The sequence below is a fragment of the Mauremys reevesii genome, linkage group 12 (genome assembly GCF_016161935.1).
Source record: "Mauremys reevesii isolate NIE-2019 linkage group 12, ASM1616193v1, whole genome shotgun sequence".
NCBI lineage: Eukaryota > Metazoa > Chordata > Testudines > Geoemydidae > Mauremys > Mauremys reevesii.
This window is the reverse complement of record NC_052634.1, coordinates 25530083-25661740: the sequence shown is the minus strand read 5'-3', so window position 1 is coordinate 25661740 and position 131658 is coordinate 25530083. Positions and strand designations below refer to the sequence as shown.

The following is a 131658-nucleotide window of genomic DNA, read 5'->3' as shown; positions in this document are numbered from 1 at the left end:
AGGAGAGGAGGGGACAGAAGTGTGACAAACCTGCTGGGACTGCTTGTTTAACGGGGCCTAGATCCTCCAGAACAAAGAGAGGCTTGGGTGTTGGGAGAAAATTCCCTAATTTGTGAAACAGGAAACAGACAAAAAGCAACCCCTGGGTGGGGCTGGGAAAAACTGGCCAGACTTCAGAGTGCCTAACCTCAGCCTGCAGGCAGGGCTGGTGTGACATGGAAGGGGCTCCACACACTGCAGGAGGTGTAGGGAAGATGTCCTGGCCCCTCACCCTTCCAGCGCATCCTGGCAGTGGGAGGGTGTTGGGTTCCTGCCATGGGGCTGGATCAGCCTCTGGCTCGTAATACGTGTGATGGATCTGCTGGCAGAGACAGGGGGTCTCTTTGTTCTCTCACACCGTGGTGCCCCGGCTCCTCTCTCAACAGTGTGGGGATGAGACTGTGCTGACTGTCTCTGTCTCAGAGCTTCCATTTGATTGGTTCCTTTCTCCATGAATAGTGGGGCAGCAGGTGTTGGACTCTTGCTCTTTCAGGGCCGGTGACCTTCAAGGGAGGAGTGGCTGTGTATGCTCCACCAGGAAGAGTGGGCTCTGCTGGACCGCTCAGAGAGCCCCTCTACAGAGACGTCATGCAGGAGAACTCTGAGAATGTGACCTCGCTGGTAGATTCCCGTCCCCTCCCCCTTCTTAGAAGGGGAAATGAAGGATTAAGGTTCATAGCACTCCCACAATACCACCCTCTGCTCTGCCCTGTTTCAGCATCACCCCAACATGCAGAGGGTACACACTAGCCCTCTCCCCTCCCGGTTACAGGCGCTCTGGGAACAGAGCACAGTGCAGCAACAGAAAGTCTCCGCGACTTCTCATGCTAAGATAATGTCCGGGTTGGAAGTCTCCGTCATAGCAAATAGAAGCTTCATCACTGGCCTGTCTCGGTACTGAACCTCCTGCACACAGACCAGCTGGACTGTCAGTGTTACCCTCGCATATATTTCAGGTTTTCCTTTGAGTCATAGCTACTTCCCCTCATGAGCCCCACAGATCACTGGAACATCGCCCCCAGGGTGCTGACAACCCCATGAGCAAGAACACGCCCTTGGCCACCAGCACGCGGCAAGCCTGCAACCTCAGCACAAGAACTGAGGCAGAATTGGCCCCCAAGTTTCACATGCACCTCTGCATACTTTCAGGCACAGCTGCTGCAACCCACATCCCTCCGTCAGCCAGTCACAGCTCCAGCTGGCTTACGTGCACACAGCTGGAGGCATCTGCAGGATAGATGCTGGGATTCCCACCTGTAGACACAGCACAGACAGTGGCACGCATTTCTCTTAAATCTTTTCTCAGATCGATTATAGGTTCATGGCTTTGAAGGCCAGATGTGACTATTTAATAGAGTCATCTACTCTGACGTCCTTTATACCACAGACCGCCTTCAGAATTCATCCCGTTACTGCTCCATTGAGCTGTGACTTACCTGAGTCCCTGTGGCAGTTTGTTGTTAGCACCTTCTGCCTGGCCCACACAGGAGACCATCCTCAGTGGTTCTTGCCAGCTGCCAGGAGTTAACGGTTGAAGGGGCAAAGTTAAGGTTGCATTGGATTGGAGCGTTTATATTAACTATCTCCTTTCCTGGATTCGCAGAGAGGTTTAAGTTTAGTCACCATCTAACCACCAGAGGTGGGCAACAGTAATGCCCTCCCTGCACTCCCTTGTTTTCTGCTTTCCCTTGAGCTTGGGGGTTTCCAGTTTCCAAACCCTCTGTGATCTCCCAGCTGGAAGGAGGAAGGCAGTGGGTCCTGGATCTTCAGGGTTCAGGAGCGCGAGATCCTGAGAGGAAGTCCCTGGACAGGTGAGGAAAGGCATGGAAATCCAGCTTTCAAGGAAACTGTCAGTGCCTGAGAGAACCAGCTGGGATTCCCCACACAGACTCTGTGAGCTCAAGGACAGTCCCCAGCAGATCTCACTCCTGGCTTCCTACAGATGATGACTGGCAGCTTGGCTGGAGCTCCCTCCCTTCCCTACTGAGTGTTGAAGGATGGGATGTGGGCAGGAGCCCGGCCTTGCAGGGACATGGCACCTGGGCAAACTTGCATTTTGGTGCCCCTGGCTCCACCATGGGCATGGCACCCCAGCTTCCCTTTCTGTCCCCATGGGCTCCCCAGGCTCCTCCTCCCTCCCTCCCCCCCAGCCCCTGCACTGTGCCCCCTTCGCTCCAAATACCTGCTCCCCCTGCGCTCCTAACTTCCACTGCCCCTCAGCCCCTCCCAACCCCTGCCCCCTCCTGTACCCCTAAGCCCTGCACTGTGCCCTTTCACCCCAGCCTTCCCACCTTCCCCTCCCTCCTTGTGCCCCTAAGCCCAGGACTGTGCCCCTTCCTCATACCCCTGCACCTCCCTCCTGCACCCTGAACCCCTGCGTGGTGCATACACCCCTCACCCCAAACCCTGCCCCCTGCACCTCAACACCTGCCCCTTCCTGAGCCCCCCGCCCCTGCACTGTGCCCCATTTGCCCCAAATGCCTTCTCCCCCCTGCACCCCTAATCCCTACACCCCCTTCAATTCTAATGTCTGCCCCCGCACCCCAACCCTGCCCCCTCCTGAGCCCCAGCCCCTGCACTCTGCCCCATTTGCCCCTAACCCTGCATCCTCCTGCACCCAAGTGGGAACCTGACCTAGACTCACAAAGCAGCTGGCATTGCTGCTCGCCCCCCACTGGACTGCTGCTCCCCCGCCTGCAGCCCTGGGGGCTGGGAGAGGAGCAAGGGCGGCGTCAGGGCTTCCTGCACCAGGTCACTTTCCCTGCAGGCTGTGTAAGGGAGGCAGGAGAGCAGCTGCTCCTGATGTCTTAGCTCAGCCCAGGTGGGTGACCTGGATGCAGGAGCCCTGGTGTGTGTTGAGGGGAGGATATGAAGGAGTGTGTGTATGTTGAGGAGTGAGTGAAGGACTGTGGGATCCTCTCCTAACACTGTCCAACTCCCCTGTTGGCAGGATCCCTTTCTTCCCTCTGAGCAAAAGATGTGCACTTTTTCCTCACTGGAAATTGAACCCAGGCTGTTTGGGTGAAAACCAGGACTCATAACCACTAGACTATATGGAACTTGCATAATTAAGAACATATTTACACATTCACATTCATTAACATTTAAAAGTGGCCATTCAAAAAACTTCAAAAACAGACTTCAACGAGAAATTGCAGAGTTACAATTTATTTACAAACATAACACTATTAATTTGAGCTTGAATAGGGACTGGGAGTGACTTGCTCACTATAAAAGCAATTTTCCCTCTCTTGGTATTGACACCTCCCCATCAATTATTGGCAGTGAACCACATCCGCCCTGACTGAATTGGCCTTCAACACTGGTTCTCCCCTTGTAGGGTAACTTCCTTCATGTCATGTTCCAAAAATATTTATGCCTGTATTTGCAATTTTCACCCAAGGCATCTGAAGAAGTGGGCTTTTTACCCACGAACGCTTTTGCCCAAATAAATCCGTTAGTCCTTAAGGTGCCACCGGACTCCTCGCTGTTTTTGTGAAATAAAAGCAAAACGCATTCTAAGCTGATCTTAACCCTTTCAGTGCCCTTACAAACTTAGATGTTTCTCACCACAGGCTGCCTGGTTGCTTGTTTTACACTGACTTGTGAAATTGTCCAAAGTGCTTGGGAAAGCTGCTCAGATTTCAGCCGGGCTCTCCCCTTTGATCAGCGCGTCAGTTGCTTGGTGTGGTGATGTCTGTAGGTGGAGCTGGAGAGAGAGGAAAAGCCTGGTGAATGTCTCTCCTTTTATCATGTCCTTTCTTCCCTCTTGGCTTTGCCCCCCACCCCTTCAGAGTCAGGTGAGCATCACTGCGTCTCTCCAAGCAAGGCTGAGCAATTCCCCTCGTGTGGCCTCGTGCAGGTGAGTCATTGCGTTGTAGCTCCCTTGCTGGGCAATGGCTGTTGATGGGTTGTTTGACACCCTGTCCGGGCATTGGTTACTTTCCTTGCTGTTGCCACTGGGGAGCTAATATCTGGCTGATTCCCCCAACTTACAGCCTAGTGACAACCACACTACACAATTCTCATAATGTCATATGCATGAATGGTCTACATAGATGGGTAGAGAAATGACTTGCAGCAGATCATATCCTTTCCCCTGATAACTTACAAGTCATGCTTTATATGTAAGATCACGATTATATGAAAATGAGGAATATGTTGGTTACAGCCGCTCCCCCAAAGGTCTAGAATGTCACACTGAGATTCGATTTTCATTTCTTATGTAACCAACTTTGACCTCTCTGCCTAACACTTATAATCACTTACAATCTATATTTCTGTAGTTAATAAACTTATTTTAATGTTTTACACTGACTTGTGAAATTGTCCAAAGTGCTTGGGAAAGCTGCTCAGATTTAAAAGGCTGGTGCATGTTCACTTTCTTTTTGAGAAAGTGGCGAATTAATTAATGAGCTTGCACTTTTTAAGAGGTTTGAGCAGTGTAAGGCGGTACATTTCTGAGGTGCAAGGCTGAGGGCTGGGAGATATGCTGGTGTCTCTCTATGTATAATTGAGGAGTGGCTTATAGAGCATTCATTCTACTTAGTTGGGTGCATTGCTGCATGTTGTTGGCTGAGTGATCACAGCACATGGAGGGGTTTTGCTGCTTGTCACTAGTGCAGCATTGTAGATACAGCCCAGGCTGGAGAGATAAGAGGACAGAGCAGTCCTACTGTTTGGGTTTGTACCCCACAGATCCCACCACACAGAGACTCTCCTATGACCAGCCGTGGTAATATTGTGCTTAGTGCCTTGTAGCTCCAAGGCTGCAGATGCAAGATGAGTTACAGCGACCTTGATCTTGTTTCCATGTTTATCCGATGCCTCTTTTCTACACTTGTCAGCAAAAGACCCGTTTCTTTTGCAAGCATTTGCATGGCTAGCCAAGTCGGGCTTCTCCATTAACAAAAGATCGACCAAAGGTGACAAGAGGAGGCACGTTCAGCAAGACAGCACTGGATGCTGGATCTGCTTTATCCAGCAGGTCTCTTGGCAAGCTCTGAAATAACAGTAGCTCCAGGTCCCATCAGGGCTGCCCAGATGGTGGAGTGGGGCAATTTGCCCTGGTCCCCGCAGGGCCCCAACAAGTTTTTGGGGCTCTTGGGTGGGGTCCTTCACTAACTCCGGGAGCTCTGGAAAACTCTCGTGGGGTCCGGGCCTCGGAAATTCTTCCACTCTGGGTCTTGGCGGCAATTCGGCGGGGGTCCTTCATGAATGAAAAGTGACTTCATTGAAGTGTTGAAGGGCCTTAATGGAGAGAAAAGATTGGGTATGAAAGGGCTCTTGAATCTAGAGAAAGGCATAACAAGACCCAATGGCTGGGCGGTGAAAAGAGACAAATTCATATTACAACTAAGGCACAAATATTCAACAGCGAGGATGATTCACCACAGGAACAAGCTACCAAGGAAAGTGGTGGATTCTCCATCTCCTGATGTCATTCAATAAAGACTAGATGCCTTTCTGGAATGTGTTTGCTCAAAAGTATCTATTGTGTCATACAGGAGGCCTGTGATATGCAGGGGGTCAAATTAGCTGCTCTAATGGTCTCTTCTGACCATAAAGTCGACTAATTTCTGAAAAGCAGTGTAGCACTGGGAGCAGCGTCTGATATTTACCTCTCTAGCCGGCTTGCTTCCTAGAACGAGCGCTCCTTGAGTGGGGTGATCCACAGGAGTAGCTCAAACCTCCAAAGTGCCTGGCCAGGGCAGGACATTAGCACAGCAAGGGAGGGTGTGGCAGTGACATCACAAAGGCTTTTGCAGGACCTCAGACTATTGGTCAAAGGTGGTGGGAGGTGGTGACCTCACAGAGAGATGCTGACATCAGCCAGGCAGGACGGGGCGAGGGCCAGGGAAACCTCAGAGACCCCTGTGGCTTTGCTTCAGCAAGTCTCCTTCTCCAGGTCTCTCAGGACTGAGAGAGTGTTCAGGTTCACGTACGTGAGCTCCAGGAGGAACCTCTTTCGAGTTTTCTCCTCCCCTTTTCCTGATTTTACTAGAAAACAGCCATCCCTGTTTAGAAGGTAAGAGCCTCCTCGAGGTTTGAAACCTGTTCAGTCTGATCCATCTGGTGACAGTTGAATTCTAGGCATGGAAAACACGAGCTTAAGGAGGCAGAATTTTATTCCGCACCTGGGATTTTGTCTCTTAAAATCACTGGGGACATTAGGGTTTGTCATTTTTGTTTCACCTTTTCCTCCATCCATCCCTCCCTCCTTTCTCTTTGTCTCTTGCTTCTTTTGTCCTTTCACCTGTTCCCCTCCCAACACCAGGAGCTGTGTGTGTGTGTGTGTGTGTGTGTGTGTGTGTGTGTGTGTGTGTGTGTGTGTGTGTGTGTGTGTGTGTGTGTGTGTGTGTGTGTGTGTGTGTGTGTGTGTGTGTGTGTGTGTGTGTGTGTGTGTGTTGCGGGGGAGTGCTCTGCAGCTCCCACTGTGGGAGGTCCACCCAAAAATGTGGGGCTGAAATAGTGCTCGGGCAGTGATCCCCACCGGTAACCTGGGCCATCCTTTGGGCGAGAACCCTCAGCCTCCCGTCCTCAGTTTCTATCCTGATTGGCTGAGCAGGGGGTTGTTGACAGGGAGGAGACTCAGGTCCTTGTTGTTCTCTTTTAAGACCAAGTAAATAAGTCAGAACCACTTCTATGTTTGACAAATTTTGCTGCTTCTCTGCATTAATGGTCTCTGAGCAGTTCATGATTCTCTCTAACCTTGCAGTTATCCTCAAATACTTGCTGAATAATTCCTGTGCACTGTTGTTGGTCTGGAGCTCATGTGAGAGCACCTTATTCAGGTCATTCAATGTCTGAAATTCAAGATCCGATGGTTAGTTTCAAAATCAGGGCTCTTGGATCCTACTCCCAACTCTGCCACTGGCTGGCTGTGTGACCTAAGACAAGTCAATTCTCCTTTCTCAGCCTTAGCTTCTCCCTCTTTCAAGTAGGAATAATAATGATCCGCTCCTACCTACCTCACGGTGAGTGGAGGATGGGGATCCATTGGAGAGTGTCACTAGGAGTATCAGAGGGGCCATGTTAGTCTGGATCTGTAAAAGCAGCAAAGACTCCTGTGGCACCTTATAGACTAACAGACGTATTGGCGCATGAGCTACTGCACATGGCTAAGCAAAGAGAACGAACCCCCAAATCCCCCCCTGTGCTTTGGGAGCCAGGTTTGCGGTGGGAATTCTGTAGTTCAGATGACTTCAAGCCTGGCCATTGTGATTATTTACCAGTTTCTCTGGCATTGGGGCAATTTTATGTTCACAGTTGTGATGGCCGAGTGGTTAAGGCGTTGGAGTTGAAATCCAATAGGGTTCCCCAGCGCACATTTGAATCTCGCTCACAGCGAGGCCTGTGTTTTAGCCAGTCTCTCACCTGGGCAACACCTCTGTACAACCCCCTGAGACACTCTCAATTCTCTCCCCACCCCAAGGAAATCCTGTTCTGCTCCTTTCATAGAGATCCCTGGGACACCCCCTCACACTGTGTCCCTGAGGGGTCAGGCAAAACTCTCAGTGCCTGAAGCCTCTGCCACTCACCTCATAGATCAGCCATAGCCCTGGTTCTGCTCCTCTCTCTAGAGTGTGAAAGGAACCAAGTCAGCACAACCAACAGAGAAAAAATAGGTGCTCAGCGCCCACTGGCAGCCAGCTCCCCCCCCCCCCACTACAGGCCTTGCTGACAAGCTCCTCCTCTTCCCCTTCAGTGACTTCCACTTGCCAGTGATCAGCTGTTCAGTGGGGTGGAGGTGCTGGGTGGGGAGGGGGAGGAGAGACAGGAAGAGGTGGGGAGGGAGAGGAATGGGGCAGGAAGGTGCAGGGCGGGAAGAGATGGGACAGGGTGGGGGCTTGGGGAAGGGGTGGAGTGGGGCAGGGACACCTGGGGAGGAAAGGGGGATTTGTCCCAGACCCTCTAGGGCGGACCCTGAAGGGAAGCACCGACTATCACAATGACAATACAACTGACCAGCCTTGCGGGGGAGGCTGAGGGAGATCCGCACTCACCAGGTCTCTTCTCTCCCCCACGGTGAGCCAGACACTGCTCTCTCCTGGCTCTCACTCTAGCAGCTGGATGCCAAGGAGCCATTTCCCCACAGGAAGTGCATCGAGTGCCCCTGTGGTGCTGGGGGGCTGGCGCCGCTGCTGCCTGTGGGGCTGGCAGGGGGGCTGATGTCTGCACAGACTCTCAGCTGCCAGGCCGGAGGGGGCACTTGGGACCTTACCAGACTGGCTCAGTGAAGACGGGGTTGACAGAGCAATACAGACGCTCTCCAGAGCACGGAGCAGCAGCCGCCCATGCAGCCAGGCAATGAGCATTTCCCACAGCCTGGAGCCGAGGGGTAGGCGGCAGCTGCTGTTCCAGCTCCTCGGGGACAGGCCCTGTCAGCCAACAGCCACTTCTTACTCCCCACAGCTAAGGGTGTTGGGTTCCTCCGGTGGGGTGTGGAGCAACCGTTTGTTTTCCTGTCCTTTTTGTGTGCAACTGCTGACAAAAACATCCCGGACAGAGAAGCAACAGGCCAAAATACTTCAATGCAGCTGCCAAGTAGCTCAGTTGGGAGAGTGTTAGACTGAAGATCTAAAGGTCCTGGTTCAATCCCAGGCTTTGGCAGGCCTTGTCATCCCTCTTTGTGCAGGGGTGGCTTGTTTTCTGGGAGCACAGCAGTGCCTGCACCCAAGGTGAGTCTCTGAGTTTGGGCTCTGCAGTAGGAAAACATAGAATGGGCTGTTGGCCCACCTGACCTTTAACAAGGAGAGATGGGAGCTGTCTTTCCCAACACGGCAGGGAGAGAGTGAGGCAGGGTGACCCTCAGGAATGGTGCCAGAGGGCTGCTGGGCAGTGACAGGCAGGGATTGGGGATGGAAGCTCCTCTGCCCAGCTGAGCAAGGGCAGTAGCAGGGAAGGGCATCTGTAAAAGTGACCCAGCAACACCTCTCCTCCTCTGGGCACCTAGAGCAGAGGTGGCTGGTGCTGACAGCTCCAAGTGAAGGCTTAAAAGCCACAGAGCAACTGAGGGCAGGGCCAGAGGAGGGCAGGACCATGCCTATGCATGGCCACCAGACGGCCACAAAGACACCCAGCCAGCCTGCTCCCTGCCATGCCAACCACCCACTGAAGACATGCTTAATCCACTTGCTGATCAGGAGGAAAACCTGTCAAAATCTGTGTGCGAGGAGAACACACTTGGCTTGGAAGGAGCGAGGAAAAAGAGCGAGTGAAAAAAATAACCAGCGAGAGAGAGAGAGAGCGAAAAGAACGTGAAAGGCAGAGAAAGAAATAAAGGGAGAGAAAAAAAATTAGAAAAAGAAGGAAAGAAAGGAAGAGCATGAAAGGTAGAGGGGAAAAAAGAAAGCAAGAACATACAAGATAGAGAAGGAAAGGAATGAAAAAGAACGAATGAACCACAAGCGCTAGTTGAAGCTGGAATGGGAGAGTCAGAGAAAGGACAGACTGACCCGTTAAGTAAGGTTGCACCCGATTCTCCATGTTGGGGGCACAGTCCTCCCATTTCCATCCTGGCCTGCTTGGGTTGACCATCCATAGGTGTCTACTGGCACTTCCATGCTGCGAGGAGGACAAGCCCCCCATACCCTCCCTCTGGACACGGGCTCTCCCAATCATGACTCCCTTCCTGCACGCTCCTGGGAATGGGGAAGGTGGGAAGCCGTGTGCTGAGCAGCACCGTGGGTGTGTCTCTCTGGGGCGAAGGAAGAGGATATTTTTAGTACCAGAAGGAAAGAGCAGGGGCGGGGGCATTTGTGGAGCAGGGCGCACACCAGAGAGAGGAACTGAGCACAGCCAGGGACGCCCACACCTGGAGGACCATCTCCAGAACCTACCTTGATGGTGCCGTCCATCACCGCTCCCACATGGAGCTTCCCGCCTAGACCTGCCTGGACGAGATGAGGTGGTGCATTGGCAAAGGGGGCGGTTTGAGCAGGGGTCTGTGTGTGTGTGTGTGTGTGTGTGCGTGTATCTAATTTTGGGAAGTGAAGTCACAAACTGCTGGGGCTGGTTTCCTATTGGTGTGACCGATTTTTGCAAAGCTCCCCCCCCCCCACATCTTCTTTTGGCACTAGGGCTTTCTGCGCTGCCGTTGACAAGGCAGAATCAAGGCCCCCATTGGGCCAGGCGCTGCCCAGACACAGCGAGAGACAGGCCATGCCCCAGAGAGTTTACAGGCTCCATACCCAAAAAGTGGGAGGAGAAACAGACCCAGTGTCACACAGCAGCACTGAGCATCAACCCCAGGAGTCCTGGCGCCGCCGGCACCACCCACTAGACCCAACTCTGCTCCCAGACTGGGGGCCAGAACCCAGGAGTCCCGGCTCCCCAAAAGCGGGGGGAGTGGGGTCTAGTGGTTAGAGGAAAGGAAGATGGGTGTCAGGACTCCTAGGTTCCATTCCCAGCGCTGGGGTTAGAGTGGAGTCTCGTAGCTTAGCACAGGTGGGGCTGGGAGCCAGGACTCCTGGGTTCTTCCCATCCCCCCCCAACCAACTTGCACAGCAGGAGGGGGCTGGGCAGGAAGGGGTGATGAGGTGATAACTACCAAGAAATGCAAATCCTAAAGGAGACTGTGCCAGGAACCGAGTGGTGCACAAACCATGGCCTCATCTCCACCTCTAACCCCCCCACCCCTTGGCTGGCACGGGATTGTGCCCCTGTGCCCCCAATCCACCCCTGCGAGCCCTGGGGGCAGGGAATAACCATGGTGCTGGGCCCCCATCCAATTGAAGTATTCAGTGTCGCAGTGACCCAAGGTGTGTGCACAGAATGGGGATGGAGTGTGTGTGTGTGTGTGTGTGGATGGATTGATTGATTGATTGATTGATTGATTGATTTCTGCATGTATTTGTGTATGTGTGGTTTTCTGTAAGGGTTTTGTGTATGGGGGGGTGTTATTACAGCTGGGGGGGTTGTGTTTGTGGCTGTGCAAGTGTGTGTGTTCATGTGGCTGGATTTGTGCATGTGTTTGCATCTGTTAGCAGTTGTGTTGATGTTGGCTGGATTTGTGCGGGTGTTTGTGTATATTAGCAAGTGTGTGTGTGTGGCTGGATTCATGCATGTGTTTGTGCATGTTTGCAAGTGTGTGTGTGTGTGTGCGCGTGTGCTCTGCTGCCCTCTTTCTGCGCAACAACTGTTTCTCTATATGTCACAGCCCCCATACCATCGACCCGGTGGTGATTTCCCCATCTTACAAGGGCTGGCTGCCCTGACCCTTCTCCCCTCTGCGGAGTGTGGCGGGGGCTGCAGTTCACCCCCAGTGGGGCAGGAGTGCCAAGGTGCAGGCACTGGGCTCCGATGCACCTGGAGAGCAGCTCAGGTGAGGCAGGGCAGGGCGTGTGGTGTCCGTTCTGCGTTGCCTGGTGCTGGGCCATTGCACAATCCCCAGCCACACCGCACAGCGCCCGAGAGGGCAGGGGCCAAGCAGATGATCCAGCACGAGGGGAGAGGATGTGTGGTTGGGGAGGAAAAGCCTTGGGATGCACTGGGGGTGCAGAGCAGGTGACACCCCAGAAACCTGCAGCAAAGGGATGGACAGGTGGGGTGGGTGGATAGAAGAGGCAGCGGGACTAAAATCTAAAAGGGGAGTGTGGGGTCTAGTGGTCAGAACGGGGGAGGGGGGTTGGTGGTCAGAATTCCTGGGTTCTATCTCCAGCCCTGGGAGGGGAGTGGGGTCCAGTGGTTAGAGTGTGTGTCGGGGGGGAGCCAGGACTCCTGGGTTCTCTCCCTGGCTCTGACTCTCTCTTGTGCAATCCCTCGGCAGTTACCCAACTCGCCAGCGTGTGGGAGCGAGGGGCTGGGGCCGGGTTGTGACACAGCCCAGAGTCCCGTACTGCCCCTTTGTTACCCAACACGGGGCAGGGTGGGGGATGGCCTGGGAGACCCGCTAAGAAAGGCGCTTCTGGTGGGTTTGTGTGTGGGTCACGCTGCCCCCGGCTGGATAGACCCCCTCTAGGTCAGAACCAGTCTCAGCCCGGGTCAGACCCTGGCAGCCCAGCCCCCTCTGTCGCCACGGCCATGTCTATTGGTCTCCTGGAAAGGTCCATTCTCATGGGTAGCTGTCCAGTGGCAGTGAGTTCCACAGGCCTCGGCACATGCTGTGTGGGGCAGGAGGTCCTTGTGTTGGGAGCAGTGGGAGTGAACTGTGTGCGGTTGTGTCTCTGAGCACAATTGCGAATATTCTGGTGTGTGTGTGTGATTGTGAGTGTGGCTGGGGGTGTGATTGTTTCTCTCTTTGGGGGTTGGGATAGCATGCCCCTCTGGGTGTGTTGTGTGTGAGTGTTCTTGGGATGTGTGAGTGCCTTTGTGCATCAATATGTGTGTGTGTGTCACTTGTTGCAGGATACAAAAGCCTGCAAAGCCAACACACACACACTCACACAGAGCAGGGCTCAGCCCCACCAGCAGGGGGCAGCAGGGACACACACGTCTCTCCTGGGCCAGCTTGGACAATTTCCCATCACGACCCGGCACAGTGCTGGTGCCCGCACACGGGGGTGGGCAGTGACTGGGCAGAGTGGGGGGCAGATGTGCTGGATTCAGAAGGAAGCACTTTGGGAAAATCAGCCAAGGCCCTTAGCGGAGCTGGGACACTGACCCAGTGACCCCTGCACCACCCTGGGAGGGGAGTGGGGTCGAGTGGTCAGAGCAGGGATGGGGTTGGGCACCCGGACCCCTGGGTTCTATCCCTGGCTCTGGGAGTGGAGGGGGTCTAGAGCAGGGGGAGTGGGAGCCAGGACTCCTGGGTTCCATAGGGGAGACTTTTTCCTGGCCTTCCCTCCCTAGAGATCCCAGCCCAGCCCCGTAGTGGAGAGTGTGTGGGAGCGGGGGAAGTTGCTCTCCCACTTCAGAAACATGATTCAACCCCCGCCCCCATTGGCTGTGACATCATGGAACCTTCCCCTCCCCCCAGCAGAAAGTAGAAGCCCCGCCCCCCCAGAAAAGGGGGGGAGCCCTAATCGCACCCACATCACACCCACTCATAGTTGCAAAGAAACCTCACAGCCACCCTGCCCCCTGCTAGGACCGGATCTGCTGCTCCCACTGCTTTCCTTGTCACCAGGAGTTGCTCCCTGCCAAGCAGCACACCCCAGTCACACGCCTTTGGTCACTATGTAGCTCAGTAGCAATCACTGCCCCGAAGTGACTCCGGTGCAGGCACCCACAGCACGAACTCCCCACACCGGATTCTGTCCACACGCAGAGAATTCTCTCCGCCGGGCTCCTTCGGTTCCTCTCGCTGCTCTCCGTCCTGCCGCCAGACACTGCTCATCTGCATAACCCCGCCCACGGACACGTGACACCTTCTGTCGCTTTGGTCTCCAGTGAATGAGTTGCCTGCGGGAATGAGCACGTCACCGCACGTCACAGCCCCAGCGCACGTCACAGCCGCCGGGCGGGGATTGTCTGTGAGCCCCGCGCTGGGGCAGGGCTTCAGGAGAGACCCAGCCCCATAGACAGACTGGGGCAGGGAGATATTGGGGAGGGATGAGGATGGGGGGCGGGAAAGGGAGAGAGCCAGCCCCATAGACCTGTAGGGGCAGGGGATCTTGGAGTCAGGAGGGGAGAAGGGAGATTGGCAGAGACCCAGCCTGGGGTGGAGGGAGACATGTCGGGGGGTGTGTGTGTGTGAAATGTTGGTCCAGGGAAACTGAGTCACTCCCAGGACATGCTGTGCAGGGGGGAGCACAGGGGCAGGGAGAGAGCCCCAGCCCCACAGAGCCCCAGAGGGATATTGGGGGCAGGGGAGGGGATGGAGGGAGGAGAGACCCAGCCTCATACACCCCTAGAGGCAGCAGGATATGGGGGGGTAGCAGAGGGGATGGCAGAGGAGATACCCATCTCCATAGACCCCCAGAGGCAGGAAATGAGGGGAGAAGGGGGGAGGGAGGGATCCAGCCATATAGACCTGTAGGGGCAGGGAGATATTGGGGGCAGGAGAGGAGAAGGGGGGTTGGCAGAGACCCAGCCCGGGGTGCAGGGGAAATGGGGTGGTTTGGAGGGAACTGGGGAGGAGAAGAGACACAGGGCAGGACACATGTTGGGACAGGGAAACTGACTCACTCCGAATACCCGCGGCGCAGGGCCGGGCGGCGGCAGATCATGCTGGTCCCCGGGTACTGTCGGGGGGGGGCTCTGATTCCCCACTCAGCCGGGGGGCTCCCCGCTGGGCTGAGGAGCCCTGGGGGGGGCGGGGGCAGGGGCTGGGTGTGTGTGTCGGGCTGGGAGCTGCCTGGGCAGAGGGGGAACCAGGCGCGGCTGCGTTGGGGTGACAAGCTGCGGGGGGGGGGGGCTCTGCTGGTTGCAATGAGGGCAGCAGGCAACTCAACCCCTCCCCCACACTAGCCCCCTAGGCCCACTCCCCCGGAGTCCTGGCTCCCAGCCCTGCCCCTCCCCTGTATTTCCATATGGTTCCATCCAACAGCCCCCCCCGAGCGGGGAGAGACGAGGCCAAGGGAAGCAGGCGGGGGGTGGGCGCTGCCGGGGCGAGACCCCCGGACATGCGAGTTCGCGTCAGGAGCCGGAGGGGGGCGGGGCCGGGGCTCTCTGGGGGCGGGGATGAGGAGTTGCGTTGGGGGGGGAGGTGTCAGGTTGACCCAGGGACCCGCCCTCACCTGGGCTGGAGAGGACGGAGGCGCCCCGGGGCAGGCTGGGAGTTGTAGTTCCTGGCTCGTCCCAGAGCGGAAGTGACGCGCCGGTTGCTCAGACAACGCCCCCTCCCGGTGCACTCTGGGAAGCGTAGTTCTCTCTCTCTCTCTCTCTCTCTCTCTCACATGCGGCCTCTATTGGAGGAGGACGTAACTCGTCACTTTGCCGCGCCCTCCCGCTCCTGATTGGGGAGAGCGCGGGACAGAGACAGTGGGACCCGCCGGGCGCTGCTGGGGTCCCGGAGCGGGGGAGGGGGACGCGGCTCGGGGGCAGCCGGCGGGGGCGGGGCCGGGGCGCTGGGGCGGGGCGGCGAGTGGCGGCTCCGCACGGGGGGGCCGGGGGCTCAGACCCCCAGTTCCAGGCGCCATCAGCCCCACCCCCTCCTCTCCCTCTGTAGGGCCCCTTCAGGCCCCCCAGTGTCTCCCCATCTGTTGTGACCCTCTCGCCAGCCCCTCCCCCATCTGTGGGGATCCCTCAGCCCCCGGCGTCCCCTCCCCCATCCTGTCCGCTCTGCCCGGCCTTTCCCTTTGCCCCCCTCCTCCCCCAGCCCCTAACTCCCTCTAGCCCATTTCTCCATTGCTGGGCCCCACTTCCCCATCCCCCCACTGCCCCAGTCCATACCCACGATGTGAGGTTCCTCATCACCAATCTCTGCTGCCCCCCAACCTGCCGGGTTCCCCTTTTCAGCCACTGTGGGGTCCTCCAGCCCGCCCCCACCCATCCACTCTGGGCTCTCTAAATCCCAAATTCCCACAATGCACCTTGGTAACCCCACCCTCCTCTATCCCTAATCCCCCTAGTCCCTTCCCTGGGGTCCCCCTGGACACCCCAACCCACAGTCCGGCCCCCACATACACCCCAGTCACTCATCACACGCTGAGCTAGTCCTTCAGGGGCCCCCACAGCCCACCAAACTCCTCCATCCATGAGCCCCCTGGACCTGTGGCCGGGAAGTGAGGGAAGCTCCCACTTTGGCTGGGCTGGGTGTGGGTGTTAATCTTTTCCTGGCTTGTGTGTGCCGAGCTCACAAAGGGCTTTTGCTCCCTCGGGGTGGGAGGTGGTTTTGGCCGAAGGTGACGTGGTTTGGTAGCCCTGTGGATGCTGTGTGGTGTCTGGAATGGGGCGTGTGTGCTCCCATCATGCCCCTTCCCCTCTGCCTGCAGAGCTGAGCACAGACAGGCCTGAGGAGCAGAGCAGGAGCTCTGGGAAGGAGAAGAGCAATATGAAGATGGAGTCTAAGACGAGGCCACGTGACTTCTGTGGAGGAGACATGCTGGACAGCGCCAAGGATTGGGGAGACAACAAGGTGTGAGCCCAGGGCTCAGATTTCTAATTGTAGCTGTGATGGCAGAATGGGAGGAGGGCTGAAGCCGGAGCCCTGGGGTGCGGGAGTAGCGAGAAGAGGAGCCTCGCCACCATTGCTTTTTCTTTTCCTCTTGTGTTGTGTTTCATACCAAGGGAAAAGAAGTCGCGAGACGGAGTCCAGCTCTGAGTGAGATGGAAAGTGAGCAAGAGCAGTGACAGGGTGAATCCTGTTGATGCCAGGCAAGACCTGCCCAGCTGGGATGAGAGTAGCTGTCTCTGTCGGTGAGAGAAGTATCTGCTTTGGGGAGGGCTCTGGTCACAGCCCCCCTGGTTCCAGGCAGGGACGTCCTGTTACCTGGGTGTGGGTTTCCGGACTAGCTGTGGCTTCAAGGGAGATGATGTTGCCATTTGTGGGGGCTGATCATCTCTCTGGCCAGGAGTGGTGTGTGCTCCCTAGCAGAAAGTTGGATCCATGAGGGTGACTCCCTGTTCTGAGTTTCTTTCTTTCTCCAAGGTTTCTCTCTCTGTGTTGGCCAACTCACACTCAAACTCTCTCTCTCCTTTCATGGACACCTGTCATGTTCAGTTGCCTGCATCCTCTTCCTCTGCTCCTCCTCCCCCAGTCTCCTATGGGCTCAGCTGGGTCTATCTGCCCACGGGCAAGGTCTCTGCCATACTGGGAAGGATGTGTCCTGCCTGCCAGGATAAGGGGGTTGCTCCTCCCACCCCCTATCTTCGGGGAGACCTCATTGCTGTAACTGGGTCACAGCGTGAGTGGCCAGTCATGTCTTTGGGGCTGTGGGGTCTGAGACTGAGAGGGGTGGGCTCGCAGTCATGGCTTTGGGCACAGGATTAGAGATGCCCAGAACCCCCCTTATCACCCGCTAGCTCCATTACTGCATCACCCAAAAGCCTCGCTCAGGGTCCACTATGCCTCCTTGTGCTGGGCACTGCAGGGCCAATCAGAGGGACAGCAGGATGCATGAGGAAATAGATGGGTGTGTGAGGCAGATGGGTGAAGGGGGTGTGTGGCATACATTGGGGATGGATGGGAGGTTGAGAGTTGGACGGACAGCGGGACAGATGGAGAGCTGCAGGGACGGATGGTGACGTCACAGGCTGGACTTGTGATGGGTTCAGCTCATGGCCGCTGGCCCTGTCATCTCCTGCCCCCATCTGCCCGTCTGACTCTGCCCCTGTCTCTCGCAGGCAGCACTCAGCAGAGTCTGGCCCTGTCGTTACACTGGTGCCTACATGCAGTGCACACCTGTGTGTTATGTGCTCCTGGAGAGCTCAGGCGGGGACAAGCGTGCGGCTCACGGCTGCTGAACCAGCTACTCCAAAACTGCCACAGATCTCCCCCTCCTTGGGCAGCAAGACCCTGGCCGGGGGGTTCCCTGTCCTCCTCGCTGCCAAAGCAGCCTGCTCAGTACAGAGACCGAGGTCACCTGCCTCCGCCCAGCCTCTAGCTGGAGCTGCTCCAGCCCCGAATTGCTGGTATCCAGCCTGGCCGGAGTTGGTGCGATGTCCTAGCGGAGTCCATTCCTTCTCCCCGGTAGATGACGATTTTCCCCACTGCAGTTAGTTGCTCTTTCTCTGCTTCCCCATAGCCCCTCCCCAGTGATAGTGACCCCTGCTGGCCAGGCTCGGGAGTGTCCTGTAGGTGCCTTCTTGTAGGAGCAGTGACTCCTGGTGGGGAGGGGCAGCAATGCCTGGCATGTATCCCCCCTAGCATTGCTGCAGCGACCCCTGGTGGCCACTGAGGGCAGTTGCCTATGTGACCCCACCACTGCCATTGCGCCTGTGAGCGCTGGTGGGTAGGTGAGGCAGGGCCCTGTATGTATATCAGCCATTGGGGCAGTGCCCTCTGCGTATCCCACTCTCATCTCGGTGACTCGTGTTGCCCAGGTGGGGCAGTCCCCTGTGTGTATTTACTGCCCCCAACCCCTGCATTGGGCCAGTGAGCACTGGTAGCCAGAGGAGTCAGTGCCTGAGGTGTGTTCTTCACCTCCCCCAAGGTGGCAGGGTGCCTGGGTGGCCGTGTCAGGCAGTGCCCTGGGTATCTTCCAACCCCTTTGTGGCAGTGAGCCCTGCTCCTGGTGTGTGTCACTCCCCCACTAGGGATGTGCACTGGTGGCCAAGTAGGGCAGTGCCCTGTGTGTAGCCCCCTCCCGCCCCAGGGTGACCAGATAGAAAGTGTGAAGAATCGGGACGGGGTGGAGGGTAATAGGCACCTACATAAGAAAAAGCCCCGAATATCGGGACTGTTCCTATAAAATCGGGACATCTGGTCACCCTATCCCCTCAACCCCTGTGCCAGGTATGGCAGACACTGATCCCTGGCATCCCCATGGGGATATACCCCATGGGGTATATCCCCCAATTGGGGCAGTGACCCCTGCTGGTCAGGTGGGGCAGTGCCCTGTGTGTGTTTTCCCCCCCCTATTTAGGTAGTGACCCCTGGTGGCGAAGTGAGGCAGTGGCCTTTGATTTCCTCTTGTCTCCCCAGCCCCCTCTCTCTCTGGGGTAGGGCCCCCAGTTGGGGCACTACCCGATGTGTATCTCTGCTAATTGGAGCAGTGACCTCCCCGTGGTGCCCTGGTGTGGCAGTGCCCTATTGGTATCTCCCTCCCCCTCTCCCCCCACCATTGTGGTAGTGGCCAATTCAGGCAGTGGCCTGTTTATCATCCCCCCACACCACCACCATTGCAGCAGTGCCCCCTGGTGGCCATGTGTGGCAGTGCCCTGCATGTATCCCCCCCAACCATTGCTGCAGTGAGCCCAGGGGCCCAGTTTGAGTAGTAGCCTGTGTGTACCTCACCTCTTGGGGCAGTAACGTGTGGGACCAGCTAAGACAGTGCACAGTCTGTGACGTCTGGGGGCCACGTAGGGCAGTGGCCTGTATGTACCATCTCCTCTGGAGCAGTGACCACTGGTGTCTTGGTGCTAAGATGCAGCCACCTCTGGGGTACATGGTGGGGCTGTTTACAGGACAATGGGGACAGGCCCCCGCTTCCAGGAAGTAGGGGAATGTCTGGTGTTCGGGCAGAGTGTTCCACCTTCTATTGAACTGTGGTGCTCTGAGCACCTTTCCCCTGCATGAAGAAGACCCTGTGTGGCTCCAAAGCTGGTCCAGTAACAGGTATCACCTCACCTGCCTTGTTTCCCTGGTATTCTGGCAAGTGTCCAACTTCCCCTTCGCCGTTGGTCCTCAAACTTCTTCCAAGCAACCCCAGTCCCTTAAGATGCCAAACCTCCCCTGGAGCCCAACCCGGGAGCACCACCTGAAAACCCTACGGCACCATGGGAGTGGTAGTGTCCACTGCCTCCATCTCCCACCAGCCAGGACAGGCCCCACAGCTCCATGGGAGTGGTTGTGTCCACTGCCTCCATCTCCCACCAGCCAGGACAGGCCCCACAGCTCCATGGGAGTGGTTGTGTCCACTGCCTCCATCTCCCACCAGCCAGGACAGGCCCCACAGCTCCATGGGAGTGGTTGTGTCTCCTGCCTCCATTTCCTGACAGCCGCTGCCAGGCCCGGCCCAGACTTCCCATTTCTGGTGCGCGTCCGGAAGCAGATGCTGCCATGAGGCGGTGCTGGGAAGGGTGGTGCTGGTGTCAGGAGAAAGCAGGAGGAGTAGGTGGGGTCTGTGCTCCTGCGGGGAGGTGCTGCCCTTGCTGTGAAAAGGCCCGCCCTTAGGGAGATGTCATCTCCCTGCCCTGCCACGCTCTGCACCCGCCCCTGCTTGTCACGGGAGCAGGGCTGGCTCCAGGCACCAGGGTAGCAAGCAGGTGCTTGGAGCGGCTAATTCAAAGGGGCGGCCCGTCCGGTATCGGGGCAGCACGGCTGGGTCTTTGGTTTGGCGGCAGGTCCCTCATTCCCTGTCTTAGTCTTTGAGCTGCTGCCGAATTGCTGCCAAAGAGGAAGGGAGGGAGGACTTGCCGCCGAACTGCCACAGAAGCAGCAGTGTGGTTGAGCTGCCGCCGAAGAGCCACAGCTTGTCCTTTTTCCCCCTCCTGCTTGGGGTGGCAGAAAAGCTGGAGCTGGCCCTGGACAGGAGGAGCAGGCTCCAGTCTGCGGAGCTGCAGCAGGGAACCCCGCAGCCCAACACCTGTCAGGCACCCCCGTTCTCCATGCCCCTAATCCCTGCTGCCCCCCCACCCATCAGTTAGAGAACAGGAGGCAACTTAACTTCTGCTCACTGTTCCCGGTGGGGCTCTAACAGAGCGCAAACCGGAGCCACTTAACTTCCATTCGCTGTTCCCTTTATAGACGCACAGTCAGAGCTCTCACAGGCTGGGCAGCAAGGAGCTGATGCCATTTGTCTCACCCCAGTGGATATTGCAGCCCTTAGTATAGAGGTTTGTTCTTTAAACATGGGGTCAGTCTCCTGTGGGGTTGGGCCACAGGAGAGCCCCGTGCCCCTTCCTGTGCTTCTAACCCTGCACTGTTCACCCTGCGTCCCCCCCCATGCCCCTAACCCTGTGCCCCCTCTGGCACCCCTAACCCCTGCCTCCTCCGCACCCGTAATCCCGCACTGTGCCCCCTTTTCCCCTAACCCCTGCACCCCCTCCTGTGCCCACTTGGGGAAACTGACCTGGATGCACAGAGTAGCTGGCATTGCTGCTCGCTCCCCCCGCCGCCCCTGAACACTGCTCCTCCGCACATCGCTAGGGGGCTGTGAGAGGGGGAGCAAGGAGCGACCTCAGGGCTCCCTGCCTCCAGGTCACCTTCCCCACCTGGGCTGCTCCTCGGTCCTCCTTATGCAGCCCAGGTGGGAAGGTGACCTGGAGGCAGGGAGCCCTGATGTCGCTCCTTGCTGCCCTCTCACAGCCCCCTAGGGGGGCACGGAGGAAAATTGGGGGAGCAGTATCCGCTCATCACCGCCATCTCCCCCTTCTCTTCCCCTCCCTCCCCTCATGTTCCTATGCCGGGAGGGAGCAGGGAGAAATCTGGGCACCACCCCAAGCAGCACTCCCCTGCCAGCCGGGAGCAGTTTCTGACTTTACACCTGCAGCACACACCTCTCTGCCACCGTACAGCACCGCCCTTGACCACGGTGCCCCTGGGCAATTCCCTGGTGGCACCCACCTCGAAGGCTGGCCCTGGCTATGGGCTTCAGAGGGAGTGACCAGACCAGGCGGCCATGGAGAGCTCCAGCCCCTGTTCTCCCCTCCTATCAATCAGAGGCCAGGGACATGCTTCCATGCTGATGACAGGTACTGCTCAATAATGATCCAAAGTACAAGGGTGGCTCCAGACCCCAGCACGCCAAGCGCGTGCTTGGGGCGGCATGCCGCGGGCGCTCTGCTGGTCCCAGGAGGGCGGCAGGCGGCTCCGGTGGACCTCCCGCAGGCATGCCTGCAGAGGGTCTGCTGGTCCCATGGCTGGGGTGGAGCATCCGCAGGCACGTCTGTGGGAGGTCCACCAGAGCCGCGGGACAGGCGACCGGCAGAGCGCCCCCCGTGGCGTGCCACCGTGCTTGGGGTGGCGAAATGGCTAGAGCCGCCCCTGCCAAAGTACATTCATATTCCTCATCTGAGTCAGATGCCACCAACCGAAGATTGATTTTCCTGTCTAGTGGTTCAGGTTCTGTACTGTTCGCATCAGAGTGTTGCTCTTTGAGGACTTCTGACAACATGTTTCACACCTCGTCCCTCTTAGATTTTGGAAGGCTCTTCAGATTCTTAAACCTTGGCTCGAGCGCTGTAGCTATCTCTAGAAATCTCCCGTTGTACCTTCTTTGTGTTTTGTCAAATTTGCATTGAAAGTGTTCTTAAAGTGAACAACATGTGCTGGGGCATCACCCAAGACTGCCATAAAACGAAATATATGGCAGACTGTGGATAACACCATGGAGCAGGAGACATACAGTTCTTCATCAAGGTCTTCAGTCACAAATTAACGCATTATTTTTTAATGAGCGTTATCAGCATGGAAGCATGTCCTCTGGAATGGTGGTTGAAGTATGAAGGCATATGGATGTTAGCATATCTGGCATGTTAATACCTTGCAACGCTGGATACAAAAGTGCCATGAGCGAGCCTGTTCTCACTTTTAGGTGACGTATACAAGACACGGGCAGCATTATCTCCAGTAAATGTAAAGAAACTTGTTTGTCTCAGCAATTGGCTGAACAAGAAGTAGGACTGACTGGACTCTAAAGTTTTACATTGTTTTCTTTTTGAGTGCACTTATGCAACGACAACAAAAATCTACATATGCAAGTTGCACTTTAATGGTAAAGAGATTGCACTACAGTACTTTATATTTTACAGTGTAAATATTTGTAATAAAACTATATATAGTGAGCACTGTACACTTCGTATTCTGTGTTGTAATTGAAATCAATATATTTGAAAATGTAGAAAAACAAAAAAAATTAAATTGGTATTCTATTGTTTAACGGTGCAATTAAAACAGATTAATCATGATTTTTTTTAAAGTTAATTGTGTAAGTTAACTGCGATTAACTGACAGCCCTAGATTTGAATGTTTCTGTCCCATGCAGGATGAGCTGGAATATCCGTGTGCAGGGAAAGAACCTGGGGGGAATTGTGCTGGGAAATTATTTCCTGTTCTGACATGTCCCCAGTTGCCCTTTTTGCCCTAACAGGCTGCAGCGCAACATCCATGTTTTGCTCCAGCTCATTTGGTCCTCCCAGGGGCCGGGGAAGGGAAATGGCTGCAGTGGAGCCAGTTGAGGGAGGGATCATCAGGGAGTTACTGGCGGGTTCCCTTGGCGGGGAGAAAGGGCCGTAAATACATAGAGGGTGGGAACTTCCAGGAAGGTTGGTCTGGGTGGGAGAGGGCAGGAAATCCCCAGGGTGGGGGACAGGGAGTGACAAACCTGCTGGGATTTGTTTACTGTGAGGCTCCAGCATTTCTCAAATGTGGCCACCAGGGGCTTTTATTGTGGCCACAGCCTCCTGGGCTGTAATTGAGGGGGAATCGGGGGCAGCAAAGCAGCAGCTCTTCCCCCTGGGCTGCCTGCAGGGGCTGGTCCCTTCCCCCTTCCCGAGTCATAAACACTGCAGGAGCCGGCAACCAGCGGGAGTTCCCCTCCTCCCCACGTGCGGTGGGGCTCAGGCTTCTGCTCTGGGATGGTGGGCGACAGGCTCAGTCAAGATACATGGAACGTAGGCTGGGTGGGGAGAAGTCTGTGTAACTCATCCAGTTATTGATACACATGTGACCTCGAATATTACCAATCTGTGTGTCCCCCCCCCCCACAACCCCCCCCCCAACCAACCATCTCCCAAACAGACCCTCAGTCCGGAAAGCATTCATCCCTCATATTGTTAAAAAGATTCAAAGGAAACAGAAGAATCTCAGCTTTTAAAACAATCCTCTAGCAAGACAAAGAAACTCACATCTGTAGACTCAGAAAACAGTCCCAAGAAATTTTAACAATATGTTGTTATGAAGAAACCAAAGTGATAAAGAAACCTGATTTTTCAACTACTTTAAAAGAATCTTCTCAAATCAGCATCTTTAAAGTGAAACTTTTTCTGCTTTTTAACCAGACAATTCTCCCCAGGAGGAGAAGCACTGGTCCTGGAGACACTGCAATACCAGATCAATGCACGGGGTGGACAGAGCAAGCTCCTATTCCATCCCCTTGTTTCAAAAATCAATTTAATACACAGTCCTCAAATCAAGGACCTATCAGATATTAAACTGATAAGAACAGACACTACACTTTTGATCTGAGCTCCAAGGAGCAGAGAAGCGATGCTGAGAGTCTCGGATGCTAGGCAGCCGCTCTTCCCCCACTGCTTTCTACTTCAGCACGAGGAGCTCCCAGACACGCACCAAACACCATTCACGACACTTCATAACTAGGTAACTCGAAGTGATGATCACTTCCCCGAAATGACTCCACTGGAAGAATTCAAAGCAAGAGCCCTTAACACACAATTCTGTTCAAAGACAGAGAAGTCTTTCACTCTCCTTCCTCTTGCTGGTTTCCCTATATGCTCCTAATTTGAATAAACCCACCCACTGACCTGTGACTAACAATCTCTCACTGTTAACTCTTACAGCAAAACAGGCCACAGAAAGCCTATGCAAGCGCTATACCGCAGCCCCACTGCTCTTCTCTGCTCCTTCTCAAACGTACAGTCATCAGGCACACATAAGTGTTTTGCTCCATACCAGTCCAGTTCCTTGTCTAACCACTGCACACACATGGTATAACCCTACCCTGAGCTGATTCCCGACTTTTGCGCTCAATCCAGGAAAACGAGAATTGAGAGAGCAGCTGTGCAGGGAAGTCTTCCTCAACTTGCACTCCACTCCCCAAGGGCCTTTCGGGCTCTTCTGTGCACTTCAGGTTCCATTTGATTGCCAAGGTTTATGGTCTTATTAATTAGCCATCTCCTAATGCAAGGATGCTACATGTCAGACTAAAGATCGATTTTCCAAAAGAGCTGAGAAACAGAACTAAAGCTGAGCCTGAGGTGTTACATTTCCATGAACATCCAGAATCTGACTGTGCCCTGGCAAGTTCAATGCTTCCGAAAGAAATCAGAAAATAAGGAGCCCGTCAGGGCCCCCTGCTAGCACCCAGATCTAGTCAATCTGCTGGGAAATAAGGAAAAAGCGATGAATAAAGAAGTCAGCAAATAACAAGGAAATGAAGAGGTTTCTCTCCAATTTACCATCTTCTCAGCTACCAATCAAAGTTAAAGACCTAAAGTTGACCTATCGGCATAAGTACAGATGGTTGGATGGAAATTAAAAGGAGCTGCTGTGGCAAGTGTTAGGAGCCTGCAAGCAGCATGCAGATCGTTTAAAAACGCTGCAATTAGAGGCTGTGACAAAGTTCCTCCTCTACCTTGGTGGGTCCTGCTTATTGGCAGATTTGCTCACCTCAGTGATCTTCCCCTCTGGTGGAACCCACAGTCTGGGTCAACTCCTCCTGTGTCTGATCAGGAGTTGGGAGGTTTGGGGGGAACCCGGGCCTGCCCTCTACTCCGGGTTCCAGCCCAGGGCCCTGTGGATTGCAGCTGTCTATAGTGCCTCCTGTACCAGCTGCATGACAGCTACACCTCCCTGGGCTACTTCCCCATGGCCTCCTCCAAACACCTTCTTTATCCTCACCACAGGACCTTCCTCCTGGTGTCTGATAATACTTGTACTCCTCAGTCCTCCAGCAGCTACACCCTCTCCCTCTCCCTCTCCCTCTCCCTCTCCCTCTCCCTCTCCCTCTCCCTCTCCGCTCCTTGCACCGCTTGCTCCCAGCTCCTCACACTCACACCACAAACTGGAATGAGCTCCTTTTTATCCTGATTAGCTCTGCCTTGATTGGCTGCAGGTGTTGTAATCAGCCTGTCAGGGGTGCTGAAAGCCTGTGAACTGTACCCAGGTGTGTTCACAAGCAATGTGAAAACGTGCAATTCCCGCTCACACTGCACAGGGGCAGCACAGCTCTGGGGTTCTCTGGAATCGCACAATAATGCTGGCTTTGTTCCCAAAGCACCTGGAGCTTTTCACAGTGAGACATGGGGGTGCTGCAGCCCCCACCGCAGCCCTTGGTCCCGCACCTCGGCTTCTCTGCAGGGAACTTGTTATGCCACAAGGGGCTGCAGGGAGACTATGCAGGAGACCCAGGCCCACACCCCGAGCACTGCAGCTCCAGCGCTGTGTTCAGGATTCATTTCTGCTCTCTGATAAACTGCTCCAGGCTCCTCTGTCCAACTAATATTCGTCCAGGCTCCCCGGCGCTGTTAGTATCTGTCCAGAGCTCTCGCCAGCCCTGACCCAGGAGAGCTGGGCGCTCGCCCTGCTCTAGGAGAGCCAGGCAGACCCTGAGCGGGGCGGCAAAGGGCACTAGACGGTGACCCTAGGCCAGTGGTGCCAGAACAATCTGTATAGTGTGGGGGGGGGGGGCTGAGCCACCCAACCAACTGTAACCCCTGGGTGTGATGGAAACCACGTCAAGCCAGGGGCTGCTGCAGCCCCCCCAGTTCCAGCCCCTCTGCCCAGGCAGCTCCCCCAGCCTGACACACACACCCAGCCCCTGCACCCAGCCCACCCCAGGGCTCCTCAGCCCAGAGGGGAGCCCCCCCCCGGCTGAGTGGGGAATCAGAACCCCCCGAAATTACCCTGGGACCAGCATGATCTGCCTCCGCCCTGCCCTGCTCCGCATGTATTCGGAGTGAGTCAGTTTCCCTGTCCCAACATGTGTCCTGTCCTGTGTCTCTTCTCCTCCCCAGCTCCTTCCAAACCAGCCCATTTCCCTGCACCCTGGACTGGGTCTCTGCCAACCCCCCTTCTCCCCTCCTGCCCCCAATATCTCCCTGCCCCTACAGGTCTATAGGGCTGGATCCCTCCCTCCCCCCTTCTCCCCTCATTTCCTGCCTCTGGGGGGGTCTATGGAGATGGGCCTTTCCTCTGTCATCCCCTCTCCTACCCCCCCATATCCCGCTGCCTCTAGGGGTCTATGGGGCTGGGTCTCTCCTCCCTCCATCCCCTCCCCTGCCCCCAATACCCCTCTGGGGCTCTGTGGGGCTGGGGCTGGGGCTCTCTCCCTGCCTCTGTGCTCCCCCCTGCACACGATGTCCTGGGAATGACCCAGCTTCCCTGGACCCACATTTCCCACCCCCCTCCCCCACCCCACACGTCTCCCTCCACCCCACCCCATTTCTCCTGCACCCCAGGCTGGGTCTCTGCCAATCCCCCTTCTCCCCTCCTGCCCCCAATATCTCCCTGCCCGTATGGGTCTACGGGGGTGGGTCTCTCCCTCCCCCCTTCTCCCCCCATCCCCTCATCCCTTCCCCCAATAGCTCCCTGCCCCAGTCTGTCTACGGGGCTGGGTCTCTCCCTGAAGCCCCGCCCCCAGCGCGGGGCTCACAGACAGTCCCCGCCCGGCGGCTGTGACGTGCGCTGACGGGCTCACTCTCTGCAGGCGACTCATTCACTGGAAACCAAAACGACAGAAGGTGTCACGTGTCCATGGGCGGGGCTATGCAGATGAGCAGTGTCTGGCGGCAGGACGGAGAGCAGCGAGAGGAACCGAAGGAGCCCGGCGGAGAGAATTCTCTGCGTGTGGACAGAATCCGGTGTGGGGAGCTCGTGCTGTCAGTGCCTGCACCGGAGTCACTTCGGGGCAGTGATTGCTACTGAGCTGCATAGTGACCAAAGGCGTGTGAATGGGGTGTGATGCCTGGCGGGGAGCAGCTCATGGTGAAAAGAAAGCAGCAGATCCTGTCCTAGCAGGGGGATGTGGGGGTGTGGGGTTTTTTTGCAAGCATGAGTGGGATTGTTGTGGGTGCAACTAGACCCGCCCCCCCCTTCTCTGGTGGGGCGGGGCTTCTACTGTCTGCCTGGGGGAGGGGAGGTCAATGATGTCACAGCCCATGGTAGAGGGGAGGTTGAATCATGTTTCTGAAGTGGGAGAGCAAATCCCCCCGGCTCCCACTCACTCTCCACTAGGGGGCTGGGCTGGAATCTCTAGGGAGGGGAGCACAGGTAAAAACAGTCTCCCCTATGGAACCCAGAAGTCCTGGCTCCCAGTCCCCCTGCTCTAGACCCCCTCCACTCCCTGGGCCAGGGATAGAACCCAGGTGTCCTGGTGCCCAGCCCCCTCCTGTTCTGACCACTCGACCCCACTCCCCTTCCAAGGTGGTGCAGGGGTCACTGGGTCTGTGTCTCAGCTCTGCTAAGGGCCATGACTGATTTTCCCAAAGTGTTTCCTTCTGAATCCAGCACATCTGCCCCCCCCCGCCCGGTCGCTGCCCACCGCCGTGTGGGGGCACCAGCACTGTGTCAGGTCGTGATGGGAAATTGTCCAAGCTGGCCCAGGAGAGACGTGTGTGTCCCTGCTGCCTCCTGCTGGTGGGGCTGAGCCCCGCTCTGTGTGTGTGTGTGTGTGGTGGCTTTGCAGGATTTTGTATCCTGCAGCAAGTGACACACACACACATTGACGCACAAAGGGACTCACACAATCCCAAGAACACTCACACACAACACACCCAGAGGGGCATGCTGGCCCAACATGCAAAGAGAGAAACAATCACATCTCCAGCCATACTCACAATCACACAGACACACACACACCAGAATATTCACAATTGTGCTCAGAGACACAACCGCACACAGTTGACTCCCACTACTCCCAACACAAGGACCTCCTGCCCCCCACAGCGTGTGCCGAGGCCTGTGGAACTCACTGCCACTGGACAGCTACCAATGAGAATGGACCTTTCCAGGAGACCAATAGACATGGCCGTGGCGACAGAGGGCGCTGGGCTCCCAGGATCTGACCCAGGCTGAGACTGGTTCTGACCTAGAGGGGTCTATCCAGCAGGGGGCAGCGTGACCCACACACAGACTCACCAGAAGCGTCTTTCTTAGCGGGTCTCCCAGGCCATCCCCCACCCTGCCCCAGGGTTGGGTAACAAAGGGGCAGTACGGGACTCTGGGCTGTGTCACAACCCGGCCCCAGCCCCTCGCTCCCACACGCTGCTGAGTTGGGTAACTGCCGAGGGATTGCACAAGAGAGAGTCAGAGCCAGGGAGAGAACCCAGGAGTCCTGGCTCTCCCCCCGACACACACTCTAACCACTGGACCCCACTCCCCTCCCAGGGCTGGAGATAGAACCCAGGAATTCTGACCACCAAACCCACCCCACCCCGCTCTAACCACCAGACCCCACACGCCCCTTTTAGATTTTAGTCCCGCTGCCTTTTCTATCCACCCACCCCACCTGTCCATCCCTTTGCTGCAGGTTTCTGGGGTGTCACCCCTGCTCTGCACTCCCCCAGTGCAGCCCAAGGCTTTTCCTCCTCCCAACCACACATCCTCTCCCCCTCGTGCTGGATTGTCTGCTTGGCCCCCTGTCCCCTCTCGGGGTGCGCTGTGCAGCATGGCTGGGGATTGTGCAATGGCCCAGCACCAGGCAACACAGAATGGACACCACATGCCCTGCCCCACCTCATGTGAGCTGCTCTCCAGGTGCATCGGAGCCCAGCACCCCGCACCTGGGCCCTCCTGCCCCACAGGGGGTGAGCTGCAGCCCCACCACACTCCGCAGAGGGGAGAAGGGTCAGGCCAGCCAGCCCTTGTAACATGGGGAAATCACCATCAGGGTCGACGGTATGGGGGCTGTGACATACAGAGAAACAGTTGTTGCGCTGAAAGAGGGCAGCAGAGCATACACACACACACACACACACACACACACACACACACAGGATGCTCTGGGGCGGAAGGACCCCAGCCGCCGGCAAAGACCGGGAGCGGAAGAAGCTCCTGCGCCCGGCCCCGCAAGAGTTTTGCAGGCCCCCCAGAGCGAGTGAAGGACCCTGCTCCAGGGGCCCCGAAAAACTCTGGTGGGGGCCTCTGTGGGGCTCGGTGCCTGGGGCAAATTGCCCCTCTTGCCCCCCCTCTGGGCGGCCCTGCTTGCCAGTGCACTCAGCCTCACTTGGCAGGTAACAAAAGGGATCGAGTGGCCGTCCAGTTTCTGGAGAGTGGCTGACAACACCCGACCTTCTGCCCTGAGGAGAAGCTGAGGTGAGACAAGGCAGGGGAGGTCATTCTTGTATGGGACCAACTTCCAGTGGGGGGAGGGGGAGAGCGAGAGAGAGAAGCGACACGCAAGCTGCGCTCTTTCCCCAGCAGCAGGTGCGCCACGTGGTCTCTCTGCTGGCCTGGCTTCCCGGGACGGGACCCGGCTACCACTAGAGGGCAGGCAAGAGCGGCGGCCCGGGTGGGCAGGGGGCGGGGCCCGAGCGGAGGGGCGGAGCCGCGTGAGCGGGTATGCAGATCTGTGTGCGAGCAGAGCATTGTGGGAGCGGAAGCAGGCTGCCAGGCAGGGCCCGACTTTAGCACCGGGAGCTCGGCGTGGGGAAGGGACGGTCTCCGGGGGCTGCGTTGGGGCAGCTGTCGGCAGTGGGGGCCGGTGTGGGCAAGGCCGGCGGTCTGCCCCGTGTGTGATAGGTGCGGGGCGAGCGAGGGCAGGCGGAGGCCGGGCAGCAGGAGCTCATACTTACCTAGCAGGGGAGATACCATGATCATGAAGGTGGTTTTCCCAGGGTGAGGCTCATCCATTGCACTGCGGGTGTGCTGACCCCTGTGATTTCCCCAAATGTGGGAAACTCAACTGCATAATTTGTGGTAGTGGGGAACTGCGTTCGCGCTCTCCCCTGGTGATTGGTTGGAACAACAGACAACTAAAAGTGGGCTGCTTAGGCTTACTGCACTGCAAAGCAGATTCTCAGAAAAGCAGTTGTTATTCTGGGCCTTTGGGAGTGCTCTTTCTGCCGGTCCTGTACCTTTGGGCATCTTTGTCACATGTTCTTCCTTGTAAGCAAAGCTCAGCTCTGAAACTTTACTTGGGTCATATAAGGCTCTCTGTGTTCTTGGCTTTCCCTGGTCTTTTGCAGCTGATCTGCTCTCTAGTCTGCTTTTGGGGGGCTTGGACCGGTGCCTTCTTTGGCTCTAAGTGGAGCTGCCTGTCTGCTCTGCTTCTTTCCCTGCTTGTAGCTTCTTGCCCGGCCCTTCTTCTCGGGCTCTTCCTCCTTTGACGGGAGGACGGCCTGTCGAAAACGCCTGTCCCACCTGGTCTCCTCGTCCAACAGGCAGCCTCGCCCCCTGCCCTGGGGCCGCTTTGGCTTTCGCTGTCTGTTCCTGTTTCTTGGTGGCCACCCTGTCTGTGCTACGGAGACTAGGCTGTCACAACCCCATGCTGGAGGAGGGCTTTCCATCGCTTGAGGCCCACCCGCCGCCTCCCCGAATGCCCTTAGCTACGCTGCGGGTTAGGGCGGCGTGGCCGCGTCGCCCAGGAGCGGGTTTTCCCTTTTGCACACCTCTGACGGACGGAGCTGTTTTGACTTAACTGTTCAGCACGCACCTACCCTCGGGCCTGGTCTGCACGGGGAACGTAAATCGGCGCGGCTACATCAGTCCGCGCCTTGGTCGGAAGAATTCTTCCGTCGACCTAGCTCCCGCCTTTCGGGGAGGTGGATGGCCGGCACCAACGAGGAAAACCCTCTCCGGGACCCTTCTCCGGGAACAGGACCCTTCCGTTTGGGGAGATTATGCTGCTTTAAAAAAGAGAAATTGTTTAACTGCCTTTCTCTGAGGCAAGGTTGACTTTGTATTGCTTCCCTCGTGGCTCCTTATAGCAGTTGTGTTCTGAAATCTTTAGGGTTTGACTTCATTTATGATGAAATCTTGCTGTAACTTTATTCTAATTTTCAATGAGTAACTAGACCTGAGCTGTTTGGCGTGTTAGTGGAGGATTGTTTAAAAACCTGGGATTCCACTTTCGGCTGCCTTTCCATTCCATTTCCTCTGAAAGCCCACCGAAAGCCTCCACTTCCTACATAACTCTCTCAAACCTGCAGTCATCAGGCATACAGAAGATGCTTACAGTTTCACTCCATACGAGTCCAGTTCCTTGCTGTTTCCTGTCTAACCACTGCACACATATGGTATCCCCTCCCTACCCGGAGCTGCTTCCTGGCTTTTGCGCTCAGGACAGGAAAACGAGAATGGAGAGGTAAGCTGTGCAGGGAACTCTTCCTCAGCTCGCACTGCACCCCCCAAGGGCCTTTCGAGGTCTTCTACGGACTTCAGGTTTTATTTGATTTCCAAGGTTTATGGGCTCATTAATTAGCCATCTCTCCTAATGCAGGGATCCTACGGGTCAGACCAAAGATCGATGGCCCAAAAGAGCTAAGAAACAGAAATAAAGGTGAGCGCTAGGCGTTACATTCAGATGAGCATCCAGAATCTGACTGTGCTCTGGCAAGTTCAACACTGCCGAAAAGAAGGAGCTCGTCAGGTCCCTCTGCTAACACCCAAATCTGGTGGCTAGTCGGTCTGCTGGGAAATAAGGAAAAGGAAATGAATTAAAGGAGTCAGGCAATAACAAGGAAATGAAGAGGTTTGTCGAACGGGTTCTGTCTGATTTATCGTCTTCCCAGCTACCCATCCAAGTTAAAGCCCTAGCCCAGTATCCTGTCTGCTGACAGCGGCCAATGCCAGGTGCCCCAGAGGGAATGAACAGAACAGGGAATCATCAAGTGCTCCATCCCCTGTCGCCCATGCCCCGCTTCTGGCAGACAGGGATACCTAGCTAGGGATACCGCTGGCAAAGCGCCATAGATGGACCTATCCTCCATGAATTTATCTAGTGCTTTTTTGAACCCTGTTATAGTCTTGGCCTTCACGACATCCTCTGGCAAAGGGTTCCACAGGTTGACAGTGTGATGCGTGAAGAAAGACTTCCTTTTGTTTGTTTTAAAGCTGCTGCCTATTAATTTTATTTGGTGACCCGTAGTTCGTGTGTTATGAGAAGGAGTAAATAACTCTTCCTTATTTACTTGCTCCACGCAGTTCATAGTTTTATAGACCTCCCTCGTATCCCCCTTTAGTCGTCTCTTTTCCAAGATGAAAAGTCCCAATCTTATGAATCTCTTCTTAGATGAAAGCTGGTCCATAACCCCTCATCATCTTTGTTGTCCGTTTCTGAATCTTTCCCATTCCCATATATCTTTTTTGAGATTGGGGCGACCGCATCAGCACGCAGTATTCACGATGTGGGCGTACCATGGATTGATATTGAGGCGATATGATAGTTTCTGTCTTATTACCTGTCCCTTTCTTAATGATTCCCAATGCTCCGCGGCACATTGAGTGGATGTTTTCAGAGAACTATCCACAACGACTTCCAGATCTCTTTCTCGCGTGGTAACAGCTAATTTAGACCCCATCGTTTTATAGGGATAGTTGGGATTATGTTTGCCAATGTGCATTACTTTGCACTTATGAGCACCGACGTTCATCTGCCATTCGGTTGTCCCGTCACCCAGTTTTGTGAGATCTCTTTGTGGCTCTTGGCAGTCTGCCTGGGACTTAACTCTCTTGAGCAATTTTGTATCATCTGCAAATTTTGCCACCTCACTGTTTAGCCCTTTCCCCAGATCATTTATGAATAAGTTGAACAGTACTGCTCCCAGTACAGACACCTGGGGATAAGAGAGGGCAGATCCTCTTCTGACACTGGCAGACCAGGTGCCAGCTCATGCCAAGGCTCCTAGGCCTTACTGAAAAGTGACAAACGCATGGCTGGAAACTAGTCTTGCTCACCTGTTTGTTAGTGTTGTTAAAACAGGCATTAGCTTTATAAAAACGTGTTTAGAGTTTATGACAAGCTCGTGAGTTGCTGCATGCATTATTCTCACCTATAATAGCCGTAGCCCATGTTGTAAGGTGATATATAAGCATTGGCACTAAAGCTGTAAACCCCCTTGCCGCCGCCACGCCACCAGTCAGGAGAGAAGTATTACCAAGTGTGAAATGGTAGTTTACCAGAAGAGGCGTCATCTCCTTTCCAACAAGAGAAGGCCCTGACTGAGACATCAGACAAGCCACTATGGATCATCCGTGGACAAAAGACTTGGTTGATTGCTCCTCCTCACACACCTACGAGGAGGCAGAGCCCTGCACAAACACTTGCCCCCATCAGCTTGAGCTCTGGGGGAATGGAATAAAAATCCCTGTCAGGAAGAAACTGTTGTTCCCCCCTCCCCACGATGCTGCTTGGACTTCAGGGAGACGGCACACCTTCTAAGCAGCAACAAGGGATCCCGGCTATTTGGCTAGGGTTAGCCCTAAAGGACATACAGAGCTTGCGTGTTACAGCAGCTTCTACTACCCCTGGGTGGCAAGATAGAGTCAGGGTGCCCAAGGGGTCTGTCTGTGACTCCATGTTAAGGCTGTTCTAGTGCCTGAGGAGTTCACACTTGATACTTGGTGGGTGAAATCAAAGTGTGGAACACACAACCGTGAGGAGCCCCGCTGCCTGCCAGCCCCAGGCGCCGGGGGCTGCTGCTCTCTGGGGCTCTGGCCACACTAGAAAGGTAAGTTTCTAGCTTGCCTGGTTCAGAAAACCAGAAGGGAAAGAAAGAGAACCCACATTACATTTTTTTAAAAAAGAATCCTCCTGATTTGTAAGCCACTGTCATGATTTGGGGGATTTTCCAATAGCGAGGATGGCAACAATGAGAAGCTAAGGGTTATTATGTAGCATTTAGATTACAGTAGGCTTGGGGGGGGGAATCAGGATTGGGGCCCCTGTGTGCCGGGTGCAGCACGACACCTAGTGCCTTGTCTTGATCTTACGAACCAAGATACATAGAATGTAGGCTGGGTGGGGAGAAGTCTATGTAACTCATGCAGTTGTGGATATACACGTGACCTCAAATATTACCAACTGCCCCACCCCACCCCCCAAAAATACAAAAAAAAAAAAAACAAAAAATCCCATCTCCCCAACAGACCCAGAATCTGGAAAGCATTTGTCCCTCATACTGTTGAAAAGACTCACAGCAGAAAGAAGGAGTCCAGCTTCTTAAATAACTCTCTAGCAAGAAAAAGAAGAACCTCTCACATCTATAGACTCACAAAACACTTCCAAGAAACTGTAAAGAAAGAAAAACACCCTGATTTTTCTGCTACTTCAAAAAACATTTGCTTTAAAGAAAGTATCACACTTCAACTCTTTTCTGCTTTTCTAACCAGAAGGTTCTCCTCTAAAGGAGATACACCATTCCTGGAAGCACTGCAATACCAGGTCAATGCATAGGGCAGACAAAACAAGCTTCTGTTCTAACCCCCCCCCGCTTCAAAAATCAAGTTAATATACAGTCCTCACATCAAGGATGTATCAGAGATTAAACTGATAAGAACAGACACGACACTTTGATCTGAGCTCCAAGGAGCCGAGAAGCAATACTCACACTCTGCTACGCACGCACACCCCTGCGCCCACCCATTTCGACCTCACCAGGACGAGCTCCCAGAACCGCAACAAACACCACAACTCGGGAACTCTACCTGAGAATCACTTCCCCAAAATGACTCCAGTGGAAGACTTCAAAGCAAGAACCCTTAACACACAATTCTGTTCAAAGACAGACAAGTCTTGCAGATGCCTTCCTCTCCCTGGTTTCCCCTCTATACTCCTATTTCCATAAAGCCACCCACTGACCTGGACTACCAATCTCTCACGGTTAACTCTTACAGCAAAACAGGGCAAAGAAAGCCTATGCAAGCGCTATTCCGCAGCCCCGAGGCTCTTTTCTGCTCCTTCCCACAGAACTAGCTCAAACAGACAGTCAATTGCATCAAAGCAATTCCTCGCCATTTGGGGCATTGGTGCCCCTTAGTCGCTCTGAGGTGATCGGCTGGTTCCTTCTGGCCTGAAACGCCAGAAATCTGACTCAAAGGGCCACAACCTTCCTCTTCTTCTGCTCCTATGAACCAGCCCTCATCTGGGCAAAACGTTTACCGTTTCCTAAGTTAAAACACTGGTGTTTTCCCAACAGGAAAGGGATGGACAATTTCTCTTCTGTGGGAAGACGAGGGAAACCATGCAATCACCTTCTGGAAGGTATATTAAGGAGGGCGGCGGAAGAGCCCTCACGGACTAGACTAAGAAAGCAGCTCTTGAACTGACCTTCCAACAATGACAAACTAAAATCTGCAAGAGCAGCCTTTCAACTCAGGGGCCCAATAATAAGCTGTTACCAATAACTAACCGAAGAGTTACAAATGACTCCAAACCAGACACTTTTAGGACAAACCAAACGTTAACACAAACTACAACACATTTCTTTGCTGGTCTTCCACCATGATACTCTCCTCCACCGTTCCTCCCAAAAACATACAAAACCAAAGAGCCAGTAGAATGCACATCACAAAACAGTCCCCTGCTAGCTAGGAAACAATCTCACTAACATGAGAATCTTAAAGAAAAAAAACCATTTTCAGAGCTCTGAGCTTTTTTCATATACTACAGAAAAGCTTCAGCCAGTGACACCAATTCAGGTAGCCCCCTTCTGTTTTTCTCACAGCAGGCAACAGCCTTGCCAAAGCAAAGCCTTAAAAAATTGGGTACAAACTCATATACATTCCTCTCCACGGAAAAATGCAAAGGGAAATAGGCTGGCCAGGGGCATGAGGACAATGGCCCAGACAAACGGGGAGGGACTTGGTCCAGGGGTGGAGGAAGACAGAAAAAGGGACAGGCATGGGATTGGCTTCCTGTCTTTTTTCCTTTGCTCAGCATTTTACCTGTGACTGTAATGGGGAGACTTGAGAAATACCTGTGATGCTGGCGAGGTAGGTGGCTGCCCCGAGAGCACAGAGCTGAGCATTTTCCACTGGGTTGCTGTCTACACCCTCAGCGCCTGGCCATGATCGTATAGTGGTTAATACTCTGCGCTCTGGCTGCAGCATTCATCATTCATTCATTCATGCCCGTCACCCCAACCGGGTATGGGCCCAACAACAGATCTCCATAGTCTTCTATCCTGGGCCATTGGCTCTAGCTGGTTCCAGGTATAGCCCATTTTTTGCTATCAACCTGAAGGTCGCGTCGCCAGGTATTTCTTGGGCCTCTTTTCCGCTTGCCTTGGGGTTCCACTGCAGTGCCTGTCTGGTGATGTTGGTTGGCTGCTTGCGTAGTGTATGTCCTATCCAGCCCCACCTTCTCCTTCTAATTTCTTCCTCTGCTGGGAGTTGATGGGTCCTCTCCAAGAGGTGGATGTTACTGACGGTGTCTGGCCAGCGGATCTGGAGAATCCTTCTGAGGCTTAATCCTCTTCATTTTAGTTCTGAAGGATGCTGTGATGATCCTGGGACCATGTGCCTCCCAACCAATCAGTGCTCTCTGCGTCCATCTTGTCTCGCTAATGCCTAGTAGGGTCAGGTTGTTGCTCCTCATCTCTGCTGCAACCTGCGCCGTCTTTCCTGACTCGTACATGGTCCTCACGTTCCATGTGCCGATGGTAATCCTCCTGGCTGCAAGAAGGGTGATCGGCTTAGTGGCTTCCTCGCGGCTTTCACCACCCAGCGTCATGCATCTTCGAGTTGAAGACCCTTCTTTTTCCAGGCTAAAAGTCTCTGTTAACTCTATTGTTGGCGTTTCTGTAGCAAGCTGATTTTTACAGGGTGGAGTTGCTAGCCCCACGCCCAACCCTCCTCCTTTACCCTGACTTGGGACAGGCAGATGGCCCCAAAGGACCTCTCTGGTGGAGTTTGGCTGCAGCAGCCTCGGTTCAAATCTGGGTCATGGCATTGCTTTTTGGTGGGGAGGGGCTATCCTGCAGCACGCCTCGTGGCTCAGTCTGATGGCGTCCATTTGCAAAGAGAGCCATCAGCCGGTCCTTAGTTTCTGCTTGGTAAAGGCAAGTCAGTGGGGTCCATCGTTCAGAAAAAGAGTACCAGCACTTCTTGATGGGCGCAAGGGTCCAAAAGCAGCGCATTCCCTCTTGGAAAGGGCTGTGTTTCGAATGTCCGTCCAGTGCGCGTTGAAGGGAAGGATCTGTGTGCCTGGGAAGCTGCGTCCCTCCAGAGGCGCTTGAGAAGCCAAAGGGGCCATGGGTGAGTTTGTGATGAGGTGAGTGTGAAGTGTGGAAGGGGGAGGGTGGCAAGAGGAGGTTTTGAGAGGAAAAAAGGTGCTGCTGAGCTGGTAGGTGAGGGCAAGGTCCCAGGCTGGTGTTGTGTGAGGAGCTGTGTACGCCCGGAAAGGCGTCCTGCTGGGCAAGGGCAGGTGAGGAGGGCCAGGGCTTTTCCTAGGGCTGTTGCTGCAGCCAAAGCCTTTGGGAAGCAGAAGAGGGACATCTCACTTTCAACACCTACATCACATCTGGTTTTCAGACGCCATCACCCTCATCTAAAATTTCAGGTTTCCTACAACCCTGTGCCTTCTGAGGTGTTCTAATCTCCCCCCTCACTTATTAGATGGACACTAGGACAGAGGCAGAATAGAGACACTTAGCTTAATGAGAACCTCAAACTCCCGCACGGTGGGCCACAGAGTCAAGCAACCAGCACTCACAATCGGTACCGGCCTTGTTTGGGTTTTTTTCCCAAACTAGCTCAGCACTCAGGGTGTTGAGCCCTTCTGGAAATCTTGCAAAAGAGTTTGGAGCCTGAATGGGTGTTGAGTTCTTAAGAAAACCTTGTTTTTGTTTTGTTTGGTGAACCTGGATGTTTATTGCTGTTTTCGTTCAGCTCCACTAGGCTCTTTCGAAAGCTGGTCCGTTCCCCATTACAGAGGGTCCAAGCAGAGCGAGTGAAGGAACCCCTGTGCTCAGCATCACAACCTGAGCCCGAGGAAAAGCCCTGAAACACGCTCAAATGACGCTTTAGGTTCATCCATCAGAATAACAAGAGCAAGACAAAGACATCTCAAGAGGAAGAGTCCTCGGCTTTCATTTACCCCATCGCAACCCTCTTCACTTCTTCTTCTGCCTACCTAGAGGCTCGTCCAGGAAAATCACTCAACTGATTATAATTTGGGCAGAGAAACCCAGGGAGGGCTTGTGCTCCCCCTCCATGTGAGTGGATAGCACTCTGACTTCGTCTACGGGGTCTCTCAGCTTTGGCTTCCCCAGTTTGTCAACTCAGTGCAGGCAGGAAGCAGGCTCTCCTCGGCTTTGCAAGCCACTTTCTGTCCAAATTGGGAAACCGGTCCAGTCTCCATTCCCCTGTGAGAACAAGAGCAGAGAGTTCACCAGCTGAACCCAATCCGAGGCATTGAAAAAAATGGAATTATGCTTCCCATTCCTCCGTCAGGATCACCAGGGAAACACACCAAAATCCCAAGAGGAACAACTCGTCTCTGTTTTATTTACCCCCAACGCAATCCTCTCCGCTTCTTCTGCCTCCCTCGAGGCTCTTCCAGGGACAAAACTCATTGAGCTGATAGGATTTGGGGGATGGAAACGGAGAGAGGGGCTTTGACACCTCCTGAGAGGATGTGGACGCGATAGAACAGCTCTCTCGGTTTTAGAAGCCTCCTAGCCTGGCTCTTTTGTTGTCAATTCTGTGCCATCAGGAAGCAGCGAAAGCAGGGTAGGGAGGGCACCCGGTGACGTTGCACTCCATACGTTTTATGAAAAGATGCTTATAAGTGTGAGTATGATGTAAGTGGAATATGCTTGATGCAAAAGGTCTCTTGTAAGGTATCATAACAAAGGTTCTAACCTACTGAATATATGCCTCCTATTTGTATGCATGTCTCATTCTTGTCTCTGAAGCTGGAAATATGAAGTCTAACTCTGAGGTCCTATTGTAATTGTGCAAAGCGTGGGCCACTAATGGCGGTTTAAAACCTTGACGGCTCCCATTGACAATTGGTTGTAAATGGTTTATTGACCTGCAAACCTTCCTGTGTACGTGTGGGCCAACCCAGGAAGAATGGAAAGTAGGGGTCTTACAGAGACCACGATAGTGGAATCCATCTTAAATCTGGTATTTTTCCGTTTAGAAGGAAGGGTGAGGACCCGGAGAGACAAAAGATTCCTGCCTTATGCCAAAGCTATAAAAGGGGGTGAAGCAGGACAAAGGGGCTGCCAGTCATGAGAAAACCCCTGCCAGTCATGAGAAAACCTAAGATGTCTGCTGGAAGTAACAAAGACCGAAGCAGGGGAAAGGATTGGGCCCAGACTAGGCAGGAGTCTAGTCTGTGAAAGAAGCTGATTGGAACACCTCTGAGGGTGAGCTATTCCCTGGAATCAGTTTCTTAATGTATTAGGCTTAGGCTTGCGTGTTTTGTTTTAGTTTGCTTGGTGACTTCCTTTGTTCTGTCTGTTATTACTTGAAATCACTTAACTCCTACTTTTTAGCCTTAATAAAAATGACTTTTGTTTATTAATAAACCCAGAGGAAGTGATTAATCCCTGGGGGAGCAAACAGCTGTGCATCTCTCTCTATCAGTGATCTAGAGGGTGAAGAATTTAGGAATTTACCCTGTATCAGCTTTATAGAGAGTACAAGGGATTTATTTGGGGTTTTAGATCCCACTGGGAGCTGGGTGCTGGAGACAGGTGCTGAGCTGTTTTGAGTTAAAGTCTGCAGCTTTGGGGGTGTGGCCCAGAGCCTGGGTCTGTGTTGCAGCAGGCTAGGGTGTCTGGCTCAACAAGGCAGGGTTCTGGAGTCCCAAGCTGGCAGGGAAAACGGGCTCGGAAGTCATTTCAGTCCCAAGGGGATCTCTGTGACCGAACCCATCACAGTGGCGTAGTCGAGCAGGATATGTGCACAGATGATTGCTTTGAGACACTGGTAGTGATTTTTAAGCGTGTTGCCCGGAGGACAGACAAAGTGCTTATTCGTGAAAGGGAAGATGACAACTTTGGTTGCCAAATTGGCTGGGAAAGCTCTGGATATATTCAGTAAGATGCCTATTGCTGATGCTTCAAACTATGGTCTATTTAAGGAATTGGTTTTGAAACAGTTTCAGATTAGGCCCGAAACCTAGAGGGTTTAATTCACAACTCTTTCAACTCCCAGAGCCCTTCTACAGCACAGATGATTTGTATACACCTTCACCGTGAGCCAAATTGGCAGGTTTCCGGGAGCCCTGTGAGTCCGATGTTGTTTTAGTCTCCCTGCTGATTTATTAGGAGAATAAAAGATGGACACCAGAACTGAGGCAGACTACGGACACCGCATTCTGAGAAAACAATGGTGAACCTCCAACTCCACAAGTGTGGGCCACATAGACAAGTAACCAGCACCCACAATCTTTACAAGCTTTTTTCCAAAATAACTCATCTTTTGGAAAAATAGGTTGAGCCTTTTTGACAATCTGGCTAAAGATTTTAGTGCCTAACTGGGAGCCTAGTTCTTCTGCAAATCTGGCCCTAGCGGTGGGTGTGAGACCTTCTGAAAATTCTGGCCAATGTGTCTGGAAGCTCCAAGAAGCATCGCAAATTTGAGCATTTACTAGAACAGGATGAACAAAACCTTCCTTCCTTGGCCTACAATCACCTTGATTCCAGGTTGAGGTTTCAAGAGAATTGATTTGATTCTTAGATGCAATGCGAAACAAACACCCTCCTGTAGACATTGGAAGAGGGAGGCTGAAATGGATCTGCCACTAAACCACGTTGCCTTTCGTCAGTAGCCACCTGAGCAAGAGGGTAACCACTGGCCTAGAGGTGAAAGGCCCATAGCCCATGCTCAGAAGCTTTCAGAGGCTAGATCTTAGGAATGGAAAAGCTTAATGATCTTTCTCTGGGGTGTTACTTCCAAAGACTTGTATATAGTGCTGGGTGAAATGTTTTTGGATGAATATTATATTTAGTGAAATATTTTGGTGGACCCAAAATGATTGTTTGGTTTGGTTTGGTTTCACCAAGAAAAGTGAAAAGAAAAGAAAAAGATCTTGGGTCAAAGTGCAATGTTGTTCTAATTTAGGTTAGGCTCGGTAAGAAGGAAAAACTAAATTGTTTGCACAAGTAAGTGTATTTGTGTAAAAGGGTGCAGAGGCTGGGCCTTAAGGGGCAGATAGCCATATTGTAGTAGTTGGAAGCTTTGCTTTCCTCATGGCCTCCAAAGAGTTTCCAAGCATTCTGAAGGAGGCCAGGAAGTTGCATTCTTCTGGTGGTGGTGAAAGCGCCAAATCCTAACCACTAGACCACCAGGGAGATGACATGTGGGGGTTGGGCATAACTTTCTAGGCCTACTTTCTGTCCAACTGAGGCCATTCGTTCGTCTTCAAAGGAGGTTAACACAAGCTCTGAGCTTTTCGTTTCCTTATGGTTCCCTTCCTATTTTTAGCACTGATATGAAAAAGAAACAGAAAACATATTAAGACAATTTCCAATATTGTTATACATTGAGGCCATGTTTTTTTTTAAAAAAAAAACAGTTTTGTTGCTATCTTGTTTTACTCTCCATGGGCTTACAGAAATGTATGAGGGATGAATAAGATGTGGTGGAATCGTCAGCCTTAAGCAATCTCCATCCCAATGAAGAGGGCTGGTGGAGGATTTGAGAAAGAAGCAGTTATCTCAACTACTGAGCGCTGGCGAAGATATAGAAATAAGTAGAGAAGCTCTAGATGGCTGCTCAGGGGGAGGGGGGCAATCAGCTTCTGAAAGGTTATTTGTTCCCTCTCTTGCCTGGGCTAGAAGAGACTCAACTCTCTTAGGACCATGGAATTGTCAATGTGTCTTGTCTTCATGATGTACTAAAGGTCCGAGACCGCCTCAGCTGGTTGAGAGGACAAAGAGTGGATTCCCTTATGCTCTGAGACTCTAAGGGAGAGAGTGATGTCCCTTAGACAGAGTCTAAATTGGCAGGTTTCCGGGAGCCCTGTGAGTCCGATGTTGTTTTAGGGTACGTTTACACTTACCGGGACGGTCGACGCGGCGAGTTCGACTGCTCGGAGTTCGAACTATCGCGTCTGATCTAGACGCGATAGTTCGAACCCCGGAAGCGCTAGTTCGAACTCCGGTACTCCACCGCGGCAGGAGGAGTTGCCGGAGTCGACCTTGGAGCCGCGGAGTTCGCTTCCGGGGCGTCTGGATGGTAAGTAAGTCGAACTAGGGAAGTACGAATTCAGCTACGTTATTCACGTAGCTGAATTCGCGTACCCTAGTTCGACCCCCGAGCTTAGTGTAGACCAGGGCCTAGTCTCCCTGCTGATTTATTAGGAGAATAAAAGATGGACACCAGAACTGAGGCAGACTACGGACACCGCATTCTGAGAAAACAATGGTGAACCTCCAACTCCAGCAGTGTGGGCCACATAGACAAGTAACCAGCACCCACAATCTTTACAAGCTTTTTTCCAAAATAACTCATCTTTTGGAAAAATAGGTTGAGCCTTTTTGACAATCTGGCTAAAGATTTTAGTGCCTAACTGGGAGCCTAGTTCTTCTGCAAATCTGGCCCTAGCGGTGGGTGTGAGACCTTCTGAAAATTCTGGCCAATGTGTCTGGAAGCTCCAAGAAGCATCGCAACTTTGAGCATTTACTAGAACAGGATGAACAAAACCTTCCTTCCTTGACCTACAATCACCTTGATTCCAGGTTGAGGTTTCAAGAGAATTGATTTGATTCTTAGATGCAATGCGAAACAAACACCCTCCTGTAGACATTGGAAGGGGGAGGCTGAAATGGATCTGCCACTAAACCACGTTGCCTTTCATCAGTAGCCACCTGAGCAAGAGGGTAACCACTGGCCTAGAGGTGAAAGGCCCATAGCCCATGCTCAGAAGACTTCAGCGGCTAGATCTTAGGAATGGAAAAGCTTAATGATCTTTCTCCGGGGTGTTACTTCCAAAGACTTGTATATAGCGCTGGGTGAAAGGTTTTTGGATGAATATTATATTTAGTGAAATATTTTGGTGGACGCAAAATGATTGTTTGGTTTGGTTTGGTTTCACCAAGAAAAGTGAAAAGAAAAGAAAAAGATCTTGGGTCAAAGTGCAATGTTGTTCTAATTTAGGTTAGGCTCGGTAAGAAGGAAAAACTAAATTGTTTGCACAAGTAAGTGTATTTGTGTAAAAGGGTGCAGAGGCTGGGCTTTAAGGGGCAGATATCCATACTGTAGTAGTTGGAAGCTTTGCTTTCCCCATGGCCTCTAAAGAGTTTCCGAGCATTCTGAAGGAGGCCAGGAAGTTGCATTCTTCTGGTTGAACTCCAAGCGAGGAAGGCAAGGTAGACTTTTGTTGAAGAGGATAACTCCCTGACCGGGAATCGAACCCGGGCCGTGAAAGTGCCAAATCCTAACCACTAGACCACCAGGGAGCTGACAGTTGGGGGGGTTGGGCATAACTTTCTAGGCCTACTTTCTGTCCAACTGAGGCCATTAATTCGTCTTCAAAGGAGGTTAACACAAGCTCTGAGCTCTTCGTTTCCTTACGGTTCCCTTCCTATTTTTAGCACTGATATGAAAAAGAAACAGAAAACGTATTAAGAAAATTTCCAGTATTGTTATACATTGAGGCCATGTCTTTTTTTTAAAAAAAAAAACAGTTTTGTTGCTATCTTGTTTTACTCTCCATGGGCTTACAGAAATGTATGAGGGATGAATAAGATGTGGTGGAATCGTCAGCCTTAAGCAATCTCCATCCCAATGAAGAGGGCTGGTGGAGGATTTGAGAAAGAAGCAGTTATCTCAACTACTGAGCGCTGGCGAAGATATAGAAATAAGTAGAGAAGCTCTAGATGGCTGCTCAGGGGGAGGGGGGCAATCAGCTTCTGAAAGGTTATTTGTTCCCTCTCTTGCCTGGGCTAGAAGAGACTCAACTCTCTTAGGACCATGGAATTGTCAATGTGTCTTGTCTTCATGATGTACTAAAGGTCCGAGACCGCCTCAGCTGGTTGAGAGGACAAAGAGTGGATTCCGTTATGCTCTGAGACTCTAAGGGAGAGAGTGATGTCGAAGAGTGCAAGATGAAACGCCCAACGTGGGGCTTGAATCCACGACCCTGAGATTAAGAGTCTCATGCTTTACCGACTGAGCTAGTCGGGCTAGGCCTCAAGGGGTAGCAAAGGCACAGACAGTGCAAAAGAAGAGCGAAGGAAGTTTCTTTGCGTGCTGAGATTCGTTTCCTGACATTTGCCTTCTTTCCTGGTTCCTTCGCTCTCCAGCTAGCAAACAGGGCCCGTTCCAAGGCTAGTTAGATGCTGGTGTCTAGACCAGAGAAGTGGGAAAATCATCTAGCAGCTGCTCAGAGAAACCTGGGTGGGAGGGTGGAATTTAGGATTCTCCCACCAGGAGGAGGTGTTGTTTCTCAGAAAAAGCTTCTCAGCGCCCAAAGAGGGGGCAGAGAAGACAGTTCCCCGCCGGCCGCCAGACACATCTTTTCGCAGGGAATCAGAACCCCCTGGGGTAAAGCTCTTCCAAGGATGTGCGGCTCCAGGAATGTCAGAGAAGGGAAGGACTGTTTGCTTTAGGAGGTGGGTGCGGGAACCTGCAGGTCCTTAGGTCCCTCCAGCGTCCGATGAAAGCATTTGGGGGGAAGGGGCCGGGATAGACAAAGACAGGAAAGACGGGCTTGCGGCTCCTGTGCAAACACCATGTTGCCAGCGGTCCAAGAGAAGCGGGTGGGTGTTCGAGCATTTTGGCTGCTTCCTGAGGGCACGGAACTCACAACCTGGCAATGCTCAGAGCCCCGTTCCTCGGGAGTTTTCTTTGTGTTGGTCTTGTGATGCTGAGGGAGGAAGCTGAAGCATCATTTGAGTTTGTTTCAGTGCCTTCGGTTGGGCTAAGGTTGTGACCCTGAGCACAGGGGTTCCAGCTCTTAACCGCTGAGGGGAATGGACAATGGACCAACTTAATCTGTTGGACAGAAAGTAGCCAGAAAAAAATCTAATGATGCTTCCGGTTCCTCCGTCAGGATCACAAGAGAAACACAAAAAATCCCAAGAGGAACAATTCTTCTCTGCTTTTGTTACCTCCATCGCAACCCTCTCCACCTCTTCTTCTGCCTACCTAGCGGCTCTTTGATGGAGAAAGATCCTGGAGCGGATAGAATTTCTGAGATACAAACTGAGAGAGAGGCTTTGAGACCTCCTGATAGGATGTTGACACAATCTAACAGGGTTCTTGGTTGTAGCTGCCTCCTGTCTCTGCTCCCTATGTTGTCAATTCTGTGCCCTCATGAAGCAGCCAAACCAGAGTACGTAGAGCACCCAGTTTAGGGCTCAAGCCCAAACCCTGAGACTAAGAGTCTTACCTTCCCTTTATCAGTGTCTACTGTACTGCTCCCTTCTTCCTCCACCTGTATATGTTTGACATCCATACCTGCCCAAGATCAAGCAATGCCAACTTTCTGGTGGGGAATAAACTGGAATTTACCCAACTAGGTGCCTTGAGCGCATGGATTCCGAAGGTATTTACGATTCCCTCTAACTTCTCTTGCCGCTACTCTAAGAAAACTCCTAAACAAGGGCTCTTCCAATATGTTATAAGGGCAATTGAAACCAGGCCACCTCTTGAGGTGGAATCAAAAGGTTGTGTCAGGAGTGGGATTTGAACCCACGCCTCCTGCAGGAGACCAGAAGCCCCAGTTGTGGGAAAGACAGAGCCTTGAGTCTGGCGCCTTAGACCACTCGGCCATCCTGACGCTGGGACAAAAGCAGCTCTCTCAACCCTCCTTTTCTTCAATATTGTATGAGCCGCTCAAGGAGGCCAAGACAGCATCTCTCGTTCAACACCTACATCACATCTGGTTTTTAGACACCATCACCCTCATCTAAAGTTTCAGGTTTCCTACAACCCTGTGCCTTCTGAGGTGTTCTAATCTCCCCCCTCACTTATTAGATGGACACTAGGACAGAGGCAGAATAGAGACACTTAGCTTAATGAGAACCTCAAACTCCCGCACGGTGGGCCACAGAGTCAAGCAACCAGCACTCACAATCGGTACCGGCCTTGTTTGGGTTTTTTTCCCAAACTAGCTCAGCACTCAGGGTGTTGAGCCCTTCTGGAAATCTTGCAAAAGAGTTTGGAGCCTGAATGGGTGTTGAGTTCTTAAGAAAACCTTGTTTTTGTTTTGTTTCCCCAAGAAAATTGGGGACAAAAGATTAATCTAGGGTGAACCTGGATGTTTACTGCTGTTTTCGTTCAGCTCCACTAGGCTCTTTCGAAAGCTGGTCCGTTCCCCATTACAGAGGGTCCAAGCAGAGCGAGTGAAGGAACCCCTGTGCTCAGCATCACAACCTGAGCCCGAGGAAAAGCCCTGAAACACGCTCAAATGACGCTTTAGGTTCATCCATCAGAATCACAAGAGCAAGACAAAGACATCTCAAGAGGAAGAGTCCTCGGTTTTCATTTACCCCATCGCAACCCTCTTCACTTCTTCTTCTGCCTACCTAGAGGCTCGTCCAGGAAAATCACTCAACTGATTATAATTTGGGCAGAGAAACCCAGGCAGGGCTTGTGCTCCCCCTCCATGTGAGCGGATAGCACTCTGACTTCGTCTACGGGGTCTCTCAGCTTTGGCTTCCCCAGTTTGTCAACTCGGTGCAGGCAGGAAGCAGGCTCTCCTCGGCTTTGGCAAGCCACTTTCTGTCCAAATTGGGAAACCGGTCCAGTCTCCATTCCCCTGTGAGAACAAGAGCAGAGAGTTCACCAGCTGAACCCAATCCGAGGCATTGAAAAAAATGGAATTATGCTTCCCGTTCCTCCGTCAGGATCACCAGGGAAACACACCAAAATCCCAAGAGGAACAACTTGTCTCTGTTTTATTTACCCCCAACGCAATCCTCTCCGCTTCTTCTGCCTCCCTCGAGGCTCTTCCAGGGACAAAACTCATTGAGCTGATAGGATTTGGGGGATGGAAACGGAGAGAGGGGCTTTGACACCTCCTGAGAGGATGTGGACGCGATAGAACAGCTCTCTCGGTTTTAGAAGCCTCCTAGCCTGGCTCTTTTGTTGTCAATTCTGTGCCATCAGGAAGCAGCGAAAGCAGGGTAGGGAGGGCACCAGTGACGTTGCACTCCATACGTTTTATGAAAAGATGCTTATAAGTGTGAGTATGATGTAAGTGGAATATGCTTGATGCAAAAGGTCTCTTGTAAGGTATCATAACAAAGGTTCTAACCTACTGAATATATGCCTCCTATTTGTATGCATGTCTCATTCTTGTCTCTGAAGCTGGAAATATGAAGTCTAACTCTGAGGTCCTATTGTAATTGTGCAAAGCGTGGGCCACTAATGGCGGTTTAAAACCTTGTGGCTCCCATTGACAATTGGTTGTAAATGGTTTATTGACCTGCAAACCTTCCTGTGTACGTGTGGGCCAACCCAGGAAGAATGGAAACTAGGGGGTCTTACAGAGACCACGATAGTGGAATCCATCTTAAATCTGGTATTTTTCCGTTTAGAAGGAAGGGTGAGGACCCAGAGAGACAAAAGATTCCCGCCTGATGCCAAAGCTATAAAAGGGGTGAAGCAGGACAAAGGGGCTGCCAGTCATGAGAAAACCCCTGCCAGTCATGAGAAAACCTAAGATGTCTGCTGGAAGTAACAAAGACCGAAGCAGGGGAAAGGATTGGGCCCAGACTAGGCAGGAGTCTAGTCTGTGAAAGAAGCTGATTGGAACACCTCTGAGGGTGAGCTATTCCCTGGAATCAGTTTCTTAATGTATTAGGCTTAGGCTTGCGTGTTTTGTTTTAGTTTGCTTGGTGACTTCCTTTGTTCTGTCTGTTATTACTTGAAATCACTTCACTCCTACTTTTTAACCTTAATAAAAATGACTTTTGTTTATTAATAAACCCAGAGGAAGTGATTAATCCCTGGGGGAGCAAACAGCTGTGCATCTCTCTCTATCAGTGATCTAGAGGGTGAAGAATTTAGGAATTTACCCTGTATAAGCTTTATAGAGTACAAGGGATTTATTTGGGGTTTTGGATCCCACTGGGAGCTGGGTGCTGGAGACAGGTGCTGAGCTGTTTTGAGTTAAAGTCTGCAGCTTTGGGGGTGTGGCCCAGAGCCTGGGTCTGTGTTGCAGCAGGCTAGGGTGTCTGGCTCAACAAGGCAGGGTTCTGGAGTCCCAAGCTGGCAGGGAAAACGGGCTCGGAAGTAATTTCAGTCCCAAGGGGATCTCTGTGACCGAACCCATCACAGTGGCGTAGTCGAGCAGGATATGTGCACAGCTGATTGCTTTGAGACACTGGTAGTGATTTTTAAGCGTGTTGCCCGGAGGACAGACAAAGTGCTTATTCGTGAAAGGGAAGATGACAACTTTGGTTGCCAAATTGGCTGGGAAAGCTCTGGATATATTCAGTAAGATGCCTATTGCTGATGCTTCAAACTATGGTCTATTTAAGGAATTGGTTTTGAAACAGTTTCAGATTAGGCCCGAAACCTAGAGGGTTAAATTCACAACTCTTTCAACTCCCAGAGCCCTTCTACAGCACAGATGATTTGTATACACCTTCACCGTGAGCCAAATTGGCAGGTTTCCGGGAGCCCTGTGAGTCCGATGTTGTTTTAGTCTCCCTGCTGATTTATTAGGAGAATAAAAGATGGACACCAGAACTGAGGCAGACTACGGACACCGCATTCTGAGAAAACAATGGTGAACCTCCAACTCCACAAGTGTGGGCCACATAGACAAGTAACCAGTACCCACAATCTTTACAAGCTTTTTTCCAAAATAACTCATCTTTTGGAAAAATAGGTTGAGCCTTTTTGACAATCTGGCTAAAGATTTTAGTGCCTAACTGGGAGCCTAGTTCTTCTGCAAATCTGGCCCTAGCGGTGGGTGTGAGACCTTCTGAAAATTCTGGCCAATGTGTCTGGAAGCTCCAAGAAGCATCGCAACTTTGAGCATTTACTAGAACAGGATGAACAAAACCTTCCTTCCTTGACCTACAATCACCTTGATTCCAGGTTGAGGTTTCAAGAGAATTGATTTGATTCTTAGATGCAATGCGAAACAAACACCCTCCTGTAGACATTGGAAGGGGGAGGCTGAAATGGATCTGCCACTAAACCACGTTGCCTTTCATCAGTAGCCACCTGAGCAAGAGGGTAACCACTGGCCTAGAGGTGAAAGGCCCATAGCCCATGCTCAGAAGCCTTCAGCGGCTAGATCTTAGGAATGGAAAAGCTTAATGATCTTTCTCCGGGGTGTTACTTCCAAAGACTTGTATATAGCGCTGGGTGAAAGGTTTTTGGATGAATATTATATTTAGTGAAATATTTTGGTGGACCCAAAATGATTGTTTGGTTTGGTTTGGTTTCACCAAGAAAAGTGAAAAGAAAAGAAAAAGATCTTGGGTCAAAGTGCAATGTTGTTCTAATTTAGGTTAGGCGCGGTAAGAAGGAAAAACTAAATTGTTTGCACAAGTAAGTGTATTTGTGTAAAAGGGTGCAGAGGCTGGGCTTTAAATGGCAGATAGCCATATTGTAGTAGTTGGAAGCTTTGCTTTCCCCATGGCCTCTAAAGAGTTTCTGAGCATTCTGAAGGAGGCCAGGAAGTTGCATTCTTCTGGTTGAACTCCAACTCCCTGACCGGGAATCGAACCCGGGCCGTGGCGGTGAAAGCGCCAAATCCTAACCACTAGACCACCAGGGAGATGACAGTTGGGGGGGTTAGGCATAACTTTCTAGGCCTACTTTCTGTCCAACTGAGGCCATTCGTTCGTCTTCAAAGGAGGTTAACACAAGCTCTGAGCTCTTCGTTTCCTTACGGTTCCCTTCCTATTTTTAGCACTGATATGAAAAAGAAACAGAAAACATATTAAGACAATTTCCAGTATTGTTATACATTGAGGCCATGTCTTTTTTTTTAAAAAAAACAGTTTTGTTGCTATCTTGTTTTACTCTCCATGGGCTTACAGAAATGTATGAGGGATGAATAAGATGTGGTGGAATCGTCAGCCTTAAGCAATCTCCATCCCAATGAAGAGGGCTGGTGGAGGATTTGAGAAAGAAGCAGTTATCTCAACTACTGAGCGCTGGCGAAGATATAGAAATAAATAGAGAAGCTCTAGATGGCTGCTCAGGGGGAGGGGGGCAATCAGCTTCTGAAAGGTTATTTGTTCCCTCTCTTGCCTGGGCTAGAAGAGACTCAACTCTCTTAGGACCATGGAATTGTCAATGTGTCTTGTCTTCATGATGTACTAAAGGTCCGAGACCGCCTCAGCTGGTTGAGAGGACAAAGAGTGAATTCCGTTATGCTCTGAGACTCTAAGGGAGAGAGTGATGTCGAAGAGTGCAAGATGAAATGCCCAACGTGGGGCTTGAACCCACGACCCTGAGATTAAGAGTCTCATGCTCTACCAACTGAGCTAGTCGGGCTAGGCCTCAAGGGATAGCAAAGGCACAGACAGTGCAAAAGAAGAGCGAAGGAAGTTTCTTTGCGTGCTGAGATTCGTTTCCTGACATTTGCCTTCTTTCCTGGTTCCTTCGCTCTCCAGCTAGCAAACAGGGCCCGTTCCAAGGCTAGTTAGATGCTGGTGTCTAGACCAGAGAAGTGGGAAAATCATCTAGCAGCTGCTCAGAGAAACCTGGGTGGGAGGGTGGAATTTAGGATTCTCCCAGCAGGAAGAGGTGCTGTTGCTCAGAAAAAGCTTCTCAGCACCCAAAGAGGGGGCAGAGAAGACAGTTCCCCGCCTGCCACCAGACACATCTTTTCGCAGGGAATCAGAACCCCCTGGGGTAAAGCTCTTCCAAGGATGTGCGGCTCCAGGAATGTCAGAGAAGGGAAGGACTGTTTGCTTTAGGAGGTGGGTGCGGGAACCTGCAGGTCCTTAGGTCCCTCCAGCGTCCGATGAAAGCATTTGGGGGGAAGGGGCCGGGATAGACAAAGACAGGAAAGACGGGCTTGCGGCTCCTGTGCAAACACCATGTTGCCAGCGGTCCAAGAGAAGCGGGTGGGGGTTCGAGCATTTTGGCTGCTTCCTGAGGGCACGGAACTCACAACCTGGCAATGCTCAGAGCCCCGTTCCTCAGGAGTTTTCTTTGTGTTGGTCTTGTGATGCTGAGGGAGGAAGCTGAAGCATCATTTGAGTTTGTTTCAGTGCCTTCGGTTGGGCTAAGGTTGTGACCCATTCATATGTATAGTATGAACTATATACACTAACTATACTACAAACGAATAAAGTTAACTACAACTATATAAATCTGAACTATATATACAAGAATTAACGAGAGAAACTACGAGTAGCTAGTGAAGTGGAGGTCAGCTAAGCCGCACTCCACTGTTCCAACGACCGACACGGGCAGTAAGAAGGAACTGAGGGGCGCGTGGGTCAGCAGTGGTATATATCTGGCGCTATAGCGGCGCCACTCCAGGGGGCACCCATCTGACCCACCGAGTGTTGCTTGGGTAAAAATCTTCCGACGAACGTGCACACGGCGTGCGCACACCTAACTGGAATGCATATGAGCAATCACTCGAGAAGAACTCCTTCTTTCTTGTATATTGCAAAGAAACCTGGTGTTATTTTTCACCAAGGAAGCTGGTAGATGTTTGAACACAAAGTATTGCAGCTTGGGAACAATCCCCCAGAAATGGCATCTTCCCCCCCTCCACCCTGGAGCTTCCCTGCCTGAGCGGAAAGAGTGCGTGCGCGCGTCTCTCTCCCTTGCTGCTGCTGCTGCCGCCGCCTAAGGGCTACAGCATAAGAGCAGTGCTAGCTGCTGTAGCACCTCAGGAGGGAGGGGACCCTGCCGTTTTTGGCAGCCCTCCTCTCCCGCTACCTGGAGGAGACACGAAGGGGACTTCCGGCCAGGAGACGGACATCACTCACCTTAGCAGCTGCTGGGGCTTCTGTGAGTGTTTGACCCTATGATTCCGCCCCCGCCCCTGCCCCTGCCCCTGCCCCATGCTGGGGAAGGGGCAGCCCCATCCCCCATCCACAGTGAAGTTATGGTGAGGGGCAGCAACATGGAAGGCCACCTGTGATGGCAACCCCCCCCATCCAGTACCCATCATAGAGGAAGTGAGTGAGCTTTCTGGACCTGAGAGGGGCCGTACGAGCATGTGCAGTGACTGTGGTGCAGAGTGTGTGTGCTGTGGGGGCAGAGGGGTAGAGGAGGGGTCCCTCCCCTGGAGCTTGCTGCTGCCAGTGGTGGTGATGGGGAGTCCTCTCTGGCCTTAGCCCTGGGACAGCCTGTCTGCACCCCAAGTTCCTCATCCTCAGCCCTGCCCCACCCCAAAGCCTGCACTCCCAGCACCGAGCACGCTCCTGCACTGTGAACCCCTCATCCCCAGCCCCACCCCAGAACCCTCACCTGAGGGGAAAAACATGCAACTTAAATTTGGAGGTCAGTTTGGAGTATCATTTTGTTTAGCACGATACTTGACTATTTTACACCCCTTCAAAGTATGTAACTGGTCGTATACAGGTGTTACGAAGTGGGAATGTGCTTAATGTTTTCTCTGAATACTGTCTGTGTGCCTCAGTTTCCCCAATGCATTTCTTAAGGCTCTAGATGGTGGGATAAGGGGGTGTGATTGTTGTAAAGCCCTAGAGGGCCAGTGTGATGGTGTCTGCACAGAGAATGGCCGAAACCCTGTCTCCAGGCAACTGATGGCCTGAGCCCCTCCCCTGCAAAGGTGCCAGCTGAAGGTGTTGGAGACAAAGAGATCAGGTGAGCAGAGAGGAGTGGGGGCTGGAGGGGGTTTGGGAGTCTGGAGCTGGCTGGGGACCAGGCGTGAAGTGCAGACAAGGGGGGTCTGGCTCACTGCCCCCAGAATGGACCCAGCCTAGGGGTCCAGTTCACTGTACCTACAAGCTCTGTTTTACACCCTGTTCCTGTCATCGAATAAATCTCTGTGTTACTGGCTGGCTGAGAGTCACGTCTGACTGCAAAGTGGGGGGGCAGGACTCTCTGGCTTCCCCAGGACCCCACCTGGGCGGGCTCGCTGTGGGAAGCGCACAGAGGGGCAGAGGATGCTGAATGCTCCAAGGAGAGACCCAGGAAGGTGAAGCCGTGTGAGCTTCTTGCCCAGAAAAAGTCTGCTCCGAGGGAGAGGAGGCTCCCCAAAGTCCTGCCTGGCTTGGTGGGGAGCAGTTCCAGAGCATCGCCCAGGGACTCCGTGACACCCGGTACCCACCACAGGGAAGGCGAGTGGGCTTTCTGGACCTGAGAGAGTCCCTAGGAGCATGTGCAGTGACTGTGGCGCAGAGTGAGTGTGCTGCGGGAGGTGGGGACGATGGGTCCCTCCTCTGGAGCTTGCGGCTGCCGGTAACAGGGACGGGGGTCCTCTCTGGCCCTAGCCCTGGGGCAGCCTGTCTGCATCCCAAGTTCCTTATCCCCAGCCCTGCCCCACCCCAGTCCCTGCACCCCCAGCCCTGAGCACCCTCCTGCACTGTGAACCCCTCATCCCCAGCCCAACCCCAGAGCCCACACCTGAGGGGAAAAACATGCAACTTAAATTTGGTGGTCAGTTTGGAGTATCATTTTGTTTAGCACAATACTTGACTATTTTACACCCCTTTAAAGTGTATAACTAGTTGTATACAGGTGTTACAAAGTGGGGCTGTTCTTAATGTTTTCTCTGAATACAACAAAGAATCCTGTGGCACCTTATAGACTAACAGACGTTCTGCAGCATGAGCTTTCGTGGGTGAATACCCACTTCTTCAAGACTTGCATCTGAAGAAGTGGGTATTCACCCACGAAAGCTCATGCTGCAGAACGTCTGTTAGTCTATAAGGTGCCACAGGATTCTTTGTTGCTTTTACAGATCCAGACTAACACGGCTACCCCTCTGATATCTCTGAATACAGTGTGGGTGCCTCAGTTTCCCCTGTGCATTTCTCAAGGATCTAGATGGTGGGATAAGGGGGTGTGATTGTTGTAGAGCCCTAGAGTGCTAGTGTGATGCCGTCTGCCCAGAGAATGGCTGAAACCCTGTCTCCTGGATACTGATGGCCTGGGCCGCTCTCCTGCAAGGTGCCAACTGAAGGTGTTGGAGAACAGAGAGATTGGGTGGCCTCCTAATGCCTGGAAAAGAGAAAAAGGCCAGAGGAGGGAGTGTCAGTGTCTGTGCAGACTTCCGGGAAGCGCACGGTGTGGAAGGGGATGCTGGGATGCTTTGGAACAACTCCATACAAAGCCAGTCAGGACTCTGGGGGAGCTTTCTCTATCGGAGCAGACTGTCTCCAGTGCAGGAAGCTTACACCTTCCTGGGTCTGACCTCGAAGCATTCAGCCCTTCCACACTGTGCGCCTTACGCAGCGAGTCTGCCCAGGCAGGTCCTGGGGCAACCAGAGGTCCCTGCACCCCCAACTCCACAGTCAGACGTGACTCTCAGCCAGACAGTAAAACAGAAGGTTTATTAGATGACGGGAACACAGTTTAAACAGAGCTTGTTGGTACAGAAAACAGGACCCCTCAGTCAGGCCCATCTTGTGGGGTGGGGAGCCCAGAACCAAGTTCTGGGTCTCTCCCCATTTCCCCAACCAGCTCCAAACTGACACTCCCTCCTCTGGCCTCTGTGTCTCTTCTGGACAAGGAGGCCACCTGATCTCTTTGTCCCCAACACCTTCAGTTGGCATCTTGCAGGGGAAACTGAGGCACCCACACAGTATTCAGAGAAAACATTAAGAACATTCCCACTTTGTCACAACAGGTGCAACAAAATATAATACCGTATATTGAAGTAGGCAAGTGCCGCTTCTGACTTTCCACTTTTAATTGACCCTTGTAATCTTGTGGCACTGACGCGTTGTAGCTTCATTTTATATCGGCTTACAGGGCGGGAGCGGGGGGGGGCACCACCATTTTGGGCCCCACCAAAAATTATACAAACCTGTCGCCTATGGGCGGGCATGGGGGTTTCTGGCAGGCGAGGGAGAAGGTGAAAGGAGGCGAGTGGTGGGTGGGGACTGACTAGGAGGGACGCAGCAAGCCAGCGGGGGACTAGGGGGTGAAGAGGGGTGTGATGGTGGGGCCCAGCAGGGAGGGGGCAGGTCCTATTTTACTGCTGTGATCTGGTCACCCCATGTGCAGTTTCTTCCTGCCCCCGCCAAACCTTGTTTCGACGGGGCGGAGCTGGGGAAGGAGGGTTTGTTTCCACGGGGCCGGGCGGCGCTGGGGTGGGGAAGGAGGGGGCAATTTTATATTAATAAGGAAATAATTTATAAATTTTAATAAAATAAACATTAGTGAAGAAAATCAGTTGTACAACTATCAAAACAAATTATTTTCCTGATATGAAAGTGCAAATCAGCTAATTAATATATGATGCAATGTATGTAATAGATAATTTTGTTATTATTTATATAGTCATGGAAAGTAAATAATACATGGAAGAAATGAAAGGGGTTTTTTTTAAGTGTTTTTTTGTTTTAGTCATCCCTGCCGGGGCCCCATCGAAACTGTTCAAATTGGGCCCCGCACTTCCTGAAGCCGCCCTGGCAATGAGGCTAATCATCTAGTGGAACAAGCTCTGCAAGGGACGTGGTTAATTCCCCATCACTGCTCTGTGTAAATCAAGACCGCAGCTCTTGCTGCAAGACACCTGGTGTGTGGGTGTCCCTGTTCCCCCTTCAGAACCTCTGGTACATGGTGCTTCCCTCCTCCCAGTTCAAGATCCCCATCATGTGGGTGCTCCCATCCAGGATCTCTGGTGGGTGTCTCTGTCCCCCACCCCATGAACTAGCTCCAGTGTGTGGTTTCCCCTGCCTGCCCCCATCCGGGATCTGTGGGTGTCTCTGTTCCCCTTTTCAAGATCCGTGTTGCAGGGGGGCATCCCTCCCCCCAAGTCAGACTCCCCATCGTGTCGGTGCTCCCATCCCCCGTTCCAGGCTCTGCGGGGTGTGTGTGTGTGTGTGTGTGTGTCTAAAAAGAGACTGTGTCTCACTGTCTTGCCCAGGCTACACTGCAGGGGCTATTCACAGGTGTGATCCCACTACTGATCAGCACAGGAGATTTGACCTGCTCTGTTTCCAACCTGGGACGGTTCACCCCTCCTTAGGCAACCTGGAGACCCCAAAGTCCCCCGGGATCACCATATTGATGCTGAACTTAGTGCGGACACCTGATCGGCACAGCCCCCTGCAGCCCAGAACTCCTGAGCTCAAGCGATCCACTGGCCTCAGTCTCCCCAGGAGCTGAGATCACAGGTACCAGCCATGGAGCCTGGCTTGTTTCTCAGCCTGGCAGCTGGAGCTTTAAACTCTGCTTGTGAGCTCTGTGCCTTGGCCAGATGGGGACAGCCTGGAACTGGGAAATGCTTCTGCTCCCCCCGCCCCCGTCTCATGTCGAGCTGCAGGCGCCGCTGTCCTCCCAGGTAAGATCCCGGATGTTTCGGTGCCCCCTTTCCCCGCCCAGGTGTCCGGGTACCTCTCCCCCCCCATACAGAATCCTGGATGTGTGGGTGTCCGTCCCTCTGCAGAGGATCCCGGAGTGTGGATGCCCTTGTCCCCCCCCTACAACATCCTGGGTGTGTGGGTGCCACTCTCCCCCCCGTAGATCTCTGGTGGGTGGGTCCCCAGGGTGTGAGTGCTCCCATCCCCCGATACAGGCTGGGGGGGTTATAACTGGCTCTCTCTGTCCTGCCCAGGCGGTGCTACAGCAGCTGTTCACAGGGGCAGCAGCCCCACTGTCAACCTGCAGCTTTAACCTGCTCCAGGGGTGACCTGCTTCACCCTCCTGTGGGAGCCCGGGGACCCCGAACTTCCCAGAATCACCTGATTGATGCCGAGCTTAGCACAGACACCGGCTCAGCATGGCAGGGTGCTGCCCTGAGCCCTGACAATCAGCTTCCCTCCGCCTCCTGCTGCACAGCGAGGATCCCACGCGAGAGGCTTCGTGCCCAGTTCGTTCAGGAGCGTCCCAGGCTCCAGCTGTAAACTCTGCTGGTCAGTTCTGATCTTTGGCCACACGGGGGCGGCAGTAACAGTCCCATCTAAACGCTGTTTGCGTTCGGCCCTTCGGATCGCAGATTGTAACCCGCGGGCAGATCTCTGAGCGCAGCCAAATCCCTCCCCAAACTGAACATTGAAGCAGCAGCTCCCATTGGAAAGATCAGGATTTTTGCCTTTAAAAACAAGGGAAATATCTGCAGCGAGAAACTGAAGAAGCTCAATTGATTTCATTGACTCCATGAATGTTCCTCTGTGTCCCCCTAAGAGTCATGCCCCACATTTTGGGGACCACTGAACCCTACTCGCTAAGCAGGGGCTAGTGATGCCAAAGCCCAGGGAAAGGGAGAACAAGTGCGGGGCCCCCAGCACTGGAGCCATGTGAAGGGGCTGCAGGAGAGGAGCAATGGGTGGTGGCCCAGGGAATTAAGGGCAAAGGGGGCACAGGAGGGGGCAGGAGTTAGGGGTGAAGGAGGTGCAAGGGTTGGGAGTGCAGGAGCTAGCAGTAAAGGGGGAGTGGGGATCGTCCAGGGGCAATGGGGAAGTGCCAAAGTACAAGCTTTGCCCAGGGCACCATTTTCCCTAATGCTGGTCTGAGCAAACAATTGGAAATGACCCTTCAGTGAGACCAGAACCATAGTGTAGAAAAGCCCCTTTGTTAAGTGGTGGTGACTGAGGGCTTAGGGAGATGGGTTAGAAAACAACAGCCACTTGTCTGTGGAGATTTGATTCTTGCCTGCTAGGCCAGGCTGGGGTGTGGTGTCTCCATGGCTGTACTTCCAGTGTCTGATCTGCCACAGGGAGCCAAGTCTAGACATACTCAGAGGCTCTATGCCAGGGTTCCTCAAACTTCCTTTCACTACAACCCCTTTTTGCCAAAAAAACCCCAAAAAACTTACTACATGACCCTAGAAAGACGCACCAAGCCCCTCTACACTGAGCACAGGCAGAGGAGACAAAGCCTGAGCTCTGCCCCAGTTGGGGGAGGGCAAAACCAGAGCTTGAGGGATTCAGCACTGGGTGGTGGGGCTCAGACTTTTGGTTTCAGCCCCAGGCACCAACAAGTCTAATGCCAGCCCTGGCGACCCCATTAAAACAGGGTTATGACCCACTTTGGGGTCTTGCCCCACAGTTTTTGAGAACCACTGCTCTAGGCTGATGGGAGAGAGTTTTCCTGGGGGTGTAGTTAATCCACTTCCCAAGAGGTGGCAGCTATGTCAGTGGGAGAAGCTATATCGGTGGGTGTGCAAGCTGTGGTGTTTACCACATTTAAGAAGTTTAATCAAACCCCATTTTGAAAACCACCTGTGGTCTGGGAATGGCAAAGGAGCTCGATGAAGCAGGGTCTGTCCTTCAAAGTGCTGGACATCATGATTCCATACTCCTGTTGTCATTGGGGATATTGCTCAGTGTTAGAGTGCTTAACTGCAGTTCAAATAGTCCTCAGTTCAACCCCCCGTGTTGTCTTATAACCTTCTTTCTTTTTTTTTAAAAAGTTAAACATTTTCATTTCCATTCTCCATTCTGTTCAGGGGCTCCTCTATACAGGAGTGCTTGATAACAATGTAAACACTCAACATTTTGCTGTCCAAATGCACAAAAACCTAGCAAAGCTGTCCATCAGCTGAAATCAGATCCAATCGTCTAAGTGTCTAGTTTATGTTTTCATCAGTTAAACAAAGGTATCATACGAATGTACATTTGCAGATCCCTCTTCTCCGGGAGCTATGTTGTGCAGAAGAAGAAGAACCACATCCAGCTGCAGTTCAGGAGTCTGATGACCAAAGAGCCACAAAGTGTTCTCAGGGCTGGAGAAAAATGCCGTCTAGTGAGCTATTGAACGAGCTCAACCTGTTTAGCTTATCAAAAGAAGATTGAAAGGTGACTTCATTGAAGTGTTGAAGGGCCTTAATGGAGACAAAAGATTGGGTATTAAAGGGCTTTTTAATTGAGGAGAGAAAGGCATAACAAGAGCTTGTGGCTGGAAGGTGAAAAGAAACAAATTCATATTAGAAATAAGACACAAATATTCAACAGCAAGGATGATTCACCACAGGAACAAGCTACCAAGGAAAGTAGTGGATTCTCTATCTCCTGATGTCATTTAATGAAGACTAGATGCCTTTCTGGAATGTGTTTGTCCCAAAAGTAGCTCTGGTGTCATACAGGAGGCCTGTGATATGCAGGGGGTCAGATTAGATGCTCTAATGGTCTCTTCTGGCCATATAGTTGACTAATTTCTGAAAAACTGAGTGTAGCATTGGGAACTGTTTCCGATGTTTTCCTGTTTAGCCGGCTTGCTGCCTAGAACGAACGCTCCTTGAGTGGGGTGATCCACAGGGAGTAGCTCAAACCTCCAAAGTGCATGTGCAGGGGCAGGACATTGGCACAGCAAGGGAGGGGTGTGGCAGTGACATCACAAAGGCTTTTTGCAGGACCTCAGGCTATTGGTCAAAGGTGGTGGGGAGGTGGTGACCTCACAGAGAGATGCTGACATCAGCCAGGCAGGACAGGGGTGAGGGGCCAGGGAAACCTCAGAGACCCCTGTGGCTTTGCTTCAGCAAGTCTCCTTCTCCAGGTCTCTCTTTGAGGACTGAGAGAGTATTCGGGTTCACGGACGTGAGTGCCAGGAGGAAGCTTTTTCGAGTTTTCTCCTTCCCTTTTCCTGATTTTACTAGAAAACAGCCGTCCCTGTTTAGAAGGTTGAAGCCTCCTCGAGGTTTGAAACCTGTTCAGTCTGATCCATCTGGTGACAGTTGAATTCTAGGCATGGAAAACACGAGCTTAAGGAGGCAGAATTTTATTGTGCACCTGGGATTTTGTCCTTAGAATCACTGGGGACATTAGGCTTTGTCCTTTTGGTTTCACCTTTTCCTCCATCCATCCCTTCCTCCTTTCTCTTTGTCTCTTGCTTCTTTTGTCCTTTCTCCTGTTCCCCTCCCAACACCAGGAGCGGTGTGTGTGTGTGTTGCAGGGGAGTGCTCTGCAGCTCCCACTGTGGGAGGTCCACCCGAAAATGTGGGGCTGAAATAGTGCTCGGGCAGTGATCCCCACCGGTGACCTGGACCATCCTTTGGGCGAGAACCCTCAGCCTCCCGTCCTCAGTCTCTAACCTGATTGGCTGAGCAGGGGGTTATTGACAGGGAGGAGACTCAGGTCCTTGTTGTTCTCTTTTAAGCCCAAGGAAATAAGTCAGAACCAGTCATATGTTTGATGAATTTTGCTGCTCCTCTGCATTAATTGTCTCTGAGCAGTTCATGATTCTCTCTAACATTGCAGTTCTCCTCAAATACTTGCTGAATATTTATTGTGCACTGTTGTTGGTCTGGAGCTCATCTGAGAGCACTTTATTCAGGTCATTCAGTGTCTGAAATTCAAGATCCGATGGTTAGTTTGAAAATCAGGGCTCTTGGGTCCTATTCCCAACTCTGCCACTGACTGGCTGTGTGACCTAAGACAAGTCAATTCTCCTTTCTCAGCCTTAACTTCTTCCTCTTTCAAGTAGGGATAATAATGATCCTCTCCTACCTACCTCACGGTGGGTGGGGATCCATTGGAGAGTGTCACTAGGAGTAGTGCATAATATGCGGTGTCCTATCACGTTTACTCAGAGCAGATTATGACATAATAAAATAGCTGAAATAGTCTATTTGATTTGTATTTTTTTATTTTGAAATTGTTAAGAGCAGCAATTACTTAGCTCAGACTGAAGCATCTTATCTAATGTTTGAGATCTAAGTGTCTCCTCTTTGTGTGCGACGAGACAATTTAACACACTGTGACAAACAGGAGATGCTTTTGTTTTGCAACAAAATATTTTTGCAAAGAACTTTCATCTCACTTGTTTTGATTTCGAGAAACAAACTGGTTTAGTCTGAAGGGGATTTTCTGACAGAAATGGTTTCAATGAAATTTCCCCACCATCTCGATTCCTGGGCTCTATCCCTTTCTCTGGGTTTTATTTTTGTCCATTAGAACAGGAGTCAGGACTGTTGGCTTCTCTTTCTGGCTCTGTCACCACCTTGCTGTGTAGGCCCTTGGGAAGGTCACTTCCCTTCTTTGTACTTCAGGCTTCTCCCCATCTGTCCAATGAGAACAGGGACAGTTCTCGAACTCTGGGCAGTCATTTTCAGCCGGGCCCCGGCAGGGATAACTAAAAATTTATAAGACTTTCATTTCTTAGGAACCGGTTCCCTATAAAAAGTTCTGATTTAAGGGATGTGCCACAGTATGTATTTTTTGTACCAATAGCGTTACCATGTGTCTGTATTTTCCCAGGAGGAATTTTTAAATTTTTTAATTTTAAAAATTCCTCCCAGACAGTGATTTAAGAACCAAAAAGCCTGACATGTCCGGGAAAATACAGATGTATGTTAACCCTACCTAAAGTTCTTTTTTAAAAAGATGGGCCTGAACCAGAAATGAGCTCCATTTCACATGTGTGGGTCCCCGCCACTCCCTGGGGGTGTGCTAGGGTGACCAGATGTCACGATTTTATAGGGACAGTCCCAATTTTTGGGTCTTTTTCTTATATAGGATCCTAGTACCCCCCACCCCCAGCCCGATTTTTCACACTTGCTGTCTGGTCACCCTAGGGTGTGCACATGTGTGGGTCCCAGCTGCTCCCTGCCCCCCTCATTGAAGCAAGTGTGCAGGGTTACTGCCCTGGGAACTGCAGGCACCAGTGGACATGGGGCTGGCTGGAGGCAGGGCAGGGGCTGACTGGAGGTAGGGTCTGGCGGCAGGCAGGGCAAGGGGTGCGGGGCTGGCTGGAGACGGGGTGTGTGGGGCTGGCAGGCTTCAGGCAGGGCTGCAGGGGCGTGTGGCAGGGGTTGGCAGGGCTGGAGACAGAGGAGTGCGGGACTGGCTGGCTTCAGGCAGGGTGGTGCAGCAGGGGTTGGCTGGAGACAGGGCAGGGGGTGCGGGGCCGGTGGTGTAGGGCTGGTGCAGGCAGGGGGGTGTGGGGAGCTGGCTGGCTTCAGGCAGAGCCACAGGGGGCACGACAGGGGTTGGCTGGAGACAGGGCATGGGGTGCTGGGCTGGCTGCAGGGGGTGCGGGGCTGGTGCAGGCAGGGTGTGCAGCAGGGGCTGGCTGTGAGCAGGAGGTGCAGAGCTGGCTGGAGACAGGGGCTGGCTGCAGGCAGGGCAGGGGGTGTGGGGCTGGCTGGAGGCACGGGCTGGTGCAGGCAGGGCAGGGGGTGCGGGACTGGCTGGAGATGGGCTGACTGGGGACAGCGGGTGTGGGGCTGGGTGGTGAGGGGCTGGGTGTGGGCAGGGGTTGTGGGGCTGGATGGAGGCAGGGGCTGGTGCAGGCAGGGCAGGGTGTGTGGGGCTGGCTGGAGGCAGGGGCTGGTGCAGGCAGGGCAGGGTGTGTGGGGCTGGGTGCAGGCAGGGGCTGGTGCAGGCAGGGCAGGGGGTGTGGGGCTGGCTGGAGGCAGGGGCTGGAGGCAGGGCAGGGGGTGCAGGTACAGAGGGTACAGCCCACCCTGTACGGTAAGTTCCCCCTCCTCCCTCCATCAGCACCGGGGTAGCAGCAGCAGCCCGGGGCTTGGGGGCTATTTAAATGGCCTGGGGCTCCCCTGCTTCTACCGCCCCGGCCCTGTAAATAGCTGTGGGAGCCCTGGGGAAGCGGTGGGGCTCTGGGGGCTATTTAAAGGGCCGGGGCGGTAGAAGCAATGGGAACCCTGGACTTTTTAAATAGCCCCCAGCGCCCTGCAGCCCTACCCCAGCCCTATCCCAGCCCCTGCTGGGAGCCCCAGGCCCTTTAAATTGCCCCCTGAGGAAGCCGGGCCACCCTGGTACAGCGCACCAGCTCTTGCCAGTATGCAGTACCAGGGCTTGGGCACGGGGCCCTCTTAGGGGTGGGGCCCAATTCAGGGGAATCAGGAGAATTGGCCTAAAGCTGGCCCTGTGTGGGGGTGGGGTGGGGTGGGGCAGGACTTGGTCCCATTCTGGGCAACACCAAAAATTATCCAAACCTGCCGCCCCTGTCCAGCCCAACCTTCTGCTGATGCACCTCAGCCCACACCCCTGCAGGGTTTGAAGCTTCCATTGCTTAAACTCCAGGACACTGGGGAATTTCAGCTCCCCTTTCCCCAGAGGGAACCTTCACCCCACTCCCAGCCAAGTTCTTATCCATGGGATCACTGTAGGGGGGCTGGGTCCCACTGGGTCTTTTCTCTCTCTACGACAGGCCAGGGTGCAATAACTGGGGCATCTGAGCACCCAGGACCTTCTGTGGGGCTGCCATTCCCCTTCCCCTTCTGTGGTCTCATCAGTCATTGACTCCAGCCTTTTTTCTACCCATCGTCAGCACCATCCCAAGCAAGCTGCACTCACCTCAAAAAGACAGTGTCCCCTGGTGGGTGTAAATCACTGACCTCCCTCCTCTCTGAGCACTGACTGACCCTCTGTTTCCTGGCCTCTCAGTCTGTGCAGATGGGACCTTTCCCTACAGTGCTGGAGAACATAAGAACATAAGAACATAAGAAAGGCCGTACCGGGTCAGACCAAAGGTCCATCTAGCCCAGTATCTGTCTACCGACAGTGGCCAATGCCAGGTGCCCCTGAGGGAGTGAACCTAACAGGCAATGATCAAGTGATCTCTCTCCTGCCATCCATCTCCATCCTCTGACGAACAGAGGCTAGGGACACCATTCTTACCCATCCTGGCTAATAGCCATTTATGGACTTAGCCACCATGAATTTATCCAGTCCCCTTTTAAACATTGTTATAGTCCTAGCCTTCACAACCTCCTCAGGTAAGGAGTTCCACAAGTTGACTGTGCGCTGCGTGAAGAAGAACTTCCTTTTATTTGTTTTAAACCTGCTGCCTATTAATTTCATTTGGTGACCCCTAGTTCTTGTATTATGGGAATAAGTAAATAACTTTTCCTTATCCACTTTCTCCACATCACTCATGATTTTATATTCCTCTATCATGTCCCCCCTTAGTCTCCTCTTTTCCAAACTGAAGAGTCCTAGCCTCCTTAATCTTTCCTCATATGGGACCCTCTCTAAACCCCTAATCATTTTAGTTGCTCTTTTCTGAACCTTTTCTAGTGCTAGAATATCTTTTTTGAGGTGAGGAGACCACATCTGTACACAGTATTCGAGATGTGGGCGTACCATGGATTTATATAAGGGCAATAATATATTCTCAGTCTTATTCTCTATCCCCTTTTTAATTATTCCTAACATCCTGTTTGCTTTTTTGACCGCCTCTGCACACTGCGTGGACATCTTCAGAGAACTATCCACGATAACTCCAAGATCTTTTTCCTGACTCGTTGTAGCTAAATTAGCCCCCATCATGTTGTATGTATAGTTGGGGTTATTTTTTCCAATGTGCATTACTTTACATTTATCCACATTAAATTTCATTTGCCATTTTGTTGCCCAATCACTTAGTTTTGTGAGATCTTTTGAAGTTCTTCACAATCTGCTTTGGTCTTAACTATCTTGAGTAGTTTAGTGTCATCTGCAAACTTTGCCACCTCACTGTTTACCCCTTTCTCCAGATCATTTATGAATAAATTGAATAGGATTGGTCCTAGGACTGACCCTTGGGGAACACCACTAGTTACCCCCTCCATTCTGAGAATTTACCATTAATTCCTACCCTTTGTTCCCTGTCCTTTAACCAGTTCTCAATCCATGAAAGGACCTTCCTTTATCCCATGACAGCTTAATTTACGTAAGAGCCTTTGGTGAGGACCTTGTCAAAGGCTTTCTGAAATCTAAGTACACTATGTCTACTGGATCCCCTTGTCCACATGTTTGTTGACCTCTTCAAAGAACTCTAATAGATTAGTAAGACACGATTTCCCTTTACAGAAACCATGTTGACTATTGCTCAAGAGTTTATGTTTTTCTATGTGTCTGACAATTTTATTCTTTACTATTGTTTCAACTAATTTGCCCGGTACCGACGTTAGACTTACCGGTCTGTAATTGCCAGGATCACCCCTAGAGCCCTTTTTAAATATTGGCGTTACATTAGCTAACTTCCAGTCATTGGGTACCGAAGCCGATTTAAAGGACAGGTTACAAACCTTGGTTAATAGTTCCGCAACTTCACATTTGAGTTCTTTCAGAACTCTTGGGTGAATGCCATCTGGTCCTGGTGACTTGTTAATGTTGAGTTTATCAATTAATTCCAAAACCTCCTCTAGTAACACTTCAATCTGTGACAGTGGAGGATTCGCCCTTCTCATCTACCCTTGTCCCAAGCAGCACAGCGGATGGGAATCTTACATGTACTGAGGTGACTTAGGAGCAGAAACCGCCCCCAACCTTCCATGCAATTGGCACTTGCCCCTCACTGAGCAGGGTTGAAACTCCTGCAGGGAGACTGCTGGGCCACATCCCCTCTGGGCATGAGCAAAGCAGCAGGGTGAAAAAGGAACCTGGAGATTGAACCCAGGGCCTCATACATGCAAAGCATGTGCTCTACCACTGTCCTACATCCACAATTAGCCTTTGTTTGCTATGGGTTACACCAGGGGTAGGTAACCTATGGCACATGTGCCAAAGGTGGCACACAAGCTGATTTTCAGTGGTACTCACACTGCCCAGGTCCTGGCCACCAGTCTTGGGGGCTCTGCATTTTAATTTAATTTTAAATGAAGCTTCTTAAACATTTTAAAAAACCTTATTTACTTTACATACAACAATAGTTGGTTATATATTATAGACTTATAGAAAGAGACCTTCTAAAAACATTAAAATGTACCACTGGCATGCGGAACCTTGAATTAGAGTGAATAAATGAAGACTCGGCACAGCACTTCTGAAAGGTTGCTGACCCCTGGGTTACACTCAGAGCCCTCTTGTTTCCAGAGCATCCAGTGGCCTAAGAGCAGCCTGGGGGACACATTCCCTGCTCTGAGGGCCAAACCTGCGGTCCTTGAGGCTGCTGGTTCTTAGGGGTCACTTTGCAGCAGGGCCAGATTCGATGTGTGGGGCAGAGAGAGTGGGTGCCCTGAGCTCAGGGTGCAGAGATACACTCAGCCCTCTCCCCTGCATTGGGTGAGGGGTGCTACCACCCCCTGCTGGAAGGGAATGGGAGGGGAGGGGCGCTGTGAGTCGCTCAACACCTGACCCTGGTGGCAGCAGTGGTGTGGGGAGCTCCAGGTGTTTCTAGGATCTGCTATTGCCACCTGCCTGTGAAGTCCAGCTTTCCCCAGCACATTCACTGCGGTGCAATTGGGTCACTGTTTCCATGGCTGAACAGCAAAGAATCACTCCCAGTTTCCCTTCTATCGGCAGCAGGATTAGCCTGTGTTGGTGGTTAATGAGGTGGATCTAGTTGTAGATTGTTATTCATTCCCCACCTTGACAATTCACAGAGTCCCTTTCCCATGCAGATTCCCAGCACCTTGGTGATCCTGGTAGCAGGGGTTGGGTCCTGAGACTTTCAGGGTTCTTTCCCCCTCCACCTGGAGTGAACTTAGCTTTTCCCCATCCCAGACATTCCATGAAATAACAACAGGGGCATAACGAAAGAGGGGAGGGAACATCTCACGGCCAGGGCTGGATGTGCCCAGGGCCCCCTGCTTGTCCATTGTTTCCATGGAATTTGGCCCCCTACTTTACACAAGGGACAGAGAAAGATCTTGCTGTTCCTGTGTCTGTGCAAAGAAAATTGTGCTTCTGTATGAAAGAGAGGCGGGAAATGGCCCCGTGATGGGACAATATCCTCAGGATTAAGACCTAAGGGCTCAGGCTGAGAACTGATATAACTCCACTCATCTGGGATTTAACAAATTGTCTTTCATGGAGCAGGGCCAGTTCCAGTGTTTTTGCCACCCCAAGTGGGGGAAAAAAAAGCTGCAATCAATGGCAGCTCTACCTCTGCCGCTTTTGGCCACAAGTCCTTCCCTCTGAGAGGGACTAATTGCTGCTGAAGCCTCCCCTTTCCATTGACCGCCCCAGGGACCTGCTTTCTGCCCTGGTGCCAGCCCTGCCATGGAGACACCCCAAGCGAAAAAAAAAATAAAAAAGCTGCAATCAATGGCAGCTCTACCGCTGCCACTTTTGGTGGCAAGTCCTTCCCTCTGAGAGGGACTGAGAGGGCCGAATTGCCGCTGAAGCCTCCCCTTTCCATTGGCCACCCCAGGCACCTGCTTGCTGCGCTGCTGCCTGGAGCCAGCCCTGCCATGGAGACACTGGGAAGATGGGGGAATAAGGAAAATAACATGGATTTCTTTACATTGCAAGTGAAGAAAAAAAAAGCTCCGTGTAACAAGGCTCTGAGCTTTGCCATCTTGTGAGTTCTGAGCACTGAGCCCCCCGGACCCTTCTGCTGGGAGCATGGGGATTGCACAACAGCTGCAAGCCCTTTTCCCGTCTCCTTGCCTCCTCGGCTTCCCCAGACCTTCCCCACAAATGGTTCTATCAGGCGCTGGAGGGATCTAAGGACCTGCAGGTTTCCCGAATTCACCTCTCAAGGCAAACAGTGATTCCCTTCTCTGACACTCCTGGGCCTGGGCTTCTTTTGAGTTTTTCCCCAGGGGACCTGATTCCCTGTGAAAATGTGTGTGTGGCGTGTGGGGAACTCAGACTCAGACTCTCCCCCACTAGATGAGTCCAACAGCACCTCCCCTTGGTGGGAGAATCCTAAATTCCACCCTCCCACCCTGGTTACTCTGACCAGCTGATGGCGACAGCATGCTACATCAACCCCAGCTCTCTGGTCTAGAAAGCAGCATCTAACCAGCCTTGTGACAGCTCCGGTTTGCTCGCTGGAGACATAACAAACCAGGAAAAAATGCAAATGTCAGACAGGGAATCTCAGCTCACAAATAAACACCCTCAGGCTCCTTCTACACTGCGACTGGGCAGTTGACTGACTTTAAATCTAGCTAGCTCAGTTGGTAGAGCATGATGGTCTTTCAGGGTGTGAAAAACCCCAAAACCAGTATAATTAAGATGACCTAAGCCGTGGTTAGATAGTGCTAAATGAAAGGAAAGATTGGTCTGTCAATGTAGCTATTACAGGGATGGAAAACCCCTTCAGTCACTGTAGCAGCTGTCTACTCCATAGTGCTAGAGCAGTGTCACAGCAGCATTTTAAGTATAGCCAGCCTCATAGTGAGACCAGATCTGGCGCCAGTTTTGCTCTGTGGACACTCAGGCACTAGCAACATACTAATGCCTCCATAGTTGGCAGAATTCAGACCTGTGTGGGGAGACCCCAATGGATTTCTAGTCTATCACCTTAACCACTCAGCCACAAGTACTTAATGTACAGTTACTTCACTACACCATGATTCTGTTCTCACAGAATTGTCACTTCAAATTGCTCAGACCAGCTCCCCCAGCACACTCACGGCTGCATTAGTGTACGTGTGTCCATGGCTGAACAGCAAGAGTTCCTGCCCATTTCCCTTCCAGCTGGAGCAGGATGAGAGTGTGTTTGTGGTTAATGACATTGCTATAGGTTGTTGTTCATTCCCCACACTGACAATTCAGACAGTCCCTTTCCTATTCGAATCTCCACCATATCATTCCAACAGCCGGGGTCAGGATTTCTCTGGGCACTGAAATGTTTCAGGGGGTTGAACTCAGCCTTGCATTCCATCCCTGATGTTTCATGGACTAACAGCAGCAGCAGAAAGAGCTGAGCCAATATCTCACTGTCAGAGGTGAAGGTGGCCACGACCCCTCTGTCTGACCATCGCCATTGCAGGAGAGAAGGTTTCAATGGAATCGAATGCCCTGGCTCAGACAAGAGACAGAGGGAGGTTTTGCTGTTCATGGATCTGTGCAAAGGAAATTGTGTCTCTGTGTGAAATTGAGGAGGGAAATGAAATGTTCACATGGTGGCCCAATGCCCTAACAAATGTGGGTGAAGGAGTCAGGCTGGAAAATGATTTTACAGGAGTTCGTATCAATTTATTGCCCTGATTAAAATCTATGGCTAAAAGGCAGCCACTGTTGTTAGTACTTGAACCTGTGTAGGGACACCCCAGTGGGTATCAGGTCCATTGCCTTAACCAGGGATAGTCGATTATTTTATTAAGATCTAAATTTCTTGGTCAAGATATAGTCAATGTCTAGACAGCAGAGAAAATAATACACCAATGATAATAAGAAGAATTTAGAAATAATTTGCACTATGGGCATAACTATGATGATTGTCTCGTGTTTCACTCTTTATATCTGGCACGACTGCCTTTCCCTTTAGTTTTGTAGTTTACCAAGAATAAAACTAAACATCTCTTCAGATACCAGGGAGTGTTTGTGTTCATTCCAGTTAGCTACACAGGGGTTTGATGTAGCTGCTTTCAATCCTCTGGCTCTGCCCTGATAAGTAACATTTCAGGGTGTCACTGAACTGAAGGAGGGAGATCATTTTTTGACAGATGACACCGCCTCTTAAAGGTGTTTGTCTGGCTGGCAGCCCTGGTTCCCAGGTCTTTCCTGAGGGAAGAAAGTTTCTGTGCAAAATACTAAAACTTTTAACAGAGAGGAGGGAAAGGCCATGGCCACATGATGGGGCCAGTATGTACGACAACCTGGTTCTTTTATGTGGGATGACTCTGAACACTGACTGATCTCCACTCCCTTGGATTTGAAGAGATGTTTAGTTTTCATTTAGGAACCTATAAGGCTGAACCAATGTTACGGATGGTGACACTACGATTGAAGGGTTATTTAATGTTGTAGAAATTGTTAAAACACTGAGCTTAAACTGGAACTGCCTGTTATTAAAGGCTGGTTTCCCCATCTCAGTTCCATAAGCTCTGCTAGAAACACCCTGGGTTCTCTCCTGCCTCGGTGGGAACTGGAGGGAATCGTCCCCTGCTGCCCTTGGCTCCACGCTGGTTTTTCTGGGGAGGGGGCGTGGAATTGATTTGTTTGCTGTTGAGAAGGGAGCCAGGCCAGTTCTCAGGGAACGAGAACTCCCAGCATCTTCCCAGCCCAGCCCAGGCTGCTGCCCTGTCCCAGCCTCTGTTCCCCTGGGGCCCTGCGTGTTTGACTCTAGAGCAGGCCGGGAGCAGCAGCTGAGGCAGAGGACAGCCTGGGCCAGGCAGATAAGAAGGAGTTTAGCAAGCAAAAAAGGTAAAATGACAGTGGAGTATCACCTTGGACTCGACGGCATTTCTCCATTGGTCTGTCTGCTTTGGGGCAGGGACAATAACACGTCCTGCTGCTTTTGTTATTTCAAAGGGCGGTTTAGGATTTTCATTCTCACACACGGTGCACAAAGCAGGACTCAACCTTTGGCGTAAACTAAACAAGCTGCTCACAGATTCTGGCAGCCACAATGAGCATTTGGGTGACAGCTCAGACCTGCCCCTGTCCCAGAGGGAGGGTGTCATCTGTGTGGGGACTGGACCACTGACCTACCCGCTCCTAACTCCCAAACGTTCAGTAACTCTATAATCAGTGCCTGTGAGTGTTATTTAAACCATAAGGAAAACCACACTGGGCTAGACCAAAGGCTCATCTAGCTCTGAACCTTGTCTTCTGACAGTAGCCAATACCTGGTGCCCCAACAACCAGGCACCACTGGGAGTTGAACCCAGGATCTCCTGTTTACAAAACAGATGCTTTAGCCAGCTAAGCCATGGTGCCTGTGAGTGATTAAAACACAGTGTCTGCCCACACCTGACTCCCTGCCATTGCTACCAGGGCCTGAGAAGCTTTGCTTGTGTTTGGATTCTCCAAAGCAGAGGAGCAGGTGACATTTTCCTTGCAAGCTGTGTGTGAGTGAATCTTTGGCCATGTCTGCACTACAAAGTTGTTTCAGCAGAATTATATTGCTCAGGTGTGTGAAAAACACACAACGCTCTCTCGGTTGGTAGCTTCTGGCTGGTGCACACACTGCAATGCCACATCTGGCGACAAAACTGCCCTGTTTTGCTGACAAAATAAAATGACTTCGATGAGAGGGCTAGAGCTTTTTGCAGCAAACTTAAAGTAACAGAGTAGACTCTGCTGTTCATTATATCACCATAACTGGCCTTCCCCAGTATCCCACAATGCCCGCGGTGAACTCACCTGCCCTGCATTCCTGCTACAGAGCCATGGGCCCCTCCCCTTTCATCGCTCTGGGAAGTTCTGACAGCTGAGCCTGCTGCTCTGCTCTGGCAGCCAGGAGCAAATTACTGCCGTGGATGCTGCTCTCTCCCACACTGCGAACAGAGAGCAGGGTGGTGGGAACTTCCTTACAAAGCGGGGAGGGGGGACACCGCCATCTGAATGTGACACCCACATGACACTCCTTCCCTTGAGGAGGCTCTTACCTTCTAAAAGGGATGTCTGTTTTCTAGTAAAATCACTAAAAGGGGAGGAGAAAACTCAAAAGAGGTTCCTCCTGGAACTCATTTACGTGAACCCGAATACTCTCTCAGTACTCAAAGAGAGACCTGGAGAAGGAGACTTGCTGAAGCAAAGCCACAGGGTTCTCTGAGGTTTCCCTGGCCCCTCGCCCCTGTCCTGCCTGGCTGATGTCAGCATCTCTCTGTGAGGTCACCACCTCCCCACCAACTTTGACCAATAGTCTGAGGTCCTGCAAAAGGCCTTTGTGATGTCACTGCCACACCCCTCCCTTGCTGTGCTAATGTCCTGCCCCTGTCCAGGCACTTTGGAGGTTTGAGCTACTCCCTGTGGATCAGCCCACTCAAGGAGCGTTCATTCTAGGCAGCAAGCCGGCTAGACAGGAAAACATCAGATGCTGCTCCCAGTGCTACACTCAGTTTTTCAGAAATTAGTCAACTTTATGGCCAGAAGAGACCATTAGAGCATCTAATCTGACCCCCTGCATATCACAGGCCTCCTGTATGACACAATAGCTACTTTTGGGGCAAACACATTCCAGAAAGGCGTCTAGTCTTCATTAAATGATATCAAGAGATGGAGAATCCACCAATTTCCTTGGTGGCTCTTTGCTGCCCCAGCTCCAATTTCACAACATCTTTTTCAAATGAGGACACCAAAACTGGAGGCAGTATTCCAGTATCAGTCTCACTGATGCTGTGTCACCTCCTGTGATGTTATTGACATAATCTGTAACTGCATAGATCACCATTGGGACCACTGTTCTATATTTGCAGCCAATATGTTAGAAAGGTTGTCATGTAAGGGGTCTATGGAGAGGTTCTGATTGGCTGATTATAATGATGATATCTCTAGATGTGTATCATTTTTGTAGTTGACGTTATGAATATTGGCTCTATGCTGCCCATATTTCAAACTTGTGCTATGCTTCCAGGGAACTCCCCAGCCATACAAGTTGGTGTCAGTTCTGCCTAGCTTGCTTGATGGCCCATTAAGGACTATCAGCTATACAACCTGCCATTGAGAGAAGGCAGATACGCCTTGTGCCTCAGCAAGGTATGCAGGGACCTGCCTGTGGACAGAACTCTTAAGTTTTTCTATGCCACATGCTGCATAGAGTGTCCTTGAGACAAAGAAAGCAAAGACCACATGGCAAGAGACTATACAAGGCTGATGCTTCATCTCCATCTTGTCTTCAATCCTGCTTCATACCCCTGGAGGGACTTTGCTACAAACTGAAGCTCTAGACAAAGGACTGAATGACCCATCCCAGCTGTGGATGGACTCCAGAGACTTGATTTGAACCTGCAGTTTATTCCATCACTGCTACAAGCCTGAACCAAGAACTTTGCCATTACTGAATGTGAAGGGTTAAAATCCATGTGCATTTTGTATAACAACCTGGTCTATGGATTGTGCCAGCTCTTTTCCAGACCCAACGTCCAGAATATGGTCAAGGGACCAGAGGCCTAGCAAATCGTGATCAGCTAAGAGAAAGCTGGGGTAAACAGAAAGCCTTGCTTGCTAAGATAGGCCTGGTCAGCAAATTGCCAGGTATTGGAGCTAAGAACTAAAGAATTGTGTCTTGTTCAGAGCTACAGATTGAACAAAGAATCCCTGTTCCTATTGTGTTAGTCTCTTCTATAGGGAGACGTTCTTCCCACAGATCCAGCCTTGAGTTTATGAGAAGTTGGCACATGTCAGTATAAGATACGACATCCTTCCACCTCCCTTCCCAGGGACCATGTAGTAAGTTTTTTGGCAGAAGGGGGTTGTAGTGAAAGGAAGTTTGAGAAACTCTGGCATAGAGCATCTCCATTAATGAGCTGCAGTGACATAGACTCAATGTTTGAAATGTTGACATGTCCTTAGCCTCTGAATACGTCTAGACTTGGTGCACTGTGGGTGATAATAATAATAATTGGTGCACTGTGTCTGTGTGTGGTCTGACACTGAAAGTACAACCATGAAGATACCACACACCAGCCTTGCCTTGCTGGAAAGAATCAAGCCTCCACTGAAAGACACCCATGGTTTTCTAGCCCAGCTCCCTAAGCCCTCAGCCACAACCACTTAACACAGGGGCCTTTCTACACTCTGGTTCTGTTCTCACTGAAGGGTCATTTCCAATGGTTTGCTCAGACCAGCTTCCCCAGCACACTCACTGCTGTGCAGCTCTGTACGTGTGGCCATGGCTGAACAGCAAGAATTCCTGCCCATTTCCCTACTGGCTGGAGCATGGTTAGAGTGTGTTTGTGGTTAAAGATGTTGCTGTAGATTGTTCATTCCCTGCCTTGGCAAATCAGACAGTCCCTTTTCCCGTCATATCGCCAGCACCTCTGTGAGTCCAATAGCAGGGCAGGTTTTCTCTGGGCACTGAGATTTTTCAGGGAGTTGGTGGCTCCTTTCTTTCCTCACCCTGGAGTAAACTCAGCTTTTTATTCCATCCTTGATAACTCATGGAATAACAACAGCAGCATGAAGAGGAGAGGGAATATCTCACTGCCGGGGGTGGTGGGGGAAGGTGGACACGTCCCCTCTGTCTGACCATTGCCATTGCAGGAGAGAAGGTTTCAATGGAATCGAATGCCCTGGCTCAGACAAGAGACACAGGGAGGTTTTGCTGTTCTTGGATCTGTACAAAGGAAATTGTGTTTCTGTGTGAAAATGGGGAGGGAAATGAAACACCCACATGGTGGTGCCTAAGGCAGAAGGGTCCCCTAATGGATTAGAACAGGACACGTTCTCAAGCAGCATGTTTCTTACTTTGCCCATCTGTCAATTTTGATTATTATCAATGGAAATATTTTGCCATTGGGTTGTGTGTTTACACAGAAATTGACATTTACCAACAAACACATAATTCTTCCAGTCCTGCCGAGTCTGCCGGTGGTGAGTTTAGAGGGACACATTCCCTCTTCCCACTCCCCATGCCAGGCCTGGACTCTCCATGCTGCCCACTTCCCACACAGCCGGGATCCTTCCCTGATCTCCCCTCAGAGCTCTGCCCCCCACCCAGTGGCGTAGCCAGGTTTTCAGCATAGGGGGAGCAAAAAACATAAAAAAGGCGCCCCCCCCTTGGCTCCCCCTCTGGCCACGCCCCCTTGGCTCCCCCTCAGACCAGACCAGACCCTCCACCCGCTCACCTTCCCTCCTGCGCTGCCGCCTGTCCCCGGCTCCTGTCCCAGGGCTTGGGTGTGTTTGCACCGGCCGGCAGGCGCCGCTTCCACACCCGCCTGCTGTCCCGCGACTCCTCCAGCCGTGTGGTGGGCAGCGCCAGCTGGCAGGCGCGGCTTCCACACCAGCCTGCCGCTGCCGTCCTACGGCTCCTCTGGCCATGCAGCCGGCAGACGCCGCTTCTCTGCCTGCCAGCCTGATGGGAAGTGGCTGCTTCTGCTGAATCCCGCCAGCTATGCTACTGCCCCCACCCCCACTTCTGGGATCCCCTCTGAACACTGTCCAACTCCCCTGCTGGCAGGATCCCTTCCCATTCCTTTCATTTCCTCCCTCCCTTCTGAGCAAAAGCTCTGGACTGTTCCCACACTGGGAATTGAACCCAGGCCGCCTGGGTGAAAAAACAGGAATCCTGACCACTAGACCATATGTGACTTGCACAGGCACTAATGCATTTACACATTCACTAACCCATTCACATATTCACATTCAGGTTTCAGAGTAGCAGCCGTGTTAGTCTGTATCCGCAAAAAGAACAGGAGTACTTGTGGCACCTTAGAGACTAACACATTTATTTTAGCATGAGCTTTCATGAGCTGCAGCTCACGAAAGCTCATGCTAAAATAAATTTGTTAGTCTTTAAGGTGCCCCAAGTACTCCTGTTCTATATTCACATTCAGTAACATTTAAAAGTAGCCATTCAAAAAACTTCAAAAACAGACTTCAAAGCGAATCTGCAGAGTTACAATTTATTTGCAAACTTAACATCATTAATTTGAGCTTGAATAGGGACTGGGAGTGGCTGGCTCACTACAAAAGCAATTTTCCCTCTCTTGGTATTGACACCTCCCCATCAATTATTGGGAGTGAACCACATCCACCCTTACTGAATTGGCCTATAACACTGGTTCTCCCCTTGTAAGGTAACTCCCTTCATGTCATGTTCCAATATATATTTATGTCTGTATCTGCAATTTTCACCCCAAGCATCTGGGGAAGTGGGTTTTTGACCCACGAATGCTTATGCCCAAATAAATCTGTTAGTCCTTAAGGTGTCACCGGACTCCTCACTGTTTTCGTGAAATAAAAGCAAAACACATTCTAAGCTGATCTTAACCCTTTCAATGCCCTTACAAACTTAGATGCTTCTCACTACAGGCTGGCTGGTTGCTTTTCAGCCAGGCTCTCCCCTTTCATCAGCTCTTCAGTCACTTGGTGTGGTGATGGCTGTAGGTGGAAGAGAGAGATAAAGCATAGCGAATGTCTCTCCTTTTATCATGTCCTTTCTTCCCCATTGGCTTTGTGGCCCTCTTCAGAGTCAGGTGAGCATCACTGCATCTCTCCAAGCAAGGCTGAGCAATTCCCCGTGTGTGGCCTCATGCAGGTGATGGCTGATTCCCCCAACTTACAGCATAGTGACAACCACACTACACAATTCTCATAACTTCATATGCATGAATGGTATACATAGATCGGTAGAGAAATGACTTTCAGCAGATCATATCCTTTCCCCTGATATCTTACAAGTCATGCTCTATATGTAAGATCATGATTATATGAAAATGAGGAATATGGGGGTTACAGCCGCTCCCCCAAAGGTATAGAATGTCACACTGAGATTCTATTTTCATTTATAAAAGCAGCAAAGAATCCTGTGGCACCTTATAGACTAACAGACGTTTTGGAGCATGAGCTTTCGTGGGTGAATCCCCACTTCGTCGGATGCAAGACTTGCATCCGACGAAGTGGGCATTGTGATAGACCCAGGCCAGGTGGGTACAGCAGAATAGCAGAAGGCAGATATACTGGCCACTGGATTAACAGTTTTCTGTTCCCTGACTGACCAGAGCAGGGGCTGCACCAGGCTAATGAGAACACCTGACTCTAATTAAGCTGTAAAGAGTCAGGTGAGGCCATTCAGTTAATGTGACCACCTGACTCTAATTAAGGCCCTGCTGATACTATAAAAAGGGCTCACTCCAGTCAGGCAGGGAAGAGTCAGGGAGCCAGAGGAGAGGAAGTGCGGCTGAAGGGCTGGTTACTGAAGACACCCTCAAACCATCGTTAAAGGAGCCCTAAGGTAAGGGAGAAGCAGGAGATCTGTGGGGAAGTGGCCCAGGGAAATGCAGCAACTCTGGCAGTGAAAGGTTGGCTGCCAACAACTGCTACCATTAGGGTCCCTGGGCTAGAACCTGGAGTAGAGGGCGGGCCCGGGTTCCCCCCAACCCACCACTACAGGAACAGCTCCTGGAAGGGGAAGTCAGGTCCCTGTCAGGACAGGAGGCTGAACAGAGACTGTGGGAGTTCTCTCACCAACCTCATTGCAGCCTATGATGAACAGGGCTCAGTAGACTGTAACCCTGGCCCTAGAGAAAGAAGGGCTACGTGGAGGGTCACAGTGAGCCACTGAGGCAGCATAAACTGCCTAGAAGTGCAGGACCCACGGGAGCAAGGTCAGAGCTCTGCCACAGTATTCACCCATGAAAGCTCATGCTCCAAAACGTCTGTTAGTCTATAAGAAGCCACAGGACTCTTTGCTGCTTTTACAGATCCAGACTAACACGGCTCCCCTCTGATATTTTCATTTATGTAACCAACTTTGACCTCTCTGCCTAACACTTATAATCACTTACAATCTATCTTTCTGTAGTTAATAAACTTATTTTAATGTTTTATACTTACTTGTGAAATTGTCCAAAGTGCTTGGGAAAGCTGCTCAGATTAAAAAGGCTGGTGCATATTCACTTTATTTTTGAGGAAGTGGTGAATTAATTAATGAGCTTGCACTTTTCAAGAGGTTTTGAGCAGTGTAAGACGGTACATTTCTGAGGTGCAAGGCTGAGGGCTGGGGAGATATGTTGGTGTCTCTCTATGTATAATTGAGGAGTGATTTACAGAACTTTCATGCAACTTAGTTGGGTGCATTGCTGCATGTTGTTGGCTGAGTGATCACAGCACACGGAGGGGGTTTTGCTGCTTGTCACTAGTGCAGCATTGTAAGACACAGCCCAGACTGGAGAGAGAAGAGGACAGAGCAGTTCCACAGTTTGGGCTTGTACCCCACAGATCCCACCACACAGAGATCCTGCTGTGACCAGTTGTGGTAATACTGTGCTTAGTGCTCTGCTTTGTAGCTTCAACAACTGCACATGCAAGATGAGTTTCAGTGACCTTGACTTTGTTTCCATGTTTTGACAGTTGTCAGCAAAAAGACCCGTTTCTTTTGCAAGCATTTGTATGGCTAGCCAGAGTCGGGCTTCTCCGTTAACAAAAAAGATTGACCAAAAGGTGACAAGAGGAGGCACGTTCAGCAAGGCAGCACTGGATACTGGATCCTGAATCTGCTCTTTATCCAGCAGCTCTCTTGGCAAGCTCTGCCATGGTGCCATGCTCTGGGACTTCTCCCCTAACTGTTCCATTTTTCATCAACAATAACATGAAAGGTGAAAGGACAGTCATTCTCCATTTCCTGCAAGCCCTCCAGAGAACCCTCTAGAAGGGGCTCTGTGCACAGATATCCCCAGCGAATCGCATGGGTGCCCAACACAGCCTCTCCTGTCACAACATATTGCAGCCGGAGCAACCTCCTTGCCAATGCCAATAGCCTTTTGATCAACTCCAGACTGAGGATTTGATTCTCTCCAACGCTCCGCTGGAAAGAAGCCTTTTCCCTTCACAAGGAATTACTTGGATCGTCAAGGGAGGTCTCTTCTGTTTCCTAGAAGGACACAGGAAAATGTGAGCAGAGGAGACAACAGCTATAGAAGTTGGACCCAGGATCTCCTGTTTACTAGACAGGTGCTTTAGCCTACTAAGCCATGGTGCCTTCCCCAATAGGACATTTGCAACCACTACACTTGATGGTCCAAGAGCTCACCTTCAAATTCCAAAGTAAAAATGTGCCCCATTTCCCTCAAGACTTGCAGACCTTGAGCAGGCTGGCTCAATGCACAGAAAGCCACAGCTGAGCTGACAGAGGGCTTCTAACATGCGCTTCTCCCACAAGCTGCTGTGATCAGATACTGATTAGTGCTCTGTGTTCCACTCACAGCAACTTCAGCTCAACTCTGAGTCATGGTAACCTTTCCATCAGCTCCAGATTTACCACTTAACACTTTCTAAGACTTAGCTGCAAGGAAGGGTCTCTGTGTCTTGAACAAGCACTTACAAGGATTGTGCAGTGAGGTCTTTTCTTTTCATTAGAAGAAATAAAAGAAAGGAGCCTGACAGAAAAGCCAGGTTCAGCAAGGAAGAACTGTCAGGCCAAACCAGGATCTCCTGGTGAGTAGGAAGGCTCTTCAGCCAGCTCTGCCCAAAGATCACTATCTAGAGGCCACTTCCCACAGAGACTGATTATGGTTACAGACCCATCCTGAAATTGGAACAGGATATTTTAAAGCTTATTCTCACAGTAAAGCAACACAATTCAACCATGTCAGCACAGAGGAGAAAGCACTCCTTCATTTCACAGTTATTGCTACTGATCTCACTGACAAACTTCCTTTTCTCGGGGCTGCTCCCAGCACTTTAGGGAGTTTTTCCTCTTCTCCCTTCCAGCTGTGGTGACAGGACTGCAGCAGCTCCCCGGATGGCCGGCTTTGCTCTTTCACTTACAGCCTTCACTTCTTTGGCTGAAGCTGTGTTTGCCACCAGTTTAATCCATAGCTGAGACCTCAGGTACCAGCAGCTAGTTACAAAGGCTCAATTCCCATCACCATCAGTGGGAGGTTCTCCTGGGCTGCCAGGGCTGCAGGATTTGGCCCATGGACAGTCAAGTGGTTACAGCAGCTACATTCTTACGTGGTGAGTCCTGCAGCCTATTACCAAACTGCTCTGCCATAGTCTGCAGGGGGCCTGACTTTTTGAGAATCTGGCAGAAGAGAGACCCTGGAGTAGAGAAGGAAAATGTCCTCAGCAGTCACAGCTGGCAGGAACAGCAAAGACTGAGTATCAGACACACTTTTTCACCAGGACAATAAATGTTCACAACCCCCTGATATATTCTCATTTCACTCCCCCTCCCAAGGAAGCCCTATTCTGCTCTATTACACTCTCATGGGATGAGAGGGAAGGTCCTCTCATGGGTAAATAACTGGTTACAAGGTAGGAATAAATTGTGAGTTTTCAAAATGGAGAGAGGTCAATAGTGGTGCCCCCCAGGGCCTCTGGGATAAGAGCTATTCAACATATTCATAAATGATCTGGAAAAAGGGGTAAACAGTGAGGTGGCAAAATTTGCAGATGATCCAAAACCACTCAGGAAAGTTAAGTCCAAAGCAGCCTGCGAAGAGTTACAAAAAGAGCTCACAAAACTGGTGAAAGGGCAACAAAATGACAGATTTGTTGATAAATGCAAAGTGATGCACATTGGAAAACATAATCCCAACTATACATATAAAATGACAAGGCCAAAAATAGCTGTTGCCACTCAAGTGAGGGATTTTGGAGTCACTGCGGATAGTTCTCTGAAAACATCCACTCAGTGTGCAACGACGGGCAAAAAAGCAAAGAGAATCTTGGGAATCATTAAGAAAGGGATAGAGAATAAGACAGAAAATATCATATTGCTTATGGCCGACCACATGCATTGGCCTCCCCTCAGGCAGGGGACTTATAGGCCCTTCTGCCAGTTGGTGTTGGCAGCAGCAAGGGCTGGGTTCAATGTCTAGGGGAGGAGAGCAGCAGGGAGGGAGGAGGAGAGAGAGTCCCAAGAGCAGAGTGCAAACCAACCAGCTGAGGGACTCACAGGAGTCCTGAAATAACAGTAGATCCAGGTCCCATCAGGGCCGCCCAGATGGTGGAGTAAGTGGGGCAATTTGCCCTGGTCCCCGCAGGGGCCCCCACAAGAGTTTTTTGGGGCTCCTGGAGCTGGGTCCTTCACTAACTCCGGGAGCTCTGGAAAACTCTCGTGGGGTCCGGGCCTCTGGAGATTCTTCCACTCTGGGTCTTCGGCGGCAATTCGGCGGCGGGGGGTCCTTCATGAATGAAAAGTGACTTCATTGAAGTGTTGAAGGGCCTTAATGGAGAGAAAAGATTGAGTATGAAAGGGCTCTTTAATCTCGCAGAGAAAGGCATAACAAGACCCAATGGCTGGAAGGTGAAAAGAGACAAATTCATATTACAACTAAGGCACAAATATTCAACAGCGAGGATGATTCACCACAGGAACAAGCTACCAAGGAAAGTGGTGGATTCTCCATCTCTTGATGTCATTTAATGAAGACTAGCTGCCTTTCTGGAATGTGTTGCCCCCAAAAGTAGCTCTTATGTCATAAAGGAGGCCTGTGATATGCAGGGGATCAGATTAGATGCTCTAATGGTCTCTTCTGGCCATAAAGTCGACTAATTTCTGAAAAACTGAGTGTAGCATTGGGAGCAGCGTCTGATGTTTTCCTGTCTAGCCAGCTTGCTTCCGAGAACGAACGCTCCTTGAGTGGGGTGATCCAAGGGAGTAGCTCAAACCTCCAAAGTGCCTGGCCAGTGGCAGGACATTAGCACAGCAAGGGAGGGGTGTGGCAGTGACATCACAAAGGCTTTTGCAGGACCTCAGACTATTGGTCAAAGGTGGTGGGGAGGTGGTGACCTCACAGAGAGATGCTGACATCAGCCAGGCAGGACAGGGACGAGGGATCAGAGAAACCTCAGAGACCCCTGTGGCTTTGCTTCAGCAAGTCTCCTTCTCCAGGTCTCTCTTTGAGGACTGAGAGAGTATTCGGGTTCACGTACGTGAGCGCCAGGAGGAACCTCTTTCGACTTTTCTCCTTCCGTTTTCCTGATTTTACTAGAAAACAGCCGTCCCTGTTTAGAAGGTAAGAGCCTCCTCGAGGTTTGAAACCTGTTCAGTCTGATCCATCTGGTGACAGTTGAATTCTAGGCATGGAAAACACAAGCTTAGGGAGGCAGAATTTTATTCTGCACCTGGGATTTTGTCCCTTAGAATCAGTGGGTACATTAGGGTTTGTCCTTTTATTTCACCTTTTCCTGCATCCCTCCCCCCCTCCTTTCTCTTCGTCTCTTGCTTCTTTTGTCCTTTCTCCTGTTCCCCTCCCAACACCAGGAGGGGTGTGTGTGTGCGTGTGTGTGTGTGTTGTTTGGTGTGTGTGGAGTGGCAGCTCCCACTGTGGGAGGTCCACCCAAAAATGTGGGGCTGAAATAGTGCTCTGGCAGTGATCCCCACCGGTAACCTGGGCCATCCTTTGGGCTCTCTGGTGAGAACCCTCAGCCTCCCATCCTCAGTCTCTACCCTGATTGGCTGAGCAGGGGGTTATTGACAGGGGGAGACTCAGGTCCTTGTTGTTCTCTTTTAAGACCAAGGAAATAAGTCAGAACCAGTCATATGTTTGACAAATTTTGCTGCTTCGCTGTATTAATGGTCTCTGAGCAGTTCATGATTCTCTCTAACATTGCAGTTCTCCTAAAATACATGCTGAATAATTACTGGGCACTGTTGTTGGTCTGGAGCTCATCGGAGAGCACTTTACTCAAGTCATTCAATGTTTGAAATTCAAGATCTGATGGTTAGTTTGAAAATCAGGGCTCTTGGGTCCTATTTCCAACTCTGCCCCTGGCTGGCTGTGTGACCTAAGACAAGTCAATTCTCCTTTCTCAGCCTTAGCTTCTCCCTCTTTCAAGTAGGGATAATAATGATCTGCTCCCAGCTACCTCACGGTGGGTAGAGGATGAGGATCCATTGGAGAGTGTCAATAGGAGTAGTGCATAATATGAGATGTCCTATCACGTTTACTCAGAGCAGATTATGACATATTAGAATAGCTGGAATAGTCTATTTGATTTTTATTTTGAAATTGTTAAGAGCAGCAACTACTTAGCTCAGACTGAAGCATCTTATCTAATGTTTGTGGTCTAAGTGTCTCCTCTTTGTGTGTGACGAGACAATTTAACACACTGTGACAATCAGGAGATGCTTTTGTTTTGCAACAAAATATTTTTGCAAAGAACTTTCATCCCACTTGTTTTGATTTCGAGAAACAAACTGGTTTAGTCTGAAGGGGATTTTCTGACATTGAGCAGGCGCAGTGTGTCCCGTGACACCTGCCCACTATACAGCGGCCCCTGCGGAGGGCGCCCTTGCTGCAGCTGGTTCTGCTGGCGCCCTGTGGTTGCCCTCGTTTGTCCAGGAACAAGCCTCAGGTGAGCTGAGAAGAATCCTGTCCAACTGAGTCTGGCAGCCACCATCATGTAGCCAGAAGTCCCCACACCTGTTGGGGAAAAAAAACAGCCACCAGAAAGTGGTCCATTGTCTCACGCGGTGCCAGATCCTGACACAGCGCCCGTGGGCAACCTTTGCTCTGCACACGCCGGCTGGTTCCCATGGAAGATGTGTCTCTGCACGTCTTGGTACTTAAAAGGTACCTGTGCCACTGGCAGATACTTTAAGGCTCCCGGCAGTGAGTTCTGGGGACGGTTGCTCACTTTCAGTGAATGTAACTGTATGTGCAGCTCTGTGCAGTCACATTTGATAGAAGTTTGGTAATTAAATTATACAAGAGGGTCAGGTTCAGTGTCTACTACCACCACTATGTTTTGTCCCGAGAAACCTTTACAGCCATTCTGAGGGGAAATGGGCCCTTTGCCCACAGAAATGGTCTATAGGGGACGGCTCCAGGCAGCAGGCGGAGAGATGATCTCATCAAAATGATTTGACTCCTGGGTAATGTAATCAAAATCACTACAGGAATGACTGGAGTTTCTATTGGCACTTAACTTGCCTGCCCCTGGCTGGCTCTGGTTGTACAAGATGGACGTGCAGTCAGGGTTCAGTTGTGTAAAAAGGGATGTTAGGCAACAGAGAACTTTGTGTGTGATGATGTACGGTTTTAAGGACCTAAACTGACACTCATGGTTTGTAAAACTCTTGTTTTGTAGGTTTAAGATGAATTGGTTTGGTTCTGCTTTGTTGGGTTTTTTTATAATGCCACTGAAAATCCATTTGAATCATTCAAAGTGGCAAAACTGCCGGACACCTTTTGCCAGACACAGGTAACTAGTGTTGTTTGGGTTTGGGATTTAGCATTTAACCCTTAAGGTACCTCACTACTCTATAAAGTTCAAGACCAAAGTTATGGCTGTAGTAAGGGGCAGCCAGAACCAGAAGGATGGAGAAAGAAACATTGGTTGGACAGGCGGATGGATGGACAAACCGAATAATTAAGCCTCTGTTTAAAAAAAAAGGCTTAAAAACATTAAAAGGAAAAAAGGGGCAAAATGTTTCCCAGTTTACCAAAAAACCTCAGCCTAGCTCTGCCCTTGGGGGTGGGGGGTGACAATTGCGGGGTTTGCCTAGGGCACCAGGTGCTGCAGCTAGTCTAGGGCTGCCCCTGCCCAGAGGCCTTTATTCCTCCAGCCTGCGAGGAGAGAGAGGGTATCAGGAAGTTGCCCCTTCAAACCCACACACAGAACCCCTTCTTAGGAAAGGCAAAATCCTGAAGAGAAGAAGGACTCTGGAGACAGAGCTTTTTAAGACCTTGGGGAATAGTTGAGTGCCTGACCAGGGACTTGAACCCTGGACCCTCAGATTAAAAGTCTGATGCTCTGCCAACTGAGCTAGCCAGGCTCATGGAGAAAGTGAGCAAGTTCATGCAGAGGAGAAACTACGGAAGAAAAAGAGTAGGAAACAATGGAGGAAACCTGCTGGTCTCTCTCTCTCTCTCTCTCTCTCTCTCTTCCCAGCCCTGGCCCTGGCCTGCTCCTCCCGCCAGCGCCCTGAGGCATTTTGCCAGCACCATGCCCCAGTCAGCTCCACCCTCCCCAGACGCTGGAAGGCCCAGCTCAGAAACCTGGCTGCTCTTACAGCCACCTCTTCCGCCCTGACCAAGAGGGAGGGGGATTGAGTCTCCCTCCCTAAGGCCTGTGCCTCAGCAGTCCTGGGGAAAGACCAATGCCACCAAAGTGACTTTGGGCCAGTAGGTCAACCAAGAGGGCGGCCTCCTGTGACTGGCTGCAGCCCAGCTGCAGAACTCAGAGTAAACCCAGCTCCCATCCCTCCCTACAGGGCTCCAGGCAAGGCCAGCCTGCTGGATCCGGCGTCCCCTCTGGTGCGCAAGTCACAACAGCCAGCAGGCAAAAAACCAGCTCCCGAGTCATTTGAAAGAGAAAGACAAAGCCTTGAAACTCCACCTATGCTTAGGTATGAAGCCACAAGTCCCAGAGTCCCCCTGAGATCTGAGCTCAGCTCGCACTAGTCAGTGTTCTGACAGCTGAACTTTACGCCATGGGACCAGATGGTGTCACAGTCTCTAGACACCTGTGACCCTCAGCTGGCAGGTTTGCACTCTGCACTCACAGCTTCTCTGCAGCTCCTCCCGCTCTCTTCTCCCCTCGGCTTTCTCAGCACCTGGCCCCACAGTGCTCACTGCCAACCAGAGACTGTGCTTTCTGGGCCTGCTCCTGCAGATGTGGGCTTCTATCCTGCTTCCTAAGGACTCAGCAGGAGAAAGGGGCCTTTCTAGGAAATTGCTATGGCTTCTGGGAATCCATGTGTGGCTCTGGACTTGCCCAGGATGTGTTAGGTGACTGGCCTGCACAGCAGCTTAAAAGCCAGCTGCTAAAACTAGGGCTCAAACACTGGACCGCCCCCAGTTAAAAGCCTCATGTTCTTCCCACCAGCGGCTTCCTCTCGCAGGACTCTCTTTCCTCCTCCATCAACTAATAATCCTCATCTACCGTGTCCGTGGGGCCTGCCCTGAGTCCCCGCATCCCCCTACTTTATCTTTGTTCCCTGCAGGCTGCAAAAATGTCAGGGGAGGCCACCCCCTCCCTTCACTCGGTGCTCCCACTCATATCGGCCAGCTGGAGCCTCATATCCTGGAACTCGGGCAGCTGTCGCTTGATCCGGTCATACAGTCACACGCTGACTGGCTCCCCTGCCTGGATGCTCTTGTGGGAATCCCACAGGAGACGCTGCAGGACTTGGCACCATTGGTTTCTTTAATGTTGCAGTGTTTGCCTGACCGCCGGAACAAAGCCGCCAACTCCTCCCTCACCGACTCCCACCAATCCCCCTGGTTACCACAGAACCCTCTGATGCTTTCCCGTTCTGCCAACACCGCCAGGCTTCGCCCCCCTGCTCCTTTATCTTGCAAGCTCTGGATGTTCAGCTTCCAATATCCTCTGCTGTGGGTCAGGGAATTGCCCACACCGAGCACACGGTGAGAGCTGTATGATCTGAACAGTCCATTGGCTCCACCCTGCACTGGGCTGTCGACGTGCTCTCCTTCACGGAAATCCGGTCAATGCGACTCCTGGCCTGTCCCCGCAGAAAGGTGTATCCCCTCTGCGGCTGGTGTGAGCTCGGGTCAGAGGAATAGGAGGCCCCCGCCCGCCCTCCACTGGTACCATTAAGGAGAAACACGTCCTCTAAGCCGACCTCGCTACAGACCTGCGCCAGGTAGTGCTCATTGTAAAAACGTTTCCTCTCACGGTCAAGAAAACAGGACCTGTGGTTCTCAGGCCGGCTGAGACAATTAAAATCCACCTCAACACCAAACAGTCCAGAGGAAGGGAGCCAGTTCCTACCACAGATCTTTCCTTTCACACCTTAACATCAAGTGCATCCTCTTGGGCCTCTGAATCCCTGCCACATTCCACGTGCCAGATGCCCCTTCCCCAGTACTGTCGTCACTCAGCTTTGCAGAGGAGCTTTCCTCCCAAGTCCCTGCCCCCTCTGGCACCATCTCCGAGGGCCGCCCTGCCTCACTCTGTTCCCGCCATTTTGGGCTGACAAAGAAGTCATGTGGGAAAGACAGCTCCCATCCTTATAGGTCAGGTGGGCCAACTAGAGGAAGAAACAATATCAGGTATTTGCCTCAGGTCAAGGTGCTGTTGCTCTCCCTGGGAGCAAGCCACCCCTGCACAAAGAGGATGAAAGAACTTCAGTCTAACACTTTCCCAACTGAGCTACTTTGGCAGCTGTATAGCAGCATTTTGGCCTGTTGCTTCTCTGGCCGGGAGGTTTTTGCAGCAGTTGCACACAAAAAAGGACGTCATTGGGAGCGGCCCATGAAGACAAGACTCACTTTTGCCTGCCTTGCTCAGCTTGACTTGCTGCCTTACCCCGTTCCTGCCCTAGTACCCAGGTTGACCTGGTGGGGGAAGGGGACTGGGGGCCAGTGGTGCGGGGAGGAAGTTGAGCTGGACCCTGAGCTAGACTAGACCCTGGCGGTGAAAGTCTGGCCACCACTTGCCGCCCCACCCTGTTGTCCTGGCTTCCCCCACTGGGTGTCAGTTTGGGAGGGAAGTGGGGCTTCTGTTAGGTTGGTCATTTCTGTAAGGCGATTAAATGGGGTATTTGGCTTCTGAGTGAATGTGAGGAATGTGCAATTATGAGAGTGAATTTCCATCCCTCTTTCATGCACAGTTAAGAGCCCCAGTGGCCTAATGGATCAGGCATTGGCTTCCTAAGCCAAGGATTGTGGGTCCCAGTCCCATCTGGGTTGAAAAACTCCTTTCTTCTTGTATATTGCAAAGAAACCTTGGTCTTGTTGTCACCAAGGAAGTTGGGAGATGTTGGAACACAAAGTACTGAATCTTGGGAACAATCCCTCAGAAATGGCATCTTCCACTTGACAAATGCTTTCTAGACCCATCAGTAGCAAACACTTAATACTAGTGTTTGTCTGAGAATAGAGTGAAGGGAAGTGTTTACTCCGACACCTCAGTGTAAGAGCAAGGCTGTTCTGAAAGAGAACGGATCTGTCTGGAGGCAAAGCAGGCCTTGAGAATGAACAACGGTGTGAAAAGAGGTTCAAATGTGTGTTAGGTGTTAGGTTGGTCTGACAAATTTCAAGAAAATACCAATGATCGTAGACTGATGCAGACACTGGCAGTTTCTGATCTTTTACTGAGAGTTCATTGAGAAATATTTTCCTTAACTATGTTATGGAATATTGGGTGGGCTCTAAAGGCACCATTCTTCCTGCTTTCGCCCTTGGAGACAACACGGCTACACGCGCACCTTCCAGTAAACTGCTAGAGAAGACAACACAGACAGGGATGGCAGCAGGGCAGACTGGAGCTCTATGGAGACGGTGGGACCAGGACTCATCAGCGGGGAGGTGGCCACCCCAGCATGCACAAGGCTGAGCCAGTAAGTGTGGTGTGTGCTCCACGGTGCCCCTACTCCCTGCACATGGTGGTGGAGGGCAGTTACTGAGTTCGGTTGGTCTGGCAAATTTAGGGCTTGGCTACACTTGCAGAGGTAGAGCGCTGGGAGTGAAACCAGCCCTCGGAGACCGCAGCAGCGAAACCGCTGCCGTGTGTTTACTCTGACAGCTGCAAGTGCACTGGAGTGGCCACATTAGCAGCTCTGGCAATGCCACAGAGAGCAGTGCACTGTGGTAGCTATCCCAGTGTGCAAGTGGCTGCAACATGCTTTTCAAATGGGGGCGGGGGTGGAGTGTGACAGGGAGTGTGTTGTGTGTATGTGGGGGGAGTGATAGTGTGTTTGGGGGGCTGAGAGTGTGTCAGCATGCTGTCTTGTGTGTTTGGACAGCAGCAGACCCCCACCTCCCCTCATACACACTCACAACAGCAGCAGCATTCCACACTAATGGTTCTTTGTCCCGGAGCAGATAAGCAGCCGGCTGTCAGAAACGGAGCTTTGAAAGGGGATATCCGCATGCCTGCAGCCGATTTCAAAACAATGACCAGAGTGGGCACTTGACTTCAGAGGATTATGGGACAATTCCGGAAGCCAATCACAGTGCAGTGACGCCCGGGCATTTCAGCAGGGCTCAGCGAGCTTTATGCTTCTCATGGAGGTGGATTACCAGGAGCGCTCCAGCTGCAGAGCCCAGGCGCTCCATGTGCCTTGCGAGTGTGGACACCTCAGGAGTTAGGACCCCCGGAGCTGCTTTAATGCGCTTTAACTTGCAAGCCCTTAGAACAGGGACAGGCGCACACTTGGAAGAGGGAAACTGCTCCACACTCTAGCCCGGGCAGCCGCCCATTTTCTTTGGCAAGTCAGGAAGGGCAAAGGTGAGACTGGAAGCACCTGGGGCTCATGCCCCAGCCTTTGTGACGCCCAACCCCCAACTCCTTCCTGGGGCTCTAGCTGAAGCCAGAGCATTGGCCTGAGCCGCCAAGAAGCGGTTCCAGCCCTGAAGGGAGCAGGACGTTCAGCCCAAAGTGAGCACAACCATGAGGGGACTCAAATCCTGAATCATCCGATCCACAGGGAGATGCCTTATCCTTTAGGCCACATGATGAGGGGGTCTAAGCTCTTCTTTGGAAAAGGCAGACACTGTGTTTCTCAGGTCAGCTACTGAGGGGGGCGGAGACTCTCTGGGCACAAGAAGTCGAGTTCCCAGCGAGACGTGAGACTTAATTCTATGGAGCCAGGTGCAGGGTTTTGCCAGGGAGGCTCAGGCATGGGGGATTGGGGTGCAGCAGCCGGACCGGCTGTCTAGGTGTGGAGATTTAGTCGCACTGAGGGAGGAGGACAGGGGGAACCCTGCTGACAGGCAGTGGCTGTGCAGAACAAGAGGAGGGGTTGCTGGGAGGTTTTTTTGCCTGCTCGCTCTTGTGGTAAAAGGAGGAGACTCTGCCAGCGAGTCTGGTTAGCTCCGTTGGTTAAAGCATCAGGCTCTTAATCTGGGAGCCCAGGATTTGAGCTGCCCCTCTCTAAGCACTCAGCTTTTAAGTTGCCTTGTTTGCCAGGAGCCAAATGATTCCTGGTGGTATCACAGAGCCACACATGGATTCCCAGAAGCTGTAGCAATTTCCTGGGAACGCCCCTTTCTCCTGCTGAGTCCTTAGGAAGCAGGATAGAAGCTCACATCTGCAGGAGCGGGCCCAGAAAGCGCAGTCTCTGTTTGGCAGGAAGCGCTGTGGGGCCAGGTGCTGAGAAAGCCGAGGGGGGAAGAGAGCGGGAGCAGCTGCAGAGAAGCTGTGAATGCAGAGTGCAAACCTGCCAGCTGAGAGTCACAGGTGTCTAGAGACTGTGACACCATCTGGTCCCCTGGCATAAAGTTCAGCTGTCAGAACACTGACTAGTGCGAGCTGAGCTCAGATCTCAGGGGAACTCTGGGACCTGTTGCTTCATACCTAAGTTGGAGTCTCAAGGCTTTGTCTTGCTCTTTGAAATGACGCAGGAGCCAGTCTTTTGCCTGCTGGCTGTTGTGACGTGCGCACCAGAGGGGAGGCCGGATCCAGCAGGCTGGCCTTGCCTGGAGCCCTGTAGGGAGGGATGGGAGCTGGGTTTACTCTGAGTCCTGCAGCTGGGCTGCAGCCAGGCACAGGAGACAGCCCCCTTGGTTGACCTTTTTTATTTATTTATTACCTACTGGCCCAAAGTCATGTTGGCCATGTTGGTCTTTCCCCAGGAATGCTGAAGGGTGGGCCTTGGGGGGGGGGGGGTGTGTGCAACGTCACACCCTCTTCCTGAACTTACTGCCAGACGCTTGGACACTGTCCATGATGGAGGCGGGACGCCTAAAATCCCTGCTTGTCTCTGGTCACACCCCCTTTCAGTACCTTTAAACTGTATGATGTCCTACATGGGTGGTCTAGCAAGGTATGGGGTTCCTGGTCCCCGGCTGCCTGAAAACATGTTGGGGTGTAGTACTGCTAACAGAGTTCAGACAGCAATATCTGTTAATGTGTAGGTGTCTTGGCATTTAGCCACCAATGTGCCTCGGTTTTCTCTCCCACACAGCAGCGTAGGCCTGTTATGCTTTTGCTGCTGTGCCAAGCTTCCAGCCTGTTTACAGGTATGAGTTGAAAAGAAACAATGCCTGTGGGACTGTCTTGTCACCATCCTTAGCATGTACAAAAGTTTTTTTCCCCCTATAAATCAGGTATGTCCCACACCTTTAAAGGGTTTACCACTAGTATTAACTCCTTGGTCTTGATGACGTAGCAAAAGACCCCCAGATTAACAGCAAAGCTACGGCGGACAGGTTTTGTTCACACAATTTAGCTTGTTTAGTGTCTATTACATTTCCGAATTCCTTTGTGTACCCTCGTAAGTGCTCTGATGCAGATTGTTCTGCCTCTTTGGAGAAGGTTTTTAATTCAGGCATGTGTTTGAGGTGTTGGCAAGGAAGGGTGCATTGCAACCATGCCTGCCCTTGGCCCAAATCACACATTCCTTCAAAGCTTGTAATGCCTTTTCCCCTCACCCACGTATCTAACAAATCTCTCATTTCATTTACATAAGCCACATTACTGAATCCAGACCCCCTCTTAAGACTCCTGAATTTAATCCTGTAGGTTTCAGGTGTCATCTGAAAATGTTTTAAAACTAGTTCCTTACATTTACCATAGTTTGTAGCATCATCAATAGGCATTTCATTCAATATGTCCATAGCTCTTCCAGTCAATTTGGCTACCAATGTGACCATTTTTTGATCACCAGGGATTTCACAGCGGTGCAGAGTCTCTCAAAGGTGATGAAATATTCAGCAATATCACTGGATTCATCATACTGTGGACATAGTCACGCCCATTTGTGGATTTTTGGGGACGTGCAGCCAGCTGCTGGAGGGTTTTGTCTCTTCCACTTCATAACAGCCAGTTCATGCTTCTGGGCCTCAGTTTGGGCATCTATTTCTCTGTCTCTTAACTCCAGGGCTCTTTTGTGAGCAGCTCCCTCCCTGGCTGCCTCTGCTTCCATAGCCCTTCTGTGCACAGGTGCCTCTGCTTCTTTGAGCTTCCATTGAAACTCCCGGTCCTTTGCCTTCTCTTCTGCTCCCAGTCTGGCCCGCTCTAGTTAAGTAGCTACCTCACTGGTGGTCATTTTCCTGCTTTCTTGTGCTGAGACACCCCCTCTGCAGTTCACTGAAACTGGGATGCCCTCAGCTCAGGGGCTTCTTAGTTAACAGAGACTTTCCCAGCGCCCAGTATTCAGCCTTTCTGGGCAGCAACTTGCAACCTGTGCAGTTCTAGCTTCTTCTGCTCTTCACTCTTCATTAGTTTGCTTATTTTTCTTTCCCTATTTCCCTTACCCGAAAGAAGCAAACAGAAAATCATAAACCAGTAACCACTTTGTCTGTTCTCCAGCCACCACACCCAACTCACTACCAGTCTCTCAAAGCAATCAGCTGTGAGTCTGGAGGTCAGGACTGGGATAGCAAGGGCTGTGGGTCGGGGGGGGGGGTACCATCAGAGCTGGAGGGAGCCCAGGGGGCTGCGGGTCAGGAGTGAGGGGCACCAGTAGAGCTGGAGGGAGCCCAGGGGGCTGCGGGTTGGGAGTGAGGGGAACTGTCAGAGCTGGAGGGAGCCCAGGGGGCTGCAGGTCAGGAGTGAGGGGCACCAGCAGAGCTGTGAGTCTGGAGATCAGGACTGGGATAGCAGGGCTGCGGGTCGGGAGTGAGGGGCACCAGCAGAGCTGTGAGTCTGGAGGTTAGGGCTGGGATAGCAGGGGCTGCAGGTCGGGAGTGAGGTGCACTGGCAACGCAGTGACTGGGGAGCTCAGCGGGGATCCCAGGGGGCTGCGGTTCGGGAGTGAGGGGCAGCAGCCACGCAGTGACTGGGGAGCTCAGCAGGGAGCCCAGGGGGCTGCGGGTCAGGAGTGAGGAGCACCGGTAGAGCTGGGGGGAAACCAGGGGGCTGCAGGTTGGGAGTGAGGGGCACCAGCAGAGGTGTGAGTCTGGAGGTCAGGACTGGGATAGCAGGGGCTGCGGGTCAGGAGTGAGGGGCACCGTCAGAGCTGGAGGTAGCGCAGGGGGCTGCGGGTCGGGAGTGAGGGGCACCAGCAGAGCTGTGAGTCTGGAGGTCAGGACTGGGATAGCAGGGGCTGCGGGTCAGGAGTGAGGAGAACCGGCAGTGCAGTGACTGGGGAGCAAAGCAGGGAACCAAGGGGCTGCGGGTCGGGAGTGAGGGGCACTGCTATAGCTAGGGGGAACCCAGAGGGCTGCAGGTCAGGAGTGAGGGGCACCAGCAGAGCTGTGAGTCTGGAGGTCAGGGCTGGGATAGCGGGGGCTGCGGGTTGGGAGTGAGGAGCACCAGCCATGCAGTGACTGAGGAGCTCAGGAGGGAGCCCAGGGGGCTGCGGGTCGGGACTGAGGGGCACCGGTAGGGCTGGGAGTGAAAACCGTGCAGTTCAGAATGTGAATAGTGACCTCGTCTCCTTCCTGCACCTGCTCTACATTGCTCCACAGCAGCTTCTCCCCCTGCAGAGTCACCCCAGCACGGCAGTGCAGCCGCCCAGGGTTCAGCAGGGGCCCCTGGCAAGGACAGTGGGTGCAGCTAACAGCCCGGTGTGCCTGGCCGTGAGGCAGCTGTAAAAAAGCAACACCCCCCCAGAAGTACATAGACTGAATTCCCCAACTATAACATCATGACCCCCTGTAGAAAGCCACACGTGTCAGTTGTATTTTCACAGGGAGATGCAAAAATCAAGTGACACCAATTTTTAAGTTGAGTAAATAAAGTTGAGGAGATAGTTATTAACCTCACAAAAATATACTAAAGATCCCTCAACATAACACCTGAAGGTGAAATATGAACAGAGACAAACCTTGTCATCAAATATCAGAGGGGTAGCCGTGTTAGTCTGGATCTGTAAAAGCAGCAAAGAATCCTGTGGCACCTTATAGACTAACAGATGTTTTGCAGCATGAGCTTTCGTGGGTGAATAGTCTTGCATCCCATGAAGTGGGTATTCACCCACGAAAGCTCATGCTGCAAAATGTCTGTTAGTCTATAAGGTGCCACAGGATTCTTTGCTCCTTGTCAGCAAAGGCTCATTTCCCAAACGATCCTCAAAATGTTACTAATTCCCACCCCTCCTCCACAGGCGCTCTGTGCAGTGTAACTGTTCTGCAGGCAGCTTCCCATTCAATGCTGTTGGGGGACATTCCCAGGCCTGGAAATGTACCAACGACAGAATTTGAAGAGCAAACCTGGCTCCCCGCACCAGGCGGGATTTGAGTGTTTTGTCCCTGTCACTTAGTCTTTGTCAATAGTACAGACGCCAGGGGCAGGACTCCAGGCTCTGCTTGAGGGATCCTGGCACAGGGGCTGAGGGCGGAGAAAGGATTGTAGATTCTGACCTGTGCTCTGGAGAGGAGGTAATAAGTGAAGGGGGCATTTTTGTCTCCTCCCCTTCTCAGTGTCCCCAGGGCTGGAATTCTACATTCCACAGGCCAAATAAGGGGGTGATGCCACTTGGTTAATGAAAACCAGTGCTCCAGGTGAGGTTTGAACTCACAACCTCAGCATAGCTCCTCTCAGCACTGCCCTATAAGTACTGTGCGCTAACCAATTGCGCCACTGCAGCACCTGTTAATTGCTGTTTTCCCAGTTCCCTAGGTTGATACAGGCAAGGAGTGACCCCAAAACGTTCTCAGTGGGGCTGAGAGCAGGTAGCGACAAGTGTTGTACTCGGTGGGGTGGATCCTTCTTAAGGGTTCCAGGCCCCATTTGACCCTTTTGTTCTTCCCTGTGTAATAACAGAGCTGGTTCAGACTCAATGGAGAGTCTTGCTGCAGACCAACAGATCTGAAATCACTGAGAACCAGCTCTAAGCATTAGTCCTGCTTTGGGACAGTGTCTCTCATGCAACAAACTGCCCAGTCTGCGCTAGCAGTGAGGCTCCCTCACTAACAGCTGAAATCAGGGAGAGCTGTGTGACGTGCAGGGCCCCAGGGGTGCCTGAACAGGGGGGAACAACACCCCAGGTGCCCAGAGGAGGAGAGGTTTGTTGGGCTCCAGCCTGGGACTCTGCCTCCCTCCTGCCTAGTCCTGACTGTGAAGCCTGGCCCTGGCCCTCCTTCCTTTAAATGCCATGTGGGCAAGAGGAAGAGTGTGACAGCTGCAGGGACCAAAGTTGTGGGCATCAGGTGCAGCAGCGAGAAGCAACCATATGATCAATCCACAGGAATCTCTAGCCAGACTGTTAAGTTCTAGGACCCCAACCTATAGCCGCCAGCCCATTGAACCAGCCAGACCAAAGACCTATCTCCAGTGGGCATCAGTCACCCAGCGTGAGGGAAAAACCTCACTCTAATTCACTCTGAGAGAAAGTAGCCAAAAACAGTGAGCTCCAGGGCTTTGTAGCAAAGCAACATATCTTCACGAGGTCCCACTGAGATTTGAACTCAGATTCCACAATTCAGAGTCCTGAGTGCTGCCCATTACACCATGGGACCTGCTGCTGTTTTGTTTTCTAGATCCCTGTGACTCTCAGCTGGCTGGTTTGCACTCTGCACTTATTGCTTCCCACCATCAGCTTCCTCTCGCGGGACTCTCTCTCCTCCTTCAGTGTCTGTGGTCCTGCACTACCGGATCCGTGGGTCCTGCCCTGAGTCCCTGCATCCCCCTGCTTTGTCTCCATTCCCTGCAGGCTGCAAAAATGTCAGGCGAGTCTGCTCCTCCCTTCACTCGATGCTCCCACTCATATCAGCCAACTGCAGCCTCATCTCCTGGAACTTGGGCAGCTGTCGCTTGATCCGATCGTACAGTCACACGCTGACCGGCTCCCCAGCCTGGATGCTCTTGTGGAAATCCCACAGGTGACACCGCAGGACTTTGCACTGTTGGTTTCTTTAATGTTGTGGTGTTTCCCCAGCCGCCGGAACAAAGCCGCCAACTCCTCCCTCACCGACTCCCACCAATCCCCCTGGTAACCACAGAACCCTCTGATGCTTTCCTGTTCTGCCAACACCGCCAGGCCTCGCCCCCCTGCTCCTTTATCTTGCAAGCTCTGGCTGTTCAGCTTCCAATATCCTCTGCCCTGGGTCAGGGAATTGCCCATATTGAGCACACGGTGAGAGCTGCGTGATCCGAACTGTCCATTGGCTCCACCCTGCACTGGGCTGTCGACGTGCTCTCCTTCACGGAAATCCGGTCAATGCGACTCCTGGCCTGTCCCCGCAGAAAGGTGTATCCCCTCTGCGGCTGGTGTGAGCTCGGGTCAGAGGAATAGGAGGTTACTGCCCACCCTCCACTGGTTCACTGTGCAGAAACACGTTCTCTAAGCCAACCTCGCTACAGACCTGCGCCAGGTAGTGCTCATCATAGAAGAGTTTCCTCTGACGGTTGGGAAAACAGGACCAGCAGTCCTCAGGCTGGTGCAACAATTGAAATCCCCCCCGACACCAAACACCGTGCGGTCCAGAAGAAGGGAGCCAGTTCCTTCATAGAACTTTCCTTTTGTGAAAGTAGAATGAATTATATTACAAAAATAGATAGGATTAAAGAAATGCTGTCTGTACCTTTAAGGAAAATCGCTGGAATGCTGAAGTCCAGGTGTCAGGAAAACAGACATTAACATAAAACAATTGCACCGTTTAAGGGCAATTGTTGAAGCATTAGCCTTAGATCGATAGGAGTTAGTAAGGAAGTAGGATATGCATGCTATGCCCCAGGTGAATTTTGCTGTTTTACTCTTTTGTCCCTTTGTTTGATTTCCGCTCTTTTATCTGTATAAATAAGACTGTTTGGGCCTTGCATGGCCACTCACATTATCTGAGTGTTATTGGCGGAGTGCTTTGCTAATAAAAACAGAGTGGTCTGACAAATTGTGAGTCTTGATTCTAACTTTGACAATTTGGAGGTTCCACCGAGATGGCAACCGTCTTCACTGGGGCTGTGTGATCCCTGACCGTTTTGTGGGACGACCGTGGCAGCCGGCACCTGGGCATTTGGCCCAAGCGGTCCTCCTTCTGAACGGAAGGGTGCACAACCACAGTGAAGTCTACGCCATCGAACCTGTTGGTTCCCACTCTGTTCTGGTAGGGATCCCAGGATCTGGCATCAGGAATCTGGTCAGGTAATTATATCTGTGTTTTGTCCGGACTGAGGACTGTCCTGTCTCTGTGTCTATCCGTCCTCTCTGTGGAGTGTTTGAGTCTGGGTGCCGTCTCCGTCCGGGGATTGGCCGACCAAGGGGTTCCTGTCCCCGCGGTCTGAGTGAGTGAAATCTGCACAATCGCAGCCGCACCGCACCTTGGGTAAAGCCCCTGGTGTGAAAGCAAGGGCGATTGAGGCAGTAGCCCGTGGGCTCCTTTTGTGTGTGGCACTGGGCATCGCTCTGACGAACCCAAATTTCCTTCTTGTGTGATTGGTGTGTAAAGTCCTCCTGTATGGGTAACCAGACGTCTAAGTCGGGGCAGTTCCCTAAAGGAACCCCGGCTCATTTTATGCATTTTAGGAAGGGTCCGGACTCCTGTAAATTTCTGGAAAAATGGTCTAGGCTAACTCAGGGAGATCCCAAAACTCAGTGGCCACTGTTAGGATCTTGGGACAAGGACCGAGTAGACGTCTTAAAAGACAAACTCGGCCAATCTAAAACTAAATTGGCAAAAGGAGAGGTTGACTGTTTCATGCAATGGTGGGAAGAGGCAAATCGTAGATGGACAGAATCGAAACTCGCCTCTCTCAAAGATTCAAATGATAAGTTAAAAGCTTTATTGGAAACCTCCTCTCCCACCACTAGACCGAGCGCTCCCCTTTATCCTGTTCTCCGAGCAGACCCCCCTTCATACTCCTGTCTCCGGGTGGGAAAAGACGAAGAAAACCCCTTGCTAGATTCCGGGGACGATGATGAGGAAGACGCATTAATTGGCCTGGCAGCCTTGCGTCGGATCAATAGACAGCCACCCACGGCCTCAGCTCAGGAACAACCGTCACCAGATTTCTCAGCTCCTGAACAATTCCCAGAGATCTCCAGTTCAGACCTGTCTGGATCATCCAGTACGGCTGAAGCCCATTCCTCTGAACCCACTCTGCCCCGTAAAAGCTCGCGCTTGGGCCTTAAAAATGTCCAGGCTCCCCTCCGAATCCTGCATACTGGGGGCCGAGACGGGGGTCCCACTTGGAGCTATAAACCCTGGACTCGCACAGAGCTCCTTTCAATTGTAAAAGGCTTTCCAAAGCCCCGGGAAAATCCTACCAAATTTGCAGAGGAATTTTTGTTAGTATGTGACACCTATGAACCCTCTGAGGCAGACCTCCTGCAGCTGTGCAAGCTACTTGTAGCAGCCCCAAGTGAGCATGAAAAATGGCTCACAGCAGCAAATTGGCTCACTGCTGACCGCCACTCTACTTTACCAGACACTGGTCCGGATACTGATTACCGGAAAAAGTGTAAAGAGCGAGCTAAAAATCTATTTGAAGCCATCCCTCAGGTATGGACTCCTAAAACCAACTGGATGGTCATAAATGGCTGTAAGCAACGACAGGGAGAAAACCCGGGCGACTATCGCACTCGGCTAACTGACATTTTTCTGCAACATTCTGGTATACAACAGCCAGACAGAAATGGACAGGGCGCCCTGGCTAGTGCGTTTGTTAATGGCCTCCTACCTGCTATTGGCAATATGCTAAAACGAATAAGTGTTGGGTGGGAGACTGAAACCATGGACAAATTGCAAACAGTGGCAGAGCATTGCCAACGTACTTTAAAGGGAAAGGAGGAACAATCAGCTCAACAGTTAATGGCCCTGCAAATACAGCATTATTCAGGGCAGGGCAAACAGTTCCGGGGAAGGGGAAAATACCAGGGACGGGGACGTGGTCGAGGGAGGGGCAAAGGAACTGGTTTTTCGGGTTATGGGGATGTTTGTAATTACTGTAAACAGCCCGGACATTGGAAGAACGAATGTCCCAGCCGGCCTGGTAATTCTGTAAATAACCAGCTAGACCCCTGCCAGCACAGCCAGTCAGTCCCCAGCCTTACTTTGTCTCACAGCAATGATGGGATGCCGGGAACCTCAGGAAATTTTAACTCCTTTACTACCACTCACTCCTACGGGTGAGTGTGTGTTAACTATCAATGATCTTTCTCTCCCTTTCCTTGTTGATACGGAGCTTCACTCTCTGCAGTTCGTACTACTGATCTGCCTGCGGTTCCCCGCTCCGGAAAAACTGTGTCCGCTGTGGGCATTACGGGAGTCCCAACCTCTTATCCCCTTTCAAAACCTCTACCAGTCCAGGTTGGTCCCCTTTCTGCGGATCATGCCTTCCTTCTCTCTGATTCCACTCCGGTAAACCTTTTGGGTCGGGATCTGTTATGTAAGCTTGGCTGCACCATATACTGTTCCTCGGATGGGGTCTATTTACAAATTCCCAAGTCCTCTCTGAGTGATTCTGTAGCCTCCCTGCTGTCTGAAACTTCCCTTTCCACTCCAGTCCCTTGTTGCCCACTGGTCCCATCCCTTGAACACCTAATTTCGCAGGTCCCATCCTCTCTGTGGCCAACCCATCCCTCTGAGGTGGGCCGCTTAAACACTGACCCCGTCTGCATTACTGTGGACTCCTCCAAACCCCTGCCTCGCCTTTCTCAATACCCTTTAAACCCTGAGGCAGAGGCTGGCATTGCTCCAGTCATAACTGCCCTGCGGGAGCAAGGCATTATTGTTCCCTGCTCCAGTCCCTGTAACACCCCTATCCTCCCAGTCCGAAAAGCTGATGGCAAATCATGGCGATTTGTTCAGGACCTCCGAGCCATTAATCGTATTGTCATACCCGCCTTTCCTGTTGTCCCAAACCCAGCAACGATTCTGGCTTCTATCCCACCAGCTGCAACTCATTTTACTGTTGTTGATTTGTGTTCTGCTTTCTTTTCTGTTCCGGTTCACCCTGACTCCCAGTACCTCTTTGCCTTTTCTTACAAGGGACAGCAATATACATGGACCACGCTTCCCCAGGGGTATACGGAAAGCCCATCTTACTTTTCCCAGGCATTAGCCCGAGACCTAGCTGACCTTGTTTTCCCATCCGGGTCCACTCTAGTCCAATATGTGGATGATCTACTCCTCTGTTCCCCCTCGTTATCTGCCTCAAAAACTGATTCTTTAGTGCTCCTTACTGCCTTAGCAAACAAAGGTCACAAGGCTTCTCGCTCTAAGCTACAGCTCTGTCAAGCCTCTGTCACATACCTTGGTTTTCTCCTCTCCCAGGGTTCCCGTATGCTCTCTCCCACCCGTGTCCAGGCTATCCTTAGCTTTCCCCGACCCTGCTCCCCACGCCAGGTCCGAAAATTTTTGGGCATGGCTGGATTTTGCAGGCAATGGATTCCCCAATATGCCTCCCTTGCAAAACCTCTCCAGGAACTCACTCGACTCTCTGTGCCTAATCCCATGCCATGGCCCCCTGAAGCAGACTCTGCCTTTGTTTCCCTCAAACAAGGTTTAGCTTCTGCCCCCGCTTTAGGGCTGCCAGACTATTCTAAGCCTTTTACCCTTTTCTGCCACGAACAATCTGGATGTGCACTTGGAGTTCTTACTCAGGTGCACGGAGAAAAGAACCGCCCAGTAGCTTATTTCTCTGCCACTTTGGACCCTGTGGCCCAAGGCCTACCTCCCTGCCTGCGTGCTGTGGCTGCCACAGCGCCTAGTCGAAATGTCTGAATCCCTTGTCCTTCGCTCTCCCCTTACTCTCATGGTCCCTCACTCTGTGGAAACTCTGCTGTTACAGCGTAACACAAGCCACCTCTCCTCCGCTCGCCTTACCAGGTACGAACTTCTACTGCTGTCGGCTTCGTATATCACCATAAAGCGTTGTTCTCAGTTAAATCCTGCCACTCTCCTTCCCTTGTCTAATGATGGTGATCCCCATGACTGTCTTGCAACTGTGTCTGCTGTCACTGTCCCGCGCCCTGACCTTTCCGATGTCCCTCTCCCTAACTCTGACCTTGTTTTGTTTACTGATGGTTCCTGTTTTCGAGACAGCCAAGGTCGTCTCCTTGCAGGATACGCTGTTGTGTCACTCTCTGAAACCCTTGAAGCTGCACCTTTACCTTCTGTGACCTCAGCACAAGTTGCTGAATTAGTCGCCCTCACCCGTGCCTGCTTTTTGGCGGAGGGACGCTCTGCCACCATTTACACTGACTCCCGCTATGCTTTTGGGGTTGTACATGACTTTGGCACCCTGTGGCAAGCTCGGGGTTTCCTCACCTCCGCTGGTACCCCCATTAAAAACGGCCCCTACATTGCTGCTCTCCTGTATGCAGTTTTACTTCCCTCTGCCCTAGCTATTGTTAAGTGCCCTGGCCACTCGACTGCAGATACTGATGTTGCTAAGGGTAACGCATTTGCTGATACCTCTGCTAAACATGCTGCTGCCATAGAACCTTCCCCAGATGCATTTCTAGGTTCCCTTTCTGTTTCTATAGCACCGCCGTCCCTCACTGACCTCACCCTACTCCAGGATTCTGCCCCAGAAGCCGAAAAAGACTCCTGGGTTGCCCAGGGTTGCTCTTTGCATCCTGATTCCCTTTGGCGTTCGCCTACTGGTGCCTTTGTGGCTCCCTTTTCACTCTACCCGTCTCTGGCCGCCCTGCTTCACGGTGTTTCGCATGTCGGAAAGGAGGGGATGGTCTCTGCTGTAACTAAGGTGGGATGGTGGGCCCCCCATTTCAGCTCTTTTGCAGCCCGCCACTGTGCCGCCTGTACCACTTGTCAAAGCCACAATATTGGTAAACCTGTAAAAGTGGCTCAGGGATTCCGGGGCCTGCCCCAAGCACCCTTCTTGCATTGGCAACTTGATTTTGTACAAATGCCCAAGTGCCAACGATATGAATTCATTTTGGTTATGGTATGTTTATTTTCTGGTTGGATTGAAGCCTTTCCTTGTCGCAAGGCTGATTCACTGTCTGTTGCTAAATGTTTGTTAAATCATATTATGCCTGCCAAGGGAATTCCTGCCACTCTGTCCAGTGACCGGGGTACACATTTTACTGGACAAATTGTTCAACACTTGGATCGTATATTACATATCACACATCTGCTGCACTGTCCCTACCACCCACAAAGTGCAGGTGCTGTGGAAAGGCGAAATGGTGTACTTAAGAATAAGCTTGCTAAGATTTGTGCCTCCACAGGGTTAAGCTGGCCAGCAGCTTTACCACTAGCCCTTATGGAAATGCGATCCACTCCATCCCAAAGACATAAACTGAGTCCCTTTGAAATTGTTATGGGACGCCCTATGCGAGCTGTGGCTACCATTACTCCAGTCCCAGACTTGAACTTGACTCACTGTATGCTCCTTCAATACTGCAAGGGATTAATGCAAGCTGTAAGTCACTTCCATTCACAGGTTCGAGCCGCCTGGCCGACGGAACCCACCTCCGACGCTTGCCACAACCTCGAGCCAGGTGACTGGGTCTACGTACGGCACCATCATCGAAAACACGCCTTGGAACCCCGGTGGAAGGGTCCTCATCAGGTACTGCTTACTACCCAGACGGCTGTTAAACTATCTGGCATCGCAGCGTGGATACATGCTTCGCAGTGTAAGAAGACACCCTCCCCGGCGAACCAAGCATCACCTCAGGACTGCGCAGAGTCAATTTTGACTCCAGAAGAAGACGCAGAGGAACAGCCTGCAATACCTTACAATCTACGCTCTCGTAAGGGTTGCCAGAAGCAGACGACAACCTAAAGCAAGGCCCACCAAAAGAAGCAGTAGTGAGCCTAGCGCCTGCTGCCTGGTGGATGTAAAACCGTGACTGCGATTCCCTCAGTTGAGGTTGTCAGAACCAGAAGGGCCTTGCCTCCAACATGCACCTCTGGTGGCGCCTGTTCCTCGGCTGCTGGTGTCTTAAGGTCTGGGGAGCCCACAATGACAATTCTTTTATCCAGCAGCAAGTGTGGATAGCTCAGACCCTTAATATTTCTAAATGCTGGGTCTGCAGCCACATCCCAGCCCATTCTCAAGCTGGTATTCCTGTCCTGGCTATCCCACTCAATTCCCCAGATCTCACTGGAGGACCTCGTCCGTTTAACAAAACATGGAACAGCAATGACACTTGGGAAGCAGTGGGAATAAATGTAACTAACTGGATAAGTGTGGTGGAGGGAAAGGGTCACTGGTGTTGGGTGTGTAATGGGACAGGGCTGGATCTGGGAAAAAGCCGTTGCCTTCAGCATATCGTGGCCAATGGTGTATGGGATTATTCAAACAAAACTAAAGAGTGGCGGGCTGGGTATGGGGATATGAATTTTTTCTCAACCTGGGATCAAACAGAAAAATCAATCTCATGTTTCCCTTACAGTAATCTTAGTAAAAATAATACAATCTTTCAATGCCATACAAACACTACCACTCCTCGTAAGGAGAATTACCCTGTCCCCTTTGGAGGATATTACTCCTCATTTGTAGACACCTATGTAATAAATGGATGCAATCGACCCTTCCCGGCCTTAATAGGCCATCATTGGGTTTGTGGAACCAAACCTTATACTGCATTACCAGCTAACTGGTCAGGTATCTGTTATCCCGCCCAACTCTTCCCACAATTCCGAGTGCTAGGTTCCTTCCCACGAGAACGCCTCCGTAATTTCAGGCGAAAAAGAAGGGACTTACCAGATGCCCAATGGTATATAAATAACATAAGCCCCTTAACCTGGGAGGATGCCATTGGCTGTTCCCTTATCCCACTTGGGGGAGTAATACACCATGCAAAAAGGCTCCTGAGGTTACAAGCAGTAGTTGAAATAATGGCAAATGAAACCGGAGAGAGTTTAAAAACTCTGGCCAAAGAAACAGGGGCGATCCGACAGGTGGCCCTTCAAAACCGTCAGGCATTGGACATAGTGCTGGCGGCCAAAGGAGGGACCTGTGCACTCATTGGAAAAGAATGTTGTGTGTATATACCTGACAATACCAATGAGGTAATAGATCGTGCTAGCCACTTAGAACAAATCGCATATCTTCCCCATGAAGAGCCGAGTTCTTTATGGAAGTGGCTAATCATCCTGTTCAATTTCTCTGGCCTAGGAAACTGGTTGTTTCAGGGAGCCCTGACTATCCTGTTTGGAATCCTAGTGATTTTTGTATGTTTTCAGTTAATCTCCTGTTGTATCCAAAATTGTATAAAATATGCCACCCAGGTGACTGCCCCAAAACAGAGTACTAATATGATGATTTTAAATATTGCTGATGAACAAAAAGATAAAGAACGGTTAATATGTGGAACCCAGTCCATCGTTGGTCATGGCGAAGCGTGACCAAAAGGAGGGATTGTGAAAGTAGAATGAATTATATTACAAAAATAGATAGGATTAAAGAAATGCTGTCTGTACCTTTAAGGAAAATCGCTGGAATGCTGAAGTCCAGGTGTCAGGAAAACAGACATTAACATAAAACAATTGCACCGTTTAAGGGCAATTGTTGAAGCATTAGCCTTAGATCGATAGGAGTTAGTAAGGAAGTAGGATATGCATGCTATGCCCCAGGTGAATTTTGCTGTTTTACTCTTTTGTCCCTTTGTTTGATTTCCGCTCTTTTATCTGTATAAATAAGACTGTTTGGGCCTTGCATGGCCACTCACATTATCTGAGTGTTATTGGCGGAGCGCTTTGCTAATAAAAACAGAGTGGTCTGACAAATTGTGAGTCTTGATTCTAACTTTGACACTTTCATGCCTTAACTGGGGACCATACACACTAATATAGCCGTAACCAGTGCCATGGAGCACAAAGCCCACCAGTAATGCCCTCCCTGGTCGGAGCTCCAGCCCCTTCTGTACTCGCACTGCGAATGTGAAGAACAAGACACCAACCCCATCATTCTTCCCTGGCCTGGAGGTCCAGAGAGATGGGCCCTTCCCCCAATCACCCTCTGCCCATCAAGCTACCCTAGAGTTGTTAATGTGCATTTCCTGAACACCCACCATGGCCAAGCCCAGCTGCTCCAGGACACTGAACATCAAGTGCCTCTTCCTGGGCCCCCAACTCCCTTCCACATGGCCACTTTCACACATGCCCCTTCCCTGGCACTGCCCTCCCTCAGCTGCACAGAAGAGTTTTCATCCTCTCTACCTGCCTGTCACTGCCCAGTACCCCCTCTAGCACTCTCTTCCTGCCATATTGGGTCCACCAATAACTCACTTAGGAGAGACAGCTCCTGTCCCTCATTGTTAAGTGTCAGGCCAGCCAATTAGGGGTGGAAGCCCACAATATCTTTTCCTACCGCAGAGCCCAAGCTCAGGGATTCATCTTGGGTGCAGGGACCACTGTGTTCCCAGAAAACAAGCCACCACTGTGCAAAGAGGGATGAAAGGGCCTGCCAGAGCCTGGGATTGAACCAGGGACCTTTAGATCTTCAGTCTAACGCTCTCCCAACTGAGCTACTTTGGCAGCTGCGTGGTAGCATTTTGGCCTGTTGCTTCTCTGCCCAAGATATTTTTGCAGCAGTTGCACACAAAAAGGACGTCATTGGGAGCGGCTTTTGCCTGCCTTGCTCAGCTTGACTTGCTGCCTCACCCCGTTCCTGCCCTAGTGCCCGGGTTGACCTGGTGGTGGAAGGGGACTGGGGGCCAGTGGTGCGGGGGAGGAAGTTGAGCTGGACCCTGAGCTAGACTAGACCCTGGCAGTGAGAGTCTGGCCACCACTTGCCGCCCCACCCTGTTGTCCTGGCTTCCCCCACTGGGCGTCATTTCGGGAGGGAAGTGGGGCTTCTGCCTCCCCTCCCCGATTTTCACACCGCAGAGGAGTGTGAACAGGAAAACGAACGGCTGCTCCACACCCCCACCGGAGGAACCTGGCGCCCTTAGCTGCTCCCCCCCAGCTATGCTACCGAGTGGAAGCGTCCTGTGCCCATAACAAAGAGGTCGATTAATCAAAACCCTCTTCTGCCAGCACCAGGCCTCCTGCTTCTTACACTGGGCCTGCAAGCGAGGGGGCGGCTGGCACAGCGCCAAGAGTCTAACCTGTGAGGCAGGAGGCGGCTGACGCCTGCAGCCTGCTGGGAGCTCCCAGAAGTTATTAAGGGACAGAGACTCCTCAATGCCCTTAGTGACAAGGGTTTGGGGGTCACCGAGGCCAGTAAGGGGGTCACTATGTCGGCCCTATAACCCTGGGTGTCAGGTCACTGTGCAGCTTTGATCTAGAGCTCGGATCCCAACAACCAACCAGCAGCCCACAGCCTCCCCCTGGGTCTGCCCCACCTGGTTACTCCTTACAGGCCGACCTTACCCCCCTTCCAGCCCCGGAGTCACCCCTAATCATCCTACTGCCACTCAGAGCCACAGCCGTGGAGGTGCTGAAGGAGGGAGGGGTGACTCTAGGGTGGGTTCTTCTCTAAAGATGGCTGGCAGAAAGGTGGTGCTCAGCTCTGTCAGCCACCTGCCCAGGTGCCTCGCTGCCAGGGGATGCAGACGTTTCTGTAAGGTCATTAAATGGTATTTGGCTTCTGAGTGAATGTGAGGAATGTGCAATCCTGAGAGGGAATTTCCATCCTTCTTTTTACTGTTTTTCAGGGCCCCAGTGGCCTAATGGATAAGGCATTGGCTTCCTAAGCCAGAGATTGTGGGTTCAAGTCCCATCTGGGGTGGAATAACTTCTTCTTTCTTGTATATTGCAACAAAGCCTTGGTGTTATTTTCCCCAAGGAAGCTGGGAGACGTTTGAACCCAAAGTACTGGATCTTGGGAGCAATCCCCCAGAAACAGCATCTTCCACTTGACAAATGCTTTCTAGACCCATCAGTAGCAAACACTTAATACTAGTGTTTGTCTGAGAATAGAAGGAAGGGGAGTGTTTACTCCGACACCTCAGTGAGTGACACAGACAGAAAGAGCAAGGCTGTGCTGAAAGAGAATGGATCTGTCTGGAGACAAAGCAGAACCTGAGAATGAGCAACAGTGTGAAAAGAAGAACTTCAAATGGGTGTTAGGTGTTAGATAGGTTGGTCTGACAAATTTCAAGAAAATACCAATGCTCGTAGACTGATGCGGACACTGGCTGCTACTGATCTTTTACTGAGAATTCATTGAGAAATATTTTCCTTAACTAGGTTATGGAATATTGGGTGGGCTATGAAGGCATCATTCCTCCTGCTTTCGCCCTTCGAGACAACACGGCTACATGGCATGCGGCCAGTGCTCACCTTCCAGTCAACTGCTAGAGAAGACAACACAGACAGGGATGGCAGCAGGGCAGACTGGAGCTCCGCGGAGATGGTGGGACCAGGTCTCATCAATGGGGAGGTGGCCACCCCAGCATGCACAAGGCTGTGCCAGTAAGTGTGGCGTGTGCTCCACGGTGCCCTTACTCCCTGCATGTGGTGGTGGAGGGCAGTTACTGAGTTCGGTTGGTTTGGGAAATTTAGGGCTTGGCTACACTTTCAGAGGTAGAGCGCTGGGAGTTAAACCACAGCAGGGAAACCGCTGCCGTGTGTTCACACTGACAGCTGCAAGCGCACTGAAGTGGCCACATTAGCAGCTCTGGCAATGCCACAGAGAGCAGTGCACTGTGGTAGCTATCCCAGTGTGCAAGTGGCTGCAACGTGCTTTTCAAATGGGGGACGGGGTTGGAGTGTGACAGGGAGTGTGTTGTGTGTACGTGGGGGGAGTGACAGTGTGTTTGGGGGGCTGAGAGTGTGTCAGCATGCTGTCTTGTGTGTTCGGACAGCAGCAGACCCCCACCTCCCCTCATACACACTCACAACAGCAGCAGCATTCCACACTAATGGTTGCTTTGTCCCAGAGCAGATAAGCAGCCGGCTGTCAGAAACGGAGCTTTGAAAGGGGATATCCGCATGCCTGCAGCCGATTTCAAAGCAATGACCAGAGTGGGCACTTGACTTCAGGGGATTATGGGACATTTCCTGAGGCCAAACACAGTGCAGTGATGCAACACGTGCACACTGATGCCCGGGTATTTCAGCAGGGCTCAGCGAGCTTTATGCTTCTCATGGAGGTGGATTACCAGGAGCGCTCCACCTACAGAGCCCAGGTGCTCCATGTGCCTTGCGAGTGTGGACACCTCAGGAGTTAGGGCACCCGGGGCTGCTTTAATGGGCTCTAACTTGCAAGTGTAGCCAAGCCCTTAGACTATGTCACTTATGTGACTTACTTGTGCTATTGTAATAAATACAATAGACGTGCAATGGTCAGAAATCGCACCAGCAGAGAAGTATATTAAAGGGAAACCCTAAAGAAATTAAGAGTTTAAATTATCCTCCACATGTCCCACGTCCCACTAAAATGAATCCAACCCACAGGGCACATGGGCAGAAGTATCGGTGTCAGGATGCTACATTGTTAGCGCAGTAAATGAAGCTGCAAAATAAATGATGCTTAAATGACCTCACTCTATTTTTTTACAATTCGGTATTAAGAGGTAATAGATACAGATGGACACCAGGCAGGGTCGTTGGGAGGACGAAGCCTTTATGCTTTTAGGATGCCTGGACCAAGGGGCCAGGGACTGGCCTTTGCTAGAGAAACCACTGTCAAGTTTTAGCCAATTAGGACAAGTCAGCAAATAAGAACAACCTCAGGTCTCAGTAACTGCTGCAGGTAGCAAAATCCTACAGGGAGCAGTTTCTGGCACTACACCTGCGCAGCTCTGCTCCCCGGCTCTTCTCGGGCTCCTGCTCTCACCTTAGCTCTGCCCCACTCTGGCCCAGGCAGTTCCAGCTCCCACGGAGGATGGGACCCCCTGGCCTGGTGACTCCCTCATTACACTGCCTGGCCTGTCAGTGCGGCTAACTTGGAGCTTTGGCCTCTTCCCATTGCCCCTGGGGACTGTCAGTCTCAGGGTCCTGATTTCCCATTGGCCCTTTCCCCTTCTACTGGGACTGGAACTAGCCAACCAAAACCCCACTAAGCTTTAGTAAGGGGCCAACAGTCCCTTACATGAGCCGGCCCCATGAGGGTCACTGATGGCCAGAGAAGGCAGCATGAGCTGGTCCCATGGTGTAATGGGCAGCACTCAGGACTCTGAATCCTGCAATCTGAGTTCAAATCTCAGTGGGACTTTGTGGTAAAGCCCTGGAGCTCACACTGCTCCACTTCCCTGTCTCCAGCTCTGCAAGAGCATTTTTTTCCCCTCCTGCTGGATGGGTCAGGGCTCTAGAACTGACACCTGAGGGTTGGGATTCTCACGGCTTCACCTGGTGCCCACAAGTCTGGCACTTGCCACTGTGCTTGAAGGAAGCAGGGCTGGGCAGGTGGGAGCCCAGCACCTCTCCTCCTCTGGGCACCTAGAGCAGAGGCGGCTGGTGCTGACAGCTCCAAGGGAAGGCTTAAAAGCAGCGGAGGCCAGGGCAAGAGGAGGAGAGGACCATGATTATGTGTGGCCAGCAGACAGCCACAGGGCCAGCCTGCTCCCTCCTGTGCTGAACCCCACTGAAGGCCACCCACAGACCGGCATGCAGGGCGGCTGCTGATGTTTCTCAGGTCATCTGCTGAGGGGGCCGAGACACTCTGGGCACAAGAAGTTAAGTTCCCAGCGACAAGTGAGACTTAATTGTATGGAGCCAGGTGCAGGGCTTTGGCAGGGAGGCTCGGGCATGGGGGATTGAGGTGCAGCGGATGGACCGGCTGTCTAGGCACAGAGATTTAGTCTCCCTGAGGAGGAGGAGGGGGAATCCTGCTGACAGGCAGTGGCTGTGCAGAAAAAGAGGAGGGGTTCCTGGGACGTTTTTTGCCTCTCTTTTGCCTGCCTGCTCACTCTTGCCTGCACACTGGGATAATCACTCTTGTGGTGAATGGTGAAGATGTTTCCTAACAAGCCCAGGTAGCTCAGTCGGTAGAGCATCAGGCTCTTAATCTGAGGGTCCAGGGTTCAAGCCCCTGTCTGGGTGCTCAGCTTTTAAGTTGCCTTGTGTGCCAGGAGCCAAACTCTGTTCACAGCCACACAGGGATTCCCAGAAGCTGTGGCCATTTCCTGGAAAGGTCCCTTTCCTTAGCAATCAGGAGAGAGGCCACATCCACAGGAGCAGAAAGCGCAGTCTCTGGCTGCCAGGAAGCGCTGTGGAGCCAGGTGCTGAGAAAGCCCAGAGGGGGAGCAGCAGAGGTGGGGGGAAGGGAGAGAGAGAAGCAATGAAGACAGTGTACAGGGGGCATCTGGTCTGGCTATTGTGGGGAACTTCCCTGGTTTATACACGACCCTGGTGGAATTGGCCAGTGGAAGGATCTGAGTCCCCACCCCCTTACCCAGAGGCTGCCTGACCTCGAGGACTGTTAGGATACAGATATTCAGGCCTGTCTGCAAAGGCCTGTACTTTAAGAATTTAGGTGTATTTTTATCACTTAGCTAGTTATAAAGATATAAAAGAGAGAATAAAAAATCACTGTCTGTCTGTGTAATGGCCTTCTCTTACTGTGACAGTCTGAGGCCTGGTTCTTCGGCTGAGCAGCAAAGGCAGCCATAAGCTGGGAAGTGTCTGGTCACATCCTCACATTCCCAACTAGTCACATTGAAATAAGGTGCGATTGGGCTGTTAGGAATACAATCCTGCCCTGATATTCCATCACCTCCAGAGAAAGGGAAACTTAGTTTGGTAGCATCCTGTCTGGCAAGAGCTCACTTATCAATAGACACAGCTGGAAAACCCTTATGTCTGTATAGATGTAGTTGTGAAATCCTCCCTTCTGTATTGTTTTGTATGTTTATTTGCATGGTCTCTGTCTGGTTCTGTGATTGTTTCTGTCTGCTGTATAATTAATTTTGTTGGGTGTAAACCAATGAAGGTGGTGGAATATAATTGGTTAGATAATCAAGTTACAGTATATTAGGATTGGTTAGTTACATTTCAGTAAAATGATTGGTTAAGGTATAGCGAAGCAAAACTCAGGTTTTACTATATAGTCTGCAGTCAATCAGGAAGGTGGGGGTGGGGAATGGGACCAGGGACTGGGGATGGGGGAATTGAGATCATGTTTTGCTACAGGGGGAAATGGGAATAGGGGATGGGAACAGAAACAGGGACACAGACAAGGCTCTGTGGTGTCAGAGCTGGGAAGGGGGGCACTAAGGAAGGAAACTGGAATCATGCTTGCTGGACATTCACCCCAATAAACATTGAATTGTTTGCACCTTTGGACTTTGGGTATTGTTGCTCTCTGTTCATGCAAGAAGGACCAGGGAAGTGAGAGGGTGAAGGAATAAGCCCTCTAACACTGTCATTTGTTGCTCTAGGCTCCATATGTACGTGCACATTCACATCCCACTCCTGACACAATCACTGTCTTCTATCTGACGAAATAGCCTAATTTCAACCTCTCCTGTAACATTACACCACCAACTATTTAGCATTTGTAGGAGAGAAGTTGGAGGGAATTCAAACATCTTCAAATGGCAAAACTTTTCCCCCGGCCTGGTCAGTGAATCCTATGGTGAGAAACTTTCTGTGCATTTCAGTTTCTTGTATTGTTGGATGGGGCCTGAGGTGCTGGAAGGGAAATGTCCATGGAAAACTTGGACATCACTCTTGTCCGAAAAAAGGCAGGTGTTAGACACAATCGCGTCTCGTATTCCCGTGGAATCCGAGTCTAGCTGAAGAATTTCTGTCTATCCTAGAGAGAATCATTCCATTGTAAATACAAATGAAATGAGATTTTCAGGTCGAGTCAGCGCCTTTTAAAAATATTTACTGAGAAAAAAGCCATTCTTTGCCTTGTTGATAAGGACAAGAAGCCCTCTTTTCCTTTCCATTTCAAATGCAGAATGAATGGAGATTTTCATTGAAAAACTTCTGGTTTTTAGGGGGAATTGAACCCAGGCCATGGCTGTTAAAACACCAGAACCTAATGCTTAAAGCACTAGGGAGGGTTGTTTTTTTCTGATAGCCAGTGTTGTTTTTCTCAGCCTCCTACTTCACCAATGTCAGACTCTGAGTGCAGTTAAGCTCTGGAATAGGCTCCCAAAGGCGTCTGTGGTGTCTCTGTCCTCAGAGGTTTTTAAGAACAGGTTGAACAAACCTCTGTCGAGGATACTCTGCATATACTTGGTCCCATAGACAACCTGCTCTGGCTCTATCTGCTAACTTCATCGTGTTTGGATGTAAAGGTGGGAAATGATGGGGAAATTGGCCCCTCTTTCAAGTTTAAATGTTGTAACTTCTACATCTAGACCGGGGTGGCCAACCTGAGCCAACGTAACTGCCAAACGTGCACCTTTGTATGCAACTGCTGAGTCAGTTGTGAACCTTGCTACCATTATCATTATCCCTTTGAAATGATGATGGTGATGGACACTTGGCTCTATATCCCAGAGTGCCCTGGACGTCTACAGGCTGCATTAGCCAATCCAACCATTCGGCACTTGCAGATGGGCACCTCTGTATTGTGCCTGAGTCTTGTACAGCTATGAATGGCTGGTAGATGCCGATATTTTCCCGTCTTTTTAACCAGCACTAATACCCAGCCAGGCCAGGGCTGGGAAGAGAGAGAGAGCAGCAGGTTTCCCCTATTGTGGCTGTCTCGCTTTTTCTTGACTAGCTTCACCTCTGCACCAACTTGTACTTTTCCTATGTGAGCCTGGCTAGCTCAGTTGGCAGAGCATTAGACTTTTAATCTGAGGGTCCAGGGTTCAAATCCCTGGTCAGGTGAAAAACTTCTCACTGTGAATATAAAAATCTGTCTTTCTGGAGTGTTGTTCTTTCTCTCCACGATTTTGCCTTTCCTAAGAAGGGCCTTTCTGTGGGGGGGATTGAAGGAGCAACTCCTTGACATCCCCTCTGTCCTTGCAGGCTGGAGGAATAAAGTCCTCTGGCCATATAGCATGTTCCTCCCCTGCAGACACAAACACACAGAATATTCATAAGGAATTAGAATTAGAATCCACCATTTTCCTTGGGAGCTTGTTCCTGTCATGAATCATCCTCGCTGTTGAATATTTGTGCCTTAGTTGTAATATGAAATTTCTCTTTTCACCTTCCAGCCATTGGGTCTTGTTATGCCTTTCTCTGCTCGATTAAAGAGCCCTTTCATACCCAGTCTTTTCTCTCCATTAAGGCCCTTCAACACTTCAGTGAAATCACCTTTCAATCTTCTTTTGATAAGCTAAACAGGTTGAGCTCGTTCAATAGCAAAGAGCCACCAAATGTTCTGAGGGCTGGAGAAAAATGTCTTCTAGGGAAAGTGGTGGATTCTCCATCTCTTGATATCATTTAATGGAGACTAGATGCCTTTCTGGAATGTGTTTGCCCAAAAGTAGCTATTGTGTCATACAGGAGGCCTGTGATATGCAGGGGGTCAAATAAGATGCTCTAGTGGTCTCTTCTGGCCATAAAGTTGACTAATTTCTGAAAAACTGAGTGTAGCATTGGGAGCAGCGTCTGATGTTTTCCTGTCTAGCTGGCTTGCTTTCTAGAACGAACACTCCTTGAGTGGGGTGATCCCCAGGGAGTAGCTCAAACCTCCAATGTGCCTGGCCAGGGGCAGGACATTAGCACAGCAAGGGAGGGGTGTGGCAGTGACATCACAAAGGCCTTTTCCAGGACCTCAGACTATTGGTCAAAGGTGGTGGGGAGGTGGTGACCTCACAGAGAGATGCTGACATCAGCCAGGCAGGACAGGGGCGAGGGGCCAGGGAAACCTCAGAGACCCCTGTGGCTTTGCTTCAGCAAGTCTCCTTCTCCAGGTCTCTCTTTGAGGACAGAGAGAGTATTCGGGTTCAGGCACGTGAGTGCCAGGAGGAACCTCTTTCGAGTTTTCTCCTTCCCTTTAGTGATTTTACTAGAAAACAGCCGTCCCTGTTTAGAAGGTAAGAGCCTCCTCGAGGGAAGGGGTGTCATGGGGGTGTCATATTGTTGGTGCCACTAGGCCTGGGTAAACCAAAGTTGTGACTTTGGGCCTGAAGTGAACCAAAGTTCTTACATGCTGTGAACTTTAACCAGCCTAAGATGCTAACAGACTGCAAGCAAAATGTGTAGCTGTCAGCAATCTCCGCTTGCAAATGTAGGAGTTTGAAACAGCAGAAGCGGCGGGGAGGAGGGGGAGAGGGGGAAGGAAAATCTGTATGCGTTTGTTCTGTGAAGGCCAAAAGATAAGCCTGTGGATGAGAACTTTTCTAACACGCTGAAATGTAATGCCTAATGTAGCTGTTGCTGGGAAGGGAGGGGTGAGGGGGAAAACCGAACAAAAGGCTTACACAAACAAGGGGGGTATAAATGTTGGGACCCCGCCTGTGAGAGGCTTCACCCCTCCCCCCCCACTGTGACCCTCCCACCAGCCCCCCCCCCCAGCGTCCCCTCCCCCACCCTGTCTGCTCTGCCCGGCCTTTCCCTTCGCCCCCGCCACCCTGCCCCTTCCTCCTCCTCCCCCTCAGCGCCCCGCCCCTAATTGCCTCCAGCCCATTTCCCCACGGCTGGGCCCCACTTTCCCATCCCCCCACTGCCCCAGTCCATCCCCAGGGTGTGGGGTTCCTCATCTCCAATCTCTGCTGCCCCCCAACCTGCCGGGTTCCCCTTTTCAGCCACTGTGGGGTCCTCCAACCCGCCCCCACCCATCCACTCTGGGCTCTCTAAATCTCACATTCCCACAATGCCCCTTGGTAACCCCACCCTCCTCTATCCCTAATCCCCCTAGTCCCTTCCCTGGGGTCCCCCTGGACACCCCAACCCACAGTCTGGCCCCCACATACATCCCAGTCCCTCATTCACACGCTGAGCTAGTCCTTCAGGGGCCCCCACAGCTCCCCAAACTCCTCCATCCGTGAGCCCCGTGGGCCTGTGGCCGGGAAGTGGGGGAAGCTCCCAGTCTGGCTGGGCTGGGTGGGGGTGTTAATCTTTTCCTGGCTTGTGTGTGCTGAGCTCAAAGGCTTTTTGCTCCCTCTGTCCTCCCCTTATGCAGCCCAGGTGGGGAAGGTGACCTGGATGCAGGGAGCCCCGATGTCGCTCCTTGCTCCCCCCTCACAGCCCCCTAGGGGGGCACGGAGGAACATTGGGGGGAGCAGTATCCGCTCATCACCGCTCTCTCCCCCTTCTCTTCCCCTCCCTCCCCCCATGTTCCTATGCCGGGAGGGAGCAGGGAGAAATCTGGGCACCACCCCAAGCAGCACTTCCCTGCCAGCCGGGAGCAGTTTCTGACTTTACACCGGCAGCACACGCCTCTCTGCCACCGTACAGCACCGCCCTTGACCATGGTACCCCTGGGCAATTCCCTGGTGTCACCCACCCCTAAGGCTGGCCCTGGCTATGGGCTTCAGAGGGAGTGACCAGACCAGGCGGCCATGGAGAGCTCCAGCCCCTGTTCTCCCCTCCCAGCTTCTAGCAATCAGAGGCCAGGGACATGCTTCCATGCTAATGACAGGTACTGCTCGATAACGAGCCAAAGTACCTTCATATTCCTCATCTGAGTCAGATGCCACCCACCGAAGATTGATTTTCCTGTCTAGTGGTTGAGGTTCTGCAGTGTCTGCATGAGAGTGTTGCTCTTTGAGGACTTCTGACAACATGTTTCACACCTCGTCCCTCTTAGATTTTAGAAGGCGCTTCAGATTCTTAAACCTTGGGTTGAGCACTGTATCTATCTCTAGAAATCTCACATTATACCTTCTGTGTGTTTTGTCAAATTTGCAGTGAAAGTGCTCTTAAAGTGAACATGTGCTGGGTCATCACCCACCACTGCTATAAAACAAAATATATGGCAGAATGTGGATAAAACCATGGAGCAGGAGACATACAGTTCTTCATCAAGGTCTTCAGTCACAAATTAATGCATTATTTTTTTAACAAGCGTTATCAGCATGGAGCATGTCCTCTGGAATGGTGGTTGAAGTATGAAGGCATATGGATGTTAGCATATCTGACACGTTAATACCTTGCAACGCTGGCTACAAAAGTGCCATGAGCGAGCCTGTTCTCACTTTTAGGTGACGTATATAAGACACGGGCAGCATTATCTCCAGTAAATGTAAACAAACTTGTTTGTCTTAGCGATTGGCTGAACAAGAAGTAGGACTGACCGGACTCTACAGTTTTACATTGTTTTCTTTTTGCGTGCACTTCTGCAACAACAACAACAAAATCTACATATGCAAGTTGCACTTTAATGATAAAGAGATTGCACTACAGTACTTTATATTTTACAGTGTAAATATTTGTAGTAAAACTATATATAGTGAGCACTGTACACTTCATATTCTGTGTTTTAATTGAAATCAATATATTGAAAATGTACAAAAACAAAATATAATACATTTCAATTGGTATTCTATTAATGGTGTGATTAAAACTGAGATTAATCATGATTTTTTTAAAGTTAATTGCGTAAGTTATCTGCGATTAATTGACAGCCCTAGATTTGAATGTTTCTGTCCCATGCAGGACAAGCTGGAATATCTGTGTGCAGGGAAAGAGCCTGGGGGGGGAATTGTGCTGGGAAATTATTTCCTGTTCTGACATGTTCCCAGTTGCCCTTTTTGCCCTAACAGGCTGCAGCGCAACATCCATGTTTTGCTCCAGCTCATTCGGTCCTCCCAGGGGCCGGGGAAGGGAAATGGCTGCGGTGGAGCCAGTTGAGGGAGGGATTATCAGGGAGTTGCTGGCGGGTTCCCTTGGCGGGGAGAAAGGGCAGTAAATACACAGGGGGTGGGAACTTCCAGGAAGGTTGGTCTGGGTGGGAGAGGGCAGGAAATCCCCAGGGTGGGGGACAGGGAGTGACAAACCTGCTGGGATTTGTTTACTGTGAGGCTCCAGCATTTCTCAAATGTGGCCACCAGGGGCTTTCATTGTGGCCACAGCCTCCTGGGTTGTAATTGAGGGACAGTTGGGGGCAGCAAAGCAGCTGCTCTTCCCCCGGGCTGCCTGCAGGGGCTGGTCCCTACCCCCTTCCGGAGTCATAAACACTGCAGGAGCCGGCAACCAGCGGGAGTTCCCCCCTTCCCACGTGTGGTGGGGCTCAGGCTTCAGGCTTCTGCTCTGGGATGGTGGGTGGCAGGCTCAGTCAAGATACATGGAACGTAGGCTGGGTGGGGAGAAGTCTGTGTAACTCATCCAGTTATTGATATACATGTGACCTCAAATATTACCAATCTGTGTTCCCCCCCCAACCAACCATCTCTCAAACAGACCCTCAGTCCGGAAAGCATTCATCCCTCATGTTGTTGAAAAGACTCACAGCAAACAAAAGAATCCCAGCTTTCAAAACAATCCTCCAGCAAAACAAAGAAACTCACATCTGTAGACTCAGAAAACACTCCTAAGAAATTTTAACAATATGTTGTTATGAAAAAACCAAAATGCTAAAAAGGCCTGATTTTTCAACTCCTTTAAAAAAAATCTTTTCAAATCAGCATCTTTAGAGTAAAACTTTTTCTGCTTTTCTAACCCGACAATTCTCCCCAGAAGGAGAGGCACTGGTCCTGGAGACACTGCAATACCAGGTCAATGCATGGGGTGGACAGAGCAAGCTCCTATTCCATCCCGTTGTTTCAAAAATCAATTTAACATACAGTCCTTAAATAAAAGGACCTATCAGATATTAAACTGTTAAGAACAGACACTACGCTTGATCTGAGCTCTAAGGAGCAGAGAAGCGATGCTGAGAGTCTCGGATAGTAGGCAGCCGCTGTTCCCCCACTTCTTTCTACTTCAGCACGAGGAGCTCCCAGACACGCGCCAAACACCATTCACGACACTTGATAACTAGGTAACTCGAAGTGATGATCACTTCCCCGAAATGACTCCACTGGAAGAATTCAAAGCAAGAGCCCTTAACACACAATTCTGTTCAAAGACAGAGAAGTCTTTCACTCTCCTTCCTCTTGCTGGTTTCCCTGTACATGCCTAATTTGCATAAACCCACCCACTGACCTGTGACTAACAATCTCTCACTGTTTTAACTCTTACAGCAAAACAGGCCACAGAAAGCCTATGCAAGCGCTATCCCGCAGCCCCACTGCTCTTTTCTGCTCCTTCTCAAACGTACAGTCATCAGGCACACATAAGAGTTTTGCTCCATACCAGTCCAGTTCCTTGTCTAACCACTGCACACACATGGTATAACCCTACCCTGAGCTGATTCCCGACTTTTGCTCTCAATCCAGGAAAACGAGTATTAAGAGAGCAGCTGTGCAGGGAAGTCTTCCTCAACTTGCACTCCACTCCCCAAGGGCCTTTCAGGCTCTTCTGTGGACTTCAGGTTCCATTTGATTGCCAAGGTTTATGGTCTTATTAAATAGCCATCTCCTAATGCAAGGATGCTACATGACAGACTAAAGATCGATTTTCCAAAAGAGCTGAGAAACAGAACTAAAGCTGAGCCTGAAGTGTTACATTTACATGAGCATCCAGGTTCTGACTGTGCCCTGGCAAGTTCAATGCTTCCAAAAGAAATCAGAAAATAAGGAGCCCGTCAGGTCCCCCTGCTAGCACCCAGATCTAGTCAGTCTGCAGGGAAATAAGGAAAAAGCGATGAATAAAGAAGTCAGCAAATAACAAGGAAATGAAGAGGTTTCTGTCCAATTTACCATCTTCTCAGCTACCAATCAAAGTTAAAGACCTAAAGTCAACCTATCGGCATAAGTACAGGTGGTTGAATGGAAGTTAAAAGGAGCTGCTGTGGCAAGTGTTAGGAGCCTGCAAGCAGCATGCAGATCGTTTAAAAATGCTGCAATTAGAGGCTGCGACAAAGTTCCTCCTCTACCTTGGTGGGTCCTGCGCTTATTAGCAGATTTGCTCACCTCAGTGATCTTCCCCTCTGGTGGAACCCACAGTCTGGGTCAACTCCTCCTGTGTCTGATCAGGAGTTGGGAGGTTTGGGGGAACCCGGGCCTGCCCTCTACTCCGGGTTCCAGCCCAGGGCCCTGTGGATTGCAGCTGTCTATAGTGCCTCCTGGTACAGCTGCATGACAGCTACACCTCCCTGGGCTACTTCCCCATGGCCTCCTCCCAACACCTTCTTTATCCTCACCACAGGACCTTCCTCCTGGTGTCTGATAATACTTGTACTCCTCAGTCCTCCAGCAGCACAGCACAGCCCAGCCCCAGCCTCAGCCTCAGCCTCAGCCTCTTCCTCTTCCTCTTCCTCTTCCTCTCCCTCTCCCTCTCCCTCTCCCTCTCCCCTCCTGGGGCCTCTTGCTCCCAGCTCCTCACATGCACACCACAAACTGAAGTGAGCTCCTTTTTGAACCCAGGTGCCCTGAGTAGCTCTGCCTTGATTGCCTGCAGGTGTCTAATCAGCCTGTCAGGGGTGCGGAAAGCCCTAGGGCGGGTGCAAGGAAGTTTTAGGCCCTAGGTGAAACTTCCACCTTGCACCCTCCCACCCAGCTAACCGCGTCTGTCCGTTCCCCCACCCCCCGCAGCTAATTCAGCCCCCCACCCGGGGAGCCCCCCTGCAGCAACTACTCCCCCCATCCCCCCGTGGCAGCTAACCCTGCCTAGGGAGACTTCCTCCCCACCCCACCCCCTGCCACGGCAGCTTACCCTGCCTGGGGAGACCTCCTGCAGACATGGGTGGCAAGTTTGTAGAAATTTTGGTGGTGCCCAGAACCCGCCCCCCAACTCTGCACCCCCCAACTCTGCTCCCACCTGCCTAATGCTCTGGGAGGGGGCTCGGGAGGGGGAGGTCTGGGGTGCAGATCCTGGGCTGGGGATTAGGGTGCAGGAGGGGTGCAGGCTTTGGGATGGAGTTTGGGTGCAGGCTCGGGGCTGGGGCAGGGGGTGGGTGTGCAGGAGGGGGTGAAGGGTGCAGGCTTTGGGATGGAGTTTGGGGTTGGGATGGGGGCGGGGTGCACCTTGGGGTGAGGGAGTTTGGGGATAGGAGGGAATACAGGGGTGAGGGCTGTGGGGCTGACGATGAGGGATTCATGATGCAGGAGGGGACTCAGGGCTGGGGCAGAGGATTAGGGTGCGGGGGTGAGGGCTCTGGCTGGGGCAGAGGATTAGGTGCGGGGGATGAGGGGTTCATGCTGCACGGGGCTCTGGGCTGGGGCTGAGGATTAGGGGGCGGGGGGATGAGGGGTTCATCCTGCGGGGGCTCAGGGCTGGGGCAGAGGATTAGGTGCAGGGGATGAGGGGTTCATGCTGCGGGGGCTCAGGGCTGGGGCAGAGGATTAGGTGCGGGGGATGAGGGGTTCATGCTGCGGGGGGGGGCTCAGGGCTGGGGCAGAGGATTAGGGTGCAGGGGGATGAGGGGTTCATGCTGCGCGGGGGGGCTCAGGGCTGGGCAGAGGATTAGGGTGCAGGGGATGAGGGGTTCATGCTGCGGGGGCTCAGGGCTGGGGCAGAGGATTAGGGTGCAGGGGGATGAGGGGTTCATGCTGCGGGGGGGCTCAGGGCTGGGGCAGAGGATTAGGGTGCAGGGGGATGAGGGCTCTGGCTGGGGATGAGGGTTTGGGGCATTGGGGAGGCTCAGGGCCGGGGGAGAGACCCAGCTCCAAATATTGCTGGAGCAGGGCCCCCAGCCCTGAATATTCCTGGAGCCCGGGCACCGCACACAGATATAACCTGCTGCCCCTGCCTGCGGAAGCTAAGCCTGCCTGGGGAGCCCGCCCCAGCTCACCTCGGCTCCACCCCCTCCACTGAGCACCCCGGCATCACTCTAATTCTCCTCCCCGCCCAGGCTTGCGACGCCGACTGGAGGAGAATTAGAGCTGGGCTGTGTGCTCGGCGGAGGAGGCAGAGCGGAGGTGAGCTGGGGTGGGGAGCTGTTTCCCTGTGTGCCCCCATTGCCCCGTTACTGCGGACAGCCCTCCCCGCGCGCACCCCCACCCAGCTCACCTCCGCTCCACCTCCACGCCTGAGGGGGCTTTTAGACGCCTCCAACCACTAGGCGCCCTAGGTGGCCGCCTAGTTTGCCTAAATGGTTGCACGGGCCCTGGTGTTCACAAGCAGTGTGAAAACGTGCAATTCCCGCTCACACTGCACAGGGGCAGCACAGCTCCGGGGTTCTCTGGAATCGCACAATAATGCCGGCTTTGTCCCCACAGCATCTGGAGCTTTGCACAGTGAGACATGGGGGTGCTGCAGCACCCGCCGCAGCCCTCAGTCCCGCACCTCTGCTTCTCTGCAGGGAACTTGTTATGCCACGAGGGGAGACTGTGCAGGAGACCCAGGCCCACGCGCTGAGCACTGCAGCTCCAGTGCTGTGTGCGGGATTCATTTCTGCTCTCTGATAAAACTGCCCAAGGCTTCTCTGTCCAACTAATATTCGTCCAGGCTCCCCGGCGCTGTTAGTATCTGTCCAGAGCTCTCGCCAGCCCTGCCCCAGGAGAGCTGGGCGCTCGCCCTGCTCTAGGAGAGCCAGGCAGGCCCTGAGCACTAGACGGTGACCCTAGGCCAGTGGTGCCAGAACAATCTGTATAGTGGGGGGAGGGGGGTGCTGAGCCACCCAACCAACTGTAACCCCTGGGTGTGATGGAAACCACGTCAAGCCAGGGGCTGCTGCAGCCCCCCCAGTTCCAGCCCCTCTGCCCAGGCAGCTCCCCCAGCCTGACACACACACCCAGCCCCTGCACCCGCCCACCCCAGGGCTCCTCAGCCCAGAGGGGAGCCCCCAGCTGAGTGGGGCATCAGAACCCCCCAAAATTACCCTGGGACCAGCATGATCTGCCTCCGCCCTGCCCTGCTCCGCATGTATTCGGAGTGAGTCAGTTTCCCTGTCCCAACGTGTGTCCTGCCATGTGTCTCTTCTCCTCCCCAGTTCCTTCCAAACCACCCCCTTTCCCTGCACCCCGGGCTGGGTCTCTGCCAACCCCCCTTCTACCCTCCTGCCCCCAATATCTCCCTGCCCCTACAGGTCTATAGGGCTGGATCCCTCCCTCCCCCTTCTCCCCTCATTTCCTGCCTCTGGGGGTCTATGGAGATGGATCTCTCCTCCCTCCATCCCCTCCCCGCCCCCAATATCCCTCTGGGGCTCTGTGGGGCTGGGGCTCTCTCACTGCCTCTGTGCTCCCCCCTGCACAGCATGTCCTGGGAGTGACTCAGATTCCCTGGACCAACATTTCACCCCCCCTCCACATGTCTCCTCTCTCCCCCAGCTCCCTCCACCCCACCCCAATTCCCTGCACCCCAGGCTGGGTCTCTGCCAACCCCCCTTCTCCCATCCTGCCCCCCAGATCCCCTGCCCCTGCAGGTCTATGGGGCTGGGTCTCTCCCCCCGTCCCCCCCCATCCCCTCATCCCTTCCCCCAATAGCTCCCTGCCCCAGGCTGTCTATGGGGCGGGGTCTCTCCCTGAAGCCCCGCCCCCAGCGCGGGGCTCACAGACAATCCCCGCCCGGCGACTGTGACGTGGGGTGACGTGTTCACTCCCCGCAGGCGACTCCTTCACTGGAGACCAAAACGACAGAAGTCGCGTGTCGATGGGCGGGGCTATGCAGATGAGCAGTGTCTGGCGGCAGGACGGAGAGCAGCGAGAGGAACCGAAGGAGCCCAGCGGAGAGAATTCTCTGCGTGTGGACAGAATCCGGTGTGGGGAGTTCGTGCTGTGGGTGCCTGCACCGGAGTCACTTCCGGGCAGTGATTGCCACTGAGCTACATAGTGACCAAAGGCGTGTGAATGGGGTGTGGTGCCTGGCGGGGAGCAGTTCATGGTGATAAGGTGCCCCTCACTCCCGACCCGCAGCCCCTGCTATCCCAGTCCTGACCTCCAGACCCACAGCTCTGCCGGTGCCCCTCACTCCGGACCCGCAGCCCCTGCTATCCCAGTGCTGACCTGCAGACTCACAGCTCTGCCGGTGCCCCTCACTCCCGACCCGCAGCCCTGCTATCCCCATCCTGACCTCCAGACCCACAGCTCTGCAGGTGCCCCTCACTCCTGACTTGCAGCCCCTGCTATCCCAGTCCTGCCCTCCAGCCTCACAGCTCTGCTGGTGCCCCTCACTCCCGACCCGCAGCCCCTGCTATCCCAGTCCTGACCTGCAGACTCACAGCTCTGCTGGTGCCCCTCACTCCCGACCCGCAGCCCCTACTATACCAGTCGACACCTGCAGACTCACAGCCCTTATGTTGCACCTCACTCCCGACCCGCAGCCCCCTGCTTTCCCCCCAGCTCTACCATTGCTCCTCACTCTCGACCAGCAGCCCCTGCTATCCCAGTCCTAACCTGCCGACTCACAGCTCTGCCGGTGCCCCTCACTCCCGACCCGCAGCCCCTGCTATCCAGTACTGACCTGCAGACTCACAGCTCTGCCGGTGCCCCTCACTCCTGACTTGCAGCCCCTGCTATCCCAGTCCTGCCCTCCAGCCTCACAGCTCTGCTGGTGCCCCTCACTCCCGACCCGCAGCCCCTGCTATCCCAGTCCTGACCTGCAGACTCACAGCTCTGCTGGTGCCCCTCACTCCCGACCCGCAGCCCCTACTATACCAGTCGACACCTGCAGTCTCACAGCCCTTATGTTGCACCTCACTCCCGACCCGCAGCCCCCTGCTTTCCCCCCAGCTCTACCATTGCTCCTCACTCCCGACCAGCAGCCCCTGCTATCCCAGTCCTAACCTGCCGACTCACAGCTCTGCCGGTGCCCCTCACTCCCGACCCGCAGCCCCTGCTATCCAGTACTGACCTGCAGACTCACAGCTCTGCCGGTGCCCCTCACTCCCGACCCGCAGCCCTGCTATCCCCATCCTGACCTCCAGACCCACAGCTCTGCAGGTGCCCCTCACTCCCGACCTGCAGCCCCTGCTATCCCAGTCCTGACCTGCAGACTCACAGCTCTGCTGGTGCCCCTCACTCCCGACCCGCAGCCCCTACTATACCAGTCGACACCTGCAGACTCACAGCCCTTATGTTGCACCTCACTCCCGACCCGCAGCCCCCTGCTTTCCCCCCAGCTCTACCATTGCTCCTCACTCCCGACCCGCAGCCCCTGCTATCCCAGTCCTGACCTCCAGACCCACAGATCTGCGGGTGCCCCTCACTCCCGACCCGCACCCCCTGCTATCCCAGTCCTGACCTGCAGACTCACAGCTCTGCTGGTGCCCCTCACTCCCGACCCGCAGCCCCTGTTATCCAGTCCTGACCTGCAGACTCACAGCTCTGTTGGTGCCCCTCACTCCCGAACCGCAGCCCCTGCTATCCCAGTCCTGACCTCGAGACCCAGAGCTCTGCGGGAGCCCCTCACTCCCGACCTGCAGCCCCTGCTATCCCAGTCCTGACCTGCAGACTCACAGCTCTTCTGGTGCTCCTCACTCCCGACCCGCAGCCCCTGCTATCCAGTACTGACCTGCAGACCCACAGCTCTGCCGGTGCCCCTCACTCCTGACCCGCAGCCCCTGCTATCCCAGTCCTGACCTGGAGACTCACAGCTCTGCCGGTGCCCATCACTCCCGACCCGCAGCCCCTGCTATCCCAGTCCTGACCTGCAGACTCACAGCTCTGCCGGTGCCCCTCACTCCCGACCCGCAGCCCTGCTATCCCCATCCTGACCTCCAGACCCACAGCTCTGCCGGTGTCCCTCACTCCCGACCCGCAGCCCTGCTATCCCCATCCTGACCTCCAGTCCCACAGCTCTGCAGGTGCCCCTCACTCCCGACCTGCAGCCCCCGCTATCCCAGTCCTGCCCTCCAGCCTCACAGCTCTGCTGGTGCCCCTCACTCCCGACCCGCAGCCCCTGCTATCCCAGTACTGACCTCCAGACACACAGCTCTGCGGGTGCCCCTCACTCCCGACCCGCAGCCCCTACTATACCAGTCCTGACCTCAAGAGTCAGAGCTCTGGTGGTGCCCCTCACTCCCGATCTGCAGCCCCTGCTATCCCAGTCCAGATCTGTAGAGTCACAGCTCTGTGGGAGCACCTCATTCCCTACCCGCAGCCTCTGCTATCCCAGTCCTGACCTCCAGACCCACAGTTCTGCCGGTGCCCCTCACTCCCGACCCGCAGCCCTGCTATCCCCATCCTGACCTCCAGACCCACAGCTCTGGAGGTGCCCCTCACTCCCGACCTGCAGCCCCCGCTATCCCAGTCCTGCCCTCCAGCCTCACAGCTCTGCTGGTGCCCCTCACTCCCGACCCGCAGCCCCTGCTATCCCAGTCCTGACCTGCAGACTCACAGCTCTGCTGGTGCCCCTCACTCCCGACCCGCAGCCCCTGCTATCCCAGTCCTGACCTGCAGACCCACAGCTCTGCCGGTGCCCCTCACTCCCGACCCGCAGCCCCTGCTATCCAGTACTGACCTGCAGACTCACAGCTCTGCCGGTGCCCCTCACTCCCGACCCGCAGCCCTGCTATCCCCATCCTGACCTCCAGACCCACAGCTCTGCAGGTGCCCCTCACTCCCGACCTGCAGCCCCTGCTATCCCAGTCCTGACCTGCAGACTCACAGCTCTGCTGGTGCCCCTCACTCCCGACCCGCAGCCCCTACTATACCAGTCGACACCTGCAGACTCACAGCCCTTATGTTGCACCTCACTCCCGACCCGCAGCCCCCTGCTTTCCCCCCAGCTCTACCATTGCTCCTCACTCCCGACCCGCAGCCCCTGCTATCCCAGTCCTGACCTGCAGACTCACAGCTCTGCCAGTGCCCCTCACTCCCGACCCGCAGCCCCTGCTATCCCAGTCCTGACCTCCAGACCCACAGATCTGCGGGTGCCCCTCACTCCCGACCCGCACCCCCTGCTATCCCAGTCCTGACCTGCAGACTCACAGCTCTGTTGGTGCCCCTCACTCCCAAACCGCAGCCCCTGCTATCCCAGTCCTGACCTCGAGACCCAGAGCTCTGCGGGAGCCCCTCACTCCCGACCTGCAGCCCCTGCTATCCCAGTCCTGACCTGCAGACTCACAGCTCTTCTGGTGCTCCTCACTCCCGACCCGCAGCCCCTGCTATCCAGTACTGACCTGCAGACCCACAGCTCTGCCGGTGCCCCTCACTCCTGACCCGCAGCCCCTGCTATCCCAGTCCTGACCTGGAGACTCACAGCTCTGCCGGTGCCCATCACTCCCGACCCGCAGCCCCTGCTATCCCAGTCCTGACCTGCAGACTCACAGCTCTGCCGGTGCCCCTCACTCCCGACCCGCAGCCCTGCTATCCCCATCCTGACCTCCAGACCCACAGCTCTGCCGGTGCCCCTCACTCCCGACCCGCAGCCCTGCTATCCCCATCCTGACCTCCAGTCCCACAGCTCTGCAGGTGCCCCTCACTCCCGACCTGCAGCCCCTGCTATCCCAGTCCTGCCCTCCAGCCTCACAGCTCTGCTGGTGCCCCTCACTCCCGACCCGCAGCCCCTGCTATCCCAGTACTGACCTCCAGACACACAGCTCTGCGGGTGCCCCTCACTCCCGACCCGCAGCCCCTACTATACCAGTCCTGACCTCAAGAGTCAGAGCTCTGGTGGTGCCCCTCACTCCCGATCTGCAGCCCCTGCTATCCCAGTCCAGATCTGTAGAGTCACAGCTCTGTGGGAGCACCTCATTCCCTACCCGCAGCCTCTGCTATCCCAGTCCTGACCTCCAGACCCACAGTTCTGCCGGTGCCCCTCACTCCCGACCCGCAGCCCCTGCTATCCAATCCTGACCTGCAGACTCACAGCTCTGCCGGTGCCCCTCACTCCCGACCCGCAGCCCCTGCTATCCAATCCTGACCTGCAGACTCACAGCTCTGCTGGTGCCCCTCACTCCCGACCCACAGCCCCTGCTATCCCAGTCCTGATCTGCAGACTGTCAGCTCTACCGGTGCCCCTCACTCCCGACCCGCAGCCCCTGCTATCCCAGTCCTGAGCTGCAGACTCACAGCTCTGCTGGTGCTTCTCACTCAGGGCCGGCTCCAGAATCCAGCGTGCCAAGCGCGCACGTGGGGCGGTATTTTGCCGGCAGGGCAGCAGGTGGCTCCAGCGGACCTTCCGCAGTCATGCCTGCGGAAGCTCCACCGGAGCCGCGGGACCAGCGGACCATCCACAGCATGTCAGCAAGAGGTCCCCCGGAGCTGCGGGACCGGCGACCGGCAGCGCACCCCCTGCGGCATGCTGCCGTGCTTGGGGCAGATGGATTCCTAGAGCCACCCCTGCCTTCACTCCCGACCCGCAGCCCCTGCTATCCCAGTCCTGACCTCAAGACTCTGCTAATGCCCCTCACTCCCGACCCGCAGCCCCTGCTATCCCAGTCCTGACCTGCTGTGATGGAGTAGGGGCTGTCTGTGGGGGGGTTGGGAGAGCCAGGGAGGATTTTAGGTGAGGGACAGGTATTCAGCCCGTACCATGAGCTAGGCGGGGGGAGGGGAGGTCAACACCTTTGCCCGGGGAGCTAGACAAAGCCAGGGAGCCGGCTGGAGGGGGTTGGGTCAGTTTCGGTTTGGGGCTTGGTGGGGGAGAGTTCAGGGAATCCTATGCTGGGCTCCAAGCACCCTGAACCCCAGAAGGACTCAATTGAGGGGTCCTGGTTGTGCTGTAGCCTGTATTCCTGTTGTCCAATAAACCTTCTGTTTTACTGGCTGGCTGAGAGTCACTGTGAGTCCCACGAAGAGGGGTGCAGAGTCGGACTCCCCCACACTCCGTGACAACTGGTGGCAGCGGCGGGACCTACTGCACCCCCTGGACGGCGCTTCCTGCAGTTAGTGACTGGGGAGCAGCAAAATGAAGGGGGAACTGACGGGGACCAGGTGGGCTGAAGAGACAGAGAGAGACAGTTTCAGGAGGCGATTAACGCCTGGGAGTGTGTGACCAGAGAGAAGGACTTTGCAGTAACAGGGTCCCCCGGGGGGATTGCAGGAGCAGTCCCAGGGGCGGAGGAGTCTGCAGCTCGACCCTGGCAGAGAGTTGGTGACCTGAAGAAGGGCTGGTGCACGAGGGGTCTCCCTGGAACCGGTGGGAAGCTGAGAGCACAGGCCGGCGAGTGGCCAGCAGGAAGATGTTTGCTAAGCACCTTAAGAGCGACCTGGTGGAGCTGTGCAGGCAGAGGGGGCTGCGCATTGGGAGGTCCACCAAAGACCAGCTAATTGCCCAGCTGGAGGAGACGGATCGCTTGGGTGAACCGAGCCCTGTCCCAGAGGGAAGCCACCCAGCGGACACAGTGTGGGCCCCGGGGCCTGACATGGCTGGGAGGGGCCAGACTGCTGCCGAGGACACCCCGAGACCCTGCCCACCTATACCTAGGGGAGGGGTTGGGGGAAGCCCAGCGAATACCGAGGGCACCTGGACCGTGGCGGCCAGCAGGGGATCGTCCCGGCGGAGCTCCCCGTCCCTGGAACAGATGCGGCTGGAATATGACAGGGAGGCGCCCGAGTTAAGGAGGCAAGAACTGAAGGAGCGGGAGAACCAGCGTAAACACGAGGAGAACCAGCGCCAGCGTGAGCTGGACCTGGCCCAGCTGAGAAGCAGCGGGGCCCCGGCTGCGGTGAGTGAGGGGGGGGACCCAAGCCTACAAAGAGCTTTGATAAGAGCTTCCAGGCCCGGCGTAAGGAGGGGGAGGAGATAGATACCTTCCTGACGGCCTTTGAGAATGCCTGCGAGCTGCACCGGGTTGACCCTGCAGACAGGATCCCGTTTCTCACCCCCTTACTGGACTCCACAGCCGTGGAGGTGTACAGCCGAATGAAAGGGGCGGAGGCAGGGGACTACAACCTGTTCAAACAGGCCCTGCTCCGTGAGTTTGGGCTGACCCCGGAGATGTACCGGAAGAGGTTCCGGAGTCAACATAAAACCTGTGAGGTCACATACCTACAACTGGTCAACCGGGCGCAGGGGTATGCCCGCAAGTGGACAGCCGGGGCCCAAACTAAAGAGGACATGCTTGACCTATTCATACCGGAGCACCTGTATGATCAGTGCCTGTCTGACCTGAGGCTGTGGTTGATGGACCAGAAGCCGGAGAACCCGCAGCACGCAGGCCAGCTGGCCGACCAATTTGTGGACAGTCGGGCAGGGGATAACAGGGAGGAGTCTCGAAGGAGCAGGCCTGCCTCAACGCAGAGAGAAAGTCACCATGGGACTTCCCAGCGGGGGCCTATGGAGAACCCCCACCAAAGGGGAACATCCAGCATCAGGTCCATCCGACCCACTCAAGGGGACCCACGAGACATGGGCTGCTATCACTGTGGCCAATGAGGCCACATACGGGCCCAGTGCCCCAAGCTCAGGGACAGACCGAGCAGACCCAACCCGCAGAGGGTTGACTGGGTAAAGACCCAATCAGATGAGGGGCAACATTCCCAGGAAAGGGGGGCTGGCCACGTACCACCTGCGAAGGAGGGAGGAGGGCCCCAGGTCTGCTCCTTTGGGGGCTGGATGCTCCAGACTCCGGGTTTTGGGTTTACAGGGTGGGCACAGGGCTGCCCCTCCGGAAAGAGTGCCTTGTTCCCCTGGAGGTGGATGGGAGGAAGGTCACTGGGTACTGGGACACGGGCGCAGAGGTGACGCTGGCCCGGCCCGAGGTGGTGGCCCCAGATCAGATGGTGCCCGACACCTACCTGACCGTGAGGGGTGTGAGCGGGACCCCATTCAAGGTGCCCGTGGTGAGGGTGCACCTGAAGTGGGGGGCCAAGGAGGGCCCCAAGGATGTGGGGGTACACCTACATTTGCCCACGGAGGTGTTAATGGGGGGGACCTCGAGGACTGGCCAAGCAATGCCCGGGGTGCCCTGGTCGTGACCCATAGTCAGAGTCGGCGCAGGGCACTGCGCCCTGACAACGGGGAAGGTACTCTGCCCGAGGTGCCGGACCCTAACCTGGTGGGGAGGGAACGCCCAGGGACACGACCCAGAGAGGCTGCTACCTCAGTCCCAGCTGGTGAGAGAGAGCAGGTCCCCATCCCTGTCCCAGCTGCCGAGTTCCAGGCCGAGTTGCAGAAAGATCCCTCCTTGCAGAAGCTCAGGGACCGGGCTAACCTCAGTGCAGTACAGACCATGAGGAGAGGTTGCAAGGAGAGGTTCCTGTGGGAGAAGTGGTTCCTGTACCGAGAATGGGCTCCCCCCGGGGAAGTGGAGTCATGGGGGAACAGGAGGCAGCTGGTGGTTCCCCAGAAGTTTCGCCACAAGCTCCTGTACCTGGCCCATGACATCCCCCTCGCAGGGCACCAGGGAATCCGGCGCACCAGGCAGAGGCTGCTACAGAACTTTTACTGGCCTGGGGTCTTTACCCATGTTCGACAGTACTGCCGATCCTGTGACCCCTGCCAGAGGGTGGGGAAGGCCCAGGACAAGGGGAAAGCAGCTTTGAGGCCTTTGCCCATCATAGAAGAACCTTTCCAGAAGGTGGCCATGGACATAGTGGGACCTCTCAGCAAGGCGACCCGGTCGGGGAAGAAATACATCCTGGTGGTGGTAGATTTCGCCACTCTCTACTCTGAGGTGGTGGCCTTGTCCTCTATCGAAGCAGACACCATAGCAGATGCGCTGCTGACCATTTTCAGCCGGGTGGGGTTCACCAAGGAAGTCTTAACGGACCAGGGGTCCAACTTCATGTCGAGCCTGCTCCAGTCCCTGTGGGAGAAATGTGGTGTCCGGCACAACTGGGCCTCAGCGTACCACCCCCAGACCAACGGGCTGGTGGAGAGGTTAAACGGGACGCTAAAGATGATGCTAAAAACATTTATGCACCAGCACCCACAGGACTGGGACAAGTACTTACCTCACCTGCTGTTCGCGTACAGGGAGGTACCCCAGGAATCTACCGGGTTCTCGCCTTTTGAACTGTTATATGGGAGGCAGGTAAGGGGGCCCCTGGACGTGATGAGAGACGAATGGGAGGGGAAGGCTGCCCGATGGCGAGTCAGTGGTGGAGTATGTCCTGACCTTCCGTGAAAGACTTGCCGAGCTCATGGGCCTGGCCAGGGAGAATCTGGCCCGAGCCCAGAGGAAGCAGAAGGTCTGCTACGACCGCACGGCGCAGGCCCGCGCCTTCGGCACCTGGGGTCAAGTGATGGTTCTCATCCCCGTGAGGAAAAACAAACTCCAGGCTGCCTGGGAAGGGCCCTTCAAGGTTATCAAGCAACTAAATGAGGTAAACTATGTGGTGGAGCTGTCTAACCGGGCTCATCACCGCCGGGTGTACCATGTGAATATGATGAAGCCATACTATGACAGGGGGAATGTGGTGTTGGCCGTGTGTGGACTTTGGGAGGAGCCGGGAGATGACCCTTTAGTTGATCTATTCCCGGGGACAAAGGCTGGTTCCCCCCTGGAGGCGATTCCCCTCTCTGATCAGCTGACCCTGGCCCAGCAGGCTGAGATCAGAGGGGTGCTGCATCTGTACCGACAGCTGTTTTCCAACCAGCCCGGGCGCACTAATTTGACTGTCCACCAGGTGGAGACCGGGTCACCCCCCCCCCCCATACGATGCTCCCCTTTTCGGGTCACAGGAAAAACTGCCCAGGACCTAGAAAGAGAGGTCAGGGACATGCTGGCTTTGGGGGTGATCCAGCCATCTTCCAGCCCTTGGGCCTCGCCGCTGGTCCTGGTCCCCAAAAGGGATAGGTCGATCCGGTTCTGTGTGGACTATCGAAAGCTCAATGCCATCACTGTATCTGATGCCAACCCCATGCCCAGGCCTGACGAGCTCCTAGACAAGCTGGGAGGCGCTCGGTACCTCACCACCATGGATCTTACAAAGGGCTACTGGCAAGTGCCGCTGGACGCAGATGTCAGGCTGAAATTGGCCTTTATCACTGCTCTGGGGCTCTACGAGTTTCTGACCCTGCCCTTCGGCCTCAAGGGAGCACCGGCCACCTTCCAGCGTCTGGTGGATCAGCAACTGAGGGGGATGGAGAGTTTTGCCGTGGCGTATATTGATGACATCTGCGTCTTCAGCCAGACCTGGGAGGACCACGTGTCCCAGGTTAAACAAGTGCTGGACCAACTCCGAGAGGCTGGGCTAACCGTAAAGGCTGAGAAGTGCAAGGTGGGGATGGCTGAAGTATCTTACCTGGGCCATCGGGTGGGGAGCAGCTGCCTAAAGCCGGAACCAGCCAAGGTGGAGGTGATCAGAGACTGGCCCGCTCCCCAAACCAAGAAGCAGGTCCAGGCCTTTATTGGGATGGCGGGGTACTATCGAAGGTTCGTGCCCCACTTTAGCGCCATAGCCGCCCCCATCACTGAGCTGTGCAAGAAGGGGAAGCCAGACAAGGTGGTCTGGACCGAGGAGTGCCAGCAGGCTCTCCAGGCGCTGAAGGAGGCTCTGCTCAGTGGCCCAGTTCTGGCAAATTCAGACTTTGACAACCCTTTATGGTGTTCACTGACGCCTCAGACACGGGGCTGGGGGTGGTTTGATGCAGGAGGATGAAAAGGGGGAGAGACACCCCATCGTGTAACTGAGCAAGAAGTTGCTACCCCGGGAGCAGAACTACGCGGCCATCGAGAAGGAATGCCTGGCCATGGTGTGGGCCCTTAAGAAACTGGAGCCATATCTCTTTGGGCACCACTTCACTGTGTACACCGACCACTCTCTCCTGACCTGGCTGCACCAGATGAAAGGAGCCAACTCCAAGCTCCTGAGGTGGAGCCTGCTCCTGCAGGACTATGACATAGACGTGGTCCATGTGAAGGGAAGTGCCAACCTGATAGCAGATGTGCTGTCCCGGAGAGGAGGACCCGAACTTCCCTGGGTCA

At 52.7% G+C, this 131658-nt stretch overlaps 16 non-coding genes across 16 annotated transcripts; 5 read left to right on the top strand and 11 right to left on the bottom strand.

Moving 5' to 3' along the window:
* Window positions 1–23541: 23541 nt before the first annotated feature.
* Window positions 23542–23736, bottom strand: LOC120376362. The gene has a single exon (XR_005587245.1). It is a non-coding gene; the product is annotated as a U2 spliceosomal RNA (small nuclear RNA).
* Window positions 23737–29989: 6253 nt separating this feature from the next.
* LOC120376169 lies at window positions 29990–30153 on the top strand. Its single transcript, XR_005587076.1, has one exon. It is a non-coding gene; the product is annotated as a U1 spliceosomal RNA (small nuclear RNA).
* A 4396-nt stretch (window positions 30154–34549) lies between these two features.
* LOC120376387 lies at window positions 34550–34746 on the bottom strand. Its single transcript, XR_005587268.1, has one exon. It is a non-coding gene; the product is annotated as a U2 spliceosomal RNA (small nuclear RNA).
* Window positions 34747–44214: 9468 nt separating this feature from the next.
* Window positions 44215–44287, bottom strand: TRNAK-CUU. Its single transcript has one exon. It is a non-coding gene; the product is annotated as a tRNA-Lys (tRNA).
* Window positions 44288–45775: 1488 nt separating this feature from the next.
* TRNAL-CAA lies at window positions 45776–45884 on the bottom strand. Its single transcript has 2 exons — window positions 45847–45884; window positions 45776–45821 (listed from the first exon to the last, which is right to left on the bottom strand). It is a non-coding gene; the product is annotated as a tRNA-Leu (tRNA).
* Window positions 45885–49772: 3888 nt separating this feature from the next.
* Window positions 49773–49844, bottom strand: TRNAE-UUC. The gene has a single exon. It is a non-coding gene; the product is annotated as a tRNA-Glu (tRNA).
* Window positions 49845–50496: 652 nt separating this feature from the next.
* On the bottom strand, window positions 50497–50569 carry TRNAK-CUU. Its single transcript has one exon. It is a non-coding gene; the product is annotated as a tRNA-Lys (tRNA).
* Window positions 50570–70600: 20031 nt separating this feature from the next.
* On the bottom strand, window positions 70601–70674 carry TRNAT-UGU. Its single transcript has one exon. It is a non-coding gene; the product is annotated as a tRNA-Thr (tRNA).
* A 13380-nt stretch (window positions 70675–84054) lies between these two features.
* Window positions 84055–84127, bottom strand: TRNAK-UUU. Its single transcript has one exon. It is a non-coding gene; the product is annotated as a tRNA-Lys (tRNA).
* Window positions 84128–93699: 9572 nt separating this feature from the next.
* On the bottom strand, window positions 93700–93793 carry TRNAI-UAU. The gene is made up of 2 exons: window positions 93756–93793; window positions 93700–93735 (listed from the first exon to the last, which is right to left on the bottom strand). It is a non-coding gene; the product is annotated as a tRNA-Ile (tRNA).
* Window positions 93794–104524: 10731 nt separating this feature from the next.
* Window positions 104525–104597, bottom strand: TRNAF-GAA. Its single transcript has one exon. It is a non-coding gene; the product is annotated as a tRNA-Phe (tRNA).
* A 1122-nt stretch (window positions 104598–105719) lies between these two features.
* On the top strand, window positions 105720–105792 carry TRNAR-CCU. The gene has a single exon. It is a non-coding gene; the product is annotated as a tRNA-Arg (tRNA).
* Window positions 105793–108150: 2358 nt separating this feature from the next.
* Window positions 108151–108222, top strand: TRNAQ-CUG. The gene has a single exon. It is a non-coding gene; the product is annotated as a tRNA-Gln (tRNA).
* A 754-nt stretch (window positions 108223–108976) lies between these two features.
* On the top strand, window positions 108977–109049 carry TRNAK-CUU. The gene has a single exon. It is a non-coding gene; the product is annotated as a tRNA-Lys (tRNA).
* A 2675-nt stretch (window positions 109050–111724) lies between these two features.
* Window positions 111725–111797, top strand: TRNAK-UUU. Its single transcript has one exon. It is a non-coding gene; the product is annotated as a tRNA-Lys (tRNA).
* Window positions 111798–116538: 4741 nt separating this feature from the next.
* LOC120376378 lies at window positions 116539–116732 on the bottom strand. The gene has a single exon (XR_005587260.1). It is a non-coding gene; the product is annotated as a U2 spliceosomal RNA (small nuclear RNA).
* Window positions 116733–131658: the final 14926 nt, after the last annotated feature.